Source organism: Ambystoma mexicanum, chromosome 1q (genome assembly GCF_040938575.1).
Source record: "Ambystoma mexicanum isolate Mex_15411 chromosome 1q, UKY_AmexF1_1, whole genome shotgun sequence".
NCBI lineage: Eukaryota > Metazoa > Chordata > Amphibia > Caudata > Ambystomatidae > Ambystoma > Ambystoma mexicanum.
This window is the reverse complement of record NC_090922.1, coordinates 1,186,615,302-1,186,759,480: the sequence shown is the minus strand read 5'-3', so window position 1 is coordinate 1,186,759,480 and position 144,179 is coordinate 1,186,615,302.

Genomic DNA, 144,179 nt, shown 5'->3' with positions numbered 1-144,179 from the left:
CAGGAAGGGCTTGCAATCTGCTCATTGGGATGGTACTGCCAAGAGGCACTCTGCTGCCATGCCATCTCATGACCTTGCAGGGCGCAAGGGCCTATAACTTCTGGTACAATGGAGGATCTTTTAGTATTTGCACTCATACAAGGGATCTAATTCTAACACATATAATGCTGTTCGCCGCACTTGGGCCTAAATTCTAAGATGGCTGCTGTTCACCAAGATGGCGTTCATATCTACATCTGCCATATGGCTTGTAATGCATGCTCAAAGGTGATCGCATACCATCCTGTATGTGCACCCCCCTTCCCCCTGCTCCTTCTGTCTGCTCTATTAGTGTTTAGTTTTTGTTTGTTATCACCTTGGGGGGGGGGGGGTGGGAATACCGTCTTTCCTTTCCAACATACCCCCCTTTCGTAAATTCTAAATTAACGAACACCCCCGCAGTGTCAGTGGCAGCCATGTTCCAGTAAATATTCTCCCCCCGTGCACCCTTTCTAACCTTCCAGCTTCCAAGTATGCCTGGGATCCGTCCCTTGGAACCCATGCTCTGCAAACATCTCGCAAACTCGCTCCAGACTGGGCATATTCCTCTGGGTTACATGTCATGTAAATATAAACCCCATCCCCAGCTAGATCAACCCAGTGCTCTGTATAATTCTCGGGATCAGGTGGGGGTGTGGTGACTGTGCTAAAGGGATGTAAGGGATGGTAAATCTCTATCATGAGAAGTTTGTTTGCATCGTCTGTCTGGGTACTCCTCTCTGTGGTACCGCAAGGTGCTTTGGGTATTCCCCCAATTGAGACCAACATCATTGCGCTTCTGGGCACTGCTTTGGCACAACATCAGAGTCCCATTTGGCATGTGCAAATAAATGACCAGGAGGAAGATGATGACGGGCACTAGTATTTTCACGATCACCCCCAGCCAGAATGGAGCCCAAGAAAACATCAGGTCTAACCAGTCTTCATTTTGTATTCCAGCTTCTTTCTTCATGCACACCCCCAGGTTGTGCACATCTTCGATTATGTATGGCAGAGAGCCATTCTCAGCATCATCGGGAGGCATGAACATGCAGCGAGAATCCCCTATTGGTTTGCACACGCCTTCATCCATTGCAGTAAGCATATCTAGGATGTAGCGGTTCTGCATCGCCATTAGTCTCAGGGCACGGAGTTCCACTTTGATGACGTTGAACCCCTTGCTCAGTGTCATTGGTCAGCTGTATTAATTCCAAGTGGACAATCTGCAGCCATTTAATGTTGGCTGCAGCTTGCACAGCAGGCAGTAACAAAGATGCAAAGAAAGTCTCTGCTTTGGTGAAGAGCTGGTATTCGTCTGGTATTTCCCCGAGCAGATTTGACGAGTCCTTAAACATATAGGTCTCTCTTTTCTTCCTTCATAGTGTTACGCCCTTTTCTTTTGCCGGGACGGTGTGGAACTCTGGAGCTGGCAATGGGTTTCTTGTTTCTTTTTCAGAGGTTTGAAAGATGGTAGGGGCACAAGTCTCTGTCAGCACCCCTTGACGATGTACTTGAGGTTTGAAAGGTGGTAGGGGCAAAAGTCTCTGTCAGCACCCCTTGACGATGTACTTGACGATGTACTTCTGGGATTACAAGTAGGGCTGAGTGCTGCATGGCCAGCGAACAATAGCCCTTCCATGAGGGTGGGAGGTGCAAGTATCCAGTGTTAGGGGGTACATTTTTATCATGTGCGGAATTGTTGGGATTGTGCTGTGTAAAATTGGACCTCACAAAAAATAAATGGTCAGTTTCACTTGAATTTATGTTTGATCCATTATTTACAATCAGATTGTAATTTCTTTCCCTCCCCCAAGACCCCTCTTTTATATGATTCTTTAATATAAAAGAAGTTCCTAAAAATATCCCTAAAATACACATTGAAATGACAAATATAGCTGCTACACATATATAAGTATAAAAACCTAGGCATAATACTATAAGAAGACAATTCTACCTTAAATTGTTCATTGAATCTGGGGCCGTTCCACCTGCGGACAAAGGACCGCACCTAGTTCTCCGGACAGCAGCGGTTGCGTGGGTGGGGAATCAGTCGTGGAGTCCGCTGTGGCACATGGCACGTTTTCAGATCAGGGTGGTGCAATCTGTTGGGAAATACATTTGACTGCTCATGTTAGGGTGGTTAAATAGTCTTTAAACTCGTCGCCTAAAACAGCTGCGCCCTATGTACGTCTGACACTCTTCTGATCTGAGAAATAGGTGTGTGTATGCGGCGACCAGTTACCACCTCATGGGGGTGATAAATGGTGGTCCTTGCTGGGCTGCGTGCGCAAACTGAATAGTGCCAAAGGTAAGCAATGCACCCAGTTTTTCTGCAACGTGGTGCAAAGCTTAGACAGCTTACTTTTGAGGAGTCAGTTGATCGTCTCCACAACTCCCTTGGCATGGGGGTGATAAATCATACAGACTCTGTGTTTAATGACAAGTAGTGCAGTAATCTCCTTAAGCAATTAATTGAAAAAGTGTGTGCCATTATCTGACCTTAATACATCACACACACACCCCATCGGGGAACACTTCGCAGGACCAGAAATTGTCCTGTGCATTTGGCACCCGGATTTGCACATGGACCTGCCTCCACCGAACCATAAGAAGGGGCAGATGACAACGATCAGATAACGGGACCCACTGCACCTCTCTCCCATGTCCGCATTGTCGATATGCAACTCGTGGAATGGCCCATTGGGTTGTGGCAGAGCGCCTCTGAGTGTTTGCAATGTCATGCCTGTGCTGAAATTTTGACACATGGTGCATCTAATAACCATACTTTTTATGTGTTCCTGGATGTTTGGCATGAACCCATCCTCCTGAATATCTGTAGCAATGTGGTGTTTGGTGCTGTGGAAGGGGCGATGGAGCTGATCAAATGCTATTACCAACAGTTTGTTTGGCATAACTGCTTTTCCTGTGCATTCTTGCCTCCACAATAAATCAGTAGGGGATTGTTTGCACCCTCTTTTGACCCATAACTCCTTTTCCTCTTCTAGGGTCCTTCCTTGTAATTCAATTATTTGGCCTATGTGCAGGGCATTGTATGAGATAGGTGGCTGGTCAGTGGTGGGTGTTGTGACAACATACTCCGCCACAGTTTGTACTGGGAGATATGCAGCTATTTTTTCTGCTGTGTCTACGGCGGTGTTTGCGAGTGGCACTTCGTCAGTGTTGTTTGTATGGGCGGCACATTTGACAACCACCACTATAGAGGGCTGTGAGAGTACACAAATCAGCTTGTCTAGTAACGCTGCATGCTGTACTGGGGACCCATCTGCCCTCCTAAAGCCCTCCTTTTCCATCTGGACAGACCGGCATGCACTGTTGTAGCGATGTATGCCGAATCAGAATAAATAGTCACATGACATCCTTGTGATGATTGCAGCGCCTCGATTAGCGGAATGAGCTCTGCTGCCTGTGGTGAATAATGCATTGGCAGTCTCTTCATAATCAGTATCTCATATTCACTGTCCATTAAGCGCACCGCCGCTACGCCAGTATGTCTGAGACCTGTGTCCTGGTCAATTGTCACTGAACCATCAACAAAGAGGACCCCCCCTTCTAGTGGCTTGTCTTTTGCCTTGGGAATTTCATCCTCCTCCCTCTCATATGTTACACAGTCGTGTCTGGCCAGGTCCTCATCAGTGCACACTTCTGTTATGAATGTCGCAGGGTTCACTGTTTTGCAACGTACAATGTGGATATTTGAGAGAATAATCGTGTATGCAGATGCTCTTTTTGTAGTCAGGGTAGATTACGTTCTCTCTAAAATGGCAAAGACGGCATGTTCTACGTAGAGTGTAATTGAACAGCCCGTCACCATTGTGGAACTTTTCTCAATGGCAAATGCTGCAGCTGCAAGTGCCTGTTCACAAGCATCACTGAATCTAACGTACCACTATAATAGGCTAATGGTTTGTGGCCCATCATGCTTTTCTGTGTCAGCGCGGCAGTCATTAGCTGGCCATTGGAGTGTGAAAATAAGTAGAACTGCTGTGTATAATCAGGGGTTGCTAATACAGGGGCAGTTGAAATCACATTTTTGAGTTCATTACAATTCTGTAAATTGTGTTCAGTCCATACTATTTTGTTGTCAGTCTTTTGTGCTTCTTTGAGACCCTGTAGGAGCACCCTTGTTTATGCTGCATAGTCAAGTATCCATGCCCTGCAGTAATTGCACAACCCTAGGAACCTTTGCATTTCTTTCACTGTTGTAGGCTGTAGGGTGGCATGCACAGAAGCATCGTGGTCAGGTATTATTCTTTTTCCATGTGCTGATATCAACTGCCCTAGATATAAAACTTCTTGTAGACAATACTGTAGCTTTCTGTTACGCTCACCTGGTATCCCCGTGGATGCCACCCAGCCCTGGTTGGATGATTTGCACTCTCGAACCCTCTTTCGGTCCCTTGTTAAGGCCTCTGGTTAAAGATGGGTCTGCAACATAGGAGAGCTGGATTCAATACCAGATTGTCTTTATGTTTCCCCACCTCCCTTGGCCTCAACTCCTTCCTCCCCCTTGGGCCCTCTCCTTACCTTATTATTGTAAAAGGTGGATTCTCCGTCCTGCTCCTCATGGCAGGGGCGCGTATATGTGGGGGGCGAGCAGCAACCAAGTTACTTCACTGGTGCAAGCCCCCCCCCGTGGGAATCCAGGCCTGCTGCGACTCAGTAGGTTTGCTGTTTTACAGTCTTTATATGCAGTTTTTATATTCCTCTTAGTTCGAATAATAATGTCTTGCTTCTTTCCTTTTAGGTATGGAAAGGTATTTTGGTGTTGTCATGCAGTTTGAAGGCGAAAGCGCGGTGTGCGTGATGCTGTACGGTGAGTAATGCATGATGCGCAGCACTGTTTCACTTTTATATTGCTAACCTGTGTCTTTTCTCTTCTTGTAGGTTGTGATGTTCCTCGCCGAGCGCCATAATGTTCCAGCAATGATACTGACCAGGAGATGACTACCCAGGTAAGAATTGTGTGGCTTTCTTCATTCGGGAGGAAACGGGAGTAAACGCTTACTAATGTTGTCTTTCTTTCTCCTCTTTCCAGGTTATGGTATTCCAGGATGCATGCAGTGCCGGATGATGGAGTTTGTACCTTCAGGTGAGTGGAACTGAAGTAGGCGATGGATTGAAGAAAGGATACTGTTCCAGGAAAGTTTCGTAGTGTTCTTTCTCTCTCTGCAGGTCCTTGGTTTCAGGTAAACTGGCATCAAAAAACTGGACACAGTGGCCCTCATTACGACCCTGGCGGAAATCGTGGCGCAATATGCACCATGGAGCACGGCGGAAAGCTGCCGATAGCGCCATGGGGGTTGGCGGATTTACCGCCCCATTCCGACCTTGGCGGGGCGGTAAATCCCCATTCCCCATTTTACCCTTCCCCATTCCCATTTTTGCCCCATAGGGTATAATGGGAGTGGGGAAGGCGTTAATTGCGCCACCGTAAAATACGGTGGCGTAATTAACAACAAGGTCCCGTAGCGCCATGGATTTCTCCGCCCGGAAAAACCAGGCGGAAAACGCTCCATGGCGCTACGGGAACTCGTAGTAGGGCGGACGGGTCCGCCGCGAATAACGCTGGCGTAAACCCACTCCGCCAGGGTCGTAATGAGGCCCAGTGAGCGTTACGCTGCCCACAGCAGAATAACGCAAAGCATGTTCTGCTGTTTGGGTGTGGTTTAAATAGTCTCAGGTAAAGTAGTCCAGGTAAAATAGTCCCAGGCCTACCACACCCAAAGTAGTCCAGGTAAAGTAGTCCCAGGCCTGCCACACCCAAAAGACTAGACCACATAGCTCAGTTCCTTATAACTGAGCTATGTGTGTGCCTCCATGTTGGCTGAACCCCCCCCCCCAAGTTAAATAGTCCCAAGTAAATAGTCCCAAGTAAATAGTCCCATTCTAATGTTGGTGTTCATGATGATTATGAGCCTGGCGCCAAAGGTGCCAGGACTGACTCCAAGAGAGTCTTGGATGGGGTTTTAAGGCCTTTGACCTGGCCCTAACTGGAAGGCTGACTTGCCAGTGAGGGCCAGGGGCAAGGGTCATGACAGCACTCCCCCCCAAGGCCCCTCTCACAGTGGCACTTATACCTGGTCCTGGTTTGGCCGGGTAATTCTGATGGAACTTTTTAATTAAGCGAGGTGCATGGATGTATACACTACGTTCCCATGATCTGTCTTGAGGGCCGTATCCCTGTCTTGAGGGCCGTATCCCTTCCAATCAAATAAGTAGTATAGTTTGGATCTGGTGTATTTTGAGTCTAGGATATCCTTTACTTCAAACTCTGGTTCTGCGTCAACTAATACTGGTTTTGGTGGTGTTGTAACCCGAGTACCGGGTTGTACCGGTTTCAGGAGTGATACGTGAAACACAGGATGAATCTGCATAGTGGGTGGTAGGGCTAAATTAGCTGCCACTGGATTTATTATGGATTCAATAGAATAAGGTCCCAGATATCGGGGACGAAAGGTCAGAGTCCCTTTTATGGGCACATATTTTGATGCTAACCAGACCTTGTCTCCAATTTGATAGTCAGAGGCTTTACTACGATGTTGGTCAGCAAATTTCTTTTGTCTGTTCTTGGCTTGGAGTAAATGTTCTGCTGCTTCTTTGAAGGCCTGGGAAATAATCGTATGTAGGGTTTTAACCACTGGCATTTCCAAAGGGTTTGGGAGATCCCATTCTCAAGTACGTGGATGTCTACCATATGTAGTGTAGAAAGGGGTTTGTCCAGTACTGGTGTATAATGAATTATTATAGGCATATTCAGCTATCCATAACAAGTCCTTCCAATTTCTTTCTACTTGATGTAACATGGAAGGTAAGTATTGCTCGAGGGTTTGGTTTGTTCTTTCTGTTTGGCCATCTGTTTGAGGATGGTGACTTGTGGATAGTCGAATGTCAATTTGGGCCATTAAACAGCATTTCCTCCAGAAGTTGGATACGAACTGACTACCTTGATCTGAGATCAAGACCGATGGAAAGCCGTGTAGCGGTACAATTTCCTCGAGGAATATTTTTGCTAAATTGTATGCATTTGGAAGACCCTTAAAAGGAATAAAGTGTGCCATTTTAGAGAGCAAGTCCACAACTACTAAGATGGTGTTGAATCCTTGACTGGGGAGTAGATCTGTAATGAAATCAAGGGACAGTGTGTGCCATGGTGCGGGAGGAATTTCCAATGGTTGGAGAAGACCAGCTGGTTTCTGCTTTTGGGACTTGTTTTGTGCACACACCGCAAGATTGGCTAAATTGTATGACGTCTTTACGCCATGTGGGCCACCAATAGTTTTGTTTTACTTTAGCTAGAGTTTTGGCAATTCCAGGATGACCTTCAATCAGGGAGTCGTGATAACCCGAAATAACCTGCTCTTGTAAATCTTTACTTGGCAATTATAGACGGTTCCTAAAATATGGTAACTGGTCTTTAATGTGTAATGTTCTCCTTGAGTACACTACTCTTGTGAGAAAGTGGGATCCATTAAGAGTTGGATCTTGCTTTGGAGTTCACTATGTGTCAATGTTGTCGTAAAACCCAGGAGTTTGTCTTCTGGAATGATGGCTACTGGATCTGGAGTTAAGTATACCTTTTCATCAACACCCATGCGGGATAAGGTGTCAGCCTTTCCATTTTGGACTCCTGGCTGGTAGGTGATCACATAGTCATATTCAGTGAAGGAAGAAAAGAGCTCACTGCAGTTGATGGGATGATTGAGCCTTTGCTGTTTTTAGGTATTGCAGGTTTCGATGATCAGTTATGACCGTGACAGTATGCATAGCACCAAGGAGAATAGTGTTGCCATGCCTTGAAAGCTGATTTTATAGCCAAGAGTTCTTTGTCTGTCATAGCATAGTTGAGTTTGGGAGGTAAGAATTTTCATGACCAGAAGGCCACGGGGTGTAACTGGCCAGTTCTTGGGTCCCTTTGTGAGAGAACAGCTCCCATAGCCATGCTAGAGGCATCTGTTTCAACTATATAGGGCAGGTCTGGGCGAGGATGCCATAGAACTGGAGCAGAAGTTAATTTTTTCTTAAATTCTTGAAAGGCCTTCTCTGCTTCTTCGGTCCAATGGAACTTTTTATTGTTTTTTCTCAATAGTGATGTAATTGGATGCACTATTTGGGAAAAATCTGGGATGAATCGGCGGTAAAGTTTTGCAAAGCCCAACATACTCTGGATTCCTTTAAATGAAGTTGGTGATGACCAGTTAAGAATGGCATCTACCTTGTGCCTATGCATTCTGATACCTTTTGGTGTGAGGATAAAACTGAGGAACTCCACTTCGGTGACATGAAAAGAGTATTTTTCAAGTTTAGCCTACAGTTTATGTTGGCAGAGTTTAGTAAGGACGAAGCGGACATGCCTGACATGGTCTTCTTTTGTAGCAGAATACACTAAGATGTCATCAATGAAAACCAGGGCGCAAATGTCGATTAACTCCCACAAAACATCATTCATTAAGTACAGGAATACAGCAGGAGCATTGCAAAGTCCAAAAGGCATTACCTGGTATTCATACAGGCCGTATTTGGTACGAAAGGCAGTTTTCCATTCGTCCCCTTTCTTCACTCGAACAAGATGGTACGCCCCCTAAGGTCCAGCTTGGTATAGATTTGGGTGTCTTTGACTTGATCCAATAATTCGGGAATGAGGGGCAGTGGATAACAGTTTTTTACTGTGATCTGGTTTAATGCGCGATAGTCGATGCAAGTACTCAAGTTACCTTCCTTCTTTGGTACGAAGAATAAGGGACTGGCTGCCGATGATTTAGATGGACGGATAAATCCATTTGCCAGGTACTGATCAAGATAAGATTTCAAATGGAGGTTTTCTGGTTCAGTAAGTGCATAGATTCGACCATAAGGAATTTGCGCACCAGGTATAAGGTCGATCTGACAATCGTAGGGCCTGTGCGGTGGTAGAGTATTGGCTTGTTCTTTCTGGAACACGTCTTGAAAATCTTGGTATTCATTTGGTAGAGTACTAGTCACACCTAGTACAATCGCCACCGTACTGGGAGTAGCAGATGTATATAAGTCTGTTTTCCCCTTTTCTTGGTAATAACAGGTGCAAGCACAATCATCGGAAAAGGCCAACGTCTTGGCACGCCAATCTATTAGAGGGTTGTGAGCTACCAACCATGGCATCCCAAAGATTAGTCGAAACTGAGGAGCTTTGATGAGATCGAATGCAATGGATTCTCGGTGTCCATCCTGGCACAGTAGGGTTAGTGCTGCTGTGCATTGGGTTACTGGTCCAGAAGCTATTTCTGTCCCATCAACAGTAGTAACTTTTTCAGTAGTCGACTTAGAGCATAAGGGAAGCCCCATCTCTGTTCCCAGATCTTGGTCTACATAATTCCCAACTGCTCCGCTGTCTATGTATGCTTCGACAGCATGCATCCAAGACGGTTGTTGGTGATTGATCAAAATTACTGGTAATGTAAAGTAAAGTTTAAGGTCTGTGGCTCATCCTTCTCGCTCGACAAGCAGACCTTTACGCTTGCCGAGCTTGGTAGTTTTCCGACTCCTTGTTATTATCTTCTTTCTCTGTGGCTCAAACAGTTCCCCTTGGTGGTTTCACCGGACATTCTTTGAGGAAGTGGCCTGATTTTCCGCAATATAAGCATAATTGCTGTTGCCTTCTCTTGTCTCTTTCAGTTTTAGTTAAAGGGGGCCGTAAACCGCCGATTTGCATGGGTTCTACTGTATTTTCCAATGTACGTGGAACATTATCCTTTGACCGGACATACACAGCTCGAGTGTCTAACCTTATCCGGTCTGCTTTTCGGTCTTGTAATCTGTGATCTAATTGCACCACAAGGTTGATGTATTCTCCACAGTCTTTAGGTGGGTTAACCACTTGAGCAAGGACATCCTTTAGTTTCCCTTGTAGACCCTGATGAAATAGTGTGGTCCTTTTTTCCTCAGGCCACCCAGCTTCACCGACTAGTCTGTTAAATGTTGCTATATATGTAAGCAAGTCTTGACTTCCTTGATGGAGTGACAAAAGTTTGTTGTCTAATGCTTGGCCTTGGGTATGACGAGCAAAGAGTTTTTCCATTTCCATCTGGAAACCCCCAAAGTCATGTACCAATGGGTTATCCTGACTTACCAATGGTACCGACCAATCCGCAGCACTGCCACTCAGATATGACAAGACAAAAGCAACCCGCGCTTGGTCATTAGGAAAAGCCCCAGGTCTGCAAAGGAAATGCAGACAACACTGGTTCATGAACGTGGCGTACTTCTTGGGGTCCCCTGTAAATTTTTCAGGTGGAGCTAAAGGAACTGCCCCAGGAAGGGTTATTTGTCCTGGATTGGTGGAAGAAGTTGGTACAGGTGCTGGCGGAATGTTACCAGGCAATGGGGTCTGTCCTGCCTGTGATTGGATCAATTGTCTACTTATTTCGTCGGTACGATCCTTAGTAACAATCAAATCCCTCCTAAGAGCGTTGGTTTCTTGCCTGGCTGAATGTATTTCGGGGCGTAATCGTCCCAACAACTGAACTAACTGGTCAGTCTCTGAAGTCTCCATGACGGCCAGGTGGATAATATTATTGAGGCTTTGCGTTCAGTTAAGCTCACCTGGTATCCACGGGGACGCCACCCAGCCCTGGTTGGATGATTTGCACTCTCGAACCCTCTCCCGGGCCCTTGGTAAGGCCTCTGGTTAAAGATGGGTCTGCAATATAGGAGAGCTGGATTGAATACCAGATTGTCTTTATGTTTTCACACCTCCCTTGGCCTTAACTCCTTCCTCCCCCTTGGGCCCTCTCCTCACCTTAATATTGTAAAAGGTGGATTCACCGTCGTGCTCCTCGTGGCAGGGGCGCGTAGATGTGGGGGGCGAGCAGCGACCAAGTTACTTCACTGGTGCAAGCCTCTCCCTGTCGGAATCCAGACCTGCTGCGACTCTGTAGGTTTGCTGTTTTACAGTCTTTATATGCAGTTCTTATGTTCCTCTTAGTTCGAATAATAATGTCTTGCTTCTTTCCTTTTAGGTATGGAAAGGTATTTTGGTGTTGTCATGCAGTTTGAAGGCGAAAGCGTGGTGTGCGCGAAGCTGTCCGGTGAGTAATGCACGATGCACGGTGCTGTTTTGCCTTTTATATTGCTAACCTGTGTCTTTTCTCTCCTTGCAGGTTGCGATGTTCCTCGCCGAGCGCCGTAATGTTCCAGCAATAATACTGAACAGGAGATGACTACCCAGGTAAGAATTGTGTGGCTTTCTTCATTCGGGAGGAAACGTGAGTAAACGCTTACTAATGCTGTCTTTCTTTCTCCTCTTTCCAGGTTATGGTATTCCAGGATGCATGCAGTGCCGGATGATGGAGTTCGTACCTTCAGGTGAGTGGAACTGAAGTCGGCGATGGATTGAAGACAGGATACTGTTCCAGGTAAGTTTCGTAGTGTTCTTTCTCTCTCTGCAGGGCCTTGGTTTCAGGTAAGCTGGCATCAAAGAACTGGACACGGTGAGCGTTATGCTGCCCACAGCAGAATAACGCAAAGCATGTTCTGCTGTTTGGGTGTGGTTTAAATAGTCTCAGATAAAGTAGTCCAGGTAAAATAGTCCCAGGCCTGCCACACCCAAAGTAGTCCAGGTAAAGTAGTCCCAGGCCTGCCACACCCAAAAGACTAGACCGCATAGCTCAGTTCCTTGTAACTGAGCTATGTGTGTGCCTCCAATTGGGCTGAACCCCCCAAGTTAAATAGTCCCAAGTAAATAGTCCCATTCTAATGTTGGTCTTCATGATGGTTATGAGCCTGGCGCCAAAGGTGCCAGGACTGACTCCAAGAGAGTCTTGGATGAGGTTTTAAGGCCTTTGACCTGGCCCTAACTGGAAGGCTGACTTGCCAGTGAGGGCCAGGGGAAAGGGTCATGACACTTTCTCTTGTGAACCATGTACCCTTTGCGAGCCAGGAGCTGTAAGAGTGTAATTGAGTCTTGACTGCAATGTAGCTTAGTTCTGCTGCACACCAGCAGGTCGTCCATGTATTGAATGTTCATGCTGGACACATGGATGTTCCCTAGATCAGGTTCCCCGAAAGAACACATACGCAGATTAGGACAGCCCACAGAGAGCGTTTGCGTGCCCAGTCATATCTATGACAGTCCATCCTAATGAGGAACCCTTGGTGGGCGCAGAGATAGGAAACACACACATTATTTTTATGGTTGACAAGGGTGCCACAGAAACTCATGCATCAGTGAGGGAGATTTTCCACTATCGGACCACACTCTTGACACTTCCCCATATACACTTCCCCTACTTATTATTACTTGCAAGGATATGCTCACATATGCCTGTTCACCCAAACTCCTCCGTAACAGGGTTCCAACAACGGCCTGCACACTCCCCAGAGCCGCACCCCGCTCCAAAGACCAGGCAGGAATTCTGCAAAGACGGCTCATGCAGACCTCTGGGACTGACGCTTCTGGGACTGGTGGCTGTAGGTGGGCACGGCCCCTCCAGAGACGCGGCCGGTGTGGGTGTCGCTGGGATCTCGTTGGGGTGACCAAATGAAGGCACGCCCCTGCCCGCTCTCACCAGAAATATTACGGCCTGCTAGGGAAAAAGGCCCAAGACAAGCTTGCAAGGATAACCAGTATTTATTTCTACAAAATAGAAATGCATTAGCAAAGAACTCCGCTGCCGCCGAACATTCTGGGTTCTGCAGGGACATGCAGCACATTATGAGCACAAAAGATCTCACCAATGATGTCATGACATATAGAACAATTCTACAATACGGATTGGAGGGGCCCCATATGTGTAGGGTCTGCTCCATATGGGATGCCAGGCCATTGGTCCATCTTCATCTGGCCATCTCTTTCCCCGTGGGCACTGCTGGGCTCGTCACCTGAAGTAAAGTTGGACTAACAATTTGTTGGCTACTAACAGAAACAATGTTATTTTATCATTGTAACAAGCACCTCATAAGATACAGGGATGGGCTCACGAGGAAAGCCGAGGTCACACTAGCTCACATGCTTCACTCGCTTCTCAGACAGATCAGCAACTCCAAAAGTCCTCCACCTTCATTTTTAGCTATAATTTGTTGCCACCCTGCACCTCACTGCACAAATCACGTGACCCATTTATGAAGGCGCAACACCCTTGGCTTCTGATTTTAGTGATCGATTGAGGGGTGTAAACATTTTATAATCAGTGTGTCATGGCCATGGGCCTGGAACCTGAGACCCTGCACCATCACGGCTTGAGAGCAAGGGGTAACACAACTTTTAATTGTCCCTTGGGGACAATGCAACATGAAGGTCCCAGCTGGACTCAGTCCTGGTGCCTTTGGCGCCAGGCTCATAAATAAATATGCACTAGCACATTTTTATTTGGTGCAAGTACTTTGTTTCCCCTGCACGGGCCCCACTTGCATTTGGTCGGGCATGGCTGCTGGGGAGAGTCAGACTGCACGTGTAAGCATCTTTTAGGAGTAGCAGGGTGGGGCCGATGATTCAGGACTATGGGCGCGGCCAGAGCTAGGTTATATAAGCCTGCTCAGCCCTCATGCACGCACTTCGTGTTATTCTGCTATTGCAGTGTAACGCTCACCGCCGCCTAAACGCATTTTACCTGTTTCCAGCTACTGGCCTGAGCGCCCCTTACCTGTTTCCAGCTACCAGCCTGAGCACATTTTACCTGTTTCCAGCTACCAGCCTGAGCGCATCTTACCTGTTTCCAGCTACCGGCCGCAGCACTTACCTAGGAATCTGCTTCCTTCAGCACACATCATCGTGGACTCTGGCATTCATCTTCCATCTCCAGACCTCCGGAAAGTAGCACTCCAGCCCGACGTCATAACAGACGGTACCTGCAAGAGAAAAAGTCAAAGACAAGGTTAGAATTTGCTGAGACATTACGTTTAAGGTTGCGCTTAGACAAATCCTCGTGTTCAACCTTAAACCAACACTCACCTGCTGTCGGAGCATCGTGGACTCCATCATCTTCCCATTTGGCCTCGCTTCATGCAACCCAACGACTGCTGGGCCGCATAACGTCTATTGGGAGAAAGCAGAGGAAAGACATCATTAAAAGGACACGAAAAATAATCAAGAATCAACATTACAATATTTTAAAAGCCAAGGCACTTACATTCAGGAGTGGTTCAGCCACAGCCGGTCTGGGCTGCCACGCACACGGGCCAGTGAAGGAACTCGTTCCATCAAAAGAGCCCCTGCAGTGAGAAGCAGGACAGAGAGCTCACCATCATCAATCAACAGGTGAGACTATATGGGTCGGCCCATGCTCACCACATTCTGGGAAGAAGGGTTTGAGAGAGACAGCAGTCAGTCACAGTGGCGTAACACAAGATCTGGGGGTCCCCCTGCGAGCCATGCTGAGGGGGACCCCCGAAATCGGCAACAAATCACGAGTCACGCTACACTCTGGCCCGGCCTAGATTACCATGCTTGCGCAATACGCACAAATGTGTTGCTGAAGGGGTATGCCACACACTGCACTAGGAGAAAGATATAAATAAGTGTTTTAATGCAATATACAGCACACTTTCTGAGAAAAATTGGCTAAAAAGCCACAGTGTTTGCTATTGTTGTGTAGGGTAACACCAATCCAATACATGCAAGTCACCAACAGTGCACATGAACATCAATGCTTTGCTATTAAAAATACCATGCCACAATGAAAACATGTCCAACTGGCTGCACAATGTAGAACAGTGTAGACACATAATAACATTACAGTGAAGCATGCCAGGCCACATTAAGACATACTTAGACTGGTTGCACCAAAATGCCAGTCGAAGCAATGAGACTCATCAGGAAGAGAGCACACATTCAAACCTGCGTCTCCGCGGCCACTAACAACACAGCCAAACTCTTTAAAATCTGCAAGGAACTGGCCAATCCTGTTGCGGTTTCTACCTCTCCTGTTCCCTCAACAGACCCTCGGTACGGCTTTGGCCTCTCGCTACTCCACTAAAACTCAGGACATCCTGTCCACTATCTCCTCTTCCTCCCCCCTTCCACTCTCGGTCCCCTTTGGCCATCTCTCCCTCTCCTCATCCTTTCTCATCGTTCTCTCTAACACCTGACAAAGTTTCTAGACAAGTCCCATCTATGGAAGTGACGTCAAAATAGGTGCTCGCCTGCTCCTCCAGAACCATCAAGGACCACATTGATACCCTTGATCCAGCCTTGGCAGATTTCTGTAATCAATCTTTTGCCACTGGAACTTTCCCCTCTCCCAAACTCCTGGAAAAGCCAGCTTACTCTCCACACTTCCAGTTCGAGTTTGATTCCTACCCTGTTCTTCCCAGCCCGGACCAACCCAAGGTTAGTTAATTTTAACCCCTCTTCTATCAGAATGCACATCTTCATGTGTATCTGAGTCCTCCTCGTTTTAACTGTTGACCCAGCACCACGTGCTGTTTATGAAAAATATGAGTCAGTGTTTTTTCTAAACAGACTATTTTTTGTCTTCTCTCTTTACACATTTTTTAGGCTGTCACAATCCTACTGGCCCAGAAGAAGGCTATCCATTCAAAAGCCGAAACATCACTGCAGCAGGCAAACAACCTGCCCGCAGTCCAACACCAGGGAAGTTCCCTTCCCGACGTAGACCAAGTATTGGCCATCACCCTACTATTGTGTGATACTTTACCTTAAACAACAAAATCCTGCTAGATTAACAACCAAGAAGTTAGGCCCTGGTCTTCCCAGGAACAATGCACTTGGAACATTTTCAATGCCTAACTTAAATGTCATGTTCAGAGTTTACAACGGCATCTTCTTAGCAAAATGTATTAAATTGCGGGTGCTACTGTGTTTACTGCCTGGCACCCTCTCAACAAAAATGTACTGAATTTGGTTGTTAATCAGTTTGTCGTCACTGCATTACAAATCTGAGGTGCAAACACTGGTTGCATTATAATCTATCCATGTCTTTTTAGAAGACTGCAGAATCAGTTAAACTGCTTATAAGCAACCTATCCGGTCTAAAGTATTTGGAACCAATAGTTTTGAAGAATGTTTGTCATGAAGAAAGTAACCTCTTGGTAGACCAAATATTGCTATCCGCTCCTATTTTAGGACCTACGCTCAGCTTAGATGTGGGTATATTTGGATTTGAACAGTGTCTCCATTCCTTGTTTACACAAAAAGACAATGTTTTTCCTTTATGTATGTATGTTGTCCATTTGATTTTCAATTACAACACATGTAAATAAACACATGTCCCCTGAATTAAGGGGTTGATAACAGTTGTTATGATTTATTCAGAAAAAAACTCTGTTATTACTTTTAATGTGAGCATAATTTGAAATACTTGCATGCTGGGATTAGGGTGATTATCTTTAACACCAACACAGTTCCCTGTAAGTAACACATCATTCTACAACTTAAGAATGGTTTAATTTTTTCGGCGGCTACCACCCCCCCCAGTTATACATACTCTCCACACTGAATCTGTTGGTTGTCTCCATGACCATCAGTCTGGTTTAAGAGCTGCCAGAAGTATGGAAGCTGCTCTCCTGAACACCTGTGAAGATCTGATCTCTAACCTTGATTCCAGCATTCCTTCTGTCCTCATCCCCCTGGAACTTTCCTCTGCTTTCGACACGGTCAACCACGCCATACATCAATTGACTCTGTGAGAACCTGGGCCTCATGGATCAGGCCCTGGAGTGGCTGACCTCCTTACTCTTGGACCACCCCTCCTAGGTCCAATTTGATCCTTTCACTCCGCCACCTCTCTCTACATGTGGCGTTCTCCAGGGCTCTATCCTCTCACCCTGGTTTTTCAACCTCTAGTTGGCCCCCTTGGCCCACCTGATCTCTACCTTCTCCTCTAACTTACAGTGTTATGCGGATGACACCCAGCTTTCCTTCAGGCTCCTCTCAGCCTACTCTCCTCTCTCGCTCATTCCTGGTGTCATCTCCAACTCCACTCTCTCTTTCTCTCCTCTCATCTCGGACGTCGCCAAGAAGTCCCACTACCAGCTGCACCTCCTCAAAGGGACTCTTCCCTTTCTCACTTTCCCCCAAAAGCTCACTGTCTCCAGAGCTCTGGTTCTCTCTAGGCTGGACTACTCTGCAACAGCCACTTTCTCAATCTGCCTTCCTCTACTCTCCGCCCTCTGCAACTAATCCAGAACAGGACTGTGAGACTTATCCTTGGCCTCAAGCCCAGAGACCGTATCTCTCCAGCCATGAAATCTCTCCACTGGCTCTCGGTGGCTGTAGGATCAAGTTCAAGACCCTTTGCATTGTCCACAAGGCTTTGTGGGGCTGGGATCCGCACTACATCCAAAGCTCTCTTCCAAAATTCCTTCCTTCTCAAGCCCTAAGGGTTAGATGCTTCTCCAGGCAGAGAGGGGGGGGGGGGTAGATCCTTCTCCCCTGCAGGTGCCTCCCTCTGGAATGGCCTCCCTGCTCCTCCCAAACTTGAGCCGGACCACCTAAAATTCCAGAAGCGTCTCAAAACGTTCCTCTTCTCCTCTGCTTTCTCTCTCTCCCTCCCCTGCTGAGCTACCTGATCTACCTGTCCGCTGTACCAACTGGTTGCTTGGCTACCCTCAGGCTCTTTCTTGATCAGTCACCCTTGCACTGCCTCTGGGCCTACCACGCAGTTAGGGGCTGTAACTGTAACCCTACAGTCCCTTGTTCTCCTTGCTCTACCCAGAGCCGCGCTGCCCTGGCCGTACTTATTCAGAGCATTGCTGCCCTGTTTTCCCCTCCCCTTTCCCCTTGCACTACTCGTTCTCACACTTGCACGATCTGAATGACACAAGGCTTAGTAAGATCATTTGTCTTGTTCTCCCTCTGTTTTCCTTCCCTTGTCATGTCGTGCCTAAAAACACTTGTGTGCAGGTGCATTATATATGACTTATCATATCATATCCTTTTATCAAAGATGCCCAGAAAAATATACAGTGCTGCGGTGAGAAACGGCCAGACTGGCAGAACCCAAATGCCAGTTTAGCCAGGTAATTACACTTAGCAGGACTGCTTTATCAGAAATTCCCAGTTAAAAAAAGTCATACCTAACTGAGGAATGACTAGACTGTCTGCACCAAAATGCCTCTCTAGACACTAATACCGCATATCATGCCTGCTTAGCATGGACATGGACGTCCATTATGAATTATTGTACCCCAACTCCCCCCGCTTCTCCCTCCCATTCCCTACCCCAACCTCCAAAGTCAGCTCATTGGCCCAGAATTACCTACACGTCCCTCTTCCTTGTCCCAGTGCTTACGTATGAGGCTCCTTGCCTCACTGGTAAGTACTGGGATGAGGAAGTATGAGACTAGCAGTAATGAAGATTACAGGTAGCTAAGTCAGGCATTACCTTCATGTACCTCTACCTTATCCCAGTACTTGTGTATGAGGCATTGTGCCTCATACACAAGTACTGCCTCACACACAAGTACTGGGATGAGGAAGAATAGGGCTAGGTGTAATGAATATTACCAATAATTACTCAAGGCATTAAACACAAGTAGTGGTGCAGCACCATTGAGCTGACTGGGCTTTAGCACTCCCCCCCCACTGAAATTGTGGACTATGTTGACTTGACCTGGCTGACCTACAGAGAAGTTGCCGGACGAAAAAGGACACAGATGTTAAACGGCACCTGGTTTCGCTGTTAACAAGGGCCCGGGCCAGCAATTACTAATGTACAGCATTACACTGTTAGTACCTGCATTCAAATGCCAAATGTTTTTTTTTTAAAAACTTTATTTATTGAATTTTGCAACAAGTTAAACAGAAAAGCAAAAACCGTTCTATCATCCCCCGGGCCAAAGGCCAGATCTTGTGCTTTCCGTATCTCCCCCAAAATCGCTTTCATGGATTGCGAATTCCCTCTTACATTCTTGAAAAGACAACAATTCCCCCTCCCGGAACATATCCACCAGTTTCCTGCAACCACCTTCCTGCCACTGAACAAAAGCCCCTTTCTCCATTCCCGGGGTGAAGTCCCCATTACCAAAGATGGGCGTGAAGGGAGATGCAAATGTAGTTATGCCCCCGAACCCGCCAGCTTATCCCAGGTATCCGCCATAAGCTTAGTAATAGCGCTCTCGTAAAAGTGCCGGGGCCTGAGCGGTTTGGGAAGCCATACAATTTCTGCTAGATTGCGATGCGCTACCACCCTGTCCATCCTCACCCACAGTTTATCTGGCAACCCCCCATCGCCCGTCAGCCATTCCCTAATGACACGAAGCTGTGCAGCCTCATAATATCGCCGAAAGTTCGGCAGCGCCAGCCCCCCCTTACCCTTGGCCGCCGTCAGGAGCCTAAAGGCCACCCTAGCCCTTTTCCCTTCCCAGATGAACCCTTTGGTGAGCGAATCTAACTCTTTAAAGAAAGTTGACGGGATAGGCAGCAGGATAGCTTGGAAAAGATAAAGCAGCCTTGGTAACGTGACCATCTTCACCGCGGCTATCCACCCTACCCAAGACACTCGGAGCTCTCTCCACCTTTGGAAGTCCTTTTTAACCGCTTTGAGGAGCGGGGGGAAGTTAGCCGCATACCACCCTGCTAAAGCTGCTGTTATTCTCACCCCCAAGTATCTGATCCCTCCCTGGCTCCACATGAATTGCAAGCCCTCCTTTAACCTGTCCCGTTCTTCAACCTTTAACGTCAGATTCAACACTTCTGACTTGTTGGTGTTAATTTTCAAACCCGATGCCTCCCCAAAAGCTTCCAACAAGGCCACACTCGCATGAAGCCAGTCTGTTGGTGCGGTCAACATCAACATGTCATCTGCGAAAGCCGCGACCATCTGCTGCTCTCCCCCAAAGGGGATGCCCTGAATCTCCCTAGCCTCCCTAATTGCTTGGAGGAGAGGTTCCAAGTAAATCGCGTAGAGTATTGGGGAGAGTGGACAGCCTTGCTTAGTTCCTCGCCGCAGACTTATTCGTCTCGACGCCTTACCGTTAACCATCACTCTGGTGGTGGGGTCCTGATAATTAGCTCGAACCATCCTCATGAATTCCCCCCCAAAGCCCATCTTTTCCATTACTCGAACAAAAAAGCCCACTCCACGCAGTCAAAAGCCTTTTCAGCATCCAATGCCACCAAGACCGCGGGAGTGTTCGTCTTTTGCACTTTTTCGACTATATGGGCCACACGCCTGATGTTGTCCGCCATTTGTCTACCTCTAATGAACCCGGCCTGGTCGGGGTGGATCAAGCTCAGGAGGATGGACTTGAGTCGGCTCGCCAGAATCTTAGTGTATATCTTCGCGTCGGTATTAATCAGGGCTATCGGGCGATATGAGGATCACTCCTCTGGGTTTTTATTAGGTTTGAGGATGAGGGTGACCTTTGCCTCCTCCATGGAAGGGGCAACTCTACCCGTTTGCCTAAAAGAGTTAAACAGGGATGTCATTTGCGGAGCTAGCTGCGTAATAAACAATTTATAAAATGCAGCGGTATAACCATCTGGGCCGGGAGCTTTGTGCCACGGGAGAGCCCTAATCACTTTTCTCACCTCCTCTTCCGAGATTTCTTGATTAAGGGCTTCCCTCATATTCCTACTAATTTCCCCCAGTTTCATCTTTTGTAGGAATGTCTCCTCCTTCGGGGGGCCTGAGAGGCATATAGGGAGTCATAGTACTCCGCAATAGCCTCCTGTAAATCTTCTTGCCTTGTAACCCGAGCACCTGACTCCGATTTCAGCGCTGTGATCGCATTTCTTGCCCTTTTACCCCTTAATAGGCGAGCTAATAGTGCATCCGGCTTATTGGCTTTCATGTAGTAATTTTGCCTCACAGCCAGCAGGGCACCCTCAGCCTTCTTAGTGCGAAGGAGTTCCAACTGACCCACCTTTTTCCTGTAAACCCGCATTGCTGCCCGGGAAAGGGTATCGCCTGCCGCTTGCCTAGCAGCCTCCACTTCGTCCTCTAACTGGGCCTCTAGTATTTTCAATCTCTTTGCTCGCTGCGCTGCCGCTGCAATCAGTTCCCCCCTAAGGGTGGTTTTAAAAGCATCCCACCTTAACCCCTCCCCGGTGTCCCCCTTCCTATTAGTATCAAAGAATAATTTGATCTTCTCTTCGATATCCCCCCTAACCTCCGGATCCCTCACTATGGCCTCTGAAAATGTCCACCCGCACAGTCCCTTCGCCCTCCGGCCTAGGTCTAACACCATGGAAACCGTTTTATGGTCTGCTATTCCTATCGGCCCAGTATAAACCTCGAATGCTACCCACCAGGCCTGCCGAGACCCAAATATAATCAATTCTGGACTGCGAGACGTGAAGCCCCGATAGAAAAGTGTCCCTTGCATTCCCTCCAAACATCGCGCAGCCCCACCCTACCAATCCTGTCTTTCATCTCTCCCCCATATGCCCGCTTTCCTCCCCTGTCCCTCTCCCTGTCCCATGCAACATTGGGATCGCCCATAAGGACGATCTGACCCCATGCTTCATCCTCTAACACCTTGAGGACTCGATGTAAAAATTGCTCCTGACTCGAGTTAGGGGCATACACCACTGCAACTGTGTATTGGGCCTCTTGGTACTTCCCCCTGGCTATTATATACCTCCCTTCTTTATCCCTAATCACATCGCAGACTCTGAACTCCACCGTATTCCAAATGGCTAGGCCAACCCCCCTTGCTTTGCTAGGACCTGAGGCATGGAGGATCCGGTCGAAGCCACGTAATTTTAATCTGCGCTGGTCCCTGTATACCAATTGCGTTTCCTGAAGCCCCATAATGTCCGGCCCCTCCTTCTGTGTAAAATGCTCCAGCTTCTTCCTTTTAAGAGGGGTATTCAACCCCCTCACGTTATGTGTTAGCCACTTAAGCGGACCCCTAACAATGCTTGGTCGCCACGCTTGGTAGCCTCCAATTTCCTCTCCACCAGTTGGCTGCTCATTGCCCTTCCCCCCAAACACTCCCCTTTGTCCCTCCCCCCTCCAACCTCCCCTGAAGGGTAACACCTTCCCGCACTCTCTCCACTCCTAACTCGGGCATCTCGCCCTTTCCGTTCCCAAAATGGCTGCTCCGCCAGTAACCCCAACGCTTTCATCTGCCTTTAAGAGGGCCACCACCCCTAATGCTGTCCATTCCGCGTAGGGATTCGTTCACTTTTGTGCCCTCCCTTCGTCGATTTTTCCTGGTTGCTGCAGGCTGTTATCCTTTGGTTCTTTGCTTCGTTTATCCCCTACAGTCGTCCACTCCCAAGACCTCGATCTGGATCGGCCGGCCGTGTTTCTTGGCTTTGAGCCCGATGGGGCGTCCTCCAGGTCTACGCGCAACAGGTCAGCTCCTTCTTGAAGTGATGTGATCCGCTTCTGGGCACTCTCCCATTCAAAGAGCAGTCCAAACGGAAAAGTCCATTTGTATCGTATTGCTTTCTCGTTTAACAGCTTCAATAGCGGGCCCATCTGCCTCCTCTTCAGGAGTGTACTGCTCGCCAGATCTTGAAACAGCGCAATCTGGTGACCCATGAACATAATGGGTTCCTTTAGTCTTGCCGCCCTGAGAACCACTTCTTTCTGTGCATACCTAGCGAATGCTGCCAGGACGTCCCTCGGCCTCGCTGACTGTCCCCTGGTCAGACGCCCCGTTCTATGTACACGATGTAGCTCGAGCGTGCCAGGCTTGCTCTCGCCCAGGATATCGGCAAAGATGCCTTGGAGTACCTCTTTCAAGTTCTTATCCTTTACCGTTTCCGGCAACATTTTCACTCTGATGTTAATTCTGCGGGATCGTTTTTTCCAAATCCTCCATCTGCATTTCCAGGTTTCTGGTGGCGGTGTCCAACCTATCAATTGCTTCACTATTGGCAGTGGTGTCCTTATCCACTTCTTGGAGCCCTCTCTCTAGGGTATCTGTTCTTTTGCCTAGTTGACGCATTTCTTGTTTCATTTATCCTAGAGCTTTATTAAGGTCTGCTCGCATCAACTGGAATTGCTCCTGAAAAGTCTTTGCTAAATTATTTTGTAAAGCTTGCAACTCCCCTAGGAATTCATGCCTATGCATTATTGCCAAGTCCTCTGCATTCCCTTGGGAGGTGCCCTCCCCCACGGTCTCCCTGGGGGGTCCGCTTCCTTCCTTCGAGACCTGCGCCGGCCACAGTTCGTGAAGGGTACCATGATTATCTCCTGAGACCTGAGGCACCTTGCCCCCTTTCCCCTTGATCTTCGTGGTCATTCGGCCCGACTTGCCACTCCCTGAGGCCGTGTTGATGCACCTGCGGAGGGCCGCCGACCAATCGTGCCCCGCCGCGAGCTCTGCGCGACCAGGAGGATGGAGCTCTCTGTAGCGTGGGTCCGCTCCCTCTGTATAGTGGGCCAAGGTAGTTGTTTCTCCCCTGGGGCCCCCCTAGATGCCCCACCGGAGGCCGGCTCTTAACCACTGGCACCACTCAGTAGACAGGGGTGGCCCCACATCCTCCTCAACCCGGGGGCAAGTGTCGCTGTGGCTATGCTCTTCTGGCAACTCTCAATGTCCCCTCCAGGCCTGGGCCAGTTGCCCGCTGTGTCTATACTCCTTGCTCCCGGTGCCCCGGTGTCACAAACTCCTTTACACCCCCGAGCACAGGGCAAGTCCAAGCTGCGCTTAGAGAAGTTGTAGTAAGCAGGGGTTCACGTGCCTGCCCAGGTTTTGCTGCTCGGCGGACGGGTAGGGGGTCCCCCCCTTCCAAGATGGCCTCCTACCTTCTTCTGCACCTCCAACCAGCCGGAGCTCCACTACCGGTCGTGCTCCCTTGTCTGCAGTCCCCCGCGGGCCGCCTCTCTCTCAGCGGCCCACAGGCTCTCCCAGCGTCGCAGCAGCCGGTCGCCTCCTCACCCCTCCATCTCTCAACACCAGCTGTTTACGGGTGAGGCTCCGCGGGCCCACCGTCCGTGGGCGGCTGCTGCCGGCAGCCACTCCTCGCTCCGGGGTTCCGGCGCTCACTCGGCCCCAGGTCTCAAACAGGGCACAGTCAACAAGAACAGGCCACCTCCAGGAGAGTCCTTGTCGCTGCAGCCTCCCTCACTCTTGATGGCTTCAGGACCTCCGTGGGACCCTTGGTAGGCTGCATCCCCCTCCGACCACCCATGTTTTACGCACCAGGCCTTCCCCTCCGATCCTCCGCTCCGTGCCTCCTCAGTGGCAGCACACACCGAGGCACCCTGGCAAACTGTTCAATGGGGCCGAAAGGCTTCGCCACTCTTTGGATCGCTCCACTAACGCTATCTCGAAGGTCCAGAAGGTCCCGAGCCACCCGAACCTCGGCTGCTGCTGGGGTGGTGGGCACCTTTAGCCACATTTTTTAAGCAATTGAAATTGTGATATGGGCTTAGTACTTGCATGCCAGGGGAGTGATTGGAAGGGTAGAGAGGGAACAAGAGACCTTTCATTCTCACAGAAGCCCATAAGTGGGTGCTTTCAGACTTAAAGAAGAGAGTGAACTGCGTGTAACATTGAAGCTGCACTAGAATAGTCTCATTAAAATGCATAAAGAAGTTAGATGCCCCCACACAAATAAGTTTGCTCCTACGACCAACCGTGAAGTTAGCGCCTCTCCCAACATTTGAAGGGTTAGCCCCCTTGAAATGTAGGTTTTGTTGCGCCCCTGACCACAAGCACACACACCATTCACCATATATACACATGCACACCCAGCCATCCTTATATTTAAGAGTGCACTCTTTCACCATACACGCACACCCAGGCAGCCACCCATACATTTAAGTGTGCATCCTTTCACCGTACACGCACACCCAGCCACCCATACATTTTTGTGCACCCTTTCACCATACATTCACACAGAAAGTCACCTATACATTTAAGTGTGGACACTTTCACCATACAGGCACACCCAGCAAGCCACCCATACATGTAAGTGTGCATCCTTTCACCGTACACGCACACACGCATTCCCAGCAACCCATACATTTGTGTGCACTCTTTCACCATACACTCACACACGCACACGTCATGGGGTTGAGGGGAGCCATAATACTTCAAAAATAAATTTTCTTTTTGAAGTCACTCTGACTTCCTAAAGAAATTATTTCTGTTAAGGACTGAACCTATATGTTCTATTTGAAGTCATAGGGCTTCCCCCACCACATGACATGGAGGCCTCTAGTCTCGGGTCTTCATGTCATGGGGTGGGGGTAGCCCCCAGAATTCAAAAATAACGTTTTTTTTGTATTCACTATGCCTTTATAAAGAAACTATTTCTGTTACAGAAATAATTTCTTTACAAATGCAGAGTGAATTAAAAAATAAAAAATGTTGAAAAAATATATTTTTCTTTTTTTTTTAAACTTTTTTACTCCAAGTGGGGCCCCCTCCTAGAACATGTGGTCCCGGGGCCCCCCGCACCGCGGGGGCTGTGGGGGACCCCTGTTACGCCAGTGGTCAGTCATATAGCAGCATTCTCACAATCTCTCATATCCTCGCAGGAGCAGTGCCCACAACCAGCGCAGTCCACCGCACACGAGCAGGAGAAGAAGCCTGACAAGGGGAATTCACTTCCAGGGAGGGCTGCAACCGTGCCCCAATGTCCCTGCAGAGACCAGGTGAGTGTAACACAGTGCTCTGGGTTTGGATGATCCTGTGGCATGCAGGGGTCTCGGGATGAAAGCATTGCAAAGCTGTATTTCTTGTGGTGCATCATTGGGGGTAGGATGGCCTTGCTATCTGTTCCGTGGGATGGTACTGCCAAGAGACGCTCTGCTCCCTTCTCATGACCTTGCAAGGCGCATTCTTCCCAGGGCGCGAAAGCCTGTAACTTCTGGGACAATTGAGGATCTATTAGACTCTGTGAGACCTGGCAGGGGTGGGGCTGTTGTACGCGCTCCTGCAAGGGATCTAATACTAACACATATAATGCTGTTAGCCAGGCTTCGGCCTAAATTCGAAGATGGCTGCTGTTTGCAAAGATGGCGTTCACACCTACATCTGCCATATGGCTTGTAATGCATGCACTAAGGTGATCGCACACCCTCCTCTATATGCATCCCCCTGCTCCTTGGATGTGTTCGATTAGCATTTAGTTCTTGTTCAGTATCGCCTAGGTGGGTGGGAAGACCCTCTCTCTCCTTCCCAACATAGCTACGTCCTGCAAAAGGGGTGGCACATTATCCCCCAAATACCCTCTACACAAAGTGAGCAAGAAGGTCTATGTTCTTGGAGGAAAGTGTGCACCTCGTTTGCTATTGTAGCCTGGTATGCAAATGCTACTGCGCTTATGGCTGGATACAACTAGATGCAGTGGGACCAAGTGGATGACTTCCTTAAGGAAGTACCAGAATACTTAAAGTCAGCCCTTGAGTAAGATTATAAAGGAGAGATACTCATACATCCCGTCCCCTTTCCTCCATCCTTGTGGGGAAGTGAAAAATGTAGTTTTTAAATTTAGTATAGTGTGGGGGTCAGGAGGCATGCCTCAGGCATGGGAACGCCCCGCCAAGGCGGCGCCTCCCCTCAGTCCCTTTTTCTACATGGACGGTGTCGGACCTAGCAGCCAGCGCAGAGGCTTTTTGAGCTTCCCACGTGCTCCCTTTTTTTTAAAAATTCCTATTTCACTTCCCTTCGGTGCCTCACCTCCATGGCACATGTTGGCCGCAGGAGGATTCACGAGATGTGCCTCTTGCAACCGCTCATTCCCGGACCTGGACCCCCATGCACTCTGTCTTGAGTGTTTGGGCCTGACCACCGCTGGGACTCATGAGCTGCCTTCAGCGCTCTTGATGACAGGGCATTGAAGAATCGTTTGTAGCAGTGGAGGGAGATCTTTCAAACTTCTACTCCACCCTACCTTAAGGACTTCATCTCTGAGACCTCTCGCCAAGACAAGGCAGGACTACTGTTCAGCATGGCTCAACAGCCCAAAGACTCCTTCCCTGGGGTTCCCACGGATCAGGGTTCCTCACATTCAGGTACTGGCAGGCCCAAGGCCTCTAAGGCTACTGGCTCCCAAGTAGAGAGGCCCTGGGGCTCTTCCAGGGACAGACCTGAGTCCTTCCAGGCTTCTGGCTCCCAGGCTGAGGGGCTCAGGGGCCTTACCAGGCTGTCCATGGAAGGACGATCAGGCTCGTGGGTAACCCGGGGGTAAGGGATTGTCGAGTCCCACCAACAAGAATCGTTCCTCGGCTAGATCCAGCACGGCTCCCAGCATACCAGAGTTCGCTCCGAGGCAGTCACCCAGGGAATTTCGATTACCAGCCATCCAGCTGAGGGCTCAGCGCCTACCAGAGGGCTCTCTGAGGTCGATGTCTACGCTTCGGGTGCAAGACCCAAGCTGTATCTTCCCGTGTCTGAGGCTTCTCCTGGCTCAGAGCCTTTGCGCATTCCCACCCATGGCGTGGTGCAAAGTTTCAAAATGGCAGAACGGCATGTGGCAAAGCCTGCCAGGCAGGTGGCCATCTTGGATCTGGCTCAGGGCCCGCCAGTGCTTTCGCCCATTGAGTGGGCTTTGCAGGATGATTCCAGCCCCTTTCCTATGGAAGTGGAAGCGGATCCTACGGTGCCGGTTTTTGGTCCCCTCGGGGTACACCTACCCATCACAGACTTACAGCTACGTGCACCAGGTGCCTCAGTGTTTTGATCAGGAGCGGAGGCCCAGTGCCTCGGAGGGCAGGCCCCCTAGGGACTCGGCAGCAAGTGAGGATTGTTTCTTCGAACGATTCCTCTTCCTCATGCGTTCCATTCAAATGAAGGGGCTCCTGAAGGACATTGTGAAGGAGGTCATCCCCCAAGCGGTGCCACCCTGGCCCCCTCTCCTGGGTACTCATCCCGTTCCACTGGCGATTCTGGTTCTGGTCACTCGACCGGTGCAGGCCCTACCGGTTGTACTGACACCTCCACCTCCTCCTGTACCACCAATGCCTCACCTTCAACAGCTGTTGGACTTGGCACTGGCTCTGGACCTGGGGGTGACTCCTCCAGTACTTGTGTCCCAGGGCCTGGATTCCCCTCAGCCTGTGAAAAAAGGCGAGGGGGGCGATGACGATATGGACGACGACGCTCAGGAAAACGAGCCCTCAGCATCCGTTAATACATTTCATGACCGCCTTCAGGGCCTGGCAGAGTCCTTGTGGGTCGCTCTTCCTGAGGGAGCCTGTCAGGAGTCAGGGGGTACTCACAGAGGTCTTGGGGCAGCGCACCACGGTCCAGTCTTGCATTCCCCTTCAGAGGGATGTGCTGCAAGTGGCACAGAAGTTCTGGGAGAAGCCCAGGGCCAACGCCCAGATGAACAAGAAGTTGGACAGCAGGTTCAGGCTGATAGACAGGGAGCCAATCCTCCTTGTCTCCCACCTGCAGCCCCATTCCTCTGTGGTGGCCGCAGCCTCCCTCTATTCCAAACCATTGTCTTTGATGTCTTCCTCCATGGGAGAAACCTCCAGTTGCCTCTCCAAGGAGGGTAAGGTCCTTGAGGCCTTGGGAAAGCGTTGTTACTCCATCGCAGGACTGCATGTGCGGCAGGCCAACATGGATGCCATCTTGGCTGTGGCTAACCAGAAACTGTTGTGGGAGCTCAGGGAATTTCTGCCCAACCTCCATTCGGACAAACAAGCCTCCTTCAAGGCCGGTCTGGCAGATGCTCGGGCCATTGCGCAGGACCTCATGGAGTCTTTAGTCTCACACATCAACACAGCCAGCAATGGGCTGTGCCTCGAGGTCAAGATGAGGAGGACGATGTAGATGCACGCCACAAAGTTTTCATCTGACATGCAGGAGCAGATCCTAGGACCTGGATCTTTTTCATTTGTACACCGATGACGAATTGACAAAAAATAAAACATTCACCCAGACCGCCATGTCCTTGGCCAGCCTGACAAAGCCAGGTCAGAAATCCTTCCCTAAATCCAAGGGTAGGACCGAGTTCAAATCCAGAACTTTCTCTGGCTTCAAAGGGTTCAGGGACCATGGTACGCATAGTCCTGACAGATCGCCAAACGACAGCAGAAGGAAGCAGCAGAGGACGCTGTGCAGGTTTTTCCACTCCCCCTCCTCTGCCACCACCTCTGACGCCAAGAAGCAGAGAGGTCAGGGAACACAGTTTGTCTGTGGGGGGTTGTTTGGCTCTGTTCCAGGATACCTGGAAGCGTCTTTTCAGCAACCCATGGCTCCGATCTGTAGTATCCACAGGCTTCAGCCTTCCTCTTTCTTTGCCTCTACCCTCCTTTCCTCTGCTTCGTCAGATCGCGTCCCCGGCTCTTTTACAGGAAGTGCTCTCTCTCTCTCTCTTTTGGAGATGCATGCTATAGAACCGGTTCCTCATGCAGACAGGGTCTTCGGTTACTATTTCAGAATGTATGCGGTACCCAAGAACAACCAGGCTGGCCTGAGGATACTCCTGGAGCTGTCATTACTAAACCGGTCTTTACCGCTGGAACACTTCAAGATGATTACTCTTGTGCACATAGCAGAGTCTCTGCGTGCAGGGGACTGGATGTGTTCCCTGGACCTCAAGGATGCGTACCTGCATGTACCCATATATCAGCCGCATCAGAAGTTTCTGCGGTTCTCGGTTATGTCGTACCACTTCCAGCACAAAGTGCTGCCCTTTGGCCTGTACTCGGCCCTGCATGCCTTTACGAAGTTAATGAATACAGTGACGGGCCTTCTCCGCTTGGAGGGCATAACCCTTATCTGGACGACTGGTTGGTAAAGGCGGGGTCACCTGTGCACTCCTTCCAGAGATTGGCGGACACCCTTCATCAGCTGGGGTTTTCCCTCAACCAGAGGAACTCTCAGTCATGCGTGTCTCAGGATCTGGTCTTCTTAGGGGCACATTGGAACACTACTGTTCAGCCGGTGTTCCCCACGCCCGAGATCCTAATTTTCCTCCGCAAGGCGACGGGACACTTTCTTTTCAACTCGACCACCTCGGCATGGTGGTCCTAGCACATTCTGGGCCTGATGGCCTCCTGCATGCTGACTGTACAGCATGCCCATTTCAAGAGAGGCGCCTCCAGCTCCACCTGTCGGCCAAAGTTACGCTCACCTGGTACCACTGGTTGGATGATTTGCACTCTCGAACCCTCTCCCGGTCCCTTGGTAAGGCCTCTGGTTAAAGATGGGTCTGCAATATAGGAGAGCTGGATTCAATACCAGATTGTCTTTATGTTTTCCCACCTCCCTTGGTCTCAACTCCTTCCTCCCCCTTGGGCCCTCTCCTCACCTTAATATTGTGAAAGGTGGATTCTCCGTCCTGCTCCTCATGGCAGGGGTGCGTAGATGTGGGGGGCGAGCAGCGACCAAGTTACTTCACTGGTGCAAGTCCCCCCTGTGGGAATCCAGGCCTGCTGCGACTCCGTAGGTTTGCTGCTTTACAGTCTTTATATGCAGTTCTTAAGTTCCTCTTAGTTCGAATAATAATTTCATGCTTCTTTCCTTTTAGGTATGGAAAGGTATTTTGGTGTTGTCATGCAGTTTGAAGATGAGCATGGGCTGGTAGGCGAAAGCGTGGTGTGCGCAATGCTGTCCGGTGAGTAATGCACGATGCACGGCGCTGTTTCGCCTTTTATATTGCTAACCTGTGTCTTTTCTCTCTTTGCAGGTTGCGATGTTCCTCGCCAAGCGCCGTAATGTTCCAGCAATGATACTGACCAGGAGATGACTACCCATGTAAGAATTGTGTGGCTTTCTTCATTCGGGAGAAAACGTGAGTAAACGCTTACTAATGCTGTCTTTCTTTCTCCTCTTTCCAGGTTATGGTATTCCAGGATGCATGCGGTGCCGGATGATGGAGTTCGTACCTTCAGGTGAGTGGAACTGAAGTCGCTGATGAATTGAAGACAGGATACTGTTCCAGGTAAGTTTCATAGTGTTCTTTCTCTCTCTGCAGGTCCTTGGTTTCAGGTAAGCTGGCATCAAAGAACTGGACACGGTGAGCGTTACGCTGCCCACAGCAGAATAACACAAAGCATGTTCTGCTGTTTGGGTGCGGTTTAAATAGTTTCAGGTAAAGAAGTCCAGGTAAAATAGTCCCAGGCCTGCCACACCCAAAGTAGTCCAGGTAAAGTAGTCCCAGGCCTGCCACACCCAAAAGACTAGACCGCATAGCTCAGTTCCTTGTAACTGAGCTATGCGTGTGCCTCCATGTTGGCTGAAGCCCCCAAGTTAAATAGTCCCATTCTAATGTTGGTCTTCATGATGATTATGAGCCTGGCGCCAAAAGCGCCAGGACTGACTCCAAGAGAGTCTTGGATGAGGTTTTAAGGCCTTTGACCTGGCCCTAACTGGAAGGCTGACTTGCCAGTGAGGGCCAGGGGCAAGGGTCATGACGTTAACGCAGGTTCGAATCCCGGCGGGGCCAAACTCAGCCTTTCATCCTTCCGAGGTCGATAAATGAGCACCACACACCGTGGGTAATAATAAGCAGCGCTCGGATACCTGAGGGTTTGTAGCGCTATATAAAAGCCTAATTATTATTATTATTATTATTATTATCTTTCTCAGATGAAATCCTTCAGGAAGTATGAGGCATCGTTTGTGACATTTGGGGGCTCCTCCCCCAGCTCTCATCTCCTATGGCCCGTTGGATGGTTCAGGCCACTTCGGAGGCGTATAGGGTCATGGGAAAACCTGTTCCTGAGGGGATCCATGCTCATGAGGTCAGAGCCAGGGCCAGTGCCGCTGCATTTCAGAGACATGATTTTTAGGATATCAGCAAGGCGGCTACTTGGGCCACTCTGTCGGCATTCTGTAAACCCTATTCACTGGACACCAGCTCCAGGGGTGATGCAGAGTTTGGTCAAGCGGTTCTGAAGAAACCTTTAGCTTCATCCTAGACATGTGGCAGGTCATTACAGCTCCACCCTATGTTTCTTGTTCGGTGGAATCACCCACAAGGATGTAGGAAAGGGAATAGATGTTGCCAGGTATCTAAGTGTCCGATGTGCTCAAAGGAGAATGAGGTGAGGCACTGAAGTGCGGGGCCTCGGCGGGGCGTTCCCACGCCCGAGGCCGCGCCCCGAACGCTATAAAAAATTTAAAGGGGAAGTTCTATTTTTTGCTGCCAAAGGTTCCGGAGGAAAGGGGACTAAGGACTATGAGTACTCTAGTCACTACGGTGAGTAACTTTAATAAACTGTTAGGTAAGATTTTCATATCAATGATAAATCTTCCTGACCTGTGTCAACCCCAGAATATTTTGCTGGACGGGTAGATTATTTTTCCTTATACCTCTGTGAGTGGGAACCTTTTCGCAGAATCTTTTACTTTTTTAAGGGTGTCATTTTTAAGAATCTCCGTAGTGTCTTTTAAAAGTTATCTTCTTTGACAACTTTTTGGCAATAGGTGCCTATTGTATTGTTGCTGGGTTGCGTAAGGGGCTCCACTTTCAATTTTCTCTGGCTAACCTTGTAAGAACTACAGTTACCAAGGGTAGAATGGCTCTTTGGATCCCTTTTACATTTTATTAGGTGAGACCAGCACCCCCCCACCTTATTTGGAGTGCTGGGGAGATAGTGAATATCCCCTTTCTCATTTTAAATGTACATTTATGTTACAAGGACAAACTTACCTTTAATGGCTTGTGTCAGTGAACCTTTTTATTCATTAGTGCACCTTTACCGCAGGCTGTTTGTACAGCCCCGGTAAAGGGACCCATGGGTGCTCATTTTACCAAAACTGCCCCGGTCTTGTTTTTTTTTTGCCATTTCCTTGTGCTTTCTTGGTCCTTCCCCTGGCATCCAGGGTGGGAAAGTCCTTTGTGTGATTTCTATCTTCGGCGGGAGTCCTGTAGACCCCATGCCCAGGCTCCAGAGTGTCTGTGAAGGCAGGAAGCAAGGGAGGAGTCCACAGCTCTGCAGCCCTTTGTCTTCCAGCCTGAGTGTCGAGATTCCAGTTCAAACTGTGATGCTGGCTGTCCTGAAAGGATTGCCAACCCCCACAAGTTTGAATGTTGCAAGGCTGTTTGGTTGGCTGGGTTCCTGCCTAAAAGTCTGAATGTGGAAGCTGAAGAAGTAGTTGACCACTGGAACCAAAACCGAAGAGAAAGATGAAGAATTTGCAGCTGAAACTATTTGCAGCGACCGGAGAGCCTGCTGTGTAACTGGAGCCTGCCGTAGCCGCTTCCTTCCAATCGACCTGGGGACTCTGTAAACGAAGACCCTGACACAGACCCTAATGAGACCCACTAGACCCAAGAAGACTTCTATTTTGAGCCATCACACGTCATGCTGCCACCTTGCGGGGCTACAATACCCCAATACCCTGGGATCTCGAGTTATGCGGTCTTCCGAATTCCAATCTCGCTAAAACATTTAGGCATCCTGCTGAATCTCCAGAGGCACAATTCCAGTCCAAAAAGTCCCATCCAGAGTGCTGGACCTTTCAAACGATGAGAAACCGACCAGCGATATTCTGTCTTCTTCTGTGCTCCTGAAAAGATGCCAAAACCACAGAGTCACATCCAGCCACAAGGAAACTCTTGCCTGGAGCCTTCTTGCATGACCAATGCTGCAAATGTCCTTCCAAAGTCCTATCTTCCGTCTTCTAGACAAAGGAATCCATCAATCGGGATTTTGGCTGCATATCCTGATGTCTTCCTGCTGCAACACTTCTTCTGTGGTGAGGTACTGTGTTGGCTGGGGTATTTTACCTACCTTAAGCCTTTGTGATTTCTGTATAGCTTTGGGGTGTTTACTGTGATTGGGAGGCCTCTAGTCCAGTGCACCCAGGCCCCTGCTGGAATCCTCCTAGTGTGTCTTCTGTGAAGCCCCTGGACCCTCAACTAACTCCAAAAGTAAAGTACTTGTTCTAACAGTCTTCCTTAGGAACTCTGACTTTTGCTACTTAAGAACCTCCCCTGACCTGCTTGTTGGACACTAGACCCTAATGACCCCCCTTCTGGCACTGAGAAAACACTCATGCTCCAAGAATAAGGGAAAGACTTCTATGGATTGGGCCTTTTGCCTAGAAAAGAGAATACGTGTTTAAAAGTTACTTACTTGCAAAAGAAGTTGTTTGGTAACTGTAATTCTAAGAGTGGACAGTTACTAACGTTATTACTTACCTTAGAAATGTTCTGCCATTCTGAAAAGTACATATAAGGTTATTTTTTCTTGCTGTAGAAATGTTTTGCCATTCTGAAAAGTATATGTAACATCTTTCGTTCCTTAGAAACTGTTTTGCCATTCTAACAGAAAGTAGATTTAAGGTTATACTACTCACCTGTGATTTGATTGTGCCTCTTCCCAAAAGTGATGATGTTGGTTTCACTTCACTATTCCTGTTAGGATAAATGTATGATTGTCCCAAACTGGGTCTTGCTTCCCCTGACTTGCTGTTAACCGGTCCAGAATAAGTCTGCATTAGGTTTTACCTGCTTAGAATAACTGTGTGTCATTCATAAAGTGTAACACTGGGTTTTGCTTTCCCTGGTCTGTTTTAGACAGACACAAAAAGCATCTTGTGTTTACACCTGCCTTTAAATTGCTGATAGCTCCAGTAAAAAGTGTTTAGGTTTGACTTACCTGGAGTATAACTATGTTATCCTAAAACAAATTAGTTATTGCTTCCCTTAGTCTGTGAACTGAAAAGCAACTGTAATTGAATATTATACCCCACTGTCCAACTCCCCTAGAATAACTGTGGTATCTTGAATCAGAGTTATAGGTTTATACTGTTCTTAGAATCTGTGATTCACTAGATCAAAAAAGTATATTGTCCAGTTGATATTACTATGTGATTTCTTGCTGAGCGTCACGGTACAACTGATAGGGTCTACTACCCTATTATTACTGAAAGTAATCTAAAACAAACTATTGTTTTTGAGTTCTCTAGAACTCCTGTTAGGTGTTCCAAATAAGGTTATATGCTTTGGTCTGTCAAGCACAGTGTTGTGTTTTTCCACAATGTGTTTATATGATCGGTGATAGCACTTATTTCCCCTAAGATTTATCTGAGCCTACTTGTATTTAAATAAACCATTTATTTTTTACAATATATAGTAGTGTTTCTTTGGTTTATTTGTATTACAATTTCATTTGTACTGATTCTACAGCCCTCGCTCCCACCTAAAATAAGCCTGGCTGTTCTTTCTACGCTACCCTGAACTCAGTTGGAACAGCCTTATACTGAGTGGAGTCTTGTACTGCCTCAGTTGAATGGTTTTACTAAGCCCTTAGTTGGACTTCAGAAAAACTGTCCTAACATAAACGATGTGCAAACGTGGTTATTAAAAACTCCTTAGATCCAGCTGATACAGCTGGCAGGCCTATAGCAGAAGCTATGGTTATTTAAAGGCATGCATGGTTGCAAGTGTCTGTTTCAGGCCAAAAACTCAGGCAACACTGTTAGACATGCCCATAGAAAAAAAGACTGCTTTTTGGCAAAGCAGTCGACGGTGGGCTTTAAAAAGCCAAAAAAGAGCACAAGATCATTACAACTCTCAGACAACTGTCAAATAGGCATTTCAAGCAAAGGGGTTAATTTTTAGGTTGCAAGACACTTAGTCCAAAAGTCTAGCCAGGGGACATCACAAGCTTCTTACAGGGCTAGTACTAGCCCATGGTTTGCCAGCCTGGCATTTCAGCAAACACCCACATCTTGAGGTCAAAGCCCATTTAGTTGTGGGAGAGGGTGTGGTAGAGGCCAGACTGCCCGAGCAGTGAGCTTAGCCATACAGCAGTGACTCACCAGCACACATTCCCTCCCAAGTCTCCCCAAGAGGAGAGAGTGCATATCATCATTCACCCACACATGGGAGGATATCGCTCCAGACAATTGGGTATGGTCTACAGTATGGCATCGAGTTACTGCAAAAAGAACTCAAGAAGAGGAGTACATGCAATGTTAGACATGAAAGATGCATACTTTAATTCTATGTACCCGGGTCATCGAAGGTACCTACGATTCGAAATCAATCACATGTATTTCCAGTTCAAAGTACTTCCTTTTGGAATTGCCTTGGCCCCTTGTGTATTCACCAAGGTGCTTGCAGTAGTGACTGCGGCGCAAAGGAATGCAGGTTTTCCCTTATCTAAATAATTGGCTAATAACTGCGAGCAGCGCAAAATAATGTCAGTTACACACACAGGAGATGGACAATCCACTACACGAATTGGGTTTTTCAATTAACGAGAAGAAATCAAGCCTCTCCCCGAGTCAAAACAAAAATGTTTCTGAGGTCAATCCTGGACACAAAACTGGCCATTAATTACCCTTCACCAGACAGGGTGCAGGCTTTGCTATCGCAATTCCCAGGCTACAGTCAGAATAGTAATGACCATACTAGGCATGATGGAATCGTGCATTTACATAATCCCTCATGCAAGACTCAAAATGCACCCTTTACAACAATCTTTAGTATAGCAGTGGCCTCAAGCTACAGGCGAGAGGGCCGATCAGTTAATGGTCTTGCAAAAACATTGTATCATCCCTCAAGTTTTGGACACAAGGAAACATGTTTAAGAGGAGGGCTTTTGTCAACCCGCCATTTCAAAGAACCAAAACTGACTCGTCCATGACCGAAAGGGGTGGGGGGGCGGAAGGGAAGGAAGGGGTGCATTGCCTACACCTCAGCACACAGAGAACGTGGTCAATACAAGAGGCTAAAAGGCATATTTTCGTGCTTGAACTTCGGGCAGCAAAGATGTTGTTAAATTCTTTTCAAACAAGTCTAAGGCAAAAAGAGTGTTCTCATTATTACAGACCACACAACAACCATGTTTAACATCAGCAAGTAAGGCGGAACACACTCGAGTTGTTTCTGCTAGAGCAGAACATTTGGTAGTGCTGCCTCAAAAGACAGATCCACATACAAGCACATGTTCCAGGGGAGAACAATTCAATGATGGACAGCTTAAGCAAAGATCAAGTACAAGAACATAAGTGGGAATTAAACAGTAAACTGTTTAATGGGGTTTGTGTACAATGGGGTTATCCCACAACCAACCTTACTGCAACATAGAAAAGCTTCACATTCAGGTACCTGCAACAGCGGTCTCCAGGCAATGCATTATGGATGAGTTGGTCAGGGATATTTGCACATTCTCACCACCCCCTGCCACCGACTCCACTATTGACCAAAGTAGTATACAACTTGCACCATGAACACGCAACACTGATATTTATTGCACCTATATGGGCAAGACTGCCATGGTTCTTCTATCTGCTAAACATGTCACTTTGCCCACCATGCAAACTTCCAGCAACCTACAACCTGTTAACACAACAGGATAAACAAAGCACACACCCACGCCGAATGTGACCAACAAGCTTGGCTCCTGAAGTCATTGAATTTGATCATATAAAACTATTAACACATTTTATGGAGACCTTAAAAAAGGTGCGCAGTGTGTTACTGTGTTGCTGGGAAACTCTTTTCGACTTGCTGACAAAGGAGAACCACAGTCTTTCTACAGCCTACAACTTCCCCTGCGAGCCAGCCCTTAAAACCTCTCACCAGCGCAGTGTGCCGTAGTGTGTTACTGTGTTGCTGGGAAACTCTTTTTGACTTGCTGCCAAACGGAGGACCACAGTCTTTCTACAGTCTCTACGACTTCCGCTGAGAGCCAGCCCTTAAAACCTCTCACCAGCGCAGTGTGCGTAGTGTGTTACTGTGTTGCAGTGGGGCAGTTAGATAGTGGACAGCTGAACGTGAACTTCAAATAGTGAGTAGCTGGCTTCCCATAGGCTTTTGCTGTCATAACCGTTTGGCTGCTTACGGGTTGCTAGTTGAGCTCCAGGTCTCCTTGCACTTCGCCTGCCTTCCTGCATTCTAAACAGTTTTTTTTGCCCACTCGTGTGAAAACTGAAGAGGGGTGACTGCAGGCCTTGAGCCTTGGCACCCCCTATTGATTATAGTTTCTATCAATATAGAATGTATGCCCAGAGTCTGTACAGGGAGGCGACTGCGAGCTGGCTGGCGGTTGAGGAATCTCCTGGTTAGCGAGTGGATTCAGGCCGGTGAGGTGGTCATGCTCTAGGTCCCATAATCTGATGAGTGCAGCTAACATTTTACATTCCTTACAGCTAAAGGAATTGGATGCCTCCACGGCCTTGTAGTTCGCAATGGAATTACCTCTTACTGCCTCCCCTTTACATGACTTTTTGTCCTCGGCTGTCGTAGATTCGCACACTGATGTTGGGCAACAGGTTGTTGGGGAAAGGGCGGCTATCCCCACACTTAAAAAAAATAAAATAAATTTGTACTTAAATTGTAGATAAACAATACACTTGACTGCCAAATCCCCTCAACATCAGGGGTTGTGAAGGATCAAACTATTACACTTACTTTGTTTTTTAATACAGTTTATTACAAACTTTTTAAAATCATGCATGTCATCGAACTCACATATTACACTTACAGACTCACCTCAACAGACGGAACCAGTGGTCAGTGTCGATCTGACGTCCATTGAGGAGACCGAAGTGATGACCAGGGCATGGATAAAGACTTCTTTTTGAACACTTCTCCGATATTCTCCAAAGCCCAAGAAATGTCTACAGATACGGATTCATCCATTACTTCATACGAGTTAACGCCAGCCCTGGAGGTTACCCCTTGCGATCAAAACCTTTGATCATTCAGCACTTGGGGCATCAGACTCTGTTATTGGAACTAAATCAGGTGTTGAGTTCGTTATTATCCCTATTTGAGAATTTGCAGAGAGACTCCCAATCCCATGCTGTTCTGCTTGATTTAATTTGGGGAGAATTGAAAAACCTGTCTGTAATTAACATTGCTGAGAATCCCCCCTTAGCAGGTAATGAGGTATCCCTCGACGGGCCTCCAGTTGTTTTGGCCCAACACAAAGCCTCTCTGGTGAATGGTAAGGGTGAGATGTTATTGGCCTCTAGCTCTCTAGATTGGAAAATGCACACTTTTAATGTTAATCATTTTGATTATTTTCTGGCAAACCTTCTCGACAATATTGGATCCAAAAGGAAGAATACCTCTGATAAACATATTCACCAATTTGATCGGATCTGTCTGGTAGAAAAAGGGAGATGAGGGAGAGAATTAAGGCTATTAAGCGTAACTGCCATGCTGATTTACTGTCACAGTTAAAAGAGGTCAAAAAAGAAAAACAATCCTATCACCAATGGTGCGGATTGTATAAAAGTAATCTTTTACAAAATTATGTGAATGTATGATGGACTCGCTATGCCAAACAACAACCACTACATTCTGGCGTCTAATTAATCATCTAGGCAGAAATCAGGCAGACTTACAGTTAAATTCCATTGGGGAACAGCAGTGGGTATCTTATTATGAGACCAAATTCGGACAGAACTCAACGCTTATTATCCCCCCTCTTGTTCTTTCGGAGCTGGATTTGGATGATTGGAAATTATCAATTGACTTTGAGGAAGTGTCAGAATTTATAAAGGACATTAGTAGTTCCAGGGCACCAGGGCCCAACCGGCTCTCTAATATGCTTTTTAAGAACGACCCGGCTTCCTGGACAACAATTTTGACCATATATTTTCCCCAGATTTGAAAAGATCAAATCTTGCCATCAAGTTGGCAAACAACGTGTCTGATTCTGATTTACAAGAGGGGCAATAGAAATAATCCATGTAATTACAGACCTATCTCTGTCCTGGACCCAAACAGTAAAGTCTGTGGGCCTGATTCACAGCCGCAATTCATAATGGCACAATCCCATAGGAAAATGCTCTGTGAATCAGGCCCTGTGCGTCACTGCTACTTAAACATCTTGAAGCATGGGTGGTCCAGACAGGGCGTATTAAAAAATGGGAGGTGGGCTTTTCGCAAAAATCATAGCACAAACCTGAATGGTCTGTTAAAATATTTTAAAGGCCTAGCGCTGAAGGGCAATGCACGTGCATCTTGTGTAGTAAGTTTCGACCTCACCTCAGCATTTGGCACAGTGAACATAACTCTTCTATGGAAAAAGCTTGTAAGTTGGAACATACCCACGGTCTCCTGAGACTTATTATAGCTCTCCATGATAATTCCAAAATCAGGATAAGATTGAATGGGAGAGTTGAGATATCTGCGCCCATTAAGACCATCTCTGACATTAGACAGGGGTGCACGTTGGCCCCCTGCCTATCTGATCTGTATATGTCTGATGTTGGAGAGACTTTAGAGAAATGTGCATTCTCATCTCCAAGCTTGAATAACCAACGCCTGACGTGGGTTTCATATGCGGACAACTTTTTATTGTTCGACTTGACCACATGTGGTTTGCAGAAGCTGATTGATGCTTTTGTAACCTATATCGAGGTTAATGATTTGGGCATTAACTGTTCCAAAACCAAGGTTATGGTATTCACAAAGAAAAGGAAGCAAATTGCACATCAATGGTGGGTGGATGGTCGAAAATTGGAGGAGGCGGATTTGCTCATCTATTTGGGATTCCATATAATGGCTAAACCTAGGAAGGAGATGCTGGGGGAAAATCTTGTGAACAGAACCATTGGTTTATGTAACCAGATTTAAAAAGTCGATGGTAAATATGGGACATTTTTGATCTTCCCGGCACTAAAATTCTATCAGAGTAAAATGATCCCAAAACTGCTTTATGGTGTCAAAATACAGGATTTTTTCATGCTGGACCTCCTCCCTAAAATAGAGGTGATGCTGAGGTATGACTTGGGAATTCAATCACTCCGTTCAAGAGGAATTTGGAGTTCTCTTAATCTGTCTCGCCAAATCTTGACAGAAGAGGATACCACACTCTATGGAGACGTCCTTATGTCAATGTCGTCCTCGTTAAAATCTGGCCCATTTCTGTTTGGGAAGGCATGTGAAGATCTTCTCCTTGATATAGGCTCCATCCAAGAAGACTTACGACATAGACCACAGTATACAAAAAATCATCTCAGACTTTGGGATTGGATCGAAACTGTTGAACTACTACATCATTATCCATCCCTATCCCACTTAAGTCTTGAGCATAAGAACCAATGCGTGGTGGTGCCTTTTTTGACCATTTATCCCAGTAGCCCTGTAAGACATGAAATCCTTCGGTTTCAGTGGAATTTATTTATTTATTTATTCGCATTTGTTGAGCGCACAGCAGACCGAAGGCATCATGGAGCTAGTTACAGTGTTTCTTAAACTTAGTTACATACAATTGGTGCCCGTGGTTACATTGGGCAATGATTATGCTTATCTGACATATACATATTGAGCACGAGAGAGGTCAGGTGCGCATGTTAGTTGAAGAGGGCAGTTTTGAGTTGTTTACGGAAGGAGAGGAGAGATGTTTCCGCTCTGAGGTTGGTGGGCAGTGCGTTCCAAAGCTTTGGTGCAAGGTAGGGGAAACCTATACCTCCAGCCTTGCATCTAATGATGCGTGGTATGGTGAGCCGGTTGGTGTATGTAGATCTGATTGGTCTTGTGGATTGAGATCTATACAGGGTGTCAGATAGGTAGGATGGTACTGTGTGGTTGATGCATTTATGCGTGGTGGTGAGGATTTTGAAAGTGATCCTATCCTTGACTGGGAGCCAGTGGACCGTCTTCCTAGCTAGGGTGATGTGCTCTCTTTTTGGTATGCTGAGTGCTGCTCTGAGAGGGTTGTTTTGAGTGGTTTGGAGCCTTGATAGGTTATTCTTGCAGGTGCCGGCTAGGAGCGCGTTGCAGTAATCCAGTTTAGCTCCTATGGTGGCTCTAGCGATGGACAGGCAGTTATCTTTTGTTAGGAAAGGTTTTATTGCGTTGATGAGTTTAGTGCTTAACGCCGAAGCCGAGACTATTGCGCTAACTTGTTTATCCATGGATAGGGTGGCGTCTATGTGAACTCCTAGTGTTTTGACTGAGGATAGGACTGGGATGATGCAGTTGTCTATGTTGAAGTTAGTGTATAGTGGGTTGAGGTTGGATAGGGTGTGTTTCTGACCTAGGATGAGGATTTCCGTTTTATCCCCATTCCAGCAAAGGCCGTTAGTAGCCATCCAAGCTTGTATGGTGGAGTAGATTAGTTGAAGGGAGGTGGAGTCTTGATGATAGTTTCCTGTCAAGGGAAGGAGTATCTGCGTGTGTCGTCGGCGTAGTTCTTGTAGGTGATCCCCATAGCGTCCAGCTTGTCGAATAGAGGCTTGGTAAAAAGGTTATATAGCGTAGGGGCCGTGCAAGAACCTTGTGGAACCCCACAGTGAATGATGGATGGTGCTGTATGAGCTGTGTTGGAGAACACTTTCATAGCTCTGCCTTGTAAGAAGGAGGTTACCCATGATGCAGCGTCCTTGGAGAAGTGTGCTGCATGCGTTAAGTGGCTGGGAAGTGTGTTGTGATCTACCAGATCAAATGCTGCTGATAGGTCGAGGAGGAGGAGGGGGAGGAGGAGGAGTGCGGGCTTGCCTTTGTCAAGGATGTTAGTGATTTCGTTTTTTAGGTCTAGAAGGGCGGTTTCAGTTCCGTGTCCCGTATGGAACCCAGATTGTCTTTTACCTAAGATTGCGTTTGATTCAAGGTAGAGTTGGATCTGTATGTGGGCAGCCTTGTCAAGTAATTTTAGGAGGAACAGAACTGTAGTTATGGGTCGGTAGTTGTTGGGGTTTGCGGGGTCTAGTGTGTTTTTTTTTAGGAGGGGGCACACCCAAGCCTCTTTGAGGCTGTCTGGGACTATGCCCGACCTGATTGATGCGTTGATGAATGCAGTGAGGAGAGGTGCGAGCTGCTCAGCACAATCTTTGATGATTTTAGGGGGGCATGCATCACCCTTACATTGTGAGGTTTGAGATGTTTGAGGATGTTGATGACCTCAGTTTCGGAAATTTCAGTGAATGTGAATTTGGGTAGGTTGCTGGCTTTAACACTAGGTTTCAACTGTGCGTGTGTGCTTCGCTTGGGTAGGGAGTTGTAGTGGTGGGATATCTTTTTTTGGAGGAGGTTTATTTTTTCTAGCATGGCTGTTTGTATGCCTCTGCACCATGCCTCGTCCTTGATGATCTCATCAGGGCATGTAGGAGGTACGGTTAGCTCCTTAAAGATACTGAAGAGTTCCTTAGATTGGGAGTTAGCCGCAGTGATGCGTTGGTTGTAGGCTTCAGATTTAGCCAGGATGATTGCATCTTTGTATTTTTTGGCTATGGTTTTGAATATATCTTTTGTGTTATCACAGGGTTTACGTTGCCAATTTTTTGAGCGCTTGGCGTTTGTCTGTACGCAGAGATTGGAGATCCTCTGTGAACCATGAGTTGGAGTGGAAGGATTTTTTCTCTTTTTTGTTATCTAAGGGGGCAGCAGTGTTGACGGCCCTTGTGATGGATTCTCTGAATATTTCAGCAAGTGTATTAGGGTCTGGTGAGAACGGGGGCTTTAGACAAGGCACATTGAGGAGTGCGCTGATGTTGGCTGCTGTGAGTTTTTTAGCACTTCTAGCTAGAGTAGCCGCAGCTCTAGTGGGCACTCTAGTGCTCATAGTGATGGGGATATCGAATAGGATGAGGTTGTGGTCTGTCCACGGGAGGCTGGTGTTGGCGGTGATTGCTATGTTGCAATTGTGGTCAGAGATCCAGTCTAGGGAGCGTCCTTTAGCGTGTGTGGGCGCTGTGATTTTCTGAGAGAAGCCTAGGTTATGGAGGTCTTTGGCTAGGGATAAGGCAGCTTTGTCCTTGGGGTCGTTGAGTCCTAAATTAAGATCTCCTATAAGGAGTGACTTAGTCGATTTTTTAATATTGTTTCCTAGGAGGTGATTAACTTGACCTTGGAAGTTGGTGGAGGGGCCAGGTGGACGGTATATTGTATGGATATTAATAGTGCAGTTAGGCGAGGGTGCTAGTTTGATAGCTAAAATGTCAACATTTCCTTCCTCTTGGTGTGGTAGGGTTCTGATGGGTAGGGTTTCTTTGTGGATAAGGGCAACCCCCCCTCTGTTTTGGCCACTCTATCTTGTCTGATGATGGCATACCCTGGATGTAGGGCTAGTGCGATGGGTGGGCCTGACGCTTCGTGAAGCCATGTCTCGGTAATGGCTAGTATGTCTAGGTCATTGGTGGTTAATAGGTCACGTACTTCTATGGCGTGGGCATTAAGGGATCTTACATTGATTAGAGCGCACTTGTATGGAGTATGGCCAGGGTTCTGTGGGTCTAAGGTATGGGAGTTTAGTGTAGCGGTGGCGTTAATTGGAGAGCAAGGATTACTGCTGGGTGTAGTGTCTGTGGACTTGCTACTGTGGCACGAGGTAGTGTTCCTTCGATGGTGGGGTGTAATAACTTTTGTGGTGCGTGAGCTAAGTCTGTAATTTCTGTGTGTTGTGTGTACAGTAGTGGCCTGGTGTTGGATGGGAGCTGTGCGGGCTCTGAGTCTGACTAGTCTGAGGCTAGTGTTGGGTGTCAGCGCAGTGATTTGTAATGGAGGTGAGGGCGCACGCAGGAGGTCCATTGTAGATGGATGACTCTGTGAGAATAGGTTGTGTGGGTGGGGCTCTCTATTGCTGATGAATAGTGAGATCAAGAGGGTCAGTAGCGCACACAATAGGCAGGTGTGGAGGAGCGAGGAGAACATACTGAGCGTGAGTTTGTTGCGCTATGCAGAATATCACAATACTGGCTCAGAGGCGCTATGCAGAATATCAAAATACTGGCTCAGAGGCGCTATGCATTGATCATAGTGGCTAACTAGGCATTTAATCTGGTGTTGGCTTATGGTGCACGAGTCTGCTTGCAGGGGGCTTGAGTCTTTGCCATTAACAGAACTACTAGGCGTGGTGGGGGTCATATGTTAGACCGAGTTCATAAGCGGGAGTGACTTACTGTTATTGTGGTCACGTGGAGCGTGTGGCCGCAAGCGTCATGGTTAGCGGGAATCCTTGTGTCAGTCAGGGGTGTCGATCATGCCTGGCTCCTTAGATCTATGAGGGCTGCACCTCAAGTGCATTTACTGTCTTCACCCGACCACAATGCGGACGGATGCCTGATTTGCCAATCCTTCTCCTCAAAGACATGGAAGCATCGCCATCAGAGGTTGGTGGCGTGGATTGAAGAAGGGAAGGCCTCTGACACTGGCTCAGGGCATAGTTATGCCTCTTCTAGGGCCAGGCGATCCAAGGAGCGTACTCCATCTGGTAACAAGAGATCGAGGTCCTTTGAGGGTTGGGTTCTTAGCAAAGAGCCAAAAGAAGGCAAAATCACATGCTCTGTCATCTTCCTCATCAACCGGCGCCGCTGCTGTGGGACAGAGTACAGAAAAGGCCTGGTTGCCGTCCCCTGCTCTGTCAACAGTTAGTCTACCGGCTGGTGTGGGTTGCCTCCATCTGGGAGAAAGTTGCTGGCGTCAGTGGTCAAGCGCGGCTCGCTGTCGAAAAGCAAGTCATCGAAGGATCCATCACTGGTTCCCCTGTCAACGCAAGCCTTGCCAGTGACTTCATCAACCAAGACCGACGGCCTGTCAATGACTCCAACGACAACGCTGTCTAGGACGTCTGCTTTTCCTTCGACGGCTGCTACACCCAGGGTTTCGTCCACAACTGTTACCTTTACCACAGCTACAATAACCATGCCCTGTATTTCTCTGTCACCTAGACCTCTGTTAGCAGTTCTGATGATGGTACTGTCCATGACAGCATTTCTTCCTGCTCCTCAGGCTCCAGTCATTGCAACATTCCCTTACGGTTCTGATTTAGAGAGAGATATGCCTCAGGCTCTGGACCTCCTGCCCAGGCCCACCAAGGCTGCAGTACTCTTCACCCTGGCACCCCTGGCTCCTCAGGGATCACCCAGAAGGTCTCCAGCAATCTACACCAATTCTGAGGAAGACCTGCCTGAGGGGTTTTACCCGGGTCAGGAGAACCCAACCCCTATCTTGCCCATGCATCATCAGGGGTCAAGGTGTTCCCTATTGTGTGCCCCAATCCCCTGTGCATCCTATGTTGGCGGTGCTGTGCCGTGCGTTCTCTCCTCTCTTTTTGCTCCCTCCTCCACCTACTTTCCTCCTCGCATCCTCTATGGTGCTTTCCATTTCTCCCATCATCTCCAACTTCTACTCTATCTCCTATCCTATCCCTCTAACTAAGTATGGAAGGAAGAAGTTCAAGAGGGACATCCTGGTCTCCAAACCATGGCTCCCTATCGTTGATACCTACGTCACTGCTTCCTCCAGACACTCTCACTGACATCCTCTTTGTTGTTCCGTCACCAGAACTATGGACCCCTCATGGTCTCGGCTCTCTCTCCTATATCTTCCTCTCCCGTTAATGGTGGCTCCCTGTGGGAGGTCCTCTTGGCCTCCTTCGACTCCTTCAAGACCATCATGAATGTCTATCTGCATGGCGCCGCCTTGGTCCAGGCGTCTTCCACGTCTTATCAACTTCCTTCCTTCTCCCTCTATGCCTACTGGCACCTCTCTGTCCCCGCCGCCACCTCCTTCTGCCACCTCTGACGCCTTCCTCCTCCTCTCTGGCTACTAGGCCACCTCCTGCTTCTACCTCTGCACACTCTTGTGCCCCTTTACCACTTCCGCTGGGTGTACCTCAAGCCTGTACCCCACCCCAGAAGTATTTCAAATGTGGCTCCTCAAAGAAGAACTTGACCTGGATGTCCTTGCTCTCACCGAGACATGGTTCACGGACAACTCTGTCATGAGTTTTTAACACTCTCCTCACTGTTGGTTACAAGATCCTCTCCGAGCCCAGAATCAACCGACCCGGAGGTGGACTAGCTCTCATCTTTCCAGAGTGGGTCCCTGATTTGGTCATTCCTACGCAGGCCTACTCCTCCTTTGAATGCCTGGTCTGCAGGCTCTCTATCTCTCCTGGCCTCTTTCTTGCTATGGCCACCATCTACGGGCCACCTGGCCAGGTTGCCATCTTCCTCTCAGAGTGGGCTGACTTCTCATATTCTCTCCTTGCCTGTACTTCTCCACTTCTCCTCCTCTGAGATCTCAACATCCACCTGGATGCTTCTGATCCCTCCTCTGGGCTTTTCCGCAACCTCTGCGACACTCTCTCCATTCTACCCTCTGGTCCGACACACTTGGCCGAACACACCTTGGTTGTTCTCATCTCCTCAGAAATCCCCCTCTCTAACCCTCCCACCACTCCTCTCTCTTGGACTGACCACATGCTGCTTTCCTCACATCTGAAACTCTATCCCTTATGCTAAGACCACCCTAGCACTGCCACCTACCTCTGCGGTCATTCGGCCCATGAAGCATGTGTCATTGGATACCTTTGTACCTACTCTCTGTCCTCCTATTCCGTGGCTGACTTACACTCGGACACAGCCCTGTCTAACCTGCATCTTGCTATCTCCAGCACTCTGGACATCCTTGCCTCTGCCATGAGAATCCATCTAAAGCCTACCTCTAAGTCCAACTCTTGGTATGACTCTGACCTTGCCGCCCTGATATGCAAGTGCAGGGTGGCTGAGAGGAAGTGGAGGGCTTTGGGTGCATCCCAGACAAACTGGCCTGCCACCTGCTCCAAAGATAATACAGACTCTGTCCTGTCCAAGAAGAGTACACATTGAATCCCATGTCTCTGCGGCCTATAACAACATGACCCAACTCTTTAAAATCTGCAAGGAGCTGGCCAATCTTTCTGTAGTCTCCACCTCTCCTGTTCCCTCCCAGGCCTTCTGTATGGCTCTAGCTTCTCACTTCACCACTAAAACTCTGATATCCTGTTGTCTCTCTCCTTCTCCTCTCCCTCTCTCGGCCCCCCTGTGGTTGCCTCTCCCTCTCCGACAATACCTGACGACGTTTCTAGACAAGTCTGATCTATGAAAGTAACATCCAAACAGGTGCTCCCTCGCTCCAGCCTTGGCCAATTTTTGCAATCACCACTGGATATTTCCCATCTCTCCTCAAGCACTCCCTTGTGCAACCCCTCCTTAAAAAGCCTTTGGCCGATCCTACCTGCCCAGCGAACTACTGCCGAATCTCCCTCACTCCTTCCCTGGGAAAACATCTGGAAAATCTGGCCATCTCCTAGCTTACTCTCCACACCGAATCTGTTGGTTGCCTCCACGACCATCAGTCTGTCTTCAGAGCAGACAGAGGCACGGAAACTGCTCTCCTGAACACCCGTGAAGATCTGCTGTCTATTCTCGACTCCAGCCTTCCTTCTGTCCTTGACCTTTCTCTGCCTTTGACATGGTCAACCACACCATCCTGATCAATCAACTCCATGAGAAACTGGGCATCACAGATGAGACCCTGGAATGGTTGACTTCCTTCCTTCTGGACCGACCCTCCCAGGTTCAACTTGGATCCTTTCTCTCCACCACCTCTCATTCCACATGTGGTGTTCCTGAGGGCTCTACTCTCTCACCCTGGTTCTTAAATGTCTACTTGGCTCCTTTGGACCACCTGATCTCTACCCTCTCCTCTAGCTTTCAGTGTTATGTGGATGACACTTCTCTCTCTTTCAGGCTCCCCTCAGCCTCCTCGCTTCTCTCTTGCTCATTCCTGACTGTCTATCCGCGAATCAGGATTGGTGCGCCTCCAGTGATCTCTGCCTTAGTGCCAGCAAGACTGAGATCCTTCTCATTGGGACTCCTGCTCACTCTGGCCGCCCTCCTTGGGCCCTCTTCCTTTGTCTTCCTGTGAGGCAAAAAACATTGGTGTCATCTTAGACTCCACTCTCTCCTTCTCTCCTCACATCAGAGACCTTGCCATGAAGGGCCACCACCCGCTGCACCTCCTCAAAGGTATCCTTCCTTTTCTTACTTCCCCCAGAAGCTCACTGTCTCCAGACCCCTGCTTCTCTCTAGACTGGAATACTGTAACAGCCTTTTCTCAATCTCCTTTTCTCTACTATCCGCCCTATTCACTAATCCAGAACAGGACTGCAAGACTTATCCTTGCCCTCAAGCCCAGAAACCGTATCTCTCAAGCCCTGAAATCTCTACATTGGCTCCGGGTGGCTGCAAGGATCAAGTTCAAGACCCTCTGCATCTTCCACAGGGTTTACTGGGGCTGGGGCATCCAACTCTCTCTTACAAAAATACCTTCCTTCCTGAGCCCTTTGCTAAGCTACCTCCAATTCTCTAAGGGTCAGACGCTTCTCCAGGTAGAGAATGGGGAGTAGATCACTCTCCTCTGCAGGTGTCTCCCTCTTGAATGGTCTCCCTGCCACTCTCAAACTTGAGCTGGACCACCTGAAGTTCCGGAAGCAGCTCAAGACCTGCCTTTTCTCATTTGCTTTCTCTCTCTCCTTTGCCTGCTGACCCACCTGTCTGCTGCACTGACTGGTTGACTGGCTACCCTAAGATCCTGCGTGGGTACCACGCTCCTCCATGATCAGTCTCCACTTCACTGCCTCCGAGCCTACTGGGCTGTAACTGTACTGCCTCCTTGCACTTACCCAGAGCTGCAAAGCCGTGGCTGCACTTACTCAGAGCAATTGCTGCACTGATTGTACTTCCCACATCCCTCTCCCTGGTACATCCCCTCCTCTCCTTTCTCCCCTGCACTTTTGCGCTGTCGCACTTGCACAATCTGAGTGACACAAGGCCTAGTAACAACCTTGTCTTGTCCTCTATCTGTCTTCCCTACCTTGTCTTGTAGCGCTGTGAAACACTTGTGTATAGGCGCATTATAAATGACATATATATCATACTGGCCTGCCGGCCTTCTAGCCGCTTAGCCCTCCTGCACCTGCTGCACCTTCTGCTCTGAGGGACATCTTGAACACCTTACATACGCTGGTGGCTGAGATACAGCAGCGGCTGCCCACTGCTCTCACCCCAGTTCCTATAACGAGCCCTCCAAGGCCTCCTTGGGTTCAGCCAACGCTGCCTCGTAAGGCCCTGGTTACCCCTTGGCCAATGCCAGTGGCGTTGCCCATGGTGGCGGAGGAACTAGTTCAGATGAACACAGGCACGGATACCGATACCACTAGTACTCACACGGATGAGTTCGACGACTATAGGGCCTCTGTGTCTGATGAGATTGGTTAATTCCACGCTCTGATATCTAAATCTTCCAAGCTTTTCAATCTGGTGCCAGAGGAGAAGAAAAAGGAAGGCATTTTTGAATGACGAGAAACATCCAAGACTGCCATCGTCTCAGTTCCACTGTTGGACGTCATATGGGAGGATGATTTAGCAGTCGTGAAGGCTCCAATTACCACCCCTGCTAAACATGACTGGTTGGAGAAGTAGTACCGGGTTCCAGACTCTGCTCCTAGATGCCTCAAGTGCCAGCCCTAACCCGACTCAGTGTTCTCGGACGCCGCTAGAAAGAGGTCTTTCAACCCCTCTTCTTCATCCATGGTGCCTCCAGACCAGGAGGATAAGAAGCTAGATGTGGCTGGCAAGCGCATTATCACCATGGCTGCATCAACCATCAAGGCCACCAACGCCCTTGCCATCCTGTCAAGGTACGACAGGGAGTTGTGGTATAAGTTGAGGCCCATCCTCTATGGACACCCTAAAAAAAGGTCATCCTTTTGTTCCTCGAAGGGGAGAGTTTCCAGGTCCTCAAAGAGTTTAAGCCCCGAGTCCCTATCATCAGCCCTTCAGCTCTACCACTCAGGGGTATTATAGGGGATGTTCCCAGGCTTACGATAGTGGCGCCCAGCGTCGTTGTCAGCCCCTGTCCACGACACAGACACCAAAGCAGGCAAGAACTGGCCTGGGACCCATGCCCCCACTTCTGCACCTCAGTGGGAGGCCGACTATCAAACTTTGTCGATCAGTGGCAAAAGATCTCCACAAACAAATGGGTGCTGGATGTTCTTCAGCAGGGGCACTCTTTAGAGTTTCAGGATAAGTGCCCCTTGCACGACAAGACCTGCACATGGCACAGCTGCTGCAGGAAGTTCAGACCATGCTACGCAAAGGGGCAATAGAACAGGTCCTTCGGCACCTCCGGGGCTCCAGAGTGTACTCCTGATACTTTCTGGTAAGGAAGCAGTCAGTACGGTGTCGAACATTTTTAGACTTGCAACACCTCAACAAGTTCCTCAAATCCCAAATGTTCAGGATGGTCACGTTGCAACACGTTGCTCGATGAACTGGAGGAAGGGATTTTCTGGCGGCTCTTAACTTAGAGGACACATTCCCATTCATCAAAAGCACTGACTGTTCCTGTGTTTTGTCGTTCAGGGGCAACATTACTAGTTTACGGTAAATCAGCCTGAGAATGTTCTCCAAATGCTTGATACCGGTGGTAGAGCAACTGCACCGCAAAGGGATCCACGTCTACCCTTACCTGGACGATTGGTTCATCTGGTCCCACACGCTGGCAACGCAGCACACCGCAGACTACCCAACTTCTGACTTGCTCGGGTTCTCAACTATCCGAAGTCTTGCACAGTGCCATCGCAGAACGCAATGTTCTTGGGTACCTGACTCAGCATAGTCTCATGTCTGGTGACTCTCTTGGAAAAGAGGGTGCAGGCCCATCCAGGGAAAGGTCCAACGCCTGTCGACAACTTCTGTGGCAACAGTCTGGTCCATCAAGTCCCTGCTGGGGATGATGTCTTCCTGCATCCATCTGGTCCCCTTCTACAGGCTACAGATGAGACCCCTTCAAGAATGTCTGAATGCCAGATGGCAACAGGTCACTGGCACATGGACTGTCAAGATCGCCCTCAATCCGGCATTCCATCAGGCCCTGCAATGGTGGTCAGTTCGTCCACTCCTCTCATAGTGTGCTCCCTTTTAGATCCCTCCGTATCAGGCTACATTCACGACCAATGCCTCTGTGGAGGATTGGGGAGCCCACACAGGACATTCTCACACCAGAGGCCTCTGCCATCCGGAGGAAAATGACTTGCACATCAATGTCCTGGAACTGCAAGCAGTCTTCTGGGCCCTCAAATCTTTTCAGCCTCAGCTCCAGGGAAAGGTGGTGCAGATCTTCTCGGACAACACCACCACCACCATGTTTTACATCAGGAAACAGGGCAGACAGCTCCCCAGTGCTCTCCCTAGAAGTGCAATGTCTGTGGTGCTGGGCCATTCTTCAATGCATGTTACTCATCCCATTTCACCTGGCCGGAGTATGGAACACCATTGCAGACTCTCACATCAGGGAGCTGCGGTCATGCCACAAATGGGAGTTTCTCTTCAGGGAGTGGGGAATCCCTCAGATCGACCTCTTCGCGACGGCTGCCAATGGCAAGTGTCAGAAGTTTGCCAGCAGATATCCTCAGCCGAGGAGTCTGGGAGATGCCTTTTTGTTCCCCCGGGAGGGCCTCTTTCTGTACACTTTCCCTCCAAATTTGCTGTTGCTATTAGTGATCAAAACACTCGGGTGTTGCCACAACCAAATGCAGGATGATCCTCATCAGACCGGCATGGCTCAGGCAGATATGGTTCTCAAAACGTCTCCATCTGTCACTGGCTCTGGCCATCAAGCTGCTGCCACTTCCCAAAGACCTCTCCAGAGAAGGAGGGCCAATACTGCACCATGACACAGCATCTCTGAGCATGGCTTAGAATTTGTACGCTATTCTTGCTGTCTTTGGAATGCAAGAAGATCCAAGCTAAAGCCAGGGCCCCCTCTACATTGGCTTGCTACAAGTGCAGGTGGAAGATCTTTACAGTGTGGTGCCGGCCACGGAAGATGTCACCGCTGCGCGTGAACGCTCTGCTAATTCTTCTGCATCTGCTATCACTGGTCAAGGCTGGCCTCATCCACACCTCCATCAAGATCCACCTGGCCGCCATATCCTGTTGCACACGTACCCCTGGCAAACTCTCCTTGTGGTCACACAGGCTCGTTAAGGAGCATCTCGAGGGCCACTTTAGAACATTCCCTCTGTTGAATGATCCTGTGTGGGAGCTCAACGTGGTACTGTCTAAACTAATACAGCCTCCATTTGAATCAATGCATCGATCCCCTCTCAAGTTTCTGTCGTGAAAGACAGGCTCTCTCCTGTAAGCATACATATTTGTCCTTGCATGCCCCTAAAGTAGTTCTACAAACTCATCCTTCCTTCATGCCAAAGATTCTGTTGGACTTCATCTCAACAAACCTTTGGTTCTGCGCGTTTTCTTTGCAAATCCTTCTTCGCCTGCTGAAAGGGCGTTGCATTCGCTGGATGTTGCGCATGCCCTGAACTTCTATGTTGCATACATGAAGGACCTTCTCAGCTTTTTCTCAGTTTTGGACCTGTGGGATATGGGAAGGCCCTGTCTAAGGCTTCCAGCTCCAGGTGGTTCTCCGGCTGTATCGTGCATTCCCATTGTTTTGACAATAGACCGCTTCCAGGCCGGCTGAGTGCCCATTCCACCAGAGCCTTCGCAACTACGACAGCGTTTCTCTCTGGTGTTTCCCTGCTTGACATCTGCACAGCTTCTATGTGGAGGTCTACCAACACCTGCACAGGATTCTACTGCGTCGACAGGGATTCCAGGGAGGAATCCCCCATTGGCCAGGCAGTGCTGCACAACCTGTTTGTTTGAGGTGAGTCTGTTCCAGGGCTAAGTGTATTGTTTCTGTGAGCCTTGCCACCTCCTGTGGTTTTGTATATGTACTGCTTGTAATCATATTCATGAGCATGTGAATCCATGCAAGACCCCATCCTGGAGAAGTTACAAGTTACTTACTTGTAACTCTTGTTCTCCAGCATGGGTCTTGCATGGGGGCACATGCAAACCCTCCCTCCTTCCCCTCTTTGGCTCCCCTCTTCTTGGTTCATACTGCCAGTTTACCTGTGCCACCAAATCTGAAGATGGCCACCATGGGTAGAGCTTAGGGGGAAGAGTGTCATTGGCTGCAGAAGTATGACCCAACGTGATACGGATAGGCTATAGTGGAGACAAGCAGTTTTTTTAGCTTAAAGCTAAATTGCTTTAAATGTACAGAGGATTCCCAGCCTGACGACGGGAAATATTCATGAGCATGCAAATCCACGCAAGACCCAAGCTGGAGAACAGGAGTTACAGGTAATTAATGTATTCCTATTCCTGTCAGATCCTGTCTTCTATATCTTGTGTACCGCATATAGTCATGGTGTAACTCGATTTGTTATCCTCATTTTACTTGCATTAGTGTTGGCAAGCATGCATACCGCAAACACCTATGCAAATGTAATTGGCTGTTTCTAGGTTTATTTCTTTAGGGGGATTCAGGGGCTTTCTATACTGCTACAGTTTGGGTTGCAGTAAGGGTGGGGCGGTAAATGTGCTTAACTCGGGGATGAAAATTGCACTTGGTGGTTGAAATGCATGCATGGTCTGTTTATGACTAATGAGGCTGCTTTTACCTTTTCTAATGAGTGTTATGGCCATGACACATAGGAGCGCAGTTGGGACTACATTCATTAGCTTGAATATAAGAGGGCTGAACAACCTGATCAAAGCTTGTAGACTGCTTGCATATGTACACAGACATGGAGCCAGGAAAGGGGGGGCGCCAGTATTTTGCATCCTTCTCATCCCGTTCTATAGGGTTTATGACTCTTATACAAATGTTGACCTACATGCTCCCACATTTCCACAAGCATTGATTTGCATGCCAGTGCTAACGCTGCAAACACTGGTGATCCCTTTGGAGTCCGCCTGCTTAAAGCAGGTGGACCCCATAGGGATCCATTGTACATGGCAGGCAGTGTGTGCATTTACAATGAAATGTTCCATGCATGCATGGTAAGCAGTGTTCACAATGAAAATGTAACGCTGCCCAACACACGAATATGGCATGCGAAATGAATCCCAGGACCCTCTCAGACCAGTCACCTTTGAAACTTGGTGGTTCTAGCTGGCTGCCTTTTTGGCCCTGGCTTTTTCTGTCAATATGTATGATCAGATCACAATATTCTTAGAGTCCAATGTCGGACCAATCTCCTCCATAGCCTCCCTATTCCAGGCATTTAAAGTATATGTGCATGGTTTTATCCTCATAAAATGGTTCCACGATACCCAAGGTATCATGGAGCAGCCACTGGACTGATTTCCTTCCTCAGTGACTATCCCAGGTTATTCTGGTCTCTTTCTCCTCCTCCACCTCTATCTCCACCTGCGACGTCCCTCAGGGCTCCAACCTTTCTCCCAGGCTCTTTAACAACTACACTGCCCCACATGCACACCTCATTTCCACCCTCTCTCCAAACCTCAAGTATTATGCAGATGACACACAACTCTTCTTCAAACTTACCTCTGACCCTCTTCTTACTTCCTCCATCATTCTTGAATGCCTAGCTGCCATCCAGTCCAGGTGTACTTCCAAGGATCTCTACCCTCAATGCCAGCAAGACCGAGATCCTTGCTATTGGGACTCCTGCTCCCTCTTTCTGGCCTTCCCTCTGGCCATCTTCTATGGGCTTTTCCCCTCGCCCTTCTTCTGAAGCCAGAAACCTTGGAGTCATTTTCGACTCCTCTCTCTCCTTCATCTCTCACATTTTTATTTTTACATTTTTTTTACAATGGTTGCATATGCAGTTTCTTGCAAAGCTCGTTTTGGCATTTGTAAATTCTTTCAGCATAATTACACATATATTTTCAAAGTGTGAACAATATAAGAATAAATGTTTTAAGGATTCTAAAGTTTCCTTACAGAATCTACAAGACTGATCAGCTTGTGTATCTTGATCCTTATTCCAGCATCTGGTTCCAACTTTGGTATGAATCAAATCCATACGAAATAGCATGTACGTTCTTCGAATTATTTTATCTGGACAAAGTAGTATATATTTCAAACGAGGACTTTGTCTATAAATAAATACTGCATATTCAGCAAAAGATGTATAAGACTGTACTTGTGTAATGCTTTCTACCCAATCATCCTCAAATAGTTTTATTTTCATTTTGTTTGTATTCACCTCCAGATCATCTACACGTAAATTGATCTTTCCTAGGAGTTTATCCATTCTCTCCTTAAATTTTACCACAGATACGGGATAGTCCTGAGTTAACATCTTTGTAAATTCTGTATAGATAGAATTTCGTGGGGGATTCAACATCTTAAAGTAAAGTGACAATAACGCCAATGGTAGCGAGCTGCTAAGGATGTTAAGCCTAATTTGTGTCTTACGATCGCATTTGGAAGATACTGAGGCAGGCCTAAGGCATTCTTCCACATAATTCTTTGTAAGCTGTTCAGAAAGGATCCCAGACCTGTTATATGTAATTCGACCCCGTATAATAGAATCGCCTCAGCTTTCTTATTATAATATTCGTATAATGGAATAAGGGAAAAACTACAAAATTTCTTATGTACCATTTTCATTTGGCCTTTAAGGGTATGCATTTTCTCCACCAAACTATTCATTGGCTTTTTTTTAAGGAGATATTGTTTGATACCTTATGACCCAAATAAGGCATTTCTGAAACCACCTTTATCTGTGTAGCCTCTATATTCCAGGTAAAATGGCCTATTTTCTTTCAATTTGAAAAAATCATGATATTTGATTTTTGAGGGTTGACCTTGAGATTATTATTATTGCAGTACGAAAGGAAACTCTCCAGCTTTGCCTGTAGTCCAGAGTGGGTTCTATCAAATAGCAGTATGTCATCTGCATAGGCTAGCCATGATAGCTTGAGATTTCCTAATCGTACTGCAGACGATTTGTTTGTACTGCAAATAAAATCAAGATCAGCCATATATATGTTAAAAAGAATGGCCGCCAGGTTGCATCCTTGCTTCACGCCAATCCAACTTGGGATGGCTTCTGTAAGAGTTCCTTCCCGGTTTATTCTTACCATAAAATTTGTTTTGTAGTGAAGCATGGAAATCAATGTTACCAACTGTGTTGGTAAATTGGCCTTTAACATTTTCCTCCATAGTATCTCTCTAATGACGCTATCGAAAGCAGCTTTAAGGTCGAGAGATGCGACAAAGATGGGACTTTTGTCGGGTGTTTTACAGGATGCAATGAAATGGGCAAGAATGGACGCATTTAATGTCGTTCCCATTGCCTTCCGAAAGCCTACTTGGGCTATACTTAAACAATCAGTGTTACGGATGACCACTTCTATTTCTTGCAACAACAATATAGCGAAAACTTTAGCAGATACATCCATTAAAGCTATGGGCCGAAAATTGTTAGGATTATCAATTGGTCCCTTTTTATGTATGTCATTAGTATCCCACGAACAAGTGTCAGAAATGCTTTCATATGATGGAGCTCTTTCTAAATGAGAGAATTCATGGGGAATTCTATATTTGGATAGAAAAAAGGAGGTCCATGATGCCCATCGATTGCTGAATCGAATTCTAAATATTGATCTTTGTTACTCGTTCTAAGTTGTTTCCATATATCTATAGTGTTATGTTTGCATAACAATCCCACCATCTTTTGGTTTTGTTCCAGTAACATATGCGCTCAAATTTGTGATAGATCATTTTTAAATTGTGTAATTATTTTTTCTGTGTAATTATTTTTCTTTTTGCAGTTGTAAAGCAAATCAAGTCATGGAGTGCCATGGACTTCCTTATTTTCCTTAATTCAATATTTGTTTTACGTTTAAGCTCCAAAATTTCAGGATAGCCATGGGCAGTTGCATATTTATTGGGCTCTTGAGCTTTTTGTATGCTGGCTGTAGAACTTAGATGGAATTCAATCATCCTTAAGTTCCATTGCATAACAGATTCCATCTTGTTTGGTATCGTATTCTTACATATCCATAGGTCTCGATTAACGAGAAAAGATATTCTTCTGCGGGTACTTATATTCTAGTTAATTGAGAGCCTTATTCTATTCTTTTGACTCAATGAAAGCATGGAATTGTGTGCGTGTTTGGTAATAGTGCAACTCAACAATGAAGTAACCCTAAGGTGGTCTCCCAATGCAGGATCTATCGTACTTGAGGGAGACATCCATCCAGACAAATTTTTAGAGCCTACTAAATCGATCCACGAGGAATATGTGCCTCTTTTCCAAGTATATGACTCGTGACTTACATCAGGTTCAATTGTAAATAAGTCATGACACTTCAAGTTGTCGAACCCATTTTTCCCCTTTTTCATGAGTAAGTCTAGAATACATTTTCACTTTGTGATGATTGTTAAGTTCTAAAGCAGATAGAAAAGTTGCGTTAAAGTCTTCGCCAATCAGAATTTCTGATTGTGGAGACTTTTCATACGCCTCTTGTAGAACTATGTCAAGTTTTTCACAAGCTTGTATGAGTGACATGCGAGACGGATTCCAGTAGAGTGTGATCAAAAAAACATTAAGGCTATTGAACGAGTCTATTCTTACGTCTACTAAGAGTAACAGATCTGAGTGGTAAATATAATTTACCTTAAAGGAAAATACATTGTTAACAAGAATAGCTAAGCCCCCCGCGGGACTGCCACGGCCTTCACCATCTGCTTGGTGAACAATAGACGTGAAACCATCAAAGTACATTTCAGACAGACATGGTTTCTTGAACTAGAAGTATGTGTGGCAGCGTATCCGCCTGAGTATGTTGCAACCATTTCCTAAGATTGTTGAAACCACAACAATTCCATGTAATTATTTTTAACTCTTTCAATTATGATGGTGCATGCAGCAAACTTATTACAGATGCAGCTTTTATCAAAGGTTCTAGCCAAGATAAGCCATTTAGTGCTGTAGTAAGCGAGGCTAGTTGTTCCATCATTTGTTTTGAAGTATCCATATTGGAGACCATTTGATTTGCATTATTGCCCACAGTCGGTATAATGGGTGATTGAAAGTCAAGAAAGTTCCTCGCTTCTTCCATTCATTAAGTAGAATGCATGAAATTCTAGCCCCAATATCATTAAATCAGATTTATGCTCCCAGAGTAGTTTTGCAATTATGGGAGAAAGCAGAGTCGAGAGCATTCAATTATTATTTATATTAGATAACCGGATGCTTTCAATGTCATTGGAGACTAGATTTCTTAATGATGGAATTTTGTAGAGGGATGTCATTAGGAATGAACGATTGATGCGTTCCTTTCCATTGATCGTAGGATCACTTTTCCAACCAATGGTTGTTTTCATATCTTCCGGAATATTATTAAATGCCACTAGGGTTGAATTAACAATAGTCAAAGGTTGAGGATTTATAACTTCACAAGCCACACTCGGTGTTATGTCATTTAACAATGGACATATTTCTTGTATATGACAAATATTTGTTGAGTTATAAGGCTCTTGTGAAACTGCTAAACTTGTAGAACTGTTTTTGATTTCTTTTGCATAGGTATGGTTTTTATTTCTAAATTGTTAACACTTGTATGAGAGTAACTAGCTACATTTGGTGAAGTTTGTGTATTCAAAACTGCTATTGATGAGTTTTGTACTTGTTGCTCCACTTGAGTAGCGTGGATTTCAGCACATGTTTGTACCGAAATTGAAACTGGCACCGATTGTTCGGGTGCCGGAATTGGTTTGAGTTCAATATTTATCTTACCATCATTAATAGATGGTTTTCCACTTTCTGTATGGCATTCCGTTTTTTTTGTATAACTTGGTTTTTTATGTGTGTTTCATGAAAATAAACCTTCATTTTTGTTTGTGTTACTTGTTCCACCTTATGATCTTCGTGGGGAATAGATTGATCTTTTTCCTCCACCTTGAGTTTCTCATTGTCCTCTTGGGAGGGTATTTGAAGTACTGTTTTGCTTTCCTCGTTTAGTTGACTTGAGTTCAAGACATGATCATCAGGGTTTAGAGTGGAAGCTTGTTTCTGTGTTTTGCCTTTCTTAGTACCCATAATATGTTTTTTTTACTCCTTGCTGTATTCCAGTAATATCCGCCCTTTTCTTATGCCTTCTTTTTAATTCTTTGATAATTTTTTTTAGTAGCTCTTCTTGAAATGTGATACATCCCTTCAGCGGATGTAACAGTGTTCTCTGCTTCTTCAGCAATTTTCTTCAACTCTGTTTCCTTCTCAATAATTTCTAATATCGCTGAAGGGCAATCAGGAGAAGGATTCTGTGGTTCACATTCAAGTATTGATGGAGTCACCATTTGAGGCATTTCAGAGTGATGCAATTGCGGGTTAGTTTGAAATAAAAATTGTTCAATCTGCAATAATCGCTCATGTTGTAGTTTAGCGATTTCAATAATATCCATCACGTCGCCATTGTCATCGATGGTTATGTCTTCAGATTGCTTTCTAGCCATTTGTGCAAATGTTTTAGAAATTCAGTGATGCAATAAGGGATCATCACTCGTTTGTGTCCCTTGTGAGTTTAGTGCCAGTGTTTTTAGTACACAGTTTTCCTGTTTAACTATTTGGGCAATTATTATTGGACATTCTAAGTGGAATTTATGGCATGCTTCTTGCGCCAAGATGTATTCTTCTACTTTACTTAATTTTTCAGAGTTGAAAGAGATGTTATTTTTTATGTCCTTCAGTAAAGTATGAGTAAGTTCATGTCCCTTATCTAGTAAATTGAGGATTCTGGTTATTACCGGGAAATCTTGTGTTTCTTTCTCAAATGCTTCTGAGAGCTTTCTTTGTACTTGCACCGGTACTTCAAATGAGTGGCTGTTTGTGAAAACAGGAATCGATGTTTGTATCTCATCTGGTAAATACCTCTCTGTTGAGGATGCCAGTTTTTGTTTCAAGGTTGAAGTTGGAGAGCTAGTAGATTGATAAGGCATTTTAGCATTAAGTTCCTCTTCCTTTTGAAAGAAACTATGTGATAAGTTACTGTGTTCTTTCATATTTAGTTTATGAAAGTGGACATGTTCTCGAAATTGTCCAAAAGTGGACACTGGTGTTGATGGACCCTAGTGAAAGGCGTACCCTTTTATCTAAGTCAGCCATAATGACAGGTGCTAGCATGGATATATCCGCAGCCGGAGATGGACTGTTCTCTTGCATATCTGCATCTCTTATGTTTTTTTTTCTTTTTTTGTTATTTCTTTTTCATCAAATGGGTCATGGGTAATATCTTCATTTGCATCTTTGAGGGAGCAGACTACTTTACTTTCTTGGATCTCAGCATTAGGATTCATTTCAGCTGCATTATCAGCCAATTGGATTGACATGGAAAGAAATTAGCGTTTTTGTATAGGAAGAATCAGCAAACTTTCAGTTTGGTGTTTTTTTTTGTTATTGTTATCACTAGCAGGGTGTGTACCTGTTGACTCTTTTTTTAAAAGGGAGTCTTTGATTTTTTTCCCATTACGTAAGGTAATTTCCATCTTTATATTATATTTCTGATACTCGTATATTGCTATGTTGCCAAGTTCTTCCAAATACACGTGCTCAGTAACCCACAATTATCTTCAAAATAGATCAAGTGTACACGCAAGTAAATCACACCCTGAATTATCAGCGCTCCGCCCCGCTCGTCATGCTTTTACAGCAAATTATGTGTGAGCTCTTCCTAACATGGTGTATATTTTTGGTTCACAACATCAATAATTCCTATACTTGTATACATTGATCAAAGCCAAATACTCACTCAAAGGAGAGCCACCTTGATATGCATTCTTAATAAGAAAGATCATTTAAGCATCAATGTGTTTGTATTAGCGATACATCAATAATCGCTGCTTTCCACAAACCTACAGTTCAGTGCCCCGCGCCACGAACCTGGAACAGCTAACAGTACTTTTCCGTACTTTCGTGGTGCGCGGTGTGGGTGCGCCTGAGTGAGGATATTTAAAGTGGAGGGATGGGCGTCACTTGGCAGGAAGAGGAGGGGCTGCCCTCCTCAAACAACTACCTTAAAAGTAAAAATAGAAAAGGGGTTTTAGTTTATGAGGCTTGTGTAGTTACCACTATAGGACTATTTTAAAGAGTACACATATTTTCTAGACCTATGTTTGAGCAAATTTAAAGTACATAAATACACAGTCACCTCCTATTTCCTCTAAGAAGGATCAAGCAAGGTAGGTGTTCCAAAAAAAGACATCCTCCGCTGTAGCAACGAAGTCACGGCCGTATAGTTGGTTCAGGCTCCGTGAGCTTGCCGTGCACTGCAGCAAAGTGTTGCTGGACTCGCGTCCAAACAGGAGATAATCCAGCCACAGCTAACAGTATTTTTCCGTACTTTCGTACATCTCTCACATTCAGGACCTTGCTAAAAAGTCCCACTTTCAACTCCACCTCCTCAAAGGAATTCTTCCTTTCCTCACTTTCCCCCAAAAGCTCAATGTTAAAGAGAGCTCTGGTTGTCTCTCTCTTGGCTAGCCTACTGCAATAGCCTTTTTCCTTAATCTACCCTCTTTTGCTCTACGACCCCTCCAGCTAATCCAGAAGAGGGCTCCAAGACTTATGCTTGGCCTCAAGCCCAGGGGCCGCATCTCTCCAAACCTAAATCTCTCCATTGGCTCCCGATTGCTGCAAGGATCATATTCAAATCCCTCTGCATCATCCACAAGGCTGTCTATAGACTGGGACTATGCTATCTAAAAATCAATGTACAAAGTATATAGTTCTGATGCACTTCTTCTTAGATAAAGTCTTGACAAAGTATGTTCAGAAGAAATCACAGTAACTCAAGTGAGCTACTTTGTAGAGAGAACCAGCTGTTAGGCCAGTGCAGGTGAGTTGAGATCAACTCCAAAAAGTACTTTGCAAGACAAGAAGCACAACCTATGGCTCGAAGGTGAAAACCCCAAGCCCCACAGTACCTGTGATTCGAAGAAAAATGTTCCAGCTCGATTCCTCCTTGCTACAGCTTGGCAGACCCTTGTTCCTGGACCTTGGTCTTGGTGATGAAAGGGAGGATGTCTGGTGAGAGGATCTCCTCAGCAGTGGATTTCCTTTGTTTCAGTGGCACTTCAGTGTTTTGGCACCTTTTTATCTGCGGCAAATGAAGAAGGAAAACTCTGGTTGGAAGAAACGTTCTCCCTCGGTCCTGGACTCTGGTGAGGGGAGTCTGGATCAAGATTTCCTGCTTCTACAGGGCCCTCTGCATGCCCACAAAGATTTGGACAGATTTGGACTTCGCAAGACGATGCACTCGTCAATGGTCACAGGACCCCGGACTTTGGGCTTCTGCAGCTCTGGTGAGGCACAGCAAGTCAAGGGATGCGCCAAATGGAAGCTTGTCTTGAGGCTAGTTGGTCTCACCAGCCCAAGGGAGGAAGTCGCCCCGTACGGGTGTTCCCGGTTGATATGAAAACAGGGTCAGCACAGCTGCAGGGCTTCACCGGGCACTCCGCGGTCCAGGATACTCTTTACATCTTCTTATCTGATTGTTCCTCTCCAGTGGTTGACTCTGCCTCTAGTCCCGAAAATCTTGCTTTTTATGCGATTTCCATTTATTGACAGCCTATGCTGTCAATGACACAGCTGGCCAATCAGGTCTGGTTTCATTCAGGCACACCTAGCAACAAAGTACAGGGATGTTTCTGGACCCTCCCTCACTTCCTGCCTTTCCAGATCCACTGGACCCTGGGCGGGCTTCAGGGCTGAAGCCTGTGAAAGGCAAAACACACAAAGGGCTCAAACCAGTTTCAACTTACAGAGTAAAAGCCCAGAAGAAACTAGCAAACAGAAAAAGGTGAAAAAAGAAGACAGGGGCCATTTTGGGAAAATTGACAGCCATGGATGCTGTACTGCAGCTGAGGCTATAGCCTGCGAAAAAAATGCGCACGTATAGTAAAATTAAACCACTGCCACCAGACATTTAAAGTAAGTTAATGTAACAATAAAATGTTACATGAGAAGTGGGATAGGAATTACTAAGTAACCCTCCAGCTCCCCACATAGGTTGGTGTGTGCTGGTCCCACAAAGAGAAAGGTAAGTAAGACAGGGATCATTTTACTATTCTTGGAAACGATAGTTCACTCAAGAAAATGTATTTAAACATCAAGAGAAATCCAAGGGACTTCTTAGTGGCACTGCAACTAAGGTGCTGTGTGTCACTATACAAAAAGCAGATGCATATGGAGTTTGTCAGACTCCATAAAACATTAAAACACAAAAATCCCAGTCAGGAAAAATACATGAGGGAGTGAGAAAAAGGTTCCACTCACTCAGGTTGAAAAAAATCACAAGCCCTAAATCCAGCAAAAGAGCTGGGGGTATCTAATGTTGAAGGGAATTAGCACAGAAATGACCATTCTCCCTAACACTGGTGTGTGGGCATTGCATCCTCCCCCATCTATCCTGGCTCCTCCTTGTTCAGTCCCAAGTGGGATCCTAACCTACCTAAGTTTCCCTTATGGCATGGTTGTATGCAGTAATGGCATCCTCCCCCAAACCCCCTGTTAGGGATGATAGATTTGGAGGTTAGGGAGAAAGAGTTCCCTCAGGGATTTTTGTTTCTCGCTGCGTATATGCTTCCTAGTTGATGGTTCTGGGGCAAAGAGCCGAGTTTTGGGCAGTTTTCTGAATTGAAGATGATCCCTTGTGTTACATATGTTTTTAGGTAGCTTGTTCAAGGTTATTGGTGCCAGGTGAGAGAAAGCTGATCCTCAGAATTTTCTTTTGTTGTATGGTTTTGGTTCTAGGTGGAGGTCGTTGCTTGATCTGAGTAGTCTTTTTGGGCGGTAGACGTTTAATTTCTCTTCTAGGAACTCTGCCCCTTGGCCGTAGATTGCTCTGTGCATTATGCACATTGATCTGAACTTTATTTGCTGTTTTATTGGTAGCTAGTGTAGCATTTTCAGTGCTAGTGTAATGTGTTCTCTTCATGGTAGTTTGAGCAGAAGTCTGGCCGCAGTGTTTTGGATGCGCTGGAGTTTTTTTTAACAGTCGTTCTGGCATGACTAGGTATAGGCTGTTGGCGTAGTCGGCTCTGGACATGAGAGTGATGATGGTGAGCGTTTTGTGAGTGAAAGAGAGGAATGGTAGGATCCTTTCTACTGTGTGTAGGAGGAAGAAACATTTCTTGATTATAGCATTTATTGAAGGCTCTAGCATATTTTTGTCCATCAAAACTCCCAGATTCTTAACTATCGTTGATGGAGCTGGCGCTGTACCAAGTTCCATCGGCCATGGAATGTAGTGATTGTTTTCTCTGCTTTTGGATATGATCATTATTTCTGTTTTGCCTGGGTTGAGTTTGAGGTTGTTTTAGTTCATCCAGCTGTAGAGTTATTGTAAACATTCCAGCGTTGTATTTTCTTCTTGTGTGTCTTGTATTTTGTAGACTATTTGTGCGTCATCAGCGTAGTTGTAGCATGTGAGGCTGTGTCTTTTAATGAGCTTGATTAGTGAGCCAGTTAAATGTTGAAAAGGAATGGGGGAAGAAGATGATCCTTGTGGTATTCCAGAGGTGGATTTGCTGAGGTGGATTCGAAAGGTTTGATACATGTGGTTTCTGTTCTGTTTGTTGGGAAGGATTTAATCCGTAGTAAGGCTAGGTCGTGATTCCTATTTCTTCCAATCACCCAATGTCGATGTCGTGGTTGACCATGTCAAATTCTGCAGAGGGATCGATCCAGAAGTATTAGCGCTGTGCTTTTGTCTGAGTCTGCATTCTCATTTATGTCGTCCCCGATTGAAAGCAGTGCTGTTTCTGTTCCTCTCGTTAGTCTGAAGCCTACTTGTGCCGGATCCATTAGTAGGTGTTTTTCTATGAACTCGTGTTATTTTATAGATGTAGGTTTCGAGTAGTTTTGCTGGGTATGGGATGTTGGAGATGGGTCTGTAGCTGGAGCGGTCTTCCACATTGCTTTACGTGTCTTTGAGTGGTTTGATGTACGTTAATTTGAAAGATTGTGGTACTTTCCCTATTGAAATTGATTGGTTGAAAAAGTTTCTATAGTATTCCATGGGTGTTCCTTGTGTTTGGATTGATTTGTATATGTCTGGGCGTCAGGGATCCATGGGGGAGCCTGCTTTGTTGCTATTGTTTAACAGCTTGACGAATGCCTCTGCTGATATTTGGGGGAAGCTTCAGAGTTTGTTGTAGCAGCCTTCGGATGGGTGGGTGGGTTGTTTGCATGTTGAGGTTGCTTTGTCTGCATTGTATGATATGTTGGATGGTGCTGATTTTGTTTTCGAAGTGGTCTGTTGGGTCGTTGCATAGTTTCAGTGAAGGTATCGGTGTGTTGCAGCCAGGGGCGTTTCTGATTTTGTTTATGATTTTAAAAAGTTCTTTCTCAGTGTTTGGTGCTTTGCTGATTCTGTTGTCGAAGTATTTATTTTTGGCTTTTGGATTTCCTTTTGTATGAGTGGATTTGTTGTTGGAATTGAAATTTCTTGGCCCGGTCTTTTTTATTCTTCCATTCTAGTTTCCTACTTTTCCGTTTCATGGCACTGAGTAGAAGGATAAACCATTTTGCTGTTGCTCTTTTGCATGATGGGATAAAAGGTTTTTCCTTGGAGATCTTGTCTATTGTTGGGGTGATCCACTTGTGAAGTAGTTCTGTTTTTCTGTCAAGGTCAGCTTCATCCATTGTTGCCGGTGGTTTGTTGATTTTTAGTAGTTTAGTTAGATAGTTGGTAGGTTGTCGGGTTGTTTGGTTGTTGGTGTAGCCAGCGTGATCACGAAGGGGATGATGAGGTGGTCGCTCCAGAGAATCTGAACTGGTGGCGCGTGATGATGAGGTTTTTGTTGGCGAAGATTGTGTCTAGTGTATGCCCCCCCGTGTGAGTCGCTCTTTTAACTAGTTGCTGTAGTTTCATTGTCTTCAGTTGCTTGGCTAGTGATTTTTGTGTGATTGTGCTTTCTTCGTCAAACCAGATGTTGAAGTCACAGAGATTATCTGGTGCTCCTGTTCGATGGCTAGGTTGATAATTGCTTCCATGAAGGTGTCCACGAAGGTTGCATCGTATGTCAATGGTCCGCATACCAGAATGAATTTGAGGTTTGTTTTGGGGTTTATTGATAGGGAAAGGATTAGAGATTTGCAGTTTTTGATGCTCAATGGGTCTTCTATTTCAATTTTCAGTGGTGTTCCTTGTATGCTGTTGCCAGTCCTCCTCCTCCTCCTCTTTTGTTTATCCTGTTTGCTTGTGCGCACTTGAAGTTATCTGGGAGGCAGTTATTGTCAGGTCTGATGGTTCTGATGGTCTGAGTTATAGGTGGTCAGGAATGGATGGGGGAATTGTTTTGGTAATGTGTCATGCTTCTGAGTGTAGGATGAATGGGTTCAATATCAAATCTGTATGATGTGGTGTTTTAAGACATTTTTATATGTTGATCTTAACTCCCGTTCATCAGAGTGAGGGCTCCCCAAGCCAACATGGTGGTGGTGTGCTGGTCTCTGATTGGAGGGATCGGGAACTTTTGACCTCTGCCAGAGTTCTAAACTGCCTTTCATTGTTCGTCTTCAAGAGAGAGAGTCCTGTTTTAGCTCAGTTCCTGATTTTAGGCCCTTTGAGATCTTCAGGGGGAAAAAGCATTTATTACTGCACATACCAGTATGTCAGATCTGCGAGGGACAAGTTCAGCTTGTCATTTGGTGGGAGCGCAGCACTTATTGAACCAGGAGTGGAGTACATCCAATTTAGTTTTGCTTAATCTTAGGTATTTAGTGAGTTAGGTATTTAGAGTTAATTCTGGAACTAGACTTTGTTGAGACTCCTCAAGTGGCAGGTTTCCTATCAGTTTAATTACCTGCATAGACTTGCATCGTTCACTAGGCAGAGTTGGAACCTTCTTTAAAGTTAAAGATTAACCTGCATTTGAGGGCGCTGGACTTTAAAGTGAACGGAGAGCTGCTGCAGGTTGCGGTTTTTAATGAGTGACCTAGTGTTTCAGTAAATAACATTACTGCTCAGTAGATTTTGATTAGCGTTTTAAGCCTTTAAGTTTCCGTTGCTTGCGCATGCGCATGAGATTAGTGACGCCGACAATATTGTCCACGACTCGATTCCATCAGTTTCCTCGAGTCGGAGTGTGAAGGATCAATATTGGAAGCACAAGAAAAAGGTCATCTTGAAAGAAACTGACTAGTCTTTGAATTGATAAGTTCCCACTTCGCGGAACGAAAACTCCTTCAAGCAGACTTCGTTCCGTGCATGTGCACAGAGGATCAACGCCAGTGTTTCGGAACGAACGTTCCGAGTGAAAGCGTATCTCTGACCGCATGGGCGAAGAAGGTTCACAATAGCGCTCAGAGGTTTTAAGATCTGAAGAGTGGAGTTGTAAAGCGCATGCGTACAGGAGCATTCAAATAGATTCAGCTCAATGCATCATAAATCTGGAAAGCTACTTTTTTAACCAACTTTATTTATTGATCGAAGGCATACAAACAATGCAATGTTAAATTATTCCCTGATAGAGCCTTATGGACTGGTAAGAGATTTCGCATCACCTGCCTTCTTGCTCTTCGGGGTGAATTTTGTCCATAAACCTTCAAATGTTTTCTGGTTTACCCTCCCCTTCCCTCCCTCCTCCCCCTGCTAAACCCTCTATTTCTTCAACGTTCACATTCAAGCCCAGCCGCGGAGTAAAGGGCGGTGCACTTGTTGTCTGGAGTGCTGTTTTGCTGCTGTGGGTCTGGCTGGAACACTATTGGAGCTTGCTTGACTTGTACTATGTGGAGACTGTAGCACGCATTGCAACACGCATTGTGTGAGTCTGAGGAACTGGTGACTTTTTCTTTAAGGCTATCGGAGACCAGAAGCCACGCCCCTGCAGAACCAGGAAGTTAAAAACAGTGCATCGAGCCCTTGCAGCGTGAAGCCCGGCCGCGGAGTAAAAGGCGGTGCACTTGTTGTCTGGAGTGCTGTTTTGCTGCTGTTTGGCTCTGGTTGCATCGGCGGTGAAGACCCGGTGCCCTCAAAGCACCTAGTAATGGAACCGGCTCCCTTACGAGCGATAAGTCCTGACTCACTGCTGACTCGAATGTGATTGAGACGATTACAGTCCGCTCCTGCAGGGTGACGTACCGAGGAAATGAGAAATGAGGGTAAAGACGGTAAGAACGCCACTATTCCTGGCTTAACTAGTATACAGAACATCTACATTAAAAAAGATGCAGAATGCCAAAACTTGTGAGAAGAGGACCTCTCCCCTCTCTGGTCCTGCCTGCCCAATGACACACCCCGCTCCTTATGCGCCCCCCGCTCTGCGAGGGCAGGGACGCATAGGTGACCCTGATTTGTTATGTTTGGGTGTTTCAACCCCCCCGGACGTAGGTGTGGGCGGGAGACAGGGTGTTGGGCTGAGGGAGGCTGTGATTTCGGTCGCCTTGGAGGCGCGCTCAGCTCAATTGAAGGGGAGAGTGGTTTAAGACGAGCGGTTACTGCATGCTAGCGACAGGCCGGCTGTCGTGTCAGAATGTTTTTTTTTATATATTTTTTTATTTATTTTATAAGGTCAAACAAACACACTACAACTGTTTCAAAACATAGAAAGCATCATATTTCACACATTTTCAAACTCCCCAACCCCCCTCCCCCTTTAAACTAGAGCCAGTTCTCACATATCATTTATGGGAACATCACTGGGTGGCAACACTACCTAGACTACCATCAACCGGGTCCTCTGTTTCGTTGTCACCCTGGTGAGGGTTTGCCAACAAGGCCACCAATTGCCGCCAGGCCAGCAAGGGCCCTACTTCTTTTTCGCCCCCCTGGTGACCGCTTCAAACCAGACTACGGATTCAGCTTCCGCCCATCTCAAGAGGTCTGTCCACCACAACTCCACCCTAGGTCTATGGGCCGCCTTCCAGCCCATGGCGATCCTACGTTTGGCCAAGACATAGGCCAGGTCCTTCATCTTGCTTATGTGTTTCAAATGCCGGGGTCTAGGGAATAGTCCAAGCAAGCATGACCAGGCCGATTCCACATCCAGCACCACCCCCCCACCAGCCAGTTTCGTCTTGACCTCGTTCCAAAATCTATGCACCTCCGGGCAAGCCCAAAACATGTGTAGCAGACCCGCGTTCACCTCCCCACACCTGGGGCATTGCTGTATAGCCGAACCCCCAAACTTTGCAATCTTCCCGGGGGTTAAAAAAGCGCTGTGGGTAACATACAATTGAAGCTGTTGGAATCTCGCGTTACGGGACACCTTTTTATGGTACCCCTGGGCCCGTTCCCACTGCCCATCCGTCATGGGTCCTCCCACCTCCTCCTCCCAATCTTGTCTCCATTGGAGCAACTCCTTCCCTGCCCTTGTCTGCAGGAGTTCATATATCCTCGATATTTCGTGCCCGCCCTCCGATACATCATACATGGTTTCCACGGAGGCATCTGGATCCTCCGCGAGCATTGTCTCCGGCCATCTTACTCTAGTCTTTTTCACCAGCCTAGTGTAGGTTATATATTGGCCACCATGTACTCCCGCCTCTTCCTGCAGCCGCTGAAAGACCACTGCCTCCCCTTCCTGCCATATGTCCCCGAGGGTGGCTAGGCCTACCTGTTCCCAGTATCTGCGGACCGATTCAAGTAGTTGGGAGTCGCTCCCACACAGAGCCGCCAAAGGGGCCTGCTGGGAGTATGGTTCTGAGTCCCCCCCAATCTTCCATGTCCTGTGCCAGATCTCCCAGCCCAACCTCAGTAACCGCCCCTTGCCCACCAGTTTATCTCTGCTCAACCACACCACTTCCATCAGAAAGTATGGGGCTGTATCTTCGCGCAGGAGCCTGGCTTCCGCCGAATCTTCAGTCGAGAGCCACCTGGCCACGTACTGCAGCTGCCCCGCCAGGTAATAGAGTTCGAAGTTAGGCAGGCCTATCCCCCCCTGTCGCACGGGTTCTGGAGCTTCCACAGAGCCACCCTATTCCTAGAGCTGCCCCACACAAAACCCCTACACACGCTGTGAAGTTTCGCGAATAGGCTTCTGGGTATCAGAAACGGGACGTTTGTAAAAAAGTGCAAGAGTCTAGGCAGGACCACCATCTTGAGCTCGTGTCAGAATGTTGGGGGTGATTTCAGTGATTATGGGGGTAAGGAGCTCCTAAAAGACTCAGACGGAAGGGAGGATAAGCAGGAAATTACTCCCAAAGTGACTCTAGACCTCAGGGAAAGAGGTGTGGGGCAATCCTGCAAATGTGGAGGGTCTTGTAATCATGAAAAAATAAACATTGATCAAATAAAGGCAGTCCAGATACAGATAGAATACTGCCAAAATATCACATTGCTGAATGCCAGGCTTGGCGAGGGACGGCAACAAGTGGTGTTGATACCTACCCTTAGAACATCTCCTCCACCATTGCGAGTGCTTGCATGGCGAGTGCTGCAACATCACAACAAGAATTCATGTAATAACGTGAAAGAGTATGATGAGACAAAAATGTTTCAACAGCTGAACTGTCCACACTGTCCACACCGCTGTGTTCATTGCCAGCTGTATGTTTAGGCGAAAAATCAAGAACAGAAGGCGGCTCGGGCCTTCAAATACAATCTGCCAACCACCTAAACCCCCACGTGGAACCTGAAAGTGAAGTCTTTGTGACCGCTAGCGATCAGATTTTTGGTAATGGCCATGTGATCAAACCGGTAGTGCACCAACCCGAATTGTCATCTACAGAAAGAAGAAACTCACTAGTTCTGGCTGATAAATTGATTATGGATTTAAAAAACTTTAATGCAAAGTTTGCAGCTCCTGCAACTCAACAGAAGAACCCCCTAGTGCCTGAAAAATTTGACAGTGTTCCCTTGATGCCAAAAGATCTGAGAAATACAGGAAGCAGAAGGTTCATGGAAAAGTCAACGGGAGAACAAAGAAAGAATGAAGATTCTTATTGCCCGAACAAACGCAGAAGGATTGGGTCTAGTTTTAGTCCAATTGCAGTAGCCTGCTCACAGAAGTGAGAAAGACAAAATAAATGTCGACATTCCAAACAAAAAAATACATCTGTAGGTGGAAATGCAATAAGAAAAAGCAGGAGTCTGTACAGTGTGAACACGAAATCAGACGCTGTAGATACAAGCGATGAGAGCAGTACCGATACCGACTCCTCGATTGCTGAAAGAGAATACTCAAAGGTACGGAGACAGATTAATCTAATAAATCATGATTCCTTAACAGGGCGGACAGATCCGCAATAGGATTGCTTCGAATTGGTAGAGCAAGTGATAAATCAACTGCGACCAAACATCATCTCAGCTCTGACAATAACTGTTGCACCCTTGATAAAACTCAATGAACATCTAAATGAGAGCCTAGGTGAACAAATCTCCTTAATGGCTACAGTGAATACAAAATTAACAAAGATAGAAAAAGTGCATCAGGAGGACAAAATCCTTCGCTCTAATGACCAGTTGTATAATGAGGTTTTCTTTGCGCAAGTAAAGGAACAAGTAAAAAATAGCACTGACGATAAACGACTTTTTGCCGAATTAGCACGCGAGGCTCTAGAAATTTTGAAAAAACAGCACACAATGGAAGAAGAGAAGCCGACACAACAGAAATAATAAGAGAAAATAACATGGCAAACAGAAAGAGAAGTGAAAACAAGGATATGCCTATGGACCAAATAACTGAAAAATCAGAGAACTGTATAATGAATAACAAAGATGCCCTATCTCCCTCATCTCGGCCTCTTGTGGACTTAGCAGACGTAGACGAGAATATGAAGAGAAAAACAGCCCGAAAAAATTCCTGCACATAAACAAGGAAGAAAAGAGCTTCAACCTAGCGAGAGTCTAGAAGATGAATTGGGAGCTGGTCAACCCTCAACGTCAGCCAATGCAGAGGGTATTATGGGGCTTGCGCGGCCTGTTGAAGCACGACATCAAGAAAAAACAGTAGATAAAAAAGAAACGTTTGCCATCTTTGATAAAAATAAAAGGGAGATCCCTCTTAAAGGCGGAGAGGAAATCTGCCCAAAAAACAAGTAAAGAAGACTAAAAATATGCCAAATAAAAAGAAGGTAAATGTCATGATCACTGCTTCCAAGGAGTCAGGACCAGCCCAACGTCCTTGGAAGCAGGCCCCTAACCTTAATCCTAGGCACCAGCCGGTCCCCACTGGGACCTTTTGGACCTTGTCCTGGCGCCGGTGGCGCCAGGCTCATCAATGCCATCGGTCCCGGCACTGGAAGCGCCGGGCTCATAATCTATATGAAGATGCTTGGGTGGACTTACCTGCAGCAGACCATGCTGCTTACTTACCAGCTGCACAGGAATCCTCAGTAAGCCGGAACTACTTTCTTACCTGGGTGGGGCAAGCTCCACTCCCTGGATACAACACTGGAACTCTTCTGGAACAGGAACTCTTTTCTTACTTAGGCGGGGCCGTGGAGGAAGACGCCTCAGCACTCCAAGGCTATTTAAACCACACCCGATTGATGAAACGTGCTTCGCGTTATTCTGCATCTGCAGCAGAACGCTCACCGAGTCTGTTCCAGCTTTTCTTCAATCCGGGCCCGAACCTGCAAGAACAATACTTACCATTCCTGCATCCAGTCTTCAGCAGAACCTGCAAGAACAATACTTACCATCCCCGCATCCAGTCTTCAGCAGCACCTGCAAAATAAGAAACTACAGGTTAGCACGGCGACCTTCATACGAAGCGCATTACTCACCTGATCCATCAGCAGCGATCATTTCATCACGCTGCATCTCCGCCTGTGAAAACAAAGGCATAGTTATTTCTTACCGGCACTCTGGGTCTCCAACGCTGCAATCCGGACCTGAAAGACAAAAGGAGAGACATTAGACAGGTATTTACTTACGCCCATCGCGCTCGCCATAATAGGACGCCTGCAAATACTCTGGCGTTTTCCAGCATCTCTTCAGCACGAACCCGCAGCTGCAAGAGAAAAGAAACAGTTAGAGCGCTTGCATTTACTCACGCATTTCCAACCGCTTCATTCTCATTCCAAGGCTCTGGCTCCAGCTTCGGCTCCCTTCACACCATCTTCTGTCTCCAGAGCCCTGCAAAACAAATAGGAGAAAGCATTATACCAAACCCTGATCTACATAAAAGTGCCCTCGCACCTAAAGACTTTAAGGACAAAAGGTGTCCGGAAACTCACCGCTCGTGCAGTTAACGGCGGTAGCGATCCTCTGATGTTAAGAGGCCTACGTTTACCCAGTGAAGGAACTGGCAACGGCACCCTGCACCAGACGCAGATGGAGAGCCCAGCATTCACCTATCTAAGGTGAGCACGTTGACCTGGGGGATTCTACGGGGAAGCTGGGAATAGAGAGAGAGAGAGAGAGAGAGAGAGACACTCAACTGCCCAGATCATTAACCCCCATATTCTCTCACCTGCAGAAATCTCACCCTTCGAGTTCGACACACAGTGCGAAGAGGCTCAGCCCCAGAAGCCAACCGAGTCCTGCACATCACCTTTCGAGTCGCAGACACCTTCCTGCCTAGACCAGCGCCTCCGTGGGAATCAGGTGAGCGTTACAGAACGCGAAGCCCACCGCAAAACACCTATCCAGGCACAATGGAAACCTCGGACACTGATCATTTGGCCCAATTGCTTGGGGAATAAAGAGCAGAAGTACATGCAGCTCGTCAGGAAACAAACTCACTAAGAAGAGAGCTGATAATATCCAAGGAGCGAACAGAGGATCTCGCTAGGCAATTGCTACAAACGCAGGCAGGACAGACACCTTTGCCCGCTCCAGGAGGAAGCTATCCTTCAGCATCCTCAAATCCTGTGCAAATCAATCTACCTGGTAATGTGCCCTTGGCTCCGCCCGAACGCTTTTCCGGTGACCCAAAGAAGTTTGCAGTGTTTATTAACCAGTGCCGCCTATACTTTTTATGTCGACCAGCTGCCTTCCCAACAGATCAGACCAAGGTGGCTTTCGTACTTTCTTATCTCAGTGGCAGTGCCGCAGATTGGTCGATCCCTTTAGTCACTCAGGATGATCTGGTTCTTCATGATTTCCAGGCCTTCCAGTCCAGCATGGAGAAACTGTTCGCAAGACATGCACAAGGGCAGGCCTTGGACAATGAACTCCTTTCATTACGGCAGGGTAATCAAGAACTCTTGACTTATATTGCTTCATTCAACAGACTTATAGTGGAAACCCAATGGCCTGAGGATAAAAGAATAACGCTTTTCTACAGAGGCCTGCGTGGAGAGCTCAAGGATGTGTTAGCTCAAGTTGTGAATCCTCCACAAGAATGCTCAGACTATATTGACTTAGTTGTTCAATTAGACCACAGATTACAGAACAGGAAGGCTGATCGTTCCAAATTTGACACCCGAGTGTTTTCTAAACCACAGACCTCTACTAGGGGAGCTGACACCGTGGAACCCATGCAAATAGGGGGCATGAAAGGACCTTTAACCCAAAAGGAGCGGGAAAGAAGAAGACAGCTGCAATTATGCCTCTATTGTGGAAACTCGGGGCACTTTCTGTCCAGTGAAACCAGCTAAGAAGGCTGTAGCAGCCGCAGATACCAGTGCCACAAATTCTGAACAAGGAAACGACCTAGCCCGACAAGTGTAGAGGTCCTCTTGCCGAGCGTTAAAATCTGTCCCCTGACCTCGCATTTCGTGGTGCCTATGGTCCTCATTAGCCCTGAACGTCCGAATCGTTTGCATGCAATTGAAGCTTACATTGACAGCGGAGCAATCGGTAATTATGTGGATCGTGAAATGGCATCAAGGATGAATCTACCTCTTGTCCCTAAGGCAGTAAAAGACGTCATTACTACAGTGGATGGCACGGAGATAGCCTCCGGACCAGTAACGCACGCCACCCAAGAAGTGACGTTAGTGAGCCAAGATGGACACCGGGAGAAAATCGTGTTCGATGTGATCAAGGCCCCTCAGTTCCAGATCATTCTGGGAATTCCTTGGTTAGAGAAGCACAATCCTCGGATCGATTGGCGAGCAAAGACGGTTCAGTTTCCAGAATGTTTGACCACTTGTTATTCTCGGCCTGATGTCTCATTGGCGGCAATCTCTTCTGAGGTTCCCAAATTACCTCCCGAATACCAGGAATTCCAAGACGTCTTTCGGAAGGACCAAGCTAACACCCTGCCTCCTCATAGGTCTTACGACTGTCAAATAGATCTGATACCCGGAACAACTCCTCCTTGCAGTAGGATGTATGCCCTCACCGAGCCAGAGAATCTTCACCTCAGACAATATCTGGACCAATATCTAGCTTATTCGTCCTTCAAAATCTCCAGCTTCCTCGGCTTTGTTCTTCGTTCCGAAAAAGGAAGGAGACCTTAGGACTTGTATAGATTACCGCGCCCTGAATCAGATCACTGTTAAAAACAGATACCCGTTACCTTTGATCCCTGAACTCCTGGACCAAGTCAAAGACGCATGTATATATACAAAGTTGGATCTCAGAGGAGCCTACCATTTGGTACGAATAAAGGAGGGCGATGAATGGAAGACGGCCTTCCGCACCAAGTATGGGCTATTTGAGTATCAAGTTATGCCCTTTGGACTTTGTAACGCTCCGGCCGCCTTCCAGTATTTTATGAACGATGTCCTTAGAGAACTCATCGATGTGTGTGTTGTTGTCTACATTGATGACATCCTCGTCTTTTCATCATCTGAAGAGGAACATCAGAAACATGTTAAAGAATTCCTCGAGAGATTACGTCAACATAACCTTTTTGCTAAGCTTGAAAAATGCGTTTTCAACGTAACTGAAGTTGAGTTCCTGGGATTCATATTGTCACCTAACGGAGTCCATATGGATTCGAAAAAAGTCGATGCGATCATCAGGTGGCCTTCACCAACCTCTGTAAAAGGAGTTCAAAGCATGTTAGGTTTCGCTAACTTTTACCGTAGATTCATTCCTGAATTCTCTCGAATTGTCCAACCCATCATCGCTCTGTTAAAGAAGAACAAACGTTTTGAGTGGTCTACCGAGGCAGAACAAGCCTTTCAGGACTTAAAAGTTAAATTAATTTCTGCACCTGTTCTAAAACATCCTCGTCCAGAACTCCCCTACATCGTGGAAACGGATGCTTCTAGTCTAGCTATGGCGGCAGTTTTATCACAAAGAGATCCGGTCACACACCAATTACATCCTGTAGCCTTTTGGTCTCGCAAATTCTCGGCTCCCGAGATCAACTATTCAATTACAGACAAGGAACTTTTAGCTATCAGATCGGCCTTTAAAGCCTGGCGGCATTATCTTTTGGGAGCCAGACACACAGTCACCGTAATGACAGATCACTGCAACTTACAATATCTAAAGACGGCCAAGGCTCAGTCTTCCAGGCAACTTAGCTGGGCTCTGTTTTTGGCTGAGTTTGACTTTATAATTACTTATCGACCAGGCAGTAAAAACGGAAAAGCAGATGCCCTCTCCCGGATGGGAATAGATGAACACTTGACCAATCCAGAACCAATACCCATAATCCCAGAAAAAAGGATTTTGGGCTTGGTCAGCGCTCAATCCTTTGAAGACATCAAGACTACAGTCAAATCAATCCTAACTCCGGCCGAATTACAGGACGGGCAATTAAAGGGAAAAGAATTCTCTGTGGATGAAGACCTTCCCTATTTCCGAGGACGATTGTACTTGCCCAGTGAGAAAATACAAGAACAAGTGATCTCCTGTTATCACGACTCACTAATGGAGGGTCACCCTGGCATTACCAAAACCATGGAAAAGGTCAAAAGACATTTCTGGTGGCCATCATGGAAGAAGGATATTAGAGACTTCGTAATCTCCTGCGGCGTATGTGCCCAAAATAAAAGTCAGAAGGAGAAACCAGCCGGCCTCTTACATCCACTAGACATCCCTCCCTGTCCATGGCATACCCTGTCCATGGATTTCATCACGGACTTACCTCCATGCTCAGGGTATAATACCATTTTAGAAGTCGTGGATCTATTCTCCAAGATGGCTCACTTCATTCCTACCTACAGCTTCAGTATTGGCCCGAGAATTCTTAGAAAACATCGTTCGGCTACACGGTTTTCCCTCGGTTTTGGTCTCCGATAGGGGAAGTCAATTCATCTCCCATTTTTGGCGAAGTTGCTGTCGTTTAGCCCAAATTGATGTGAGACTTTCAACCAGTCACCATCCCCAAACTGACGGACAAACCGAGAGGACAAATCAAACTCTAGAGCAATATCTACGTTGCATGCTCCAACAAACTGAAAACCCTTGGAAGGACATTCTTTGGATCGCGGAGTACGCTTATAACAATTCGACTCATTCAGGAACCGGGAAGACCCCCTTCTTCCTATTATATGGACACCATCCTAGGACCTCGAACCTGGATCCTCCCCAAGAATTCGAAACACCTGCTGTGGATCACTTGCACTCTGAGATCACTCGTGGTTTTAAGGAAGCCACTGCCCATCTGCAAAGAGCTAAAGCTCAATTCAAGAAAGGAACAGATCAACACCGTAAAGAGGCCCCTCACTACGCAGTAGGAGATCAGGTCTGGTTATCCACTAAGCACCTGCCTCTAAAAGGACCCCGCACCTTCATTCCGAGATACCTTGGACCCTATCTCATCTCTGCTATAATTAATCCGGTAGCTGTCAAATTGGAATTACCTTCGCATATGAAAATACATCCAGTATTCCATGTCTGTCATGATCTCTGCTTCCAAAAGGTCAGGGTTTTCCCAACTCCCTTGGAAGCAGATCCATAACCTAGGTTCCGAGGGCCAACCAGTCCCAATTGGGACCTTTTGGACCCAGTCCTGGCGCCAGTGGCACCTGGCTCATAAATGTGCCCAGTCCCAGCGCTGGAAGCGCCGGGCTCATAATGCTTGGGTGGACTTACCTGCAGCAGACCATGCTGCTTACTTCCCTGCCAGCTGAGCCTCTGATCCTCTTCTGTTTGGAACTACTTTTCCTGTTGGGTGGGGCAGGAGCCACTCCCTAGATTCAGAACACTGGAACTCTTCTGGAAAGCAGGAACTCTTTTCTTACCTAGGCGTGGCTGTGGAAGGAGACACCTAAGCACTACAGGAGGCTATTTAAACCACACCCGGTGGATGAATCTTGCTTTGCGTTATTCTGCATCCTCTGCAGCAGAACGCTCATCGTGTCTTCTGCATCGGATCCTGGGCCTAAGGAAAAAGGCTTACCATCCTGAATCCAGTCTTCAGCAACACCTGTAAAGACAAGAAAGAACAGGTTAGCATTCCGGCATCTGAAAGACAAAGGCTTACCTACTCTTCGTGCGCTCCGGAGGTCTTCACACCGCATTCCGGCATCTGAAAGACAAAAGCTTACCGACTCTTCGCACGCTCCGGAGGCCTTCGGCGCTGCATCCTGCATCTGAAAGACAAAACAAGGTGCGTTTAAAGACATTGGGGAACTTTAATACTCACGTGCCATTACTCCTTTCCACATCAACCCCAGTGGGTATTCCGGCATCCTGCAGCCGCTCCGAACTCGTACCTGCAAAATAAAAGACAGTTAGAGCGCATCGTGAAGCAGGCAACAAGCGCTTACTTACGTGCTTCCAGGCGCTTCTATTCATCATACGGACTCCATCTTCAACTCACTTCAGCCCGTCATCCGCCATCGCCGGAACCTGCAAAACAAGAGACATCATTGCTAAAGACTTTAAAGACAATAGAATTACTCGAAACTTACCGTTCGTGCAGTAAACGACGGACAGCAGTCCTCTGAAGTCAAGAGGCCTGCGCTACCGATCCAGTGAAGAAACTGGTTACAGCACCCTGCCCCGAGGCAGATGGAGAGCTTGGCATTCACTTACCTAAGGTGAGAGCGTTAACCTTTGGGGGTCTACAGGAGAGCAAAAAAGGGAAGAGATAGGGACACCCCAATAACCCCAGTTCATTAATCCCATATTTTCTGTCTGCAGACATCTTACTCTTGAAGTCAGGCATACAGTGCACAGAGGTCCAGCCCAAAGAGCCAACCGGGTGCTACACATCACCTTTGAAGATACGGTAGTCGCCCAGTCAAGACCGGCGCCTCTGCGAGAATCAGGTGAGCGTTACAGAACGCAAAGCCTACCGCAAAACTCTCGCCCAGGCGCTATGGAAACCTCGGATACTGACCACCTAGCCCGGTTACTTGGGGAACTAAGGGCAGAAGTGCATGCAGCTCGTCAGGAAACGAATGCTCTAAGAAGGGAACTAATTATTTCCAAGGAGAGAACAGACGGTCTTGCTAGACAATTGCTAGAGTCACAAGCCGGACAAACCCTGTTACCCGCATCAGGGGCAAATCTTCCTTCAACATCCTCTATGAATCCAGTGCAGATCAACCTACCTGGGAATGTACCTCTGGCTCCGCCCGAACGATTTTCTGGTGACCCAAAGAGGTTTGCAGTATTTATCAATCAGTGCCGGTTGCACTTCTTATGCCGGCCAGCAGCCTTTCCAACTGATCAAGCTAAAGTAGCTTTTGTACTTTCGTACCTTAGTGGCAATGCGGCAGACTGGTCGATCCCTCTAGTTAATCAAGATGATCCGGTTCTCCATGATTTTCAAGCCTTTCAGCTTAGTATGGAAAAACTGTTCGCAAGACATTCACAGGGGCAGGCCTTGGACAATGAGCTTCTTTCGTTGCGACAGGGTAATCAAGACCTTTTGGCTTATATTGCATCTTTCAATAGACTAATAGTGGAAACTCAATGGCCTGAGGACAAAAGGATTACGCTGTTTTACAGAGGTCTACGTGGAGAGCTCAAAGACGTTTTAGCCCAAGTAGTGAATCCCCCACAAGACTGTTCGGATTATATAGACTTGGTCGTTCAAATAGATCATAGACTGCAGAACAGGAAGGCCGACCGTTCCAAGTTTGATGCTCGAGTATTTTCCAAACCGCCAACTCCTTCCAAAGGAGTAGACTCCGGGGAACCCATGCAAATTGGGGGTCTGAAAGGTCCTCTAACACAAAAGGAGCGGGAAAGGAGAAAACAGTTGCAATTATGCCTATATTGCGGAAACTCAGGGCACTTTCTTCGAGACTGTCCGGTGAAACCTGCCAAGAAGGCAGTAGGAGCTGCAGTTACCAAAGTTACAAACTCTGAGCAGGGAAACGACCTCGCCCGACAAGAATAGAGGTCCTCTTGCCGAGCGTGAAAACCAGTTCCGTGACCTCGCATTTCGTGATACCTATGGTCCTCATTAGCCCTGATAATCCGGATCGATTACATGCAATTGAAGCTTACGTCGACAGCGGTGCCATCGGCAATTATGTGGATCATGAAATGGTTTTGAGGATGAATCTAACTCTTTGTCCCAAGGCTGTAAAGGACGTCATTACTACAGTGGATGGTACAGAGATAGCCTCCGGGCCAGTAACGCATACCACTCAAGAGGTGACGCTAGTAAGTCAAGATGGACACCATGAGAAGATCGTGTTCGATGTGATCAAGGCCCCTCAGTTTCAGATTATTCTAGGAATACCTTGGTTAGAGAAACACAATCCTCTGATCGATTGGCGAGCAAGAACGGTCCAGTTTCCAGAATGTGTCTCTACTTGTCACCTTCCACCTGGTGTTGCACTGGCAGCAATTTCTTCAGAGACTCCCCAGTTACCTCCCGAATACCTTGAATACCAAGATGTGTTCCGGAAGGATCAGGCTAACACTCTACCTCCTCATAGGTCTTATGACTGCCAGATAGACCTGATACCTGGATCTACTCCTCCTTGTAGTAGAATTTATGCTCTCACCGAGCCTGAGAACCTTCACCTTCGACAATACCTGGATCAATACCTGGCGAATGGGTTTATTCGTCCTTCCAAGTCCCCTGCTTCTTCAGCTTTGTTCTTCGTTCCAAAAAAGGAAGGAGACCTTAGAACTTGTATCGATTATCGCTCCCTGAACCAGATCACCGTTAAGAATAGATATCCGTTACCTTTGATCCCTGAACTCCTGGACCAAGTCAGAAAAGCATGCATATATACAAAGCTGGATCTTAGAGGAGCTTACCACTTGGTACGCGTAAAAGAGGGCGATGAATGGAAGACTGCCTTCCGCACCAAGTATGGGCTATTTGAATATCAGGTCATGCCCTTCGGACTTTGTAATGCCCCGGCCGCCTTTCAATATTTTATGAACGATGTCCTCAGAGAGCTCATAGATGTGTGTGTTGTTGTTTACATTGACGACATCCTCGTTTACTCTTCATCGGAATCTGAACATCGGAAACACGTGAAAATGGTCCTCGAAAGATTGCGTCAACACAAACTTTTCGCTAAGTTGGAAAAATGTGTTTTCAACGTGACTGAAGTTGAATTCTTGGGATTCATATTATCACCTGGCGGAGTACGTATGGATTCAAAGAAGGTCGATGCAGTTCTCAAATGGCCATCACCATCCTCCGTAAAAGGTGTGCAAAGCATGTTAGGCTTCGCTAACTTTTACCGCAGGTTTATCCCCGAATTCTCTCGAATAGTCCAGCCCATCACTGCCTTGTTAAAGAAAAACAAACGTTTTGAATGGTCTGCCCAGGCGGAACAAGCTTTCCAGGATTTGAAGACTAAATTTATCTCTGCACCAATCTTAAAACACCCTCGCCCCGAACTCCCCTACATCGTGGAAACTGATGCTTCAAGCCTTGCCATGGGGGCAGTTCTATCACAAAAGGACCCGGTAACCAATCAGTTGCATCCCGTGGCATTTTGGTCCCGCAAATTCTCGCCTTCTGAAATCAATTACACGATTACTGACAAGGAACTTCTGGCTATCAAGTCTGCCTTTAAGGCTTGGCGGCATTATCTGCTGGGGGCCCGACACACCGTTACTGTGATTACGGATCACCGAAACCTGCAATATTTGAAAACCGCAAAAGCCCAATCCTCTAGACAACTCCGTTGGGCATTATTCTTTGCCGAGTTTGACTTCATAATTACCTATCGACCTGGTACAAAGAACGGTAAAGCTGATGCCCTTTCTCGGATGGGAGTGGAAGAACACTTGATCAACTCTAAACCTGTACCAATCATTCCCGAACAAAGAATTCTGGGTGTAATCGCCACAGAATCCATAGAGGAAGTTAAGGATAAAGCCAGGCAACTTGTAACTCCAGCAGACATACAGAATTGGCATCTGCAGGGAAAGGACTTTGCAGTAAAGGACAACTTATTGTATTTCCAAGAACGATTATACCTACCCAGCACAGATTTACAGAAAAAAGTAATCTCCTGTTATCACGATTCTTTAATGGAAGGTCATCCCGGTATGGCCAAGACCTCAGAAAAGATCAAGCGCTACTTCTGGTGGCCGTCTTGGAAAAAAGATATCAGAGACTTTATAATGTCTTGTGGAGTATGCGCCCAAAACAAGAGTCAAAAGGAAAGACCAGCAGGCCTCTTACGCCCTATTGACATCCCACCTCGCCCTTGGCATACGCTTTCTATGGACTTCATCACCGATCTACCTCCATGCTCCGGATACAATACGATTCTAGTAATCGTGGACTTATTCTCCAAGATGGCGCATTTCATTCCGCTCAAAGGCTTGCCAACAGCAGCAACTCTGGCCCGAGAATTCCTCGAAAACATCGTCCGACTACACGGTTTTCCTTCGGTTCTAATTTCGGATCGAGGTAGTCAATTTATTTCTCATTTTTGGCGAAGTTGCTGTCAGTCGGCTCAAATTGATGTGAGACTATCGACCAGTCACCACCCTCAGACCGACGGACAAACCGAGAGGACCAATCAAACTCTGGAACAGTATTTACGCTGCATGCTGCAACAAACTGAAAAAACTTGGAAAGACATCCTTTGGATAGCCGAATATGCCTACAATAACTCTGTCCATTCGGGAACTGGGAAAACACCGTTTTTTCTTTTGTACGGCAGTCACCCTCGAACCTCGGAGTTGGATCCCCTCCAAGATCTTGAAACACCAGCAGTAGACTACCTGCATTCTACAATCACCCAAGCCTTTAAGGAAGCTGTTTCTCACCTTCGAAGGGCTAAAGAACAATACAAGAAAGGAGCAGATCAACATCGGAAGGAAGCCCCTCAATATCAAGTAGGGGACCAAGTCTGGTTATCCACCAAATATCTACCTCTAAAAGGGCCACGCACATTCAACCCAAGATACCTTGGTCCCTATTCCATCACTACCATAGTAAACCCAGTAGCGGTCAAGTTGGACTTGCCCCCTCACATGAAGATACATCCGGTCTTCCACGTCTCTCTATTAAAACCCGTGCAACCTCAAACCCGACTAACTAAATCTCCAAAACCCATCCTAGTTGATGGAGAACTCGAGTTTGAAGTCAAAAGCATTCTGGACTCCAAGATCTCCAAATCTAAACTATTTTACCTAATTGACTGGAAAGGTTACGGCCCCCAAGAAAGATCCTGGGAACCTGCTGAATATGTCCACGCTCCTCGCCTAATCAAAAGATTTCACCGAACATTTCCTGACAAGCCAAAACCCCCGGAGAAGCCCGGTTTTGGAGGGGCCTTGAGGGGGGGTACTGTCATGATCTCTGCTTCCAAAAGGTCAGGGTTTTCCCAACTCCCTTGGAAGCAGATCCATAACCTAGGTTCCGAGGGCCAACCAGTCCCAATTGGGACCTTTTGGACCCAGTCCTGGCGCCAGTGGCACCTGGCTCATAAATGTGCCCAGTCCCAGCGCTGGAAGCGCCGGGCTCATAATGCTTGGGTGGACTTACCTGCAGCAGACCATGCTGCTTACTTGCCTGCCAGCTGAGCCTCTGATCCTCTTCTGTTTGGAACTACTTTTCCTGTTGGGTGGGGCAGGAGCCACTCCCTAGATTCAGAACACTGGAACTCTTCTGGAAAGCAGGAACTCTTTTCTTACCTAGGCGTGGCTGTGGAAGGAGACACCTAAGCACTACAGGAGGCTATTTAAACCACACCCGGTGGATGAATCTTGCTTTGCGTTATTCTGCATCCTCTGCAGCAGAACGCTCATCGTGTCTTCTGCATCGGATCCTGGGCCTAAGGAAAAAGGCTTACCATCCTGAATCCAGTCTTCAGCAACACCTGTAAAGACAAGAAAGAACAGGTTAGCATTCCGGCATCTGAAAGACAAAGGCTTACCTACTCTTCGTGCGCTCCGGAGGTCTTCACACTGCATTCCGGCATCTGAAAGACAAAAGCTTACCGACTCTTCGCACGCTCCAGAGGCCTTCGGCGCTGCATCCTGCATCTGAAAGACAAAACAAGGTGCGTTTAAAGACATTGGGGAACTTTAATACTCACGTGCCATTACTCCTTTCCACATCAACCCCAGTGGGTATTCCGGCATCCTGCAGCCGCTCCGAACTCGTACCTGCAAAATAAAAGACAGTTAGAGCGCATCGTGAAGCAGGCAACAAGCGCTTACTTACGTGCTTCCAGGCGCTTCTATTCATCATACGGACTCCATCTTCAACTCACTTCAGCCCGTCATCCGCCATCGCCGGAACCTGCAAAACAAGAGACATCATTGCTAAAGACTTTAAAGACAATAGAATTACTCGAAACTTACCGTTCGTGCAGTAAACGACGGACAGCAGTCCTCTGAAGTCAAGAGGCCTGCGCTACCGATCCAGTGAAGAAACTGGTTACAGCACCCTGCCCCGAGGCAGATGGAGAGCTTGGCATTCACTTACCTAAGGTGAGAGCGTTAACCTTTGGGGGTCTACAGGAGAGCAAAAAAGGGAAGAGATAGGGACACCCCAATAACCCCAGTTCATTAATCCCATATTTTCTGTCTGCAGACATCTTACTCTTGAAGTCAGGCATACAGTGCACAGAGGTCCAGCCCAAAGAGCCAACCGGGTGCTACACATCACCTTTGAAGATACGGTAGTCGCCCAGTCAAGACCGGCGCCTCTGCGAGAATCAGGTGAGCGTTACAATGTCTCCTTACTAAAACCAGTACAACCAGAAACCCGATTGACCGAACTCCCAGAATCTGCTTTAGTAGATGGAGAACTCGAATTCGAAGTAAAGAACATCCTAGATTCCAAAATCTCCAAATCTAAATTATATTATCTGGTTGATTGGAAAAGATACGGCCCCCAGGAAAGGTCTTGGGAACCCTCAGAATATGTCCATGTACCTCGTCTGGTCAAGAAATTCCATCTGAATCACCCCGACAAACCAAAACCCCCGGAGAAGACACGCTTGGGAGGGGCCTTGAGGGGGGGTACTGTCATGATCACTGCTTCCAAGGAGTCAGGACCAGCCCAACGTCCTTGGAAGCAGGCCCCTAACCTTAATCCTAGGCACCAGCCGGTCCCCACTGGGACCTTTTGGACCTTGTCCTGGCGCCGGTGGCGCCAGGCTCATCAATGCCATCGGTCCCGGCACTGGAAGCGCCGGGCTCATAATCTATATGAAGCTGCTTGGGTGGACTTACCTGCAGCAGACCATGCTGCTTACTTACCAGCTGCATAGGAATCCTCAGTAAGCCGGAACTACTTTCTTACCTGGGTGGGGCAAGCTCCACTCCCTGGATACAACACTGGAACTCTTCTGGAACAGGAACTCTTTTCTTACTTAGGCGGGGCCGTGGAGGAAGACGCCTCAGCACTCCAAGGCTATTTAAACCACACCCGATTGATGAAACGTGCTTCGCGTTATTCTGCATCTGCAGCAGAACGCTCACCGAGTCTGTTCCAGCTTTTCTTCAATCCGGGCCCGAACCTGCAAGAACAATACTTACCATTCCTGCATCCAGTCTTCAGCAGAACCTGCAAGAACAATACTTACCATCCCCGCATCCAGTCTTCAGCAGCACCTGCAAAATAAGAAACTACAGGTTAGCACGGCGACCTTCATACGAAGCGCATTACTCACCTGATCCATCGGCAGCGATCATTTCATCACGCTGCATCTCCGCCTGTGAAAACAAAGGCATAGTTATTTCTTACCGGCACTCTGGGTCTCCAACGCTGCAATCCGGACCGGAAAGACAAAAGGAGAGACATTAGACAGGTATTTACTTACGCCCATCACGCTCGCCATAATAGGACGCCTGCAAATACTCTGGCGTTTTCCAGCATCTCTTCAGCACGAACCCGCAGCTGCAAGAGAAAAGAAACAGTTAGAGCGCTTACATTTACTCACGCATTTCCAAGCGCTTCATTCTCATTCCAAGGCTCTGGCTCCAGCTGCGGCTCCCTTCACACCATCTTCTGTCTTCAGAGCCCTGCAAAACAAATAGGAGAAAGCATTATACCAAACCCTGATCTACATAAAAGTGCCCTCGCACCTAAAGACTTTAAGGACAAAAGGTGTCCGGAAACTCACCGCTCGTGCAGTTAACGGCGGTAGCGATCCTCTGATGTTAAGAGGCCTACGTTTACCCAGTGAAGGAACTGGCAACGGCACCCTGCACCAGACGCAGGTGGAGAGCCCAGCATTCACCTATCTAAGGTGAGCACGTTGACCTGAGGGATTCTACGGGGAAGCTGGGAATAGAGAGAGAGAGAGAGAGAGAGAGAGAGACACTCAACTGCCCAGATCATTAACCCCCATATTCTCTCACCTGCAGAAATCTCACCCTTCGAGTTCGACACACAGTGCGAAGAGGCTCAGCCCAGAAGCCAACCGAGTCCTGCACATCACCTTTCGAGTCGCAGACACCTTCCTGCCTAGACCAGCGCCTCCGTGGGAATCAGGTGAGCGTTACAGTAAACGCTAAAAATTCCTGCAAATTCTTGCGAAACATCAAATCCCTGAATGTAACGATTCAAACCGCCACAAGTAACCAGAATCCGAGCTCCCATGTCCAATCTGCTCCTGTAGTACCTGAGATTTCAGAGGAGAATCAAAAACGGGAAGAAAAAATCGAAATCATTCCTGATTACTCAGAGGTCGATTAGGAGAAAATAATAGAGGACCTGGCAAACCTGTCTACATACGACTCAAATAGCTGTAACTCAACATTGGAAGAGGAAGATGATCCAGAAGCACAAATGATGCTAGAGTGGCACCTTAACAATAATGAGTCCTAAAAAACCTCAGAGAGGAAAAATCAGACAAGAACGTGGAATATAGCGGTTACTCCAGAGAAGGAAAATAAAAAGACAGCGCAAAGTGAAGGATCAGAAGAGCAAGTATTTGAACCAAAAAAGCGTATGACTTTGGATGAGAGATGGGCTGTAAGCAATAATAGATTGAAAAAAAGTGCTGTACATCGGCAGGTCAAAGAGTTTGATCGAAAATAAGGAAACATAACGCCCATAAACTATGGTTCAGGAAGTGAAAAGGGACTGAGTAACAACAAACATAATGATTTAGTGAGGCTGGAAGACGGAAAAGAACTATGGAGAGAAGACAAGAGGGTCCCGTTTATAAATCCAAAGCAGCCTGTACAAAAGAAAAATAAACAGCAGGATATAACCTCCAAACTTTTGCATACTATTAGAAAGAAATCGACCTTCTGAGGATGGGCACATTCTAAACAGATATAATGTTCTACAGCTTTTGAATTATATACCACAGTTGCGTGCAATAACAACGAACAACATCAAAACTGTAGAATTTATATACGATGCAATAACAGACCGTGTATTGCTGCACATTTATTCAAGCGCCATAAGAGACATTTTAGTTGAGAATATCAATGAATTCAAAGCCCTAGGTTTCGGAATATTCAAACCAGGGGGAGAAGCCCCTAATGCAAGAAGTCAGATATCATCAATCCAAAAACCTAAAAGAAGGGAAGAGAGGTTATTAAGATAGATAACTACTGGCAGTCAAAAAGTTCACTTTGATAAAATGAGAAAGGAATCGGATGATGAACTGGACTTGAATAAGGATGAAAACAATGTTGAACAGAAGAAACAGATTAAGATCACATTTGCATGCAAAAAACAGGGTGAAGACAACCAAAGATCTGTTGAAAAATGGAAACTAAAGAGGATGATGATAAAAAGTGGAGCTGGGTAGCTGCTTCACTGAACTATCAACAAAAGAAGTAATGCCAGGAAAAAACTAGTTCTCGTGAAATTTTGATGGGGACATGGAATACGAGAGGATTCATGCACCTGTTGAATAATAGCTTAAGTAGCATGGAAAATCTGCAGATAATTTGCCTCCAAGAAACGTGGCTTACAAACCAACCAATGGTGGAAGGCTACGAAGTAGCTTGGAATCGGCCATTAAGCAGATCAAAGGTCAACCGATGGCCGGCTTGCTAACACTTGTTAAAAGAAGCAAGGGCATGAGAATATTAAAATCAATAAATCTCTCACCATATATTCAATATGCCATCATAACCACCGAAGAAGAGTATGTAGGTGGAAAGGTCATGAATCTTCACGTAATCAACCTATATTGGCAGCACAATGCCTCAGATCAATGGTTATATTTGGATGCAGTGGGTGATTTAATAGACACAATTCTATCTAGTGAGAAGAGCCCTAAAATTATACTATGTGGAGATTTCAACATGGAATGCCTATGGGCACAAAAACTCAGAGACCCATCTCGTTCAAAACCCTTGGCAAAAAAAAAAACGGTTGATAACCACATGGGCTGAGGTGTTGGAATGGAATGGTGACACTAAACAGAAACCTGAAAGGGGACATTCCGCCTAAACCAACATGGCGAAATGAAAAATATGAAAGTACCCTCGATTACTTCTATACTTCACGAAATTTGACGACTAACATCGACTTAAATGTAATCGAGATGCAACATAGTGATCACGATTTGGTCAAAATTACTTTTTTTAGGGCTAACAAGCAAAAAAGAGTAGCTATGGAACCATACCATACCAATCAATCCCGGGAGAAAGCGACTGAAACTCAAAGAAACTCAGATCTTTACAATGGCGGAATTAATGCTAGAGCAGAATCCACACGACAATGTAGATATATTAGAATATCCGACATTGCTCCAAATGTACATGGAAACTGAAAGATAGTAAGATCAAACATTTTAAAAACACACACGTGTACGACAAAGCGGTAGTAGAAAAAAAACATGAAATGCGAAAAATGATCAGGTCCTTGTCTACAAATGCAGCATCTAATTACACTGAACAGAAAATAGAAGTACAAAACTCCTATAAAAAGTGGCTTTAGCATTATGATACAGAATGATGCAGTTCCCCAAAATGCCACACAAAATAACGCAGTAACAGAAGCCGACTGGTTAGAGCATTTCAGAAGGTTGTTTGCCAAAAATATGCTCAATCAACAACATGAACAAAAAATACTAAGAAAATGGGACATAACAATAGACAAGTCGGATATCTTGGATAACATCAAATGATTAAGCTTGTCAAGAGCCCCTAGCCCCGACGGGATCACAAACCAGATGCTAAAACTTCATCCGGAAGCATGTTCAAGAAAATCATTGTTGTAAAACGAATCCCAGAGTCTTGGAAATCGGCTATAATTGTACCTATATTTAAGAAAGGAGTAAGAACTGATCCTAAAAATTATAGGTCAATTGCCCTTTTAGATGTCGTAGGGAAAATCTTTGCGACAAAACTATAGATACAATTGACAAACTGGATAAAAGTGGTAGAAATTGCAGATAAACGACAAACTGGGTTTCTCAAAGGAGTTGGCTGCGGACTAAACCTACTGCTAATTAATGTACTAAAGATGGAGGCAATAAGAACAAAAACAAAAATATACTTAGCCTTCAGAGATTTAGCTCATGCGTTCGACTCAATAGATCGTGAGCTACTATGGAACAAACTTACTAATTGGGGTTGTCCAGCCAGTCTGCTTGCTGCTGAGAACTGTACTCCCATACAACTATAAAAGTCAGACTGGACCAACTAGGAACCCTCTCTTCAGCGTTTAAGACCACCAGAGGTGTGAAGCAGGGGTGCCCTCTGGGAGTAACTTTATTTAGCACTTTTATTTCGGACATTGGAAGAGACTTTGAAATTATAAGATCATTTGATCCAAAAATAAATGGAAACAGACTAGGATACATCCTTTATGCTGACGACATTGAGGAAATTGACAGCACTGAAGGAATATACTGAGGCTAATGGTTTGGTGATAAATCCACTAAAAACCGAGATATTAGTGCTGCAAAACCTAGTCGGGCGGGTAAATTGAAAAAATCTGCCTGGAAAATAGACTCCAAACCTATTCTGCTCACCATAGAATCGCAATATCCAGGAGTTTTGATTAACTCACGGCTAAATGACGATAACATGGTGGAGAAAATACGACGAAAATGTAAACTTCTGACAGCTCAAGGATATACTCTAAATAAGAAATTCGGGAAGTTCTCGATAAAACGTGTAGTTGAATTCTACAAGGCAAAGGTTATTCTGGCTCTAAGTTTTGGTGCTGAAGCAATGCTAGGATGGCCATCTGAGATATGGCCGTGGTGCGAAAATACATTCTGGAGCCAAGTATTAGTACTGCCTAGAGGGATTCCAATTGCATGTATCCGATTTGAGCTCGGTCTGATCTCAATTAATGCAAACGTCATATGGAACATGTTGTCTACTTACATCTTGGGAGCGGACGACCTTAGACAATATTGAATCTTACGTAGCAATCCAAAACACTTAGATGCCTCAATATTGAGCAGTTGGAAACTAACGTGTGCAACTCTTCTGAAACAACTGCAGGCAGACCCTGACACATTAATTCAAAATCTGAATGCAGTAAAAAAAAAGCTATGGTCTCAGGATTGGTGCAAAAACCAAGAGCGGAGAGTTCTGCATAGATTTATGGATCAAATTGCTCCAGAGGCGCGTGCAATGAACACTCTTCCAAATTACCCTCAAGTTTCTGTGTAACAAAGGCAAATGTTCTTGAAGTTTAAGATGAATCTGTTTCAAACAAAAGCAATAATGAACATAAGAAAGAAAGAACAAGATCCAGAAGAATGTTGCAGATTCTGTAAAACAGAGAAAGAAACACTAAAACATCCAGTGTTATACTGCAAAGAATTGCGGGAAGAGAGGACGCTGCATCTAGGATCAGAAATATCAAAAAGACCCTTTCGTAATGGCGAAGAGTGGTGGCTTGCTCTCGCAGAGGGAGCAGAACTGAAATTAACTTTTGCTTTAATATCTTTTCTAGAAAAACTAGAGGGCAAATTGTTAGAGTATCAGATATGCTGAAATTACTAAAGACAGTGATTAAGAAAACGAAATAAATCGATGGTTGAATATCTGAATAAAGACAAGTATAGAAAGAATAACCTATAGAATAGACAAATGGTTGTAGAACTATCGGATACTCTTCATGTGACCTTGAGATTAATCAGAAAGTAATGATGAATTGGAAATATTTTAAATCCTTCTGTTCTTTGCTTTTTAGCAGAAAGTAATTGGAATACTATGATGAATTGAAAATATTTTTAAAAGTTTGTAATGAACAATATAAAAAAAATAAAAAAAATTCTAACTTGGGATATCGAGCTCTAACTGAGTACAGTTTTCGGCATTTGAGTCTTGGTTGTAACAAAGTAGTGGTTCATATAACATGTATATTCCTGAGGAGTCGTGGCTTGAAGTAGTGGGCTTCTCTGTCCTTTACTAGGTCATGAAAGGGCGACCATGTCGTTAGGAACCTTAGGTATTTTCCGGAGTTGAGGGCGCATATATTCTCCATGGCCATTACATTCCATATCTTGACCCACCACCAGGCAGTTTGTGGTCCTGTCTCGTTCTTCCAGTTCTGTGCTAGGGACATTCTCGCCGCCGATAGCAGGTGATTGATTAGGGAGGCTCTGGGCCCTGACATTGGGAATATCCCTTCTATGGGCACTCCCCACAGTATAGTCTTAGGGCACATTGGTATTTCCACCCCTGTAATGTCTTTGATATGGCCTAATATTTCTTTCTAAAAAGTATTCACTTTGGGGCATGTCCACCACATGTGGATTAGGTCACCTCTCTCTCCGCATTTCCTCCAACAATTGAGTATGACTTGTTGATTTTGTGTATCCGGTAGGGGGTCAAGTACCATCTAAAGCATAATTTATATGCTGATTCTTTAATTGTGGTGCATCTGGATGTACCATGTGCTCTTGTCCGGATTTGGTTCCATTCTTGCTCTGTTATGGGTTTGTCTAGGTCTTTGTTCCAGCTTTCTTTATATGGGAGCACATCTTCTGATTGTGCATCGGAGAGTAGTCTGTAAACTGTGGTCACTCCCTTTTGATGTTTGGCCCTCCTGTAGGGTCAGTTCTAGGCCTGATGGTGTCCTTGTGCCCGCCTGCTTCACTGCTGGGTGAGTTATCCAATGTCTAATCTGTGTGTATCTGTATCGTTCTTTTTCTTCTAGGCCGAATTTCTGCTGGCATTCTCTGAAAAGCAGTGGGGTGCCATTGTTGTAGTCTTGCAGGGTCAGTTTATCTGCTCCCACCCATCCGTCCAAGAACTTCGTTTGTAGGCCCGGTGAGAATTCCGGATTATGCATTAGTGAAGTGTTGGGGCCTATCCATCATGAGATTCCCTTCTTTTTTCCAGGCTTTGTCCCAGTTGAGGAGGGATCATTTGGTTGCTTCCAGTAGTGGTCCTCCTTTCTCTCGATCTGCCGTTTTCAGGTTTAATAGAGCTTTTAGGGGGATTGGTGTGGCCGCTTGCTCAATTTGACACCAGCCTTTGTGATTTTCGGGGTTTGCCCACCTTAACAGGGGGGCTAGCTGAGGTGCAAGTATGTATCCGTTGACATCCGGTACCCCTAGGTCTACAAGAAGTGGTGGGCACAGCATAATGCGTTTCTGGATCCTCGCTTTCTTCTCTTGCCAAATGAACTTGAGTATCGCGATTTTTAGTTCTTTGATCTTGGCCGGGGTAATAGCCAACGGAATGGCTCCCACCACGTAGAGGAGTCGGGGGAGGATAGTCTGGAAAGCTATTTTAAAGAAGTTAGTGACTAAAGCAGCATTATTGTTAAAAATGCACAATGGATCCCAAGGAGTAATGGAACAATAATCCATGAGTCTGATAAGGTGAACTGTAAGGAATAAACCTGTTTCAGTCTTTTGGAGATTGCTTTGGGGTCCTTCAGTTTATGGAAGTTCAAAAGAAAGGAACTCTGTGAGATGCACACTTTCTAAAACTTTAAGGACTTCTGAATTACTTCAATTCTAAGAGTCAAGATAATTTCCTCTTACAAGTAAAGAAGGCAATAGCACATAACAACCTCTGAGTGTTGCAAGGAGGTGTGACAGGTATGGGGTATGCATGAAAATAAAGATGTGTGATTAGATAGAGTAAGAGAAAGTACTTTTTGGTAACCTATGCTTTTTCTTCTACAGATCGCATCAGTCCAGTAGTTGGAGTCTGTTGTTTTTTTTATTTTATCCACTTCCCCTTTTCCCTTGAGACAGTTAGTTCTTCAGCTGGATTTTATGTCAGTTGTTGATCCAATGTTCTTGAGGGATCTGTGGGGCTCAGCATCTCCTGCGGATCTAGAAGACAGGACCGGACAGATGAAAGGCCAAAAAATAGTCTGCCAGGGTTGCTGAATCTCACAGATTCCATTATGGAACGGTTAGAGGAAGTAATCCAGGAACTGAGTGAGGTGTTAAGGGTAGCTCACCTTGAAAATTCTAAATTGCATAAGAAGGTGGGAGAAAAGGTTACACAAATTCAAGAATCTATTGGGGAGTCTCGGATTCAGAGAGCAGGGGGTTCTGGGGAAGGAGTAGATCCTCTTATAAATGTGGGATCTCCTGAGTTGCAGGCATTGTCTTTTGAATTAGGAGCTGCAGGAGGTAGTGAGCAGCAACCTCCCATTTTTGAAAGAGTGGACGTTAGGGATGGAGGAGGTGCAGGAAGTCAGATTTGGAATCCGGCCCCTGTTCCATTGGCTCCTCCTGAGCGCTTTAGTGGGGATGTTAAGAAGTTCCCGATCTTTGTTACTCTGTGTGAGTTACATTTTTTATGTTACCCAGAGAGCTTTAGAACTGATAGGGCAACAGTAGCTTTTTTATTGTCCTATTTAACAGGTGATGCATCAGCATGGGCGGTTCTTTTAGTTGCTCAAGAGAACCCAGTTTTACAAAACTTTGTACAGTTTAAAGAAGAGTTCCGCAAGATGTTTGGAAGAAGGATGATCTCACAAGAGGTAGACAGGGAATTGCTGGATGTTAAACAAGTAAGTAAAGATTTAGTGAATTATGTCATGACTTTTAGGTTTTTATTTTTAGAGACTGGGTGGCCTGAGGATAAGCAAGCGTTTTTGTTTTATAGAAGTTTAAGGGATGAATTTAAAGATGCCTTATCGACTATTGTTGATAGCTCCTCGTCCTGTGATGCCCTGATTGATTTAGTAATGCAGATTGATTTTCGTTTGGGAGAAAGGAGAAATGAGCGTAGGATGGGAGTTCGAGAGGTGAAGGTTTATCAGCGTTTTGAGAAGTCTAGGGTGGAGGAGAGAGACAAATCTACTGAGCAAGTAGGCAGAGGAAGAAGACCATTATCCAAGGAGGAGAAAGATAGGAGGAGAGTTAATCATTTGTGCTTATACTGTGGTCGTAGTGGTCACTTCCTAGGGAATTGCCCATACACTCCCAAAAGAGGTCAGCCTGGTAGCACGCGGTTTCAACAGGTGGCGAATACCCTTGCGGTACCTCACATTACAATCAATGTATCCTTACATTTGGATGGAGTTTTGAAGGGGTCAGGGCCAGCTATGATAGATTCAGGAGCTACTGGTAACTTCGTGGATTGGGGGGTAGCCCGGTCAATGGGGATTCCACTGGTAGAGAAATTGGCGGTGGAGCAAGTGAGAGCTGTTGATGGTTCTCAGTTAACATCAGGTCCCATCACACACAAAACTGTTCCTTTGTTCATGACATTGGTTAAGGATCATTCAGAGTATATGATCTTTGAGCTCATCGATGTACCTCAATTACAAATTATTTTGGAAATGCCGTGGTTAACTAGTCACAATCCAACTATTGACTAGGGAAGGAGCGTTTTAGATTTCCAATCAGAGATTTGTAGGGACCATTGTTTCAATTGTAAGCAAGAAATCTGGAATGGGAATACTGTAGATGTAAAGGTTGTGGCATTAGCTAGGGGCGGTTTCAAAGAGCATTCCATTGGAGCCGTGATGGGGTTTTTGTCCGAGTGTTATAAAGAGTTTGCCAATGTTTTTGATGAGGTAGAGTCAGAGGAGTTACCTCCACATAGGTTGTACGACTGCAAAATTGACTTGGAAGATGGAGCAATCTTACTGAGTAGTAGAGTGTATGCCTTGACTGAAAAGGAGAATGATTACTTGGAGGAGTACATTTGAGAAAATCGCAAGGGGTTTATCAGGCATTCCCAGTCTCCGGCAGCCTTGCCATTGATTTTTTTTGTGCCCAAGAAGGAGGGGAAACTTAGGGCATGTATTGATTACCGTTCCCTAAATAAGGTCACTGTTAAAAACTATTACCCTCTGCCGTTAATTCCAGAACCGTTGGACCAGGTTCAGGGGGCTACCATTTTTACTAAATTAGATTTCAGGGGGGGCTTACCATTTGGTTCGGGTTAGGGAGAGGGATTAATGGAAAACTGCTTTCAAACCCCGTTTTGGTCTGTTGGAGTACCAAGTAATGCCCTTTGGATTATGTAATGCCCCAGCTGCTTTTTAATTTTTTATCTATGACGTCTTGAGAGAATCTTTAGATCTTTTTGTTGTGGTTTACATTGATGACATCTTGATTTTCTCACATGATCTGGAGCAACATCGTCAGCATGTCAGACAAGTTTTAAGGAAATTACAAGACCATCATCTTTTTGCAAGTCTAGAAAAAAGTCAATTTCACTTCGAGGTGGTGGCATTTTTAGGGTTTGTAATTTCCCCTCAAGGTCTGGAAATTGATCAAAAGAAGATTAGGGCAGTGAAAGATTGGCCTGCCCCAACTAAGATCAAGGAGGTACAAAGTTTCCTGGGTTTCTCAAATTTTTACAGGAGGTTTATTAAGGATTTTTCATCAGTCATTCCTCCCATCACGAGGCTACTGAAGAAGGGAGTACCGTTTCTCTGGAACCAAGGAACAGAGGAGGCTTTTAACACTTTAAAGAACTGGTTTATTTCCGGTCCAGTTCTTTTGCATCCAGACCCGGCACAGCCTTTTTTTTGTTGATGCTGATGCTTCTAATTTTGCGGTTGGAGCTATTTTGTCTCAAAGACATAAGGAAACAGGTCTGCTTCATCCAGTAGCATATTTTTCTAAGAGGTTTTCTGCCGCAGTAAGTAATTATACCATCATGGATAAGGAATTGCTAGCTATTAAAGCCGCATTCGAGGAGTGGCATCATTATTTGATGGGTGCTCGACATCCTGTTACTGTGCTTACCAACCATCGAATCTACTCTTTCTCAAACCAGCGACGACACTTACTCCCAGACAACTACGATGGTCACTATTTTTCGCAGACTTTGATTTTGTGGTTACGTTCAGGCCAGGGAGGTTGAATGGGAAAGCGGATGCTTTGTCCAGGCAGTTTCCAGGTTGTGAGAAAGAGTTGGAGTTGCGTCCGGAGTCAGTGATTTCTGAAGAACATTTCCATTCGGCGAATTCAGTTGAAAAGAAAGACTTGAAATATTTAATTAAATCAGTTCTTAATCCTTAGCAGATGGAGGATTGGGCACATCTGAATGCAGGAAGAACAATTCAAGATGGTTCACCATATTTCGAGGATAAGTTATATCTTCCAAGTGAGGATCTTAGAAAGAGAATTCTTCAAGATTGTCATGATTCAGTTTTGGCAGGGCATCCAGGCATCCAGGCATCCAGGGCATCCAGGGTTCCATAAGACATTGGATCTAGTGCTACGTCATTTCTGGTGGGAGAAGGTAAAGGAGGACGTTTTCAACTACATGAAAACTTGTGAGATCTGTGCCAAAGCTAAAAGTGAGACTGGGAAGCCTGCGGGACTACTTGAACCTTTACCCATTTCCCCTCGGTCCTGGCATACATTCTCTATATACTTTATTGTAGATCTACCTAGAGAGAGGGGATTTTCAACTATTCTGGTTGTGGTTGATTGTTTTTCAAAGGAGAGTCATTTTATTCCCATGAAGGGGGAAGCTGCAGCTTCAGATTTAGCTCAGAAGTTCATCAAGGAAATAGTTTGGTTGCATGCCGAGTCAAGTTATTTCAGATAGAGGACCATAATTTGTGTCAAGATTTTGGAGGGAATTTTGTAAGAGGTTGGGGATTGGAAGTGAAGTTAACATCAAGTTATCATCCAGAGGCCAATGGTCAAGTAGAAAGAATTAACAAGGAACTAGAGAAATATTTACGATGTTTTGTAGAGGGTGAAGTCGAGTGGGTCAATCTGTTGGGGACAGTGGATTTTGCATACAATAAGTCTACTAAGAACTCCACTTCTATGTGTCCTTTTCTTTGTGGAAGGGGTTACAATCCATGTTTTTTATGTGAGGATGATGGTGTTAATGAGACTTGTCCAACAGTGGAGGATACAATTAAAGTAAAACAGAAAGGTTGGTCTAGAGCAAGAGAGATGTTTCAGAAAAGCAAAGCAGATTATAAGAGATTTGCAGATTTTAAAAGAAAGAAGAGGCATAGTTACGCCAAAGGGAGATTTTGTGTGGTTGTCAGTTAAAAACATCCGATTGAAAGGAAAAAATAAATTTTGTGAAAGATTTGTGGGTCTGTTTGAGATTGAGGAAGTGGTGGGGCCTGTTTCTGTTAAACTCAAATTCAAGTTTAAAAATTCACCCGGTTTTTCATGTGAGTCTGCTGAAACCAGTGACTAAAGGAATCAGAATGAGACGTGTTCCCAAACCAATTGTATTAGAGACTAATTCTGAAAAATTTGAGGTTAAACAAATTCTTGATTCCAGGAAATCCAGGGGGAAGATCAAATATCTTATTGATTGGAAAGGATTCGGTCCTGAGGAAAGGACTTGGGAGTGGGAGTCAGATATTCGTGCAAGGAAGTTATTATCTAAGTTTCACAGGAAGCACCCTAATAAGCCTGGCCTTGGGGACAGGGCCTGAGGAGGGGTTACTACTGTCAGGTCTGATAGGTCTGATGGGTCTGCTTTGTAGGTGGTCAGGAATGGGTGGGGAAGTTGTTTTGGTAATGTGTCATAGTTCTGAGTGTAGGATGAATGGGTTAAATATCAAATCTGTATGATGTGGTGTTTTAAGACTTTTTATGGGTTGATCTTAACTCCCATTCGTCAGAGTGAGGGCTCTCCGAGCCAAAATGGTGGAGGTGGTGCTGGTCTCTGATTGGAGGGATCTGGAACTTTTGACCTCTGCCAGAGTTCTAAACTGCCTTTCATTGTTCAACTTCAAGGGAGAGAGTCCCGTTTTAGCTCAGTTCCTGATTTTAGGCCCTTTGAGATCTTCAGGGGGAAAAAGCATTTATTACTGCAAATACCAGTGTGTCAGTTCTGCGAGGGACAAGGTCAGCTGGTCATTTGGTGGGAGAGCAGCGCTTATTGAACCAGGAGTGGAGTACATCCAATTTAAGTTTGGTTAATTTTAGGTATTTAGTGAGTTAGGTATTTCGAGTTAATTCTGGAACTAGACTTTGTTGAGACTCCTCAAGTGGCAGGTTTCCTATCTGTTTAATTACCTGCAGAGACTTGCATCGTTCAGTGGGCAGAGTTGGAACCTTGTTTAAAGTTAAAGATTAATCTGCATTTGATGGCGCTGGACTTTAAAGTGAACAGAAAGCTGCTGCAGGTTGCGTTTTGTAAATGAGTGACTAGTGTTTCAGGAAATAACATTACCTCCTTCTCTGCCTGTTCTCCCCAGATGAGATCTCTAGACAAGTCTGATCTATGAAAGTCTCATCGAAACAGTTTCACCCCTGTTCCTCCAAAACCATCAAGGACCTCATTGACACCCTGGCACCTGCTCTGGCTGAATTCTGCAATCACTCCTTCACCACTGCAGTCTTGCCCTCCCCCCTGAAGCACTCCCTTGTGCACCCTCTTCTTAAAAAGCCTTCTGCCGACCCTTGCTGCCCGGCTAACTATCGCCCAATCTCCATCACTCAGTTCCTGGGCAAACCCCTGGAAAAGCTGGCCATCTCCCAGCTTAATCTTAACACTGAATCTGTTGATTGTCTCCATGACCATCAGTCTGGCTTCAGAGCTGCCAGAAGCACGGAAACCGCTCCCCTGAACATCCGTCTTCACCTGCTCTCCAACCTCGATTCCAACACCCCATGTGTCCTCATCTTACTTGATCTCTCTTCTGCCTTTGACCTGGTCAATCATGCCATCCTGCTCAACCGTCTCTGTGATAACATGGGTATCACCAATCAGGCCTTGGGTTGGCTGACCTCTTTCCTCTCTGATCCACCCTCCCAGGTCCAACTTGGGTCCTTCCTTTCCTCTATCTCCATCTCCATCTCTACCTGTGGTGTTCCCCAGGTCTCTAACCACTCTCCCTGGCTGTTCAACCAATACCTGACACTTCTTGCCCACTGCACTGCTGCTCTCTGCCCTAACTTTCAGTGCTAGTCCGATGACACTCAACTCCTTTTTAGGCTCCCTTCCACCACCTCTTCTCCTTCTCTCATCTTTGCCTGTCTGCCATCCAAGAGTGGTGTGCCGCCAATGATCTCTGCCTTAATGCCAGTAAGACCAAGATGCTCCTCATCGGCACACCTGCTCCCTCCTTTCCTGTCACTCTATGGCTGGCCTCTCTTGGCCCTCTCCCTGCTCCCACCTGTGAGGCTAAAAACCTCAGGGTCATCTTCAACTCCACACTTTCATTCTCTCCGCACATCTCTGACGTCTCTAAGAAGTCGCACTACCAGCTGTACCTCCTCAGAGGTATTCTTCCTTTCCCCTCCTTCCCCTAGATGCTCACTGTCTCCAGAGCTCTGGTTCTCTCCAGGCTAGATTACTGCAACAGCCTCTTTCTAAATCTGCCTGCCTCTACTCTCCGCCCTCTGCAGCTCATCCAAAACAGGACTGCAAGACGTGTCCTTGGCCTCAAGCCCAAGGATCGTATCTCTCCAGGACTGAAATCTCTGCACTGGCTCCCAGTGGCGGCGAGGATTAAGTTCAAAACCCTCTGCATTGTCCACAAGGACTTCTGGGACCTCAATATCCTCATCCGCCTCCAACTGCCTCAGGGTCAATTGCTTCTCCAAGCAGCAAGTTGGTGGCAGATCTCTTTCTTCTGCTGGGGCCTCCCTCTGGAACACCCTCCCTGATGCTCTGAAACTTGAGGAGAACCATCTCCGGTTCCGGAACGAACCTCAAAACCTTCCTCTTTGCTTCTTCTTTCTCTCCTCCTCTACCCTGCTGATCTCCTGGCTGTATCTGAAACTAAACTGGTTACCTGGCTACCCTCTGATCTCGGGCCCAGGTCCCCTCCCCGCCAGTTGCACATCTGCACTGCCCCCCTGGCAATCCTTGCACTTGGGGACTGTTTGTTTTCCTACAGCCCCTACTAGCACTTGAAAGTCTGCATTCACCCTTGAAAAAGTTCTTTTTTTTTCAATTATTTTTAATTTATAACTTGAATCTGTTGCTTTCCATAGTTCCTTATTCTCCTTGGATGGGAGTTTCAGCCATTTAGCCTCAAGGGAGTGTTTGAGTTTCTTTAGAGTGGATAGTTCTGGAGTGAACCAATGTTGATGCCTTGGATTAACTCTATTAAGCCTCGCCGAAGTGGAGCAGTATGATCAATCATGGTCTGGAGATAGGTCGATTAATTCCTATTGATCCCAAACTCCTCCTCCTGGGTATCGAGGCAGAAAAGGACTTATCGCGCTTTTAAAAATTATTACTTTCAACAGCTACCGGAATTGCTACGAGAAATATCGCGCAGCTGTGGGGTTCAGAGATCACTCCACAATACGAACAATGGAAGTCAGACATAGACGCAATTATCCTCTTGGAAAGACGGGTTTACCAAGCAAGAGGATGCCCGGGCAAAGCAGACAAGATATGGGGGAAATGGGAGGAGTTGTTAGACTTATACGAACTGAGCTAACCCAACCTGTAAAACAGCACCCTCACCGTCGCCGAGTATATTAACTATGACAATAATTGTCTTCAGTCGTCTGAAGGAACTAAATGCGAAATGTCAGCAGACACTTAATATGACTAATATTTTCTGCGTTCTGATCCTTATTTGTGTTTCTACATTAGTACGCGAGTACGCAACAGTCCCTCGTTTAGCTCTACCATTTGTATGCACACTTATATGTTTGTGTGTTCAATGTTATTGTATTCTAAGGTGAAAAGACAATAAAATATGTTATTAAAAAAAAAATCATGGTCTGGAGAGACTTAGTGTAGAGATGTACCAAAATATCAGCGTGGTCATTGTCTCTAGTGCTCAACATGACTTACATTCAGACAATACAATGTCAAGGGAAGAAATCTTTTAAAAGTTCCGACTCATGACTCTCGTGCTGGGGTTGGAGGGTCTCTGAAAATGGGACTCAAATTCAATATAAAAATTAACTATATAATGATCGGACCAATTGCAAGGGGTTGTCTTAAAAGTGTGAACTGCTAGATTTTTGGCAGTCACCCAGTCCAATATATTCTCCTTATCATTAGTGGGTTTGTTCATAACCTGGTATTCAATATTGAGGAGTGATTCCTCCAGATTAGTAGCCTTTTGGTCCATGGAGTTACCCCGCCAATAGTTGAAATCGCCCAAGAATAAAGTCTACCTGTTATGTCCACTGAATTTGCTCAGCAGTTGTATGATTTCATCATGGATATCAGGCATGGTTTGCGGGAGGCGGTAGATCAAAATTAAGTTAATGCATGATTGAGGGGTAGGTCTGAGCATTCACATGCGGACGGGAAGAGCAGGAGTTCAGATTTGGCAATTATTGCCACTCCTCTGGCCCTGCCCATTTCCCTGTTTTGCTGAAGAAAGAATAGCCTTTGGGAATGGCCATGTTAGTCATGGGACCACTAGAATCAGTGCCCCAGGTTTATGTAATGCACATCAAGTCCAGGTCTTTTTTGACGATAAGGTCAAGGACATTCTGGCCGTGACTGTTGAGCAACCTTGTATTTAGTAGGGCCATCTTAACCTTTTTGTTAGGTGTGATATTTATAACGTGCCTATACACAAGTGTTTCAAGTTTTCTTGGCAGAATCTAGGCTAGAAGTCTCCCCCAGTTCAATTATCGAAGTAACAGTATCCTTAATTGGGCCACTAGCTTGACAGGGGCTCGGAGGATTAGAGAGAGTAACTTGTCCGACCGCATGATTTTCAATGGTAGATATGTCTAAAGCATTAGACTGACCAGAAAAAACAGTAATCTCCAAGATTAGTGTTTCCTTGGGAGGTAAAGGCGGAAGAGTCTGAAATAGGAGAATAGGCATTACTGGGTGTTTTTCGGACGGTTTGAATTTAAGTTTGACATATTTTTGTATAATGGTAAGCCTTTCCAGTTTTGAGCAGTAAGAAAGAGGTCCATTGCAGCAGATACGCCCATTGCGAGTGACAAGGGAAGGTGCGCTAATAGGAAGGAGGAAAAGAAACGGTGAAAAAAATCAAAGTTATAGAGCAACATACTAAAATTGGGTACGAGAAAATCAAGAAGCAACGACCGATCCGGCGATGGTCAGCGAGGACCAGCTGGTCACTGAAAGCACCGGTGCTGAAAGCGCCTGACGTATTAATATGTAGCGTTAGGGTGTCAGAGATGTAGTTCCCAGGGCACGTCTAAACTACCAAAATGACATTTCTAGCAAGAAAAGTAAATCTAAGTGAAAGTGCTTTATCTCTCTCTCATTGACACACAAATGAAACACTATGATTCGTACTTCCTTTGCCAGCTTTAAGGTGTTAATCAGCACAATAGTAGATGCAGTAAAAAACCACTGCCCGAAATTGTCTCAGTGGCTCATTATAACCAGCAATTCGGCTTGGGTCTAGGCAGTCAAAATCAGCGAGTTTTACAATTCAACAGCAACCATACTGGCCGTGTGAGCTCAGCATGAGAAAAACAGTCAATCTGAAGATTCAATGCTCCAGGTACTTAAATAGGGCCTACCGGAACCGTCGAAGACCGGCTTGTCACTATGATTAATATGGGTTTTAATTTTCCTGTCAGCCTGGGAAATATTTATAATAATAACGTCCCATATGTTCGATAACTTTATATGGTCCATGCCACCTAGAAACTATCTTATTGTCAGATGTTGAAGGCGAACCAACACTTTTTGGCCTTTGGTAAAAGATCTCATTACCGCCTTTTTATCATAAGATTCTTTCCGATGTTCTTGAACTCAAGTCATATTAGTTTCTACTATTGTTACGCTCACATGGTATCCACGGGGATGCCACCCAGCCCTGGTTGGATGATTTCTCGATACCCTCTCCCGGTCCCTTGGTAAGGCCTCTGGTCAAAGATGGGTCTGCAATATAGGAGAGCTGGATTCAATACCAGATTGTCTTTGTTTTCCCACCTCCCTTGGCCTCAACTCCTTCCTCCCCCTTGGGCCTTCTCCTCATCTTCATATTGTAACAGGTGGATTCTACGTCCTGCTCCTCGTGGCAGGGGCACGTAGATTTGGGGGGCAAGCAGCGACCAAGTTACTTCACTGGTATAAACCCCCTGTGGGAATCCAGGCCTGCTACAACTCCGTAGGTTTGCTGCTTTAAAGTCTTTATATGCAGTTCTTATGTTCCTCTAGTTCGAATAATAATGTCTTGCTTCTTTCCTTTTATGTATGGAAAGGTATTTTGGTGTTGTCATGCAGTTTGAAGATGAGCATGGGCCGATAGGCGAAAGTGCAGTGTGCGCGATGCTGTCCGGTGACTAATGCGTGATGCGCGGCGCTGTTTCGCCTTTTATATTGCTACCCTGTATCTTTTTTTCTCCTTGCAGGTGGCAATGTTCCTCGCTGAGCGCCGTAATGTTCCAGAAATGATACTGACCAGGAGATGACTACCCAGGTAAGAATTGTGTGGCTTTCTTCATTCGGGAGGAAACGTGAGTAAACGCTTACCAATGCTGTCTTTCTTTCTCCTCTTTCAAGGTTTTGGTATTCCAGGATACATGGGGTGCCGGATGATGGAGTTCGTACCTTCAGGTGAGTGGAACTGAAGCCAGCGGTGGATTGAAGACAGGATACTGTTCCAGGTAAGTTTCGTAGTGTACTTTCTCTCTCTGCAGGTCCTTGGTTTCAGGTAAGCTGGCATCAAAGAACTGGACACGGTGAGCGTTACGCTGCCCACAGCAGAATAACGCAAAGCATGTTCTGTGGTTGGGTGTGGTCTAAATAGTCTCAGGTGAAGTATTCCAGGTAAAGTAGTCCCAGGCATGCCACACCCAAAGTAGTCCAGGTAAAGTAGTCCCAGGCCTGCCACACCCAAAAGACTAGAACTCATAGCTCAAAATGTTGTAACTGAGCTACGTGTGTGCCTCCATGTTGGCTGAACACCCCCCCCCCAAGTTAAATAGTCCAAAGTAAATTGTCCCATTCTAATGTTGGTCTTCATGATGGTTATGAGCCTGGCGCCAAAGGCACCAGGACTGACTCCAAGAGAGTCTTGGATGAGGTTTTAAGACCATTGACCTGGCCCTAACTGGAAGGCTGACTTGCCAGTGAGGGCCAGGGGCAAGGGTCATGACAACCATATTCCTAACTGCAGGCAATCTTTGGGCAGTTTGCGTCAATGGAATAGTATCCCTTTCCCTTTCTTCCCAGGCCTCACGTAACATGTCCAACACATCCCTGGGTTCCCTTCCATATAATAGTTCAACGGGAGAAACTCTGGTAGATGACTGAAGAGTTTTCCTAATATCAAATAGTGCCCAGGCTATCATAATAACCCAATTATTCCCATCTGCCTCGACTAATTTCTTCAAGATGTGTTTCAGACTTTGGTTAAATCTTTCAACCAGTCCATTAGTCTGCGGTTGATAAATGGAAGTTCGCAGAATTTTAATCTGTAGGATATCTTTTAACTCGGCCTTGAGTTTACTCCTAAAAGTAAACCCTTGATCAGTCAGAATCTCTTTAGGAAATCCAGTTTTAGAAAAAAAATGAAAGGAAATGTTTCAAGATCTGCTGTGAAGTATTGTTCCGTAGGGGAAAGACTTAAGGGTAACAGGTAGCATAGTCTCAAAAAACTAATATGCACTTATTACCCAACTTGGATGTTTCTAACAGCCTTACTATATTTATTTATTAAACATTTATAAGGCGCACTATACAGCAAACATGTGTTTCCAGGTGCCACAAGACAAAAGGGGAGAGGGGAACAGGGGAGATAAACAACAATAACCGTCCTACTAGGCCTTGGGACATTCGGATTGTGCAAGTGCAGTAAAACGAAGTGCAGAGGGGTGTGGTGGAGGGGGGGAAGTGAAACGTCAGGCGAGTGGGTATAAAGGCAGGGGGAAAGGAAGAAGGGTCCAGGGGCTAGGCAAGTATTGGGGGCAACCAGGGGGGCAAGTGCCAAGGAGTGCCGGGGGAGGACCACCAGCTAAGTACGAGGACCATGGGATTACCAGGCGCGGGAGGGGTGCTAAACTCACCAGGCTAGTCAGGAAAGGGGGCCCAGAAGGGCAGTGCTAGTTTGGGGGGTGATAGTATAGACTGGTCAAGAAAGGCTTTGTGGGGGGGTGCTTGCAAGCTCATGGCTAAGATGGCCACACTTCTCTGAGCTCCGAGGGTGCTGTGAAGGAGGAGGAGGAGGCAGTGCTGTGCTCGAGCCCGATGCCGGGAGCCCCGACTGGATGAACTGGTGTGAGGGGGTTGGGTGCCTACCACTCAACTTTGGGGTGACACGAATACAGCCTTGCTGTGAATTGGCGGGTGAAGCAGGACCGCTCCTCTCCCCCAGTGTGAAGCTGCATCTGCTGGGTGCCGGAGGAGAGAAAATACAGCGGCTGAGTTTGGGCCCTGTAGAAGCTTGAAGGTGGGCCTGGGCTCCCCCTGGGGGACCTGGGCATCAGTGAGGGTGGCAGAACAGTACAGGGGCTGCAGCACCAGCCTGGGGGTGGCATACCCACCCGGGTCTTGGCAGCTACTGGATTAGCCCCTGGGGGCCGCTGGTGAGGCGGCTGTAGAGCACTGGAGGAAGCCTCAGCGCCGGCTTCCTTGAGAAGATGGGGACAGGTGCACTGCCAGCAGCTGTGACGTGCTGAGGCCTGAATGTTCAGGCCCCCACACATTGGTAAACCCAACAGCGCTGAGGAGGAACAGGGAGTAAAGACAGGCGCTCCCGTCCCCCGGGTGGCTGTCCCTCAGAGGATTTGGGTGGCTGGGCGCCGCGCCGGTTTGTACAGCAACCGCCACAGCTGGTACTGGTACAGACTGATCGGCTGTTAGGAACGATTTCTATTTACTGCACCTTTCCTTCCATCTTTGTGGAACCCCCAAACTGTTTGCTTTTATTTTTTAATCTGACCTGTACTTTTTACAGTGCAGTGAAACCTTAATCTTCACTGCACTGGCTTTTGCTCATATGTCATGGGGAAACTGACATGTCCTTCAGGCTGTCGGTACTGGGAAACATTGTTTCCCTTTGTCATGTCACTGTGTTACTACTTTTGGTTACTTTTGTATCACTTGTGGTAATTTTTTATCATTGTATGTCATGAGGCAGAGCTTGGGCCTCTGTGTACAGGACTCTGTTAGGGCGCACAGACTAGTGTTCATCCACAACAGAAACAACCTAACTAAAAACAAAAGAATCCAGCCTTATAAAAGGCTTCTGTGTCATCATTGCAGAATGAACAGCCTACAGACTACATTTCCCAGACATCCCCGGGCCAATAACTACTTTCTCAAGCCCTCGTTGAGCGAGGCACACCCACACACACATGTGCGTCTAAAAGCACGGGGCTTGTGCTTAGACGCTCGACCTGAGAGGACATGTTCCAGAGAGCTCCGAGCATGGGGATCAGCACGAGGGGTCACGCCCCAAAGAACCTCTACACAGGCCCCTCGCCTGCAAAAGCTAAGTACCGTCTGCCCTGTGGTGCCAACACCGCATGGGGAAAAGCAGCATAACACTGCGGCGCAGCGGAAGAAAGGCAGATTGATAGTCGGCAGCAAGGGACACACAGGGGGCATTAACCAGGGTTCCAGGTCCCCCTGCTCCTACAAAGCTAAGTCTATAGCGCCTCTGGCATAGCGCTTTGGGTGGCGAACCCGATTCATACGCAGGACTCAGTTTGTGCATTCAGCGCTCAAGTAGAGCATATACTTGCATGCTAATTAGCCACATATAGCGGCTTACTGTGCAGACGCGATTAGTCTTGTGTGGCTCTTGATACAGCCGCAACTTGTCACGTGCGACCGACCGCACAAAACACTTGCCCCAGGTGGCGGGCAGCGCCGGCTATGGCAACCCCCAGTGAACAGCACATAATACAGCGCGGAGCCACGTGTGGCTTTAGATCCACGTGTCCATGGTTTAATCCGGTTATTGCATGCGCATTAACACCGGGACATACTAAGGGCCCGTAGCATCCATGGAAGGGTGCAACTAACCCAATTGCATGACCAAAGCCTGTATCTTAACCCATGTGTGTGAAGAAACACACAGATCAATAACTCTCACTCTCTTTGCAGCACTGATACTGCTCCAGATACCGCACCTGAGAGTGCGCAGGAAGGAGGCCAGCACTCACCCCAGAGATAAGTCTCTTTCTGGCTTTTAAGCCTAATAGTGTTTGTTGTACATGCTTTGTATGTAAAAACTGTATTCATATTGTGTCTTCCTGTGTTTTCCCTTCCCTATCCACTTCCCCTCTCCCAACCCTCTTACGTGTTATCCTGCAAGCCTATACCCATCCAATCAACGAGTCCCTAACCCTCTTTCCCCGCTGGAGTCTCGGAAGCTTGTGTAAGCATTGTCTTGCAGGCACCCAGACCTAGGATGGGGGCAGTTGGTTCGTGCCACTCCTGAGCCTGGAAGCCAATGCTGTGACAGAAGCACAAGCCCAAGTATAACAGGCCCCCGAGTGGTACGAGCTAACCATGGAGGATCTTACGAAAGCCTTACAAGACTTACAGGCCGAGCTTGCTGCTACCAGGCAAGACTATGCGCTACTAGCAACCCAAGTGCGTAGCTTAACCGCTCAAGCGTCCCCTCTTCCGGGCGGAACTATGGGGCCCTCGCCAGTCCAGGTTCATGCTACACCAGAACCCGTGGTGTCCTTGGCCACGCCAGAAAGGTACTCTGGGCATCCCCAGAAATACCAGACATTCTTAACCCAGTGTAAACTTAATTTCTTAACAAAACCAGCAGCCTTTAGGGCCACCCATGCCAGAACAGCATTTGTGATTCCTATCTTACCGGGGATGCGGTGGTCTGGGCAAACCCTTTGGTGCAGAGGGATGATGGGGTGTTGTATGACTGAGACGAGTTTCATTCAGAGTTTGGAAAAATCTTTGATTGTAGGGCAGCAGCCATGTGCAAGGATCAGGAGTTATTAACCTTGCGTAAGGGTAACAAAGAATTGGTGACATGTCACTCACTTTAATCGGTTGGTGGCAGAGGCAGAGTAGCCCCGTGAGAAACAAATGTTCCTCTTTTACCAAGGTCTGTGGGATGAGTTAAAGGATCTGATCGCCCAGGTAGATCCCCAACCCCAAGATTGCCCAGCCATGATGGATCTGGCATTACGTCTAGACCATTGTCAAGTAGAACATTGTGGAGACAAGAGGCGAGGGGAATTGAGATCAAAAGCAAGACTCGATCAGTTCCGTGTTTCCCATCTCGCTGGCACTCCTGATAAGGGGGTTGCTGATGAACCCATGCAGATTGGATCCACCCGAGAACCACTCTCAAAAGAAGGAAGAGCGCTTGTGCAAGGAAGGGCTTTGCTTGTACTGCGTTACCACAGGACACTTTGTAAAAGAGTACCCTAATAAGCCCAAGTCACAGGGAAACACCTCGGCTCGGCAGTTGTAGGGGTAGTGCAGTCTAGCCAAGTGAAGGAAGTTACCCCAGCCGTTGGGTATGTTAAATATGCTCTGCATGTCACTTTGACAGGGACTCTAGGATTTCATGGTCAGGAGGTTTGTGTTACCCTCCTCTTAGATTCCGGGGCTACGGGTAACTTCTTTGACATAGACTATGCCACTAAACTGGGAGTACCCTTGTGTCACAAAATAACCCCAGAAGCTGTAAGAGGGGGTCAATGGCACAGCATTGAATTCCAGACCTATTACGCATTGTACACAGGTCCTGATGTTACATTATCAACAAAATCATATGGAGGAAATCCAGTTAGACCTGAGAGCGGCACCTCAATTCGGTATCATTTTAGGCCTTCCATGATTTTACAAGCATAATCCGCAAGTGGTCTGGTCGGAAGGTAAGGTATCCTTAACCTCTTTGAAATGTCTAGCATACCGGGTCACCCTGGAACAGAGTCTGTTGCGAAAACAGGAGCCTATGGTGGGTTTGTGTATCACAATAGTGGAAAGTACCGACTTGAGTACCCTACCACCAGAATATCAAGAGTATAAAGATGTATTGAACGTTCCCAGTGAAAGCGTATCGCTGAGTGCAAGGGCAAAGAAGGTTCACAATAGCGCTCAGAGGTTTTAAGATCTGAAGAGTGGAGTTGTAACGCACATGCGTACAGGTTCATTCAAATAGATTCAGCTCAATGCATCATAAATATGGAAAGCTATTTTAAAGAAGTTAGTGAATAAAGCAGCATTATTGTTAAAAAGGCACAAGGGATCCCAAGAAGTAATGGAACAATAATATATGGGTCTGATAAGGTGAACTATAAAGAATAAACCTGTTTCAGTCTTTTGAAGATTGCTTTGGGGTCCTTCAGTTTATGGAAGTTCAAAAGAAAGGAACTCTGTGAGATGCACACTTTCTAAAACTTTAAGGACTTTCAAATTACTTCAATTCTAAGAGTCAAGATAATTTCCTCTTACAAACAAAGAAGACAATAGCACATAATCTCCAAGTGTTGCAAGGAGGTGTACTGCTATGAGGTATGCATGAAAATAAAGATGTGTGATTAGATAGAGTAAGAGTGAGTACTTTTTGGTAACCTATGCCTTTTCTTCTACAGATTGCTTCAGTCCAGGAGTTGGAGTCTGTTGTTGTTTATTTTATCCACTTCCCCTTTTCCCTTGAGACAGTTAGTTCCTCAGCTGGATTTTATGTCAGTTGTTGATCCAACGCTCTTGGGGGATCTGTGGAGCTCAGCATCTCCTGCGGATATAGAAGGCAGGACCGGACAGGTATGGAGTCTGGTTTTGTAGTTGTCGTCTAGCCTTGACTCGGTTATGAATAGGATGTCAATACCTTCATCGCACAGGAGGTCATAGATCTTGGTGGCATGGTTGGACATTGACCTTGCCTTGATTTGGTTGCAGTGGCGCTTTCTGGTGTACTTAGGTTTATTTATTGATCCCTGTTTTGACTTGCAGATGTTCAGTTGGAGTGCTTCTTTTTTGTTGAAGCTGATTGGTTTGGGTTCCATGGAGGCTGCTTTGTCGTTGAGGCGGTCTGTTAGGTTGATAATTAGGTTGATGAATTTCACAGCTTCATCAAATTTTGTGTTTTGATGTGGTTGTTGGCAGTGCCTTTGTATTTTTGTGATATATGGAGTAAGGGCGCTGGTATCGTACCTTTCTCGGTTTAATGGACATGTTTAATGGAAGGGCAAAAGGGACACAAGTTCATGGGCCTCCAACTAGCTGTCTGTTGCAAAGAAATCAGTGCACATTTTACAAAACATAAGTAATATATTTGGTACGCGGTGGAAGTTCTGAGCCTGCTGCATGGTTGTTATTGACAACTATGGTCCAATATGATCAATGAATCCTGTAATGCTTTCTGCATTCACTGCAGTACATATAGTTTGTGTGTTCACAATAGCATAACTAGAGTTCTTACCTTTCTTTGGGCAATACATTGATCACAATAACATGTAATAACCTAAGTGAAAAAGCATTTTCATAATCTTGAGTGCCACAATGCTTCAGAATATAGCTCAGTGTGTTAATTGCCAATTTTCGCATCTTTCTGTGGTTGTAAAACTTGAGTATGCAAATGTTTACTGATAGTAACACCTACTGTGCTACAAACAAACATGAGTTATAAAAACCAACATAGCATTAGCATTTTGCATATCTAGATATTGGTACCTCCATACGAGTGTTGTAAAAACTGGGCAGCCATCCCCAATGAACAGAGCATGATGTGTTGATCAGGAGAGTTCATTAGGTAGCCAAATTCCAGCATAATGTGTTCATCGGGAGAGTGGAGCCAAAGTGACATGGCTCATATCCCGGATCTGCCACTAACGATATTGGGATTATGAACAGATCATCTTATCTCACCCTCTGCACTTCTCCACTTCCCTGCACTTGCGCAAACTGAATGACACAAGGCCTAGTAAGATTGTGGTTTTGTCCTCCCTCTCTTCCCCCCCAGACCACACTTGTCTTGTCGCACCTAGAAAAACGTATGTACAGACACGTTATAAATGCCATATCATATCATAGCAATGTGCTGTCTCTTGTGAAAAGGGATGCCTTCTCACATTTTGGTGGCTTTAGTCAATTTCCTGGTCTTTCTGTTCAAATAGGCAGTTTTAGTGGAGGGGGTCCTAGACAGCAGAGAGCCGATAAAATGGTACATGCCTGGTTCTCTGGCCAGCTTGTTTTCAGGGCTGCTTATTAGACATAAGGAATGCTTCCCTTTTTTCTACTTTTTCTCATGCTCTTCTTCCCATCATGAATAACAATCTGCAGATGTGTGTCAAACATGACTATAAGCAGGTGACCCTATCGTTCTTTCTTTTGCTGGGTGTATTTCAATATTTAAAATATAGTAGCGAAAGCCAGATGATTTCAGGCTCACAAAAAATTAGTATTCTGGTGCTTAATTTATGATGTAGAATATAATATGATATAAAGCTACAATCATTTTCCTTTTGCCTAACATGTTTTATACAGATTTGTTTTTAAATATTGTCATGTCGGTTTCTCGTGTGATTTGTATACGTTCAGGTCTGCAAAGCAGGGTATATTATTTTTAGTTCATGAAAGTCAAACCTTCAGACGTAACTGCACCTTGCTCTGAGATACGAAGGGGAAACACATGATTCAGTGTCTAAGTTGCAGACTGAGCTCATATCCCTACCTCCCCACTTAACAAAAGTGTCTGATGCTGGGCAATTGATTTAATCTCAAAGTGCCTGTCAAACATGTTGGTGCCTAAATATTCCAAAATTGCCATTTCCTAAAAGTGATTTAGTTTTCAGCGTATGCTCTTCAAAAGAGCTCACTCATGGTTTGGCTATACCGTTGGTCCATAGATCATAATAGTTGCCACTGGTATATTGCACATCACAAAGCCACTTGTTTTTAGGCTCCCTCATGGAAACACACTTGATAACCATGGTCCTCTTGTAATCCCAATGTCTGACTGGTTGGATACATATTCATGGTATCAGTATCCTCTCTATGCAAAATTATGGCTTCCTTCTTCGTTGCTTTCAAGCCATCCCCTGTATCCATGCTTGAGCACTAGTACATTCTGTGATTCGGCTAATCTGCATCCTTCCTCTATGATAGTTCTATGGGTACCGTGAGTGGTCAGAAATGTGAGGCTGACAACTCTGTGAAGGTTTCTCCACAAATGCCATTTTATTATATTCAAAGGTTGGATGAACGCCTCATTATCCCTAACCTGACAAGGATTTCCCTGCCAAAAATAAATGAAAGGAAACACTAACAAAGGATATCTGGCCCTCACACTATACATAAAATCAATAAACAGGGAAATACATGACAGTTCAAAACAATAATGATTGAATTCCTAATGTACAGAGTTTCGGCGGGCACTACTGGGGATTTTTCTCTCATAATGTCGATATATTACTTGTTCTGTAATATTTATAAATATTTTAACCTGGAGCTTCCAGTCCGAAAAAGATCCTGTGGCATACGGATTTTAATAGACAATAAAGAAGAAAAGTAAGGTAGTATTTCCTTACTAAAGTCTAGAGCTCTCAGTTGACCCTTGGCAGGGTTGCAATATCCTACTGAGTATACAATCCAGTATTCTATGTCAGTTCCAAAATCTCAAATAATTGTAGTAAATTCTTCAACGAGAAATGTTTTATTCACATACCTTAATTTAGTATCACCAGTTAAATTTTCATATAGTGAGGCAACTTTGAAAAGCATAAGTTTGTTTTATCAATAAGCACATATACCAATGCATTTCGGTCTACGACCTTCGTCAGGGCCATGCTTTAGTGAATATACCATCAACTGCTTTAAATTGGTTGTCCTCTCGTATCAGTATTTTCAATAGTTGTCTCCAACATTCCTTTATGCGTAGAGCTCCCACGCAGAACCGATCGCGTTGAAAGCGAAAGAATTCCTAATGTAACCACAGTCTCTCTTTATATCCTGGGCGAATTTCCCTTCCCCAAGTTTAAATGTGATTTTGCTTCACAGTTCAAGAAAAGAACACAAGGACACCCTGCTTTGCAACAATGTTCAAACACAGTTCGATCCAACTTCGACTGCTCAACAGAAAGTTCCAACTCAGTTTGGTGCAACTTCAACTTGTCAACAGAGAGTTCCAACTCATTAAATAGAAGGCTCTTCCTCTTCCTTGAACACGTTCTCAGTTCATCAATAGCAATAATAATTGTCTTGCTCAGGAAGAATTGCCACAATTGAAACATCTAAGGAAATAAAGCTCCTTTGTAAACACTTTACACAGCTTATCCTTCAGTAGCACAAACCACATACATTGTCTCTGTCAGGACCACATTTTAGCACTTCTTCAACTTCCACCTGGTTTACTCCCATGCCAGGCCTACTCGTCCAAACGTTTTGCCATCCAGGTATACTCCCCTGCCCGAACAGCGTTTCGCAACAAGTGCTTTTGTGGTCAAGGTCAACTGATAAGAAATCCACAACATCTTCATAATATTCAACAAATTGCAGCTTCAAGCTTCAAAACATTCAACACAACTTTCAACAACTCTTCAGGGAAAACAAAGTACACATTGGTGCTCTTTAATACTCCTCTGCAAATGATGCTCCTCTCCTTCTGGATATCTTTTCCCAGAAGGGCAGCCTTTTTGCCACTCTTGTTTCCTCTTGTTTACTCTTGTAACCAAAGACTGACAGGGATAGGTGCTCTTTCTGTTTCTCCCTTGGTTTCGACAATGTGTGTTTATCCAAATGTTTAGTATAGGTTGTACAAAGTATGGGCACCACGTTTCAGAGCTTATAGACCTTGCATTAGTTCCCTTCTTCTGTTGGCAATATTTGCTACCTTGTATTTACTTTGGTCTTAGTCTCTCTTGGTTTGGGTAATTCTTGCAGGTATTAACTCTCAACCAAGTTGCCCCTTCGGGTTGCTGGGTTTTCCACAGACTTGCACTTTTAAAATTAAAGTACTTTGGTTTTGTTTTAATAGGTTTTTGCTGCCTTTCCCTAGTGTGGTATTCAAAATAAACTTGGGAATCACTTTCACTCATATGCGAGTGCTGCTTCTGCTGCTTTGCAATATTTCAGCATTCAAAATGATTCTCTGAACTACTTCTGCACGAGCGTTGCTCACTCGCTGAACGCCTGCTTCTGACACGTGAGCGGGTACGGCGCGCTCGTGGGTCACTACCAATTTGTGAACTCACCAGGTAACTTGGGCTGCTCCATTCCCATGGCTGCTTGCAAGACTTCTGCTGCTGTGGCTCCTCACGACCCAGCAAACGGCTTCTAAGTCTTTGCCCACACCACCTACAATTGGAGCTACTCTTGCTCCTAAGGCCATGTGGTGCACATGAGCCACTGGAAGCCCTCAGGTACACACCAGCCACCTGAGACCGCCTCCTGCAAGCTTCCCATGGCGCAGCCTCTGCAGAACAGGTCAGAAGGGGTATGTTTTCCTCCAGCACGCTTCCTGCTGCACAACCTCTGCACTTTGGATTTCTGGAGACACAAACCCTCTTTGAACCGGCAGCTGATATCTGCGAAACAGTGGTCCAGGCGTCTTCTCTCTCCTCCAGCTTCTGCCTGGGTTGCCAACATGAACCACACTGCTTCTTGCTTCCTCTGCTCTTCTCGAACAACAGTAACTCTATGGCCTGAACCTGAGGGGACTTTTAAGCCTCTGTGTCTCCCTCGGGTGTGTGTCGTCTGCATCAATGAGCTGACTACTCGTGTTACCGTGTACCTTTTCAGCCCTCTTCTTCGTCCCAGTACTTAGGGGATTATGGGACTTCAGGTGAGTGGAACTGAAGCCAGAGGTGGATTGAAGACAGGATACTGTTCCAGGTAAGTTTCGTAGTGTTCTTTCTCTCTCTGCAGGTTTGTGGTTTCAGGTAAGCTGGCATCAAAGAACTGGACACGGTGAGCGTTACGCTGCCCACAGCAGAATAACGCAAAGCATGTTCTGCTGTTTGGGTGTGGTTTAAATAGTCTCAGGTGAAGTATTCCAGGTAAAGTAGTCCCAGGCCTGCCACACCCAAAAGACTAGACCTCATAGCTCAAAGCTCAAAATGTTGTAACTGAGCTACGTGTGTGCCTCCATGTTGGCTGAACACCCCCCCCCCCAAGTTAAATAGTCCAAAGTAAATTGTCCCATTCTAATGTTGGTCTTCATGATCGTTATGAGCCTGGCGCCAAAGGCACCAGGACTGACTCCAAGAGAGTCTTGGATGAGGTTTTAAGACCATTGACCTGGCCCTAACTGGAAGGGTGACTTGCCAGTGAGGGCCAGGGGCAAGGGTCATGACAACCATATTCCTAACTGCAGGCAATCTTTGGGCAATTTGCGTCAATGGAATAGTATCCCTTTCCTTTTCTTCCCAGGCCTCACGTAACAATTCCAACACATCCCTGGGTTCCCTTCCATATAATAGTTCAACGGGAGAAACTCTGGTAGATGACTGAAGAGTTTTCCTAATATCAAATAGTGCCCAGGCTATCATAATAACCCAATTATTCCCATATGCCTCGACTAATTTCTTCAAGATGTGTTTCAGACTTTGGTTAAATCTTTCAACCAGTCCATCAGTCTGCGGTTGATAAATGGAAGTTTGCAGAATTTTAATCTGTAGGATATCTTTTAACTCGGCCTTGAGTTTACTCCTAAAAGTAAACCCTTGATCAGTCAGAATCTCTTTTGGAAATCCAGTTTGAGAAAAAAAATGAAAGTAAATGTTTCAAGATCTGCTGTGAAGTATTGTTCCGTAGGGGAAAGACTTAAGGGTAACAGGTAGCATAGTCTCAAAAAACTAATATGCACTTATTACCCAACTTGGATGTTTCTAACAGCCTTACTATATTTATTTATTAAACATTTATAAGGCGCACTATACAGCAAACATGTGTTTCCATGTGCCACAAGACAAAAGGGGAGAGGGGAACAGGGGAGATAAACAACAATAACAGTCCTACTATGCCTTGGGACATTCGGATTGTGCAAGTGCAGTAAAAAGAAGTGCAGAGGGGTGTGGTGGAAGGGGGAAGTGAAAGGTCAGGCGAGTGGGTATAAAGGCAGGGGGAAAGGAAGAAGGGTCCAGGGGCTAGGCAAGTATTGGGGGGCAACCAGGGGGGCAAGTGCCGGGGGTGGACCACCAGCTAAGTACGAGGACCATGGGATTACCAGGCGCGGGAGGGGTGCTAAACTCACCAGGCTAGTCAGGAAAGGGGGCCCAGAAGGGCAGTGCTAGTTTGGGGGGGTGATAGTATAGACTGGTCAAGAAAGGCTTTGTGGGGGGGTGCTTGCAAGCTCATGGCTAAGATGGCCACACTTCTCTGAGCTCAGAGGGTGCTGTGAAGGAGTAGGAGGAGGCAGTGCTGTGCTCGAGCCCGATGCCGGGAGCCCCGACTGGATGATCTGGTGTGAGGGGGTTGGGTGCCTACCACTCAACTTTGGGGTGACACGAATACAGCCTTGCTGTGAATTGGCGGGTGAAGCAGGACCGCTCCTCTCCCCCAGTGTGAAGCTGCATCTGCTGGGTGCCGGAGGAGAGAAAATACAGCGGCTGAGTTTGGACCCTGTAGAAGCTTGAAGGTCGGCCTGGGCTCCCCCTGCGGGACCTGGGCATCAGTGAGGATGGCAGAACAGTACAGGGGCTGCAGCACCAGCCTGGGGGTGGCATACCCACCTGGGTCTTGGCTGCTACTGGATTAGCCCCTGGGGGCCACTGGTGAGGCAGCTGTAGAGCACTGGAGGAAGCCTCAGCGCCGGCTTCCTTGAGAAGATGGGGACAGGTGCACTGCCAGCAGCTGTGACGTGCTGAGGCCTGAATGTTCAGGCCCCCACACATTGGTAAGCCCAACAGCGCTGAGGAGGAACAGGGAGTAAAGACAGGCGCTCATGTCCCCTGGGTGGCTGTTCCTCAGAGGAGTTGGGTGGCTGGGCACCGCGCCGGTTTGTACAGCAACCGCCACAGCTGGTACTGGTACAGACTGATGGGCTGTTAGGAAAGATTTCTATTTACGGCACCTTTCCTTACATCTTTGTGGAACCCCCAAACTGTTTGCTTTTATTTTTTAATCTGACCTGTACTTTTTCCAGTGCAGTGAAACCTTAATCTTCACTGCACTGGCTTTTGCTCATATGTCATGGGGAAACTGACATGTCCTTCAGGCTGTCGGTACTGGGAAACATTGTTTCCCTTTGTCATGTCACTGTGCTACTACTTTTGGTTACTTTTGTATCACTTGTGGTAATTTTTTATCATTGTATGTCATGAGGGAGAGCTTGGGCCTCTGTGTACAGGACTCTGTTAGGGCACACAGACTAGTGTTCATCCACAACAGAAACAACCTAACTAAAAACAAAAGAATCCAGCCTTATAAAAGGCTTCTGTGTCCTCATTGCAGAATGAACAGCCTACAGACTACATTTCCCAGGCATCCCCGGGCCAATAACTACTTTCTCAAGCCCTCGTTGAGCGAGGCACACCCACACGCACACGTGCGTCTAAAAGCACGGGGCTTGTGCTTAGACGCTCAACCTGAGAGGACATGTTCCAGAGAGCTCCGAGCATGGGGATCAGCACGAGGGGTCACGCCCCAAAGAACCTCTACACAGGCCCCTCGCCTGCAAAAGCTAAGTACCGTCTGCCCTGTGGTGCCAACACTGCATGGGGAAAAGCAGCATAACACTGCGGCGCAGCGGAAGAAAGGCAGATTGATAGTCGGCAGCAAGGGACACACAGGGGGCATTAACCAGGGTTCCAGGTCCCCCTGCTCCTACAAAGCTAAGTCTATAGCGCCTCTGGAATAGCGCTTTGGGTGGCGAACCCGATTCATACGCAGAACTCAGTTTGTGCATTCAGCGCTCGAGTAGAGCATATACTTGCATGCTAATTAGCCACATATCGCGGCTTACTGTGCAGACGCGATTAGTCTTGTGTGGCTCTTGATACAGTCGCAACTTGTCACGTGCGACCGACCGCACAAAACACTTGCCCCAGGTGGCGGGCAGCGCCGGCCATGGCAACCCCCAGTGAACAGCACGAAATACAGCGTGGAGCCACGTGTGGCTTTAGATCCATGTGTGCAGATCCATGTGTGCATGGTTTAATCTCGTTATTGCATGCGCATTAACACCGGGACAGACTAAGGGCCCGTAGCATCCATGGAAGGGTGCAACTAACCCAATTGCATGACCAGAGCCTGTATCTTAACCCATGTGTGTGAAGAAACACACAGATCAGTAACTCTCACTCTCTTTGCAGCACTGATACTGCTCCAGATACTGCACCTGAGAGTGCGCAGGAAGGAGGCCAGCACTCACCTCAGAGATAAGTCTCTTTCTGGCTTTTAAGCCTAATAGTGTTTGTTGGACATGCTTTGTATGTAAAAACTGTATTCATATTGTGTCTTCCTGTGTTTTCCCTTCCCTACCCACTTCCCCTCTCCTAACACTCTTACGTGTGATCCTGCAAGCCTATACCCATCCAACCAACGAGTCCCTAACCCTCTTTCCCCGCTGGAGTCTCGGAAGCTTGTGTAAGCATTGTCTTGCAGGCACCCAGACCTAGGATGGGGGCAGTTGGTTCGTGCCACTCCTCCTAAGCCTGGAAGCCAATGCTGTGACAGAAGCACAAGCCCAAGTATAACAGGCCCCCGAGTGGTACGAGCTAACCATGGAGGAGCTTACAAAAGTCTTACAAGACTTACAGGCCGAGCTTGCTGCTACCAGGCAAGACTATGCGGTACTAGCAACCCAAGTGCGTAGCTTAACTGCTCAAGCGTCCCCTCTTCCGGGCGGAACTATGGGGCCCTCGTCAGTCCAGGTTCATGCTACACCAGAACCTGTGGTGTCCTTGGCCACGCCAGAAAGGTACTCTGGGCATCCCCAGAAATACCAGACATTCTTAACCCAGTGTAAACTTAATTTGTTAACAAAACCAGCAGCCTTTAGGGCCACCCATGCCAGAACAGCATTTGTGATTCCTATCTTACCGGGGATGCGGCGGTCTGGGCAAACCATTTGGTGCAGAGGGATGATGGGGTGTTGTATGACTGAGACGAGTTTCAGTCAGAGTTTGGAAAAATCTTTGATTGTAGGGCAGCAGCCATGTGCAAGGATCAGGAGTTATTAACCTTGCGTAAGGTTAACAAAGAATTGGTGACATGTCACTCACTTTAATCGGTTGGTGGCAGAGGCAGAGTAGCCCTGTGAGAAACAAATGTTCCTCTTTTACCAAGGTCTGTGGGATGAGTTAAAGGATCTTATCGCCCAGGTAGATCCCCAACCCCAAGATTGCCCAGCCATGATGGATCTGGCATTACGTCTAGACCATTGTCAAGTAGAACGTTGTGGAGACAAGAGGCGAGGGGAATCGAGATCAATAGCAAGACTCGATCAGTTCAGTGTTTCCCATCTCGCTGGCACTCCTGATAAGGGGGTTGCTGACGAACCCATGCAGATTGGATCCACCCGAGAACCACTCTCAAAAGAAGGAAGAGCGCTTGTGCAAGGAAGGGCTTTGCTTGTACTGCGTTACCACAGGACACTTTGAAAAAGAGTACCCTAATAAGCCCAAGTCACAGGGAAACACCTCGGCTCGGCAGTTGTAGGGGTAGTGCAGTCTAGCCAAGTGAAGCAAGTTACCCCAGCCGTTGGGTATGTTAAATATCCTCTGCATGTCACTTTGACAGGGACTCTAGGATTTCATGGTCAGGAGGTTTGTGTTACCCTCCTCTTAGATTCCGGGGCTACGGGTAACTTCATTGACATAGACTATGCCAGTAAACTGGGAGTACCCTTGTGTCACAAAATAACCCCAGAAGCTGTAAGGGGGGGTCGATGGCACAGCATTGAATTCCAGACCTATTACGCATTGTACACAGGTCCTGACGTTACGTTATCAACAAAATCATATGGAGGAAATCCAGTTAGACCTGAGAGCGGCACCTCAATTCGGTATCATTTTAGGCCTTCCATGGTTTTACAAGCATAATCCGCAAGAGGTCTGGTCGGAAGGTAATGTATCCTTAACCTCTTTGAAATGTCTAGCATACTGGGTCACCCTGGAACAGGGTCTGTTGCGAAAACAGGAGCCTATGGTGGGTTTGTGTATCACAATAGTGGAAAGTACCGACTTGAGTACCCTACCACCAGAATATCAAGAGTATAAAGATGTATTCAGCAAACAGGCCGCAGAGACCTTGCCGCCCCACAGGCCGTTCGATTGTCGCATCGACCTGGAACCAGGGGCTGTGCTGCCCTTACCAAAGCTGAGACAGAGCACCTAAAGTACATAGATACTAACCTGCAAAACGGATTCATTAGACACTCAAACTCGCACATCTCGTCACTCCTCTTCTTCATACCGAAGACCGGGGACTTGAGGACGTGTATTGATTACTGTGGTGTCAACTGAATAACAATAAAAAAACGATATTCATTGCCCCTAATCCCAGTGCTCTTGGATCAGGTACATAGTGCAACAATTTACACCAAACTAGACTTGCGAGGGGCATACCACCTGGTCAGAGTACGCGCTGGAGACAAGTGGAAAACGGCATTTCAAACCAAATTCGGCCTATATGAGTATCAGGTCATGCTATTTTGTTTATGTATTGCTCCAGCGGCCTTTCAGCACTTCTTAGATGAAGTGCTGCACAGGCATCTAGATGTATATAGAAGATATACTAATTTATTCTAAAAACCTGCAGGAGCATGTGAAACACGTTAAAGCAGTACTTCAAAGATTGAGAGAGCATCGTCTGTTTGCCAAAATGGATAAATGTGAGTTACACCGCACTACGGTGGAGTTTTTAGGATACTTTTTAACACCTGCTGGGGTGCAAATGGATCAACGAAAGGTCCAGGCAGTTCTAGATTGGCTAGCCCCCAGTTTGGTTAAAGAAGTGCAAGCCTTTTTAGGATTTGCAAACTTCTACCGGCGCTTCATTAAAAACCTTTCAGAGCTGGTGACACCTATTACAGCCTTACTCAAGAAGAGAAAACTATCAATGGGGTGAAACTGCAGAACAAGGCTTTCAACAGTTGAAACGGGCATTTACATCAGCACCTGTATTAAAGCATCCAGACCAAACTCTACAATTTATAGTGGAGACGGATGCTTCCGGCTACGCCCTTGGAGCAATATTGTCACAGCGAGACCCGCGGACGGGACTATTACATCCAGTGGCTTACTATTCCCGAAAGCTACTCCCAGCAGAGACCAATTATACTATAGCCGACAGGGAACTGTTGGCAGTAAAGGTGGCATTTGAAGAATGGCGACACTACCTCCAGGGAGCGCGTCATACTGTGACGGTGATCACTGACCATCGAAATCTGCAGTTCATAAAGACAGCAAAAACTCTTAGTCCTCGTCAACTACTTTGGGCATTGTTCTTTGCTGATTTCGATTTTTCTCATTACCTACCGGCCTGGCACAGATAATAAAAAGGCTGATATATTGTCAAGATATCCAGAGGGTGATACCAAGGGGGAAACAGAGCCTCGGCCGATTGTGCCCAACTCACGCATTGTAGGAGTAGTGGGCAGACCCAATATATTTGAGGATGTACTCAAGGCCATGTCAACTCAGGAACTACAAGATTGGTGCACTCGAGGGTCGCAGCACTCATTGGTAAACGGACTTCCATAACATGCCAAGGCTCTGTATCTACCCACAACTTTACGTTGAAAATAGAAGTAATGCAAAGGTGCTATGATGCCCTGACAGTGGGCCATCCAGGAATAGCCAAAACCCAACATAATGTAGCACGAAATTACTGGTGGCCCACCATGAACAGAGATGTCAGGATCTACGTATCCGAATGTGACACTTGTGGGCGACAAAAGGCAAGTCATCAGAAACACGCTGGGTTACTACAACCTTTGCCCACTCCGCCAACGCCTTGGCATACTGTTACCATGGATCTAATTGTGGACCTGCCGCCCGTTCAGGATTACACCTCGATCCTAGTTGTGGTTGATTCACTCACAAAAATGAGTCACTTCATCCCTTGTAAAGGGCTTCCCACAGCTGGTGAACTGGCAGAGCTATTACTACAGAATATAGTACGACTGCATGGGTTACCCACTCGGGTCATTACCTCCCATTTCTGGTGGGCCTTTTGTCGATTGAGTCACATGGAGGTGAGTTTATCCTCTAGTTACCACCCTGAAACCGACAGCCAGACCGAGAAAGTGAACCAAGGGTTAGAACAATATTTACGTTGCTAAACCACCAGTGCAGAGACGTTGTGGGTACAATATGTCTGGCTGGCAGAACTTGCCTATAATAATACAGTGCATAGTTCCACAAAGTATACCCCGTTTTATGGTATATACGGTCTCCATCCAAGGGTTTTGCCCACAGCCGCTAACTCCCCTTAGGTAAACTTGCCCACATTGGTAGGACATTATTCCCATGCCCAACACATTTTGTCCCAGATACAAAAGAACGTTCAGGTTGCAAAACAGGCCTATAAGACCTATGCCGACAAAAAGACATGATGGCCTTCTGTATAAACAAGGAGACCGGGTTTGGCTATCCACACGCAACATCAAACTACTTGGCCCCCGTAAATTACAACCCAGATTTCTTGGCCCATTTACCATATCTGCTATAGTCAACCCAGGCCCTTGACCTTCCCTGACGAAAAGGGAAGATAGAATATCTTGGATGGCTAGGGAGACCAAACCCGCTCACAACTCTTACCACTAACATTGTCTCTCCTTCCTCAAAACCCAGAGGATATGCTGGGTACCCACCCTTTTCCTCCCAGTTATCACCTTCCAATAAACAAAGGGGCTTAGCATCACTCACTCACCTAAATAGGCCCAACAAGCCACCACATCTGGAACTGAAAAGAGGATGAGACAAACTCAAACTCCCTCAGTCTGTCTAGGGTATTTCCAATCTCACCCTCCCCATTTCTAATAAGTACTGGGACGATGAAGATGCGATTGAGAGCAATTAAGATTACCCATAGGAACAACGCGGACAGGCAAAGAGAGACCTACTACATAGCACCATTCAGCTGTTTCACAAATAGAGTCAAGCAAGGTCAGGCATTTTACTATAACTGTGCACACCCGACACCACTTGACTCTCCAATACATTATAAAAGGTGTGGGTCTGCCAGAAGCAATGAGCGAGCTGGGGTTGCTGGATGGAATGTGGAGGCCAAGGAGCAGAAGGCTGCAGAGAGAGGAGCACGGAAGATCCAGTGGAGTGCGGGACATAGACGCTGGCCCGGTGTGTCAGAGGGGCTGCAGCATGGCGAGGGAGCCATGCATCCAAGGAGCCGGAGCAGGAAGAATTGCAGGCTGTTCACTGTGTCCAGGCCAGTGCTCGTACCCCTGGGATGTGTACCCATTCCACAGGTGTCTAAGTGGCATGTGGTAAGATCCTGACCTCAATTCAAGACCCTGGAGAACTGCTCGCCAGCGCCGCCCTACTTTGGTGAGTTTCACTAATTAGAGCAAAACGCAGTATTGCATAGCTCTCAACCATTTGTGTCGCAAAGGCGGGTGAAAACACCCGATTTTATTTTTGGTGGGTGAGAGGCCCATTGAAATGAATGGGCGTGCAGGAGGCTTGGCGGGTGAGTCAGCTGTTTACAAGGCGGGTGACATCCGCCAAAAGCGTGTGAGTTGAGAGCTATGAGTATCGTGTGGGTTGCTGGAGTGGGAGCAGAAGCAATGGAAGCAGGCAAGTGGCATGACAATTGAGAGCGAGAGAAGAGAAAGTGTGCTAGCGGCACAAAACCAAAGAGATAGAAAGAAAGTGAACCAAAGCAAAGAATGGGTGCAAATGACTCGACAGCGAGTAAAAGAGGGCAAGCCACTCAAAATGTTAAAGACAGAAGGAAACAGAAAGAAAAATAATAGAAAGCAAAGAGAGGGTGCAAGCAACCGGAAGATGGGGGGAAAAGGGTGCAAGCGACCCAAAACAGTGTGCAAAAAGCACAGGAATGGGAAATGAAGATGCAAGAGTGCATGAAACGGTAAAGAGAAGTGTGCATAACGCACAGCAAGGTGACAAGATGGCGCAAGTGTGCACGACAGAAAAGAAGGTGTGCAAGAAGCAAGGTGAAGTGGAAAAGAACAAAGTGAAAGAGGCATAGAAGGGAAAAGGTGCCAGAAGAAAGGTGCAGAAAATAAGGCATAGCTCTCAACTCACACGCTTTTGGCGGGAGTCACCCGCCTTGTAAAGGGCTGAATCACCCACCAAGCCTCCTGCATGCCCATTCATTCCAATGGGCGTCTCACCCGGCCAACACAAAATCAGATGATTTCACCCGCTTTTGCAGCACAAATGGTTGAGAGGTATGATAAGGAGAGTGGCTAGAAGTCAGAGTGGTCACGCCTGGGAGGAAGAAAGAGCATGGTGTTCTCGAAAGTCTCTGATACTACTCCATGAAAGAGAACTATACATTGAAAGGTACATCCTAACCAGGAGAACCTATTGTTTAAAGACCAAAAGGGTCCTAAGCTTGTGGAAGAGAAAACTTCAGAGGCCCAAAAAGAATTGTGGAAAGGTACATCCTAACAAGGAGAACTTTTTGTGTAAAGACCAAAAAGGACCTAAGCTTGTGGGGAGGGAACCAGGGACGTCCTATGGGGTTGCCAGGTGTTGCAGTTCGGGCCACAGTTGCAACTCCTGGGACTCCTTTTTTGACCCCAATAAAAAAGATTTAAAAAACAGGTCTGGTGGGTGTCCGGCCCAGTCCTCACCCATCAGGGTGAAGGCTGCGCCGGGGAAGCACTCAGTAGGGGTGACATGTCACATGCCACGTTCAGCTCCAACCCCTTCTCCCTCGGCTTCACTGCAGCTCACATACAGGAACCAAGAAGCTCTCACAGCTTCCTGGTTCCTGTTTGTAAGCAGCACGGAGAAGCTGAGGGGGCCTGGAAGGATGGAGGAAGCTGCAAGAAAAAGGTACAAATGCTTTTTTCTGGTAACATAAGCGTTTTGAAATACATTGTGTATAGGCGCTATACAAATAAACTATCATATATCATAACATGATGTGTGTTTCGCATGTGTGAAGTGCATGTCAGATGTATGCATGTGAATGGTGGGTGAATGAGATGTGATGTGTGTTTTTGAATGTTCTGGGTGGGTGGGTGTGTGCCTGTGTAGACATTGGGCCTCATTACAAGTCCGGCGGTAACCGTGCTGCAAATTCCAGCAGGTTACCTCCGGACTCGTATTACCATTCTGCCTCCGTGATTGCCGGAATCACCAGGGCATTACAACCCTTGTGACACGGTAATTCCGGAGGCCGAATTCTGTTAATCCCCATTCCCATGGAGTCCCATAGGACTCCATGGGAATGGGGAAGTGGAAACACCGGCACCATGCTGTAATGGTGCGGGTGTTTCCATGTCCGCCTGCAGGCGGGTGGTGTTAAACCCACCACGTCAGACCAAGCGGGAGTGACACCTCCCGCCAGCATGACTCTTAATCAGCTGGTCCGGAAAGAACGGTGGTTGTGAATTTACCACCACCGTTCTTTCCGGACTGGCTGACTCGTAATGAGGCACAATGTAATGAGTGGATGTAAGAGAAGGTGTGAGTGACTGGTGGGTAAATGAGAAGTCATGTGATGTGTGTTTTTGAATGTTCTGGATCAGTGGGTTGGTAGCCTGTGTGCCTGTGTATAGAATGCAATGAGTGGATGTAAGAGAAGATGTGAGTGACTGGTGCTTGAATTATAAGTGATGGGATGTGATGTGTGTGTTTGAATGTTCTGAGTGGGTAGCTGTGTACCTTTGTAGAGTAAGCAATGAGTGGATGTAAGAGAAGGTGTGAGTGACTGGTGGGTGAATGAGACATGATGTGATGTGTGTTACTGAATGTTCTGGGTGGGTGGGTGTGTGCAGCGCCTGTGTAGAAAATGCAATGGTTGGAGGTAAGAAAAGGTGCATGATTGAATGACTGGTGGGTGAATGAGTACGAATGTAATGGTGGGTTTTTGAATGTTCTGGGTGGGTGTGCGCCTGTGTAGAGAATGCAATGAGTGCATGTAAGTGAAGGTTTGAGTGACTGGTGGGTGAATGAGCATACATATGGTAGTGTGTGTTTGAATGTTCTGCGTGGGGTTCGGTGTGTGACTGTGTGGTGAATCCATTGTGAGCGAGTGCTAGAGGAGATGTATGTGTGAGTGACCAGTGGGTGAAAGGGGATGCATATGTGTGTAAGGCCCTGGGAGACTGGGGATCACTGAGCATTTTTACCACATCCTTAACTGACTTGGCATGTTTTACTGGTATTTTTGGGCAAAGGCAAGTACATGTGTGCCATTCCCTGCCTAGACTGTCATTTGGTGCAGTCAGTCTAGCCATTGCTTACTGTGGGATGACATTTATTACTCTGCATCTTTAAAAAAGCAAGCATGATAATTAGTGTTACCTCGCTAGACTGATGTTTTGGCGTGGCGACCTGTGTATTCTTCACTATAGCATGACTTTTTATTAACTGAGCGTCTATGATGAATCTAGCAAGATGAGTGTTCTTATGGGTCTAGACTGGCTTACATTGGAACCAGTTTTGACAGGTTTTCCTATTGTGACATGTCACTTTTAATGGCCAAACCAACGGGAGCATGTACTTACATAGGAGTACTGGCATATATTGGCAGAACCAGTTTTGTGCCCAGTGCCAGTAATGATACTATAGAAAAACATCTTAAAGCAAACATAAGTGTGGTTTTATATGGGAATACTAGCATATGTTGGTGGAGCCAGCATGGAAATGTATGAGCACAGCCAGCATACAAATATTTTTATACTGCCATATATTGCAGGGACCGGCATAATAAAGCATTGGGAAATGCCCTGTGCACTTTTGTTGACTTGCATCTATTGTATTTTTTGTCATGATTTACCCTACACCCTACAAAACCGATTGTTGGCCTTTTACCCAAATATTCCCAGAAAGTGTGCTTTGTAATGCACCTTTTTAGCCCATTATTCAAAACCTTTACTATGGGGTGGCAGAAGAATCCCCCCAGACGCCTTCCGCCAACCCATTTTTGTTAGTTTGGGCTCTCTCACTATGCTAAGTCGTAATCACATACTTGTGGCAAATATTTACACCCTCCAAAAAAACAACTCACCAGCCCCCACTGGTGGCTGGTATATTTGTGGACCAGGCACCACCCCCTTCTCTCTATGTTACGTTAAAGATTTAAGCTTTGATTGAAAAGTGTATTTACTTCTTTCACTTGCAGTAGTGCATGCCCTTGCAGCAGAATAATCATCATGGACATTCCGCACAGGTGGTGGTCCAGACCGTCCTGGGGTGTGGCGTGGCGTGCGCTGTGCTTTGTTAAAGAGCTTGGGGGCGGGCCCCCACAGCATGGCTCACAGGGGAGATGCCAAATGTTGTGCTACGCCATTGGGCACCACTGGGTCTGACAAGTGCGCCTTGAAGTCTGCCAGTGAGTGGCCGGTTGAGAAGCAACTTGTGGGTGTTTTCAATTTTAAATAACTCTGGTGCTATCAATTAATGTGTGCAGCAATGATACTACATTAAATGGTGCAAAACAGGGGGGGGGTCTGGGAATCTCTCTACCAGCATGAACACAGCCCAATCACCTGTTCTTAGGTGAATAATCCCTGGCAGAGACTCTACCAAGTCTTTAGCTCACTGTCCCTTTCACAGAGAAGGCATTTCCCTGCAAATCAGTCTTTGTCCTGCCCAGGGGCAGTCCAGCACCAAAATACTAGGCAATTCTCCTCTGAACAAGAGTACCAACAGCAACCCCATACACGTGTTTCAGCCTTGTTGGGCATCATCAGTGAGGTGAAGCTGTGCCTGTCTAAGAACAGTGAGAAAAGGGTCCACGTCTGGATCGCCCTAAGGGGTCTCACACTAAGTTACCAGGGCGATCCAGACGTGGACCCCTTGCTCACTGTTCTTAGAGAGGCAACAGGACAAAACTAAAACAAAGAGAAACCTATATTCGAGAGAGACCAGACAAAAGATCAGAATTCAAGAGCCAGGAAGAGATCAAAGGAGAGGAAAGCAAGCTCAGTAGACCTACAACCCATTTGCTTCTCCTGTAAGGATCCAGGCATTTGGCTAGAAACTGTCCCCGGAATCAGAAATAAGAGCCAATGGAGCTTGGGTGCCTAATAGATGAGGAGTGGGAAGAACCAGAAGAAAATGTTGAGACTATGAGTGCCTTCTACTGTGATATCCCTACCACTTCAGCTCATGAACCTGCTATGGTGAATGGGATCTCAGTGCAGGTCCTTATAGACTCAGGGAGTAAACAAACTGAAGTACGGTCAGATCTAATCCCCATTGATAGTGTCAAACAAGTAAAAAACAGTCTGAATCACATGTGTTCATGGATACCTGTTCCTATTCAAATTTGAGACACTTGTAACATCATCCCGGTAGCAGTAATACCTGGTCTTCCAGAAGAAGTAATCATTGGACTTTACCGGATTCTCCTCTCTAGTACAAAAAGTTCACCCTTAGGTACCCAATTTATCGCCCATCCCACCCCCTGTCGCGACACTGACACTTGGAAGTGGTCTCTAACTTCAAATTCCCAGAAGAGCAGTTCTAAAACCACCTCTACAATGGGAAGCCAGTGTTCTTGGGGAGGGGTATGTGAGAAACCTGAGGGTGCGCTTGCAACTAGTATCGTGTGCTTGTTTTTCAGGTGGCCAGGGAAGGGCCATCACTTTTAGATTCCAACCGAGGGGGTGAACAATCGAGGGGGGTCACTACCATAGGGTGCCGGCTCCCTTCCTCCCAGCTCAATTCCTGTACCCATTACAACATTCCTGTTCTCCAAGTCCACATTGACCTCCTTGATAACCGATTTATCCAAGCTGACAAGAACTTATCCATGCCTCCACCTTCTTTCCTCCACATCCTTTCCCTGTCTATTCACTTCTTCCCGCTCTTCATTTCTCTCTCGCCATAACAGCATTAACTCTTACCTCAGCAAGATTCACAGCTTCTTTAATTTTTACCGCTCTTGTCTCTACCACCCTTCGCAGCCTATCCTAGCAAGAAAAGGCCTAACCTCCTCCTTCTCCCTTATTCTTAATCGTTCAGCTCTGGCCAGCGCCCTCACTCTCTCTCGTTTTTCCACCCTTAATCTATCTGCTAACCTAGCAGTCGGGGGAGTTATTGCATTTCCACTCTCCATTCTCAGTCTTTCTATAGCCCTAACGATTAAAGGAGTTTCTCTTCCACTTTCCTCGCTATCCCAATTCATAGGCATCGCAGCTGATGGAGGCATCACTTGTGTCCATCTCGCAACCACTGGGGAAAAAATGGATGTTCAAACGCAGGGTCTGTGTACCCCTATGCGGGCGATAAAGGATAGCACTCATATGGAGGTGGTGCGGAAGGAATTCTCGCACTCTCCTTTTTTGGCTCCTCCTCTGAGACTTGAACTCTTTGAGTCTTCCTGCCTTTTTCATACATCCTCCAGAGCTCTAAGATGTTCAACCGCTTCTCTAATTTCAAACCCTTGTGCCTCATATTTAAAAAAGTATGCAGGTTCTCCAATATTCCCTTATCATAGGTCCCGACAGGCTATGAATGGAGCATTTTGCCCTTAGTTTCCCATAGCCAATCGCAATGATATTTCAAAATGTTTGCCCTAAATCCAGGAAGTGCTCGACACAAATGATTCAGCAGAGTCTCCATACTCCAATCCGATTTACCCAAACCAATTTCACCAAAAATAACAAAGAAGCTGAACCTGTGGCTCAACATTTTTCCCCAAACAACCTCCTTCTTCCCCCCTTCCCAGTTTCTTAGTCGTTACCCACAATCACTCACCGTACTTGCTTTCACCGCAATCACTTTGCTCAGCTACTTTCTTTAATTCTACTTCTCACTATTACACAAAAGACAACGGGCCTCATTACAACCCTGGCGTAGGACCATGGTGCTATTAGTACCATGGTCCATGCTGGATTCTGCCATGGTGGATGGCGGATTTACCGCCCCATTCCAAGGTTGGCGGGGCGGTAAATCCCCATTCACCATTGCCCCTTCCCCATTCCCATTTTTGCCCCATAGGGCTCAATGGGGAAGGCGCTAATTACGGCTCAGCGCCTTGGACTTTAACGCCTGCAAAAAGCAGCCATTAAAGTGGGAATCTGGCATTAAGGGTTTAACGGCGCTGCAGCCTTTTACAGCGCCGTTAACCCCTTAACGCCAGGGTTGTAATGAGGCCCAACATCTTATCAAAAAACACTTGCTGGCCAATATTTCCGAAATATCTCCTTAACTCGAGCGTAGAAGGAGCACAATGCTTTTCAGTACAACACCACTGCTCTCACTCTCCATCACTAGTACGGTCTTCTCTACTACAACACCATCTTTTCCTGACTACAGGAAGTTTCACCTTCACTACTTCGACGAATCAAGAAAAGCAAGGCGAGGGCTCCCACCCGCTCAGTCAATACAGTATTAAAGATGCCAAAGGTATACTTCAGGAAAGTATCTACGGTTGGACATACCATAAGATGCCACCCCACCTCTAGGTGAGTGTTCCAGCTAACCGGACAAGCAAACAGAAGGGCATCAGGACAAACCCCACAATGGTTGTGCTGGTTGGGATTCCACCTCACACCTATAAAATATCAAAGTAGATAAAAAATATATACATTGTACGTACAACGTAACACATTTACTCACTCTTTCAAAGCACTCACACTTTCAATCCTTGTAACCTCGACTAATTTCACACACTCCAAGTCTACCCTTACCAAACCTCTTAAATCAGAGAAACAACCCCCTTTTATCCCTGTTTCCCCCCTTCTTGCTTTACCCCCAAAAGTGCACTCATGTGAACCCTGAAGCTTGCCGATCTGGTGGTCTGTCAAGTTGTCCTGCAAAGCTGGGTCATGGCACCACACCTCTGGGGAACAGACGGTCTTTAACCAGTATGGCACCAGCAAACCTCTCTTTTATTACAGTGTATGGAAGACTGGTCCCAGCAGAGAGGTGCTGCAGCCGAGTTGTGCGGACAGGAGACCCCCAACATCTTGGAAAGCTCAGGGCCATTTCGTGGTCACCAAATGTGTAGGGGTGAGCCCCAATCATCTCCACCCAAAGCGGCCCCACCCCCCACTTAAGGAACAAGTGCATGTTTGTACGTAAAGCAAGTTTATTATACAATCATCAGGGGAGCAACTAGATGACTCCTTTGAGTCCAACTAACCCAAGTCTCAACGAACAACATAAGTTGACACATTGTATAAAATTGTGCAATAGTTAGAACACTACCATATATTTTATTACAGTCCACCCCACACACTGTTACGCTCACCTGGCTCCCACAGAGGCGTCGGTCTGAACTGGACAGCTGCGGTCTCCACCAATGTGACGCGTAGGGCCGAGATGACGGACTGGACTGGCCCACCTAGCTTCGTTTGCTTGGCCCGTAGGAATATTCTTCTGTAAATGGAGAAAGGGAATTAACCACCCGTGGGGTTGAGCGTAAATCCCCCAACCCCCTGCTGTTCTCCCCACAGATCACCTTTGATGACCCCTCTTATAGTCTCACCTGATGGTTTGAAAAGATGAGCTCTCCATCCTGCATTGAGCGCAGGGGCGCGTTGATAACCAGTTGCTTCACTGGCTTGAAGGAATTGGTGAGTTCCAGAACAATAATGACTCCGAAAAGTATGTAGTTCGTAAGAGTTCACATGTCTGACTTTCACTCTTGTCCGATTTCTTGAAGTTTGCAGCTTGACCCCAGCGAAGAGTTCCTCGTGGTAGCTGACGAAGTTCAGGTAAGGATTTGGCTTATCCTACCCAGTTCAATAAAATAAGGCCAGAATGTAACCTGTGGCTTGCTCCCTTATTCAGGTGTGGAGAGAAAATATGAAGTTCGGGGAATAATGCCTCCGGCGGTAAAATTAGGTAAGTCTATTGTGGTGAGAAGAGTTCTCCTTGTTTGTCCCTTTGTCTCACCTTGTTGTCCTTTTGTTCCCCTTAGGGGCCAGGGTACTGCAAGGATGCAATGGAGACTGCACCGACCCGTGGAGAGGAATAGTACCCCCGGCGGTAATCAGGTAAGTCTATGGGGGTAGTTACTTTTGCCTCTGTTTATTCCCTTGGCTCACCTTTGCTGTTCTTGTGTTCCCCTTAGGTGCCAGAGTGCGGCGGGAATGTGCAGAAGGATGCGGTGGATCGTGAGGATGCTGCGAAGGCCAGTGAGTTCAGCGCGGCGCTGCAGCAGGCGAGGCGGCGTGCGTAAAATGCTTCTTTCTTCCAGCTTGAAGGCACGGTGGATCCGGAATTCAGGTAAGGATCGAAGTTTTGCTATTATTCTAACCTCTTCTCCTTCTGTTCCTCCCTTTTTCTAGGAGCTGCAGACTTGAGGCGGGCGTGGCAGAAGACTGGATGCATGCTTGCAGACACGGTGAGCGTTACGCTGCTGGATGCAGAATAACACGAAGCATGTGCTGCTCTTCGGGTGTGGGTTAAATAGCCCCCAAAGTAGTCCCAGGTAAGTATTCCTCCCCAGCCCCACCCGAGTAAAAAATAGTCCCTAGGTAAAATAGTCCCTTCCAAGCCTCATTTGGCTTGGAGCTCTGCAGCATGGTCTGCATCAGGTAAGGTCTACTCTATGAGCCTGGCGCCTATGGCGCCAGAACTGACTCTCCATATGAGCCTGGCGGCATAGGCGCCAGGACCGCACCCAAACAGTCTCTAGCAAGGGTTTTTGAGCTTGCTCAAAATAACTTGATGCCTGCTTCCGGGGTTGCTGGACCTGGTCTGGTTCCCCGGGGGTAGGCATCATGACACACACATGATTGGACAAACCGTCTACAAAGAAATCCTATCTTTCTGTAATTCTTCCATTCTCATTGGCCACTTCTCATCTTAATTACCATCTTCAGATCATATTAATAGCAGACCCTTTCTTGGGATTTGTCTGTGGTAGGTTGTGACATCATCGAACAGTTAAACATTTGTGTACAAACATAATTCATTACTATTAACAACCTGCCCGATCCCTTTAACATTAGAGATAATTGCACATGGTTTGCATAGATACTTCAAGTGATATGAAGGAGGCTGAGTAAACAGGTTCTCTGTGAACTGATAATAGCTATCTCATCTGCCCCGGCTTACTGGCTCTATTGAAACATTATAATCAAAATAACTGCCATTTCATCACGCACAGCACATCTGAAAATACATTTCAAACTCCTGGGTTTCAATGACCTTGGTCTCGAGGGCCACTTCACCCCATGCTTTATCGCTGGTCAAAACAAATAGCCGAAAACCCTTCTGCATTCTCCCATGTACTTAAGATTACATCTGCTTTCTGTTATGCTACCAGACCATAACAACCATGGGCGGTCTCTAAGTTGAGCTGACCAACGGCTAAGGTCATAGTACCTATTTTCCCCTCCTCTGAAAACCAGTTTCTAAATTCAAACCCTGACTACCGTGTTTTAATCTATTTGTTAAAAAAAGGCCCACTACATGTAGATTTTATAAATTCCCAGTGTGCATACATTTTTAACCATCATAATTTCGTCACAGTGGGTTCTTTATAACCAGTCCTCTTCCTTGTATGCGCATTATATAAACTAGTTGTTGACCGTGTTTTATATTTCATTTGGTGGTTTTGACATTTGTCTTTTTACTTTTTATTTCTTTTTATTGAATTTGCCAACAAACAAAACAATCCCAATGTCCACCCCCTTCTATCCTCCCCCACTCCCTCGGTGCTGCCTCAGGTTTTCCATTGCGCTATGTGACTTCATTATGTCTCCACGGGATCATTGCAGGTCTAAGAGTCTTAGGCGTTGCGGATGCCATCCGATCCTGAAGTTGTCTCTGAGAAAGGTTAGGACGTCCCCCCACTCACTTGCAAAGTTCTGCATTGCCTTGTTCATTGTGTATGTGGCCCATTCCATTGCCACCATCTCCCATACATTGCGCAGCCAGTCTTGGAGCGTTGGTATGTTTGAACTTTTCACCTCTGAGCTATAATTGTTATTCCATCTATAGTGAGCAACACCCACGCTCTTTCTCGGACTCTCAGGTCTCCTACCGCTTCTTCTGCTCTAAGGGCCAGTAGGGTCCATTCCGGGAGCGTGCTTCCCCCTGTTCCAAATGCCTGTTCCTGCGCTTGTCGAATTTCCTTCCAAAACGGGTCTATTTTTGGGCACCTCCACCAAATATGTTCCGCTGTGCCCTCTTGCCCACAAACTCTCCAACAGACCCGCGTTGTCTCAGGGTATATCCTGTGTAGGCGAGCCGGAGTGAATTGCCACCTATAGAGTATTTTGTACCAAGCTTCCTGAGTTTGTGAGGCTCTCGCTAGTTTGGGGATTTTTCTCCATAGTTTCTCCCATTCCCTCTTCTCTATATCCCTGCCCAGTATTCGTTCCCATCTTCCCATATAGGCCCATTGTGGCCTTGGGGTAGCTTTGTCCAATATCTTATATAGCTGTGAAATTAGCCCTTTAGAGCCATCATTAGTCATTAAGAATTTCTCAAAAGGGGTCGGTAATCTGGTGGCTGCTTCCTTGTTCGTGGGGTGTAGGAGCCAGTGGCGCAGTTGGGAATATCTCAGTCTCTCACCCTCCCCTAATGCAAAGTCCCTTTTACAGTCTATGAAGGTGCTGATTTTCCCCCCCTATAAACATATCTCGCATCCTCTGGCAACCCCCATCCTGCCAGTTCCTGAATGCCCCCCTCTCCAGTCCAGGAGTAAATTCTTTCTTGTTAAATATGGGTGTGAAGGGGGATGGAAAAGTAGTGATTTCCTTTTGTTTTACCAGCCTATCCCAGTTGTCCGCAACCAATTTGGTGATGGAGCTCTCATACATATGCTTTAGTCTGTGTTGCTTAGGTAACCTCAAGACCTCCCTTAAGTCGTTTTTAGTAACTGCCCTGTCCATTTTAACCCAGTGTTTTTCTTCCCCCTCATGGAGCCATTCCCTAATTACCCTTAGCTGTGTTGCCTCATAGTATTGTCGGAAATTAGGTAGGGCTAGTCCCCTTTCTTTCCTCAGGGCCATGAGTTGCTGCCTACTTACCCTTGATCTTGTTCCCTTCCATATGAACTTGTTTGTTATGACTTGAAGCTCCCTGAAGAAGCTTGCCGGAACTACTTGGGGAATAGCCTGGAATAGGTAGAGCATCCGCGATAAATGTGACAATTTATATTGCCGCCAGCCTCCCAAGCCAGGAGATCTGGAGATTCCGCCACCTGCGGAGGTCCTTTTTTATACTTCTCATGAGGGTGGGGGGGGGGTAATTTGATGCATACCACCCTGTGAGTGCAGGGGGTTCTCCTCACCCCCAAATATGTGACGCCCCCCAGGTTGCCACGCAAATGGCGTTGTCCTTTTTAGCTCTTCTCTCTCCTCTTTCCCCAGCGTCAGGTCCATTAACTCAGATTTGCTCATGTTAATGTGTAGTCCCGATGCCTCCCCAAATTCCTCGAGCAGTATTCTACTCTCCCTGCTTGATTCGGAGGGGTTGGTCAGGGTAAGCAGCATATCGTCGGTGAAGACCGCAACTTTATGCTGTCTGCTCCCAAATGGAATTCTCTGTATTCCCTCTAACTCTCGAATAGCTTGAAGTAGAGGTTATAAGTAAATTGCACATAGTAATGGCGATAAGGGGCAGCCCTGTTTTGTACCTCTTTGTAGTTGGAACAGTCGTGATGTTGTACCGTTCACTGCCACCCTCATTCGGGGACCCTCGTAGTTTGCCTTGACCATCTTTAAATATGCGCCTCCGAGTCCCATCTTTTCCATGGCCTTGAAAAGAAACAACCATTCCACCCAGTCAAACGCTTTTTTTTCGGCGTCTAAAGATAATAGGGCTGCTGGAGTGTTAGTTTTTTCCACTTTTTCCAGTAGGTGCACCACCCTCCTTATGTTATCCGCTGTTTGCCTTCATTTAATAAAACCCGCCTGATCCAGATGTATCAGGTCCGGAAGAAGCCCCTCTAGTCTATTAGCTTGGATTTTTGTGTAAATGTTAGCGTCTACATTAATGAGCGCTATTGGTCTATAGGATGATCTTCCCAGGGGGTCCTTTCCCGATTTCAGGATCAGGGAGATTTTAGCTTCTTTCATGGATGAGGCTATTTGTCCTCTATCTTTGAAGGAATTAAGAGGTGGGTCAGTTGCGGTACCAGCAACCCAGCAACGGATTTGTAAAAAGATGCTGAGTACCCGTCTCGGCCTGGGGCCTTGCCCGCGGGCAGTTTTCTAATGACACCCCTCACTTCGTCCTCCGTTATCTCTTGATGTAAATCATTCTGGGCTTCCCTACTTATTTCGTGTAGCCTTATCTTTTCCAGAAACTCCTCCTGTGCTTGGGCGTGGGGTTTTTGTGATGTGTATAATGTTTCATAGAATTTGGCCATGGTTTCTTGAATGTCTTCTATTCGCGTGACCCTTTCGCCTGAATCTGTTTTTAAAGCCGTGATTGTATTTCTCAACATCGCCCCCTGAAGGAGACGCGCCAGTAGGGCGTCTGCCTTGTTCCCTTTAGCGTAGTATTTTTGTCTCACATAGAGTAGAGCCCCCTCTGCTTTTTTGGTTCATAAGATCCCCAATTGTACCATCCTCCTGTATTCCCTCTGGTTGTTTCTATTGGGAGTCTCCATCACCTTTTTCCTTGCCCCCTCGACTTCTGTCTCCAGGGTCAGCAGTCTTTGTGCTTTGACTGCTATGATTTCACCCCTCATCGTGGCTTTAAATGCGTCCCACCTCGTATCTTCTTCCGTGTCCCCCCTTTTGTTCTCAAAGAACTCTCTCATCTTTCCCTCCATCTCCTCCCTTATTATGGGATCCCTCATCAAGTACTCTGAGTATTTCCATCCCCATACCCCCGTGTCCTGTTTCCCAGCTCCAGGTGCATTGATATTATTTTGTGGTCTGCTATTCCCATAGGGCCTACCTCTATCAACTTGACCCTTCCCACCAGGTTCGCTGAGACCCAAATGTACTCTATTCTAGACTGCGTCCCGTGGACTTCAGAGAGGAAGGTATATCCCTCTGCGTTCCTGTTCAGTTCCCTCCAGGCATCCCTTAGCCCCATGCTCGACATTCTATCCCTCAGCTCTGTCAAGGCCACTGCTCCTCCTCCAATGGTTTTAATCCCCCCTGATCTGTCTCTGGCCCTATCCCAAGCTATGTTTAGGTCACCCATTATGATTATTTGGCCCCTTGCATGCTCTTCAAGTTTTCCTAAAATGCCCCTCAGAAAGGTTTCTTGTCCTGTGTTGGGTGCGTAGATGACCCCTATCGTATATGTTGCGTCTCCTATTTTGCCTCTTACTGTTATATATCTGCCCTTTCTGTCCTTAAATGTCTCCTCCACCCTGAAGTTAACTGTATTCCTGATAGCCAGAACCACCCCTCACGATTTTGTGATCCCCGATGCCTGGAATACTTGGTTGAACCCCCGTAGCTTGAGTCGGCTCTGATCTTTATGGAGTAAGTGTGTTTCTTGTACCCCCAAAAAGTCTGGTCTTCCCCTTTTCGTGAATTGCTCAAGCTTTTTCCTCTTCAACAGGGAATTGAGACCACTAACATTATGAGTTACCCATTTGAATGGTGATTTCTCTCCTTCTCCTGCTTTGTATCCCCCCCCCCCCAACTCTTTCCCACCATCTGTTCTCTCAGTTTCGAGTTCCCGGTCACGCTTGCAATATCTACCTTGTTCCCTGGATAGCACCTGTTGAACCTCCCTACACCCCCTGTCTCCCTCCCCCTGAGCCTCCTCCCTTTCCCTGAAGGTATTGTCACTAGGTCCAGCGTAGTTTGAAGGGAGAGCATCTCCCTGCATAGGTCTTGGCAGGAAATTTGTGTTGCCAGTTCTGATTCCTTTGGGTGGCCCTGTCCCGTGGTCCCCTCTTGTAGCTCCCTGCACTCTTCGTTGATTTCTTTATTCGCCCACATCATTATGAGGGGGCCTGAGGTGTCAGCCTGCGGCAACCTGCTTTTGTTCGACCTGCTCTTGTTCTTGGCAGCCATGCTTATGGGGTCCTGCTAGTTGAGTATTAGCCGATCGTCTCTGCTTTCATAGCAAGGCCCCAGCTTGAATGCCTCTTTGGCCCTTTATGCACTGCCCTCTGAGCTGTCCCTCGAGTTTTGCTTGAAAAACCAGTGCCCTTGGTACCTCCCGGCGTAGCCGCTCTGGTGTCCAATTTACCTTTGTGCTTGGTATATTTGTCCCTTTGTAGTTCTGATTCTTCTTTCTGCTAGTGTGAGATCTGCCAGTTGTTTTATGCTGAGCTCTTTTTGTGCCTCTGGTCCCCTACTCCCGACTGGTATTCGTGGGTCCTAGATGAGGGCAGTTATTAAGTTAGGATGGGAAGCCCACTTCCCATGCTCCGGACCTATTCTTGCTTGGCGGGTGGTACCCTCCCTGCCAGGCGCTGTAATGAGAGCCGGGGCTTCCCCCGTTCGGATCCCCTGCCGATCGTGAAAGGGTGCTGCCTCCTGGTCCCCTGCTGGGGGCCCGCTCTCTCTCGTGGCCAGGATGGCCAGTGGGGGCCGCCTCACCAGGGAAGTCACCCCCGCCCCTATCCGGGTCTCCGTTGAGCGGGGTCGGCCCGCCTGGAATGCTCTTCGGGGCCGGTGTTCCCAGGGCTTCGTACTCACTGCTGTTCTCCCGATCTCCCTCCTGATAAGTCTCTGTGCCTCCACTTTCCCCCGGGACGGGTCTCTCTCCTTAGCTGCACATAGGCCGTCGCCGTCCTGGAGCCAGCAGTGAGTTCGCTACCACGGTGAGTGTCCTCCTCTTCATCCCAGGTGGCTCGCTCTTCTCCGGATCCTGATGTTGTAGGTACGCGGGTCCTTGCCTGCCGTGTGTGGAGGTGGCCGCTGTGACCCCTAGTCGGGCCCGTTCAGATTGAGCCTGCTGCTTGCTTCCCCGTGCGCCGGATCTCTGTGGCTCTGTGCACTCCAGGCCTCTGGATCCCCCTCCATTGTCAGGTCTGGGGTGGTGGAACCTCTTTGTTCGGCTGGAGGGCTCCGGAGCACCGTCGACACACGTCTATCTGGCGTCGGCAGCCATCTTGGAATCCATCGACATTTGTCTTTTTACGCGTGTGCAATGCTAGTATGTATCAAATTAACTAAAAGGTAACACTGAGTAACATACCACATTCACATTTAACTACACTGGATACATATGAAATTGCAACATCGTGCCCAACTTGCTGCACCCCCAGTCACAAATATGTTGTGTGCAACATGAACCCCTCTTGCTTTTGGGGACCTTTCCTGACCACCCCAACACATGTTTCCAAGGAGGGGGGTTGGGCTATGAGCAGATTGTCGAAATACTGCACCATCGTTGACCTTCCTGGTAACTGTATCAAATCCAGAGCTCTTTTCAAAATTTGGAAAAAGTGTGGGGCTTTCTACATACGCCACTGAGAGGCGAGTCAACATGTACTGCATCTTTTTATGAGTGAGCGCGAAAAGATACTGACTTTCCGGGTGTATGTGTACAGAGAAGAATGCTGAACATAAATCTACAACATTTAAATATTGGGGAGCATAGGGCATACATGACAAAATAGGTAGATTGGTTACCACCAGGAACAATGGTAACACAGCGGCATTCACTGTGTGCAGATCTTGAATAAAACAATATACCTCTTTATCTGACTTCTTTGTAGGTTGGATCAGAGTATAACAGGGGCTGTAGGTCGGCACAATGATGCCTTGTGGGAGGAGGGACTCTATCACCGAAACTCATGCCTTCTTCGACACGTCGGGAAATAGGATATTGGGGTATGCAAATTTCGATAACTGTGTACCAATCTATCAGTGAATGCCTTTAAATCCCTAGCCACTCTAGTTCTTCAGTTGGCCAATTTGCATGCACCTTAAGTAATGCGAACATGTCCGGGGACATCACTGCTCACAATAACTGATTTAAACCAACACAAGTGGGGTGATAGCAGTCAATTATAACTTGGAGCTCCTCCTGGAATTCAACTGGGTCTTCTCAGACCTTTGCTCATCTCTGGGCCATGTTAAATAAGTCAGTGGTGCTCCATTGGGGCATGTATTGTGACTAGGGTGTTGTACCCTCCCGGGAGTTGCCTGAGTGGGAACACGCTAGTACTAGTATTTATTGTCAAATTAGGGAAACCCTCAAACATGCCTGATGTTGGTGAAAACAGTTTGGAAATGTAGGCTCACATTTCAGGAGTTAATGGGCCTTCCATCTGCTGTGTGTTTGTAGGTTGGTGGTTGTGAGGAAATTGTGCTACCGGGTCACGGGTCGGACATGTAATTCAAAATAGCAGGGTTATAAGTGTCCAAAATATCTTCTGGGCTTTCTTTGAAACAGGGCTCCCCTTGAAGAACAGATAATCATTTGTACACAGCTCTGTGGGTTGGGACCTGCAGGTTTGAGTACTCGGTTCTCATGGATTTTACTTTCTGCTGGAGCTTTTCTTGAGACTCTTTTAGAACACAGGTCTTGGATTCAGTCTGTCTCTGAGTGGCTTTGGTATACCAATCGAGGTAACTATCCATTGTAGTGGCTTTGGTATACCAATCGAAGTAGCTGTCCCATTGGTGTACACGTGTGCCCTTCTTCTCTAATGTCTTTCGCAAATTCATTATTCTGTCCAGATCGATTTTGCCTTTCTGGGGAAAATGTTTCAGTGATTCACTCTGTGTATATTCATGTCATTGTTCCAGGCACTTGCAGGCTTTTGATGAATAGTAAGTGAAGTATGCTGGACTCCCTTTAGGAGGAAGTGGCACTTGTCTTGATTGCCCTGAACCCATTCTCATGGGGTAAGACCAGGTATGGCTTATTTCGGATTCAGGGCCATTCCTAACCCAGTCTGCATATGGACGCTAACGAGTCCTTTGGCTGGCAGTATGTGTATGGCTCTTTAACTTTAACCTTTCTGCCAAGTCTATTTGGAGGTTCAGGTGCTGCCATTTGAGCCCCGTTTTTCATCTCGTACACAAATTTCAGAGAGACCAGCAGGTGTTGGTCAGATTTAGATGATGGCTGTTTCACAGCCAATATCACAGCCAATATCCCACGTTATTCTACCCATTATGCAGAGCAGTGTCTAGTTCTTCAGACACATAGGTAGGTAAGAGTCAAAGACAAGACACATGATCGATATAAATACAGTCTGTCACAGCTCCCATACTAGGATAGCGAAGGGTGTGTGTCCAAGATTGAGACAAGACAATCATGGGGCTCTCATGCAAAATGTTTTCTTATTCATTCAGAGAACACAATCTTCATTTTCCCTACTTGCTCCTACACTGCTCTGACCGGCACTGTGGTCTCATGTTTTCTTAAATCAGTAGGGAACACGGATGCGCTGTCTTTAAACCGTGGTGGCCCACCACTTTTATCATTTCCTTATTCAGATAACCAGCTCTGTTGGGCAGGGTGCCCTCTGCCCCACACTCCCTCCAGCACATCCTAGACACATCGGGAAATATTTTATTTAACCTGACCGGGGTCAGGTGCCATTGGAACATCAATTTCAGCCACATTTCCCGAATTTGAATTGACCTTATAAGTTTGGGAATCTGCGACCAGAGATTTGCCCAAGCCGGCTCTGGGATCACCATTCCAGTGTTGCCCTCCCACCTCTTCACATAACTTCTAGATGACAGGACTTCTCCTAACTTGATGTGTTTGTAGATAGAAGCCACAATGCCTTTATCCCCCGAGTTCGTGTCTAGGTAATTTTCGAACAGAGTGAGAGGGCGGGACTCGGCGAGTTTAATCGAGGGGTGAGATAGCCAGTGTCTCAGCTGGAGGTAGGAAAACCTCTGCCTCTCCCCTATGCCAAAGTCGGTCTTGCACTGCTCAAAGCATTTAACCTCATCGCCGACCAACACATCTCTCACCATTCTACACCATCCCTTGATGCCAGATACTGAAGGCCGATTCACAAGCATATGCTGGCGTAAACTGCGGATTGCAATGCAAGGGTGGATAGGGGGAGAGGAAGGAAGTGATGTGCGCTCGTTTTATTGCTTGGTCCCAAGCCTGTCCAGTAGTCGTGGTTATAACACTACAGTGCATTTGAATAGGCCTATCAGGTTTCGGCAACCACAGTATTCCCTCAAGGTTCCCTCCAGCCACTGCCCTATCCATCGGCCTCCACACCTTCTCCCTGTCATCCCTCTGCCAATCCCTAATGATGCGGAGCTGCGCCGCCAAGTAATAAGCCCTGAAGTCCGGCTTGCCCACGCCACCCCTTATTGGGAGAGCACACATTAGCGAAGCAGCAGGCCTCGGTCTTTTATGGGACCAGATGAACTCCTTGGTCAATTTCTGGAGTGCTTTAAAGGAGGATGCTGGAACCGGCACAGGAAGAGCCGAAAAACAATAGAGCAAACTGGCTAGAATCGCCATTTTTAATACATTAACCCGACCCAGTCAGGATATAGTAAGGGGACCCCAGTCAACCAACTTTGACTTGAGCTTCCGAAGAAGAGGAGGATAATTTACCTTGTAAAGGTCCTCTACCTTTTTAGTCGGACAAATACCCACATACTTTAAGGAACTAACGACCCATCTAAAGTTATACTTTTGACTAAGGTTTTGCATGGCGATATCCGAAAGCGAAAGGGGAAGGATTTCAGATTTATGGGTGTTGACTTTTAACCCTGCCACCCGACCAAACCTACTTAACTCCCTGAACACGGCCTGCAAGGACGTGTCGGGGTGGGTGAGTGCTAGAATCAAGTCATCAGCAATAGCAGCCACCTTATGTACTGAGCCTCCAAATGGAATTCCCTTTATATCCTCAGCCGCCCTCACCGCTGCCAGAAAAGGTTCCAGATGTAGCACATATAGAAGAGGTGACATTGGGCAGCCTTGCTTAGTGCCCCTCCCTATCGAAATAGGGGGAGAAAAGGGGCCATTGATTGCTAATCTGATAACAGGGTGTTGATAGCTCGCCCTAACGCGGTCGAGATAGTCCGGCCCAAAGCCCATTTTAGTCATAGCGGTGAAAAGGAATCCCCACTCAACTCTGTCAAATGCCTTTTCGGCATCAATTGCCAGCAGGAGAGCCGGAATTTCCCTCTTCTGGGTCTTTTCAATGAGATGAGTCAGCCGTCTCACATTATCCAACGTTTGTCTGCCGCTGACAAACCCAGACTGATCTGTGTGGATCAATTTGGGAAGGATATCAACCAGGCGATTGGCTAGGACTTTGGCGTGAATTTTAGCATCCGCATTAATTAAAGCTATGGGGCGATAGGATCCACAATCTGTTGGCTCTTTACCTTTCTTATGAATTAAGATCACTTTGGCTTCGTCCATTGATTCAGGGAGGGCCCCGGCAGAGCCTATAAAATTAAACAGTTTAGTAAGGAGGGGAATTAGAGTCTCTTTATGAGCTTTATAGAACTCTGACATGAACTCATCCGGGCCCGGAGCCTTATTGGGCGGCAAGGTATTAATGGCCCT